The 144,179-nt window shown below is 44.0% G+C and overlaps 3 protein-coding genes across 4 annotated transcripts; all 3 read right to left on the bottom strand.

The window, feature by feature from the left end:
* Window positions 1-23,331: 23,331 nt before the first annotated feature.
* LOC122931405 (olfactory receptor 1002-like) lies at window positions 23,332-24,279 on the bottom strand. Its single transcript, XM_044285480.1, has one exon. The coding sequence runs from the start codon at window positions 24,277-24,279 to the stop codon at window positions 23,332-23,334; it is 948 nt and encodes a 315-aa protein (XP_044141415.1).
* Window positions 24,280-55,297: 31,018 nt separating this feature from the next.
* On the bottom strand, window positions 55,298-56,239 carry LOC122931404 (olfactory receptor 1019-like). The gene has a single exon (XM_044285479.1). It carries the CDS (start codon window positions 56,237-56,239, stop codon window positions 55,298-55,300), a length of 942 nt encoding a protein of 313 aa, XP_044141414.1.
* Window positions 56,240-74,089: 17,850 nt separating this feature from the next.
* On the bottom strand, window positions 74,090-129,385 carry SENP1 (SUMO specific peptidase 1). 2 transcript variants are annotated; one of them, XM_044285865.1, is made up of 18 exons: window positions 129,343-129,385; window positions 114,276-114,323; window positions 112,970-113,073; window positions 112,367-112,439; window positions 99,666-99,846; window positions 98,955-99,117; window positions 98,112-98,215; window positions 97,759-98,003; window positions 91,940-91,994; window positions 90,860-90,898; window positions 90,679-90,763; window positions 88,597-88,734; window positions 88,384-88,515; window positions 86,551-86,754; window positions 83,152-83,231; window positions 77,796-77,880; window positions 77,612-77,707; window positions 74,090-75,868 (listed from the first exon to the last, which is right to left on the bottom strand). In XM_044285865.1, exons 2-18 carry the CDS (start codon window positions 114,277-114,279, stop codon window positions 75,806-75,808), a joined length of 1,851 nt encoding a protein of 616 aa, XP_044141800.1. In that variant the 5' UTR covers window positions 114,280-114,323; window positions 129,343-129,385; the 3' UTR covers window positions 74,090-75,805. The 2 variants fall into 2 exon arrangements, with proteins under 2 accessions (XP_044141800.1, XP_044141799.1); XM_044285864.1 differs by lacking the exon at window positions 129,343-129,385 and adding an exon at window positions 129,174-129,311.
* Window positions 129,386-144,179: the final 14,794 nt, after the last annotated feature.

The raw sequence follows: 144,179 nt of genomic DNA, 5'->3' as shown, positions 1-144,179 counted from the left end.
ATAACACAACTACAAACCTGACAAGAGAAGGCTGTAGTGCCCTCCAAAACTCACAGACTCGGCGAGGATTAACCAGAAATTCAACAAAGGGAAATATCAGTCAATAGTACCACTATAAGGGCTCATGCACACGAACGTGGTTTGCTTCCGCACCCAAGCCGCATTTTTTGCAGCTCTGATGCAGACCCATTCACTTCAACGGGGCCGCAAAAGATGTAGACAGCACTTCGTGTGCTGTCCACATCCGTTGCTCCGTTCTATGGGTCCGCCCCAAAAAATAGAGCATGTCCTATTCTTGTCCATTTTGCGGACAAAAATAGGCATTTCTATTATGGGCGGCCCATTTAGTTCTAAAAATTGCGGCATCTGTGTTTTGGGGATCCGTAATTTTGCGGTCCTGTGCATGAGCCCTAAGCCATACATTCTAGAGAGTGGGGTTTAATGGCAGAGTAGCCAGAAATAAAATCCATCACAAAGAGTACATGGCAGACTCCCCAAACAAAAGGAAGAAAGTTTGATGGCCAAAAGGCTATGTGTGGTGCAAACCCAACACTTTCCATCACCCTAAGTACATCATTCCCACAGTGAAGCAAAGTGGAGTCAACATCATGCTGTGGGGATGCTTTTTATTGGCAGGGACTGGAAAACTGGTCAGGATTGATGGATAACAGTAAATACAGGGCATTTCTTAAGGAAAACCTGGTTCATTCTGCCAAACATTTCACAGACCGGTACTGTTCTGAAAAGTTTAAAAGTTCGAGAGCAAGGCTCCACCATAGCAAACGTCCATTATCTACAGCCACCCTATTGAGCCAGACCAGGGGGTTGTGGTCTGTTAGGACGGTAAACTCTCGCCAATAGAGGTAAGGCTGGAAGCGCTTGAGGGCCCATAGGAGGGCTAGGCACTCTTTCTCTATGGCGGCATACCCCGCCTCTCAGTCCAGCAGCTTCCGACTTTGGTAAGCCACGTGATGTTCTTCCCCCTGGTTGTTGACTTGGTTCAGCACCGCACATGGTCCGTACATGGAGGCGTCTGTATGGACCAGAAATTTGAGGTTAAAATCAGGTGCAGCCAGTACAGGGCCGCCTCCTAGAGCAGTCTTCAGCCTCATTGCACTAGGGGGACCACAGGACAGCTCAGAGAAGGGACTTTTTGGTTAGGTCGGTCAGGGGCTTGGCCGTCGTGCTGTAATGGGGTACAAATTTTCTATAGTATCCAGCTGTCCCCAGGAAAGCTAACACCTATTTCTTGGTTTGGGGGACCGGCCAATTGAGAATGGCCTCTATCTTGGCTGACTCAGGTCGTTGGGTTCCCCCTCCTACTCTATGGCCAGGGCCGTCTTTACCAAGGGGCAAAAGGGGCAGCTGCCCCGGGCCCAGTTGCTCCTGGGGGGCCCAAGGCAGCTGCCTCTTGAGCCCTGCTAGCCGCTGCCCCGGGTGTCAGGCTGTCAGCTACACAGGGTGTGCTGCCATGCCATGCCTGCCGGCACTGAGTCCAGGCATCGTACAGTGTTAGAGCTGTGAATGTGATCTAGGACCTTATGACATCATCACCATGTGACCAGTAACCTAGCAATACTGGTCACATGGCTATGAGGTCATCACAGGTCCTACCAGGAGTGTTGCAGACGTTAACTGTGGAGCTTTTTTGTATGAAGATTACATCAGAAAAAGGTGACAGGGGCTGTTATGTTAATATACTGTAAACTACTGTATAGTGGGGTGCTTTATACTGTGTGGGGGCCTGTATACTGTGGGGGGCTGTATACTGTGTGGGACTGTATACTGTGGGGGGTCTGTATACTGTGGGGGGCCTGTATACTGTGGGGGGGGGGGGGGCTGTATACTGTGTGGTGGGATGTATACTGTGTGGGGGGCTGTATACTGTGGGGGGCCTGTATACTGTGGGGGGGCCTGTATAGTGTGGGGGGCCTGTATAGTGTAGGGGGCCTGTATTGTGGGGGGGGCTGTATATTGTGGAGTGCTATACTGCTGTACTGTATACTGTGGGTGCTGTATAGTGTGGAGTGCTATACTGCTGTACTGTATAGTATGGGGGGCTGTATTGTGTATAGTTTGGGGTGTTGTATATACGGTGAGGTGCTATACTGTGAGGTGTTGTATACTGTGGGCTGCTGTACTGTATACTGTGGGTACTGTATAGTGTGAGGTGCTATACTGCTGTACTGTATAGTGTGGGGGGCTGTATCGTGTATAGTTTGGGGTGCTGTATACGGTGAGGTGCTATACTGTGGGGTGCTGTATACTGTGGGCTGCTATACTGCTCTACAATATACTGTGGGGTACTGTATAGTGTGGGGTGCTATACTGCATACTGTGTGGTGCTGTATACTATAGGGTGCTATACTGCATACTCTGTGGTGCTGGGGTGCACTGTAACACTAGGGTGAGCCGAGCCCTGGTCTCCTTCCTGCAGAGCGGTGCCCACTTCCAGCCTGAGCCCAGCTGCCCAGAGCACTGATCCTGAGCCGCTGGAGTCTTCAGAACTGGAAGTATTTACAGTCATTCACTGTACTCTACCAGATGTGTGGATTTTTTTTGTGTGTGTGTGTTGTGGTGGAGGGCGTGATTGCCTGCTAAGGTGTGGGAAGGCAGGATCCAGGGGGCCCAAGTAAATTTTTGCCCAGGGTCCAATCAATATAAAAAGACGGCCCTGTCTATGGCCGAGATACTGGACCTCTGCAATCCCTATCTGACACTTGTCGGGGTGTATGGTCATCCCTGCCTGCTGTATCCTACCCAGGACTGCGTCTAGGTGTTGCAGATGCTCTCCACAAGAGCCACTAAAGATAGCTATGTCATCCAGATAAGCACAGGAAAATACCTGTTGGCCTTCCAGCAGCTGATCTACTAGACGCTGGAATGTGGCTGGGGCATTCTTCATCCCGAACGGCATAACTTCAAATTGAAATAAGCCGAACAGGGTGATGAAGGCCGATTTGGGGATGGCGTCGGGGGCCAAGGGGATCTGACAGTAACCGTGGCTGAGATCAAGAGTGGTGACCCAAGTGGCACCTGCTAATCAGTCTAGGAGCTCATCTACTCGGGGCATGGGGTAGGCGTCAGTCGTGGTTCTATCATTGAGTTTTCTGTAGTCTACACAGAATCTCGTAGTCCCATCTTAATTAAAACTACCGGGGGGGCCCAGGGGCTTTTGGAGGGCTCTATTACTCCTAGGGCTCTCATCTCGTCAAGTTCAGCTCGAATATGCCTTTGCGCGGCTTTGGGGACTCGGTAGGCGGGTTGGCCTAGGGCAGCTTGGCCTGGGGTCTCTACTTTGTGACTGGTCAGGGTTGTAGCCCCGGGGTGGGCTGAGTAGAGGGGAACCCTGGCTTGCAGTATTGCTTGCAACTGGTTCTGCTCGCTTGGGCTCAGATGGTCGACCAGTTTAATCTGCTCTAGGCTGCTAGCATTTCGTGTTTCGGCTAGCAGATCTGGGATTGCCCTTTTGCCTGCTTCGGTATAGGAAGGGGTGCAAATTGCCGCTACGTCCGCAGTGCGATCTATATATGCCTTGAGTGCATTCACATGGCTGATGTGTTTGACCTGTTGCTGCGCCCCCTTGGCAATAACGTAGGTAGTCTCTCCCTTCCTTTCTAATACCTCATAGGGTCCCTCCCATGCCGTTTGTAGCTTATTTCGGCCCGTGGGTCTGAGCATCAGTACCCTCTGCCCTGGGATGAATTTCCGAGGTCTGGTGTGGGCATCATACTGCTCTTTCTGTTTGGCTTGGGCGGCCTTCAGGTTGCCCTGGGCTAGTTCCATGAGGCAGTCCAGTTTCGCCCGGATTTCGACTACATAAGTAATGGCTGGCGTTTCCTCTGGGTTTCCCTTTTTCTCCCAGAACTCTCGTAATATATCTAGGGGCCCTCGGACCTGCCGGCCATATAACAATTCAAATGGAGAGAACCTGGTCGATTCCTGGGGGACCTCTCGGTACGCAAATAGGAAATGGGGTAAGAACCACTCCCAGTCAGCGTGCTGGGCTACAAACATTTGGAGCATCTGTTTCAAGATTTTATTTAACCTTTTGCAGAGTCTGTTGGCCTGAGGATGGTAGAGGGTTGAATGGAGGGCTTTGACCCCGAAGAGCGCCCATACCTGCTGGAGTATTTCGGACGTAAACTGAGTGCCCCGGTCGGAGAGGACCTCTTGGGGGAACCCTACCCAGGAGAATACCTTGAGTAGTGCATCTGCTACAGTGGTGGCCGTAATGTTGGGGAGCGCAATAGCTTTGGGGTATCGGGTAGCAAAGTCTACCACTGTAAGGATGTATTGTTTCCCTGACTTGCTGCATTTTTTGAGGGGGCCAACAATGTCTACTGCTACCCTCTGAAAGGGTTCGCCTATAGGGGGTTGGGTTTGAAGGGGGACCTTGGAGGAGTCGTTACGTTTTCCTACCCACTGGCACAGATCACACGAGTGGCAATACTTGGCCACTTCTTGGGACAGCCCGGGCCAAAAAAATGTCTTGGATAGGCGGTCAGTGGTTTTAGCAATCCTTAGGTGGCCAGCCAGTGGAGCTTTGTGGGCTAAGGCTAGAAGTGCGGGATGGTGGGACTACTAGTTGGAGTTTAGGGAAAGCTGTGTGGCCCTTAACGTTACCGGTGGTGGATCGGTAGAGTAGGCCTCCATTCCAGACTATCTGGTCAGCATACGGGCCTACCCCTCCTGATTCTGCTAGTTTCCTGTACCGTTTCAAGGTTGGGTCCGTACGGGTCTGGTCTTGGAATAGGTTGGGGTTTGGCCATGCTGTGGGATCTGTCATGAGAGGGGGGGTCTGGGTCAGAGCGTACCTGGCTCCTGGTGTGCGGGCTTGGCTCCGGGTCACTGCTAGGCACCCAGGGTTGGTGTTGTCCTCCTCAGGGGCTACAAAGTGGCTTTCCAGCCACCCCAGATCATTTCCCAATAATACATCCGTGGGGAGCCCTGGCATGACTCCCACCTTTCGGTACCCTTTGTCTGCACCCCTGTCTAGGTGGACCAGGGCCATATCAATTTGGTATACCTGTCTGCCAGCTACGTTTACTTCCACCTTGTGTCCTAGCAGCTGGGATGGCAGCAGTGTGCTGGGTTGTACCAGGGTCAGGGTAGCCCCAGAGTCTCTGAGTCCTTCCTTCTGTTACCCATTAACCCAGACGGGCTGGTAGTGGTGCCCCCTGTTGTCTAGTGCTGGTTGTTGGACAGGGGAGACTTCATGCGGATAGCCCCGTTCGTCGTATGTATATTGAGGCATGGGGTAGGTGTCATAGGTTTCCTCAGGGTAGGTGTCCTGGTCTTTAGTTGATTCCTGGAGGCAATAAGCTTGTCTGGGTGCCGGTGAAGCTTGGTGTGGGTTGTGACGGGGCCTTGGCCGGTGGTAGGGACACTTCCTCTTTAAGTGTCCTGGCTGGTTGCAGTGGAAGCACTCATCTGTAGAGGTATTGTTGTGGGCTGGGGCTGGGTACTGGCGTTGTGAGGGGACTGGAACATGTCTCTGGGGTGCCAGTGGCTGTGCTCGGGAACGAGGAAAAATAGGTCGCGAAGGCGGGGGGTAGGTGTTGCTGATCCTGGTGGGGGGCCTTCTGATGTCCATAAACTTGTTAGCCATTTCTGCCACTTCTTTGTGTGTCTTTGGGTTGTGGTCCCTGACCCAGTCTTTGATGTCCCCAGCAATGTTCAGAAAAAATTGCTCCATTAGTACTTGCTGTAGTGCGGTTTCAAAGGTGTTGGCCTTACACCCTTCTAACCAGCTGCGGGCGGCACGATTAATCCTGTGCGCCCATTCCGTGCGGGTGTCTCTTGGTCCCATCCTTGCCTCTCGGAAGCATCGCCGGTACGTGTCGGAGGTAATGGCATAGCGGGATAGGAGACGTTTTTTGACATCTGCATAGTCTCTGCTTTGCTCATCTGGAATGGCCCAGTATGCTTCCGCTGCTCAGCCTGTTAGTTTGCCGGCCCAGATGGAGACCCACTCAGAGTCGGCAATGTTGTGTAGTTTACACTGCCTCTCGAAGTCCTGGAGGAATCCATCAATGTCCCCAGGGTTGTCCTCAAACACTTTGAAGGATTGATGGGTCACCTTTAGACTATTGTTGAAAGTTGCGCTCCGGTTGGAGGTAGTGTCTCCAGAACTGCTCCTGCTGCGGCTGCTTTCTATTTCGCTAGTCCTTTCTCTCTCCGCCATTTGATTTACCCGGTCTATCACTTCAAAAGGCCCATATACTGCCAGTCTGCTCCTTACCCACTGGGGGACGACATCCATTTCTATGTGGGGAGTGGCTTCATAGCCATTTTGGCTTAGAGTTGTTTCTCTTTCGTCCTTGTCATGCTGTCTTTCGCCTCGCTGATCAAGATCTATGAGTGTGGCAATTAGCTCCGCTTTTTTTTAGTCCTGCTGCGTCTTCCCCTCTCTGCGTTAGTAGATCTTGAAGTGCTGCTACGTTCATCAGTTTGTAGCTTTCTGCCATCTCTCTGCGCTGAGGTTCCTTTGTTTGAGGAGAATCCCGCCGCTTACCACCAATGTAACGGGTTCACTTGTCTGGGTACAGTGCTTGCACTGTGCATTTAAAAATTCTCCTCCAACCTGGATGGCTCTTGGTATTTCTACTTCCTTGGTTAGCTCTCTTAGGACGAGCCAGTCTGGATCCCTGCTGTAATGATTCAAATAAGCGCACACAACTTCCTTTGTTCTTTGAATCAGACAGAATGCTCTCCTTTTATTAAAAACCACACATCTTATATACCCCTGGACACAGCAGGGTACAAACAGATAGAACATTATAGCCACTCCCAGGTGCCTCTGAATCTAATAGATAAGGAAGTTAGAAATCTGAAGCTTCCCTATCTCTCAGATATGTGAGGCCGCTGGGGGCATTTATACAGGCACATTATGGGGCAATTATACTGGCACATCATGGGGGCAATTATACTGGCACATAATAGGGAACTATGGTGGCATCTACTGGGGGCATTTACACTGGCACATCATGGGAACATCTACTGGGGGCATTTATACTGGCACATCTGGTCTATCTACTCAGAGGAATTTATACTGGCACATTATGGGGGACTATGGGGGAACCTACTGGGGCATTTACACTGGGACATCATGGGGGACACTATGGGAGGCATTTACTGGGGGACAGTTATACTGGCACATCATGGGTGACACTATGGGGGTATATACTGGGGGTGTTTATACTGGCACTTCATGGGGACACTATGGTGGCATCTATACTGGCACATCATGTGGGACACTATAGGAGCATCTGCTGGGGCATTTATACTGGCACATCATTGGGGACACTATGGGGGAATCTTATACTGGAACATTATGGAAGCACTATGGGGTTGGAAGGGGGGAGAACACTATGGGGGCACATTATATAAGCACATTATGGGGGCACTATGGGAAAAGGGAAGGAGCGCTATGGTGGCATCTATTTGGGGCACTATATCGGGGCATTTTATACTGGCACATTATGGGGGACACTATGGGTAAGGGGAGAGATGCACTATGTGAGCATTATATAGGGGTATTTTATACTTGTACACATTATGGGGGCACTATAGGGATATTAGCTCAACAGGGGGCACTAAGAGGGGAAATTATTTGTACTGGCGCACAGAACAGGAGCATTTGTGAACTAGTGCACATTATTAGGGGACATTTTTTGTACTAGGGCACATTACAAGGGACATTCTTTGTACTGGTGCTCATTTTAAGTAATCCCCACACACTGTAATACTGCTCCAAAGTTTCACCAATAGTAAAAACTATCTGCCAGAGTGCACTTAGTAGTAATAATGTCCCCACTGTGCACCAGAAGTAATAATGCTCCCATAGTACCCATAACAGTAACCATCTTCCCCATAGTAGTAACAGGGGGACATAATGTATTACACTTTTAGTGTCAGGGGCACTATTTGCTGGGCGCAGTTATTTGCAGGGCAAAGTCTGCCAATAATTATTGAAGGGCACTATCTGTGTGGTACTAGTGTTATCAGGGGTTTATCTGTTTCTGCTGGTTAGTATTGGAGAGCACAGCAGGGGGGGCACTATCTGTGTGGTACTGGCATTTTCAGGTGTACAGTGTCTGTAGTATAGTATTGGGAAGCACAGCGGGCACAGTATTAAATGTGGCAGGATGAGTTGTTCAGAAGGTAGGAGGATGGATAAATAGTAACCTAAGATATATTTTTGTCAAACTGCAGAAACGAGAGATGGATGAAAAATTATCATGGCGGTCTGGTCTGAAAGGAGAAGATGAGGAAAGAGAACATCTACATCAGAGGAGAAGTCACTGGATGTAAGAGGTATGTGGCGCTGTATTCTGGATAGTACTGAATATAATGTGCATGCAAATATGCAGGGGCGTAGCTAAAAGCTCATGGGCCCTAGTGCAAGAGTACAGCTTGGGCCCCTCTTCCCTCAGTGCTTGTTGGAAAGGGGCAGGGAAGCACGTAGCCTTCCTGCTGCCTGAGGCAAACATTGAAAGGGCACCCCCTCATGCCAAATTCTTGACCTAACCCCTTCTCTCCAGCCAGAGGTGTAAATTGACCAGCATGCACGTTCTATATGCCAGTATAACAAAGTACGGATACCGCGCTAAATCTAAAGCGATCTATAGAGATGAATGTTACTAGGAACCAAAGAGACAAAAAGCGACTATATAATCTGCTACAAAATGGATATCACAAGTCCATATTAAGCATGCGAAAAGACAGGTGTTACAAGTCTATGTTTCCCACGTGAATTTGCTTTGCTGTGCATAGACAAAGGCAGCTGTCTCACGTCTATATTCACCATGCGATGGACCCGCTGTCCGCCTCCAACATGTAGTCAGATCTCGCTTTATGGCACCAACCGCTCGTTCCCAACAAGTCAGGATTATCATGCGATGGACCTACTATCCGCCTCCAACAGGTGGTTAGATCTTGCTGTAAGGCTCCAACCGTTCGTTCCAAACAAATCAGGATTACCTTTATAAAGGACAAGGAGATGGTGCAATACCCTCAAAACTTAGAGGTAAGAAAGTTTTATTCTACTCACAAGCATAAGTTTTCACATGCGTATAAAAAGGGCATTTTTATACGCATGTGAAAACTTATGCTTGTGAGTAGAATAAAACTGGACACAGGTAGCTGTGTAAAGTACCACAAAACACTACACTACACTACACCCCCCCCCCCTGTCACTTATTAACCCCTTATGAACCACTGATCACCCCTGATCACCCCATATAGACTCCCTGATCACCCCCCTGTCATTGATCACCCCCCTGTCATTGATCACCCCCCTGTAAGGCTCCATTCAGAGGTCCGTATGATTTTTACGGATCCACTGATACATGGATCGGATCCGCAAAACACATGCGGACGTCTGAATGGAGCCTTACAGGGGGGTGATCAATGACAAGGGGGTGATCACGCATATAGACTTCCTGATCACTTCCCTGTCATTGATCACCACCCTGTCATTGATCACCCCCCTGTAAGGCTCCATTCAGATGTCCGTATGATTTTTACGGATCCACTGATACATGGATCGGATCCGCAAAACACATGCGGACGTCTGAATGGAGCCTTACAGGGGGGTGATCAATGACAGAGGGGTGATCACCCATATAGACTCCCTGATCACCTCCGTCATTGATCACCCCCCTGTAAGGCTCCATTCAGACGTCCGTATGATTTTTACGGATCCACTGATACATGGATCGGATCCGCAAAACACATGCGGATGTCTGAATGGAGCCTTACAGGGGGGTGATCAATGACAGAGGGGTGATCACCCATATAGACTCCCTGATCACCTCCGTCATTGATCACCCCCCTGTAAGGCTCCATTCAGACGTCCGCATGTGTTTTGCGGATCCGATCCATGTATCCGTAGATCCATAAAAAATCATACGGACGTCTGAATGGAGCCTTACAGGGGGGTGATCAATGACAGGGGGGTGATCAATAACAGGGGGGTGATCACCCCATATAGACTCCCTGATCACCCCCCTGTCATTGATCACCCCCCTGTAAGGCTCTATTCAGACGTCCGTATGCGTTTTGCGGATCCGATCCATGTATCCGTGGATCCGTAAAAAATCATACGGACGTCTGAATGGAGCCTTACAGGGGGGTAATCAATGACAGGGGGGTGATCAATGACAGGGGGGTGATCACCCCATATAGACTCCCTGATCACCCCCCTGTCATTGATCACCCCCTGTAAGGCTCTATTCAGACGTCCGTATGCGTTTTGCGGATCCGATCCATGTATCCGTGGATCCGTAAAAAATCATACGGACGTCTGAATGGAGCCTTACAGGGGGGTGATCAATGACAGGGGGGTGATCACCCCATATAGACTCCCTGATCACCCCCCTGTCATTGATCATCCCCTGTAAGGCTCCATTCAGACATTTTTTTGGGCACAAGTTAGCGGAAATTTTTTGTTTGTTTTTGTTTTTTTCTTACTAAGTCTCATATTCCACTAACTTGTGTCAAAAAATAAAATCTCACATGAACTCACCATACCCCTCACGGAATCCAAATGCGTAAAATTTTTTAGACATTTATATTCCAGACTTCTTCTCACGCTTTAGGGCCCCTAAAATGCCAGGGCAGTATAAATACCCCACATGTGACCTCATTTCGGAAAGAAGACACCCCAAGGTATTCCGTGAGGGGCATATTGAGTCCATGAAAGATTGAAATTTTTGTCCCAAGTTAGCGGAAAGGGAGACTTTGTGAGAAAATAAAAAAAAAATCAATTTCCGCTAACTTGTGCCAAAAAAAAAACATTCTAGGAACTCGCCATGCCCCTCACGGAATACCTTGGGGTGTTTTCTTTCCAAAATGGGGTCACATGTGGGGTATTTATACTCCCCTGGCATGTTAGGGGCCCGAAAGCGTGAGAAGAAGTCTGGGATCCAAATGTCCTCCTAAAAGGAATTTGGGCCGCTTTGCGCATCTAGGCTGCAAAAAAGTGTCACACATGTGGTATCACCGTACTCAGGAGAAGTTGGGCAATGTGTTTTGGGGTGTCATTTTACATATACCCATGCTGGGTGAGATAAATATCTTGGTCAAATGCCAACTTTGTATAAAAAAATTGGAAAAGTTGTCTTTTGCCAAGATATTTCTTTCACCCAGCATGGGTATATGTAAAATGACACCCCAAAACACATTCCCCAACTTGACCTGAGTACGGCGATACCAGATGTGTGACACTTTATTGCAGCCTAGGTGGGCAAAGGGGCACACAATCCAAAGAGCACCTTTCGGATTTCACAGGCCATTTTTTACACATTTTGATTGCAAAGTACTTCTCACACATATGGGCCCCTAAATTGCCAGGGCAGTATAACTACGCCACAAGTGACCCCATTTTGGAAAGAAGACACCCCAAGGTATTCCGTGAGGGGCATGGCGAGTTCCTAGAATTTTTTTTTTTTTGTCGCAAGTTAGTGGAATATGAGACTTTGTAAGGAAAAAAAATAAAAATCATCATTTTCTGCTAACTTGTGACAAAAAATAAAAAATTCTAGGAAAAATTTATATATGGATGTCGTTTTTTTTGCAAAATTTTACAGCTGAAAGTGAAAAATGTCATTTTTTTGCAAAAAAATAGTTAAATTTCGATTAATAACAAAAAAAGAAAAAATGTCAGCAGCAATGAAATACCACCAAATGAAAGCTCTATTAGTGAGAAGAAAAGGAGGTAAAATTCATTTGGGTGGTAAGTTGCATGACCGAGTAATAAACGGTGAAAGTAGTGTAGTGCAGAAGTGTAAAAAGTGGCCTGGTCATTAAGGGGGTTTTAGCTAGCGGGGTTAAAGTGGTTAATATGGACTTGTGATATCCATTTTGTAGCAGATTATATAGTCGCTTTTTGTCTCTTTAGTTCCTAGTAACATTCATCTCTATAGATCGCTTTAGATTTAGCGCGGTATCCGTACTTTGTTATATTTTGTATCCAGGAGTGTTTGAACCTACTTCATTAAGGGCACCGCAGCTTTTCAGTCCATTAACCCACATCTACCAAATTTTGCCTTGTCATTCTATATGCCAGTGTCTTATGTGGCACAAGGGTCTTTGGGCCCCTCAGGCTCCTAGGCCCGGTAGCGACTGCTACCTCTGCACCCCCTATAGCTACGCCCCTGCAAATACGTCTTTAGTGCTAGGTGCAAATGTGTATGAAATGTATATGGAGTAGGTAAATCTACTGTAAGTGCACCCTATGTGGGTGTATATTGTATATTTGATTATGTGAGTGTAGTGTTTATATAGGCTGTTTAGATATGCATACCTCCCAACCCTCCCAGATCTAGCATAACTACTGTGTGGGGGCACAATGGAGACTAGGCAGATAGACATTATGTGGAGTTAAAGGTGTGGGCCAGCGCTTTAAAAATCTTGTTGTGATGAGCTTTGCACGCCTCTGATAGTTTAGCTCCCCGGGCTTTTTGAAAGTTGGGTGGTATGTGTGTCTAGTGTATATATGGTGTATTTATGTATGTGTACCATTTATATGGTGTATTTATGTGTATTGCATATATATTGTGTATGTATATGTCAACATGTGTCGTGACGCCGCATGACTGCGTTGAGTAGGGAACCTGTTGTTAAAAATTTGAATCCGACACCTGACAACATAGCTTAGTTTCATCTGCAAAAATAGAAATTGTGCTATTAATCGCGTCCTCAATATCATTAATAAATTAAATGATAGAGGGCCCAGCACTGAACCTTGGGGTACACCACTTCTAACCAGGTACCATTCTGAATAGGAATCATTGACCACAACTCTCTGGACACTGTCCTTCAGCCAGTTTTCAATCCAATTACAAACTATCAATGGAAGACTGGCACACTTTACATATGGGACACAATGGGCAAGATACAAACCACAATAGGTTTATTACAAACACGATATATTAAAAATATAAATATACATTATTACACGATTGATAAAAAAGTATAGTGGCTCAAAATATACAACATTGCACACAATTTATAAAAGTAGCTAGCGAATTTGCTAGATAAATGAGTAAGCGTTCTGAGGCATGACAACAATAAAACTACTACTTGAATTGTATTGTGAGTCTGGAATCGTTATTCAGTATCCTTTGTTGCAACAATGTAATCAACAATATTTCACTGCAGTAGTAGAGAAATAAACATTATATATAGCCAGTATGGCAATTTGTTACTATCAAATTGGATATATTTGTATCCTTTTGTAAAATTATAGTTGCTGGTTGTCAAGATCCTTTTGTACCGGTAACTGCATTTAAAGCCGCCTTGTTAATTCCTTGTTTCTTTAATGTGGCGCTTTCTGCGCTTCCCCTGAGACCCACTGTGTTCCTCCTTCTGTCAGCCATTGGTTCGCCTTGTGCCGTGCCTCCTGGCCGGATTGGCTGTGTGACGGAGGCGTGTCTAGCAGGGCGGGGTTTCACCCTGTAAAGCTCGGCGTTCTGTGGGCCGCTTTGCGGCCATCACAGTGCCGAATCATATGCACACTAGCACGCAGCACCTCAGCCTAGAGGTTGCTAGCTCAGGCAGGATAGTAACTGTTTGTAAAAGCTCCGTACCTCACACTAGAGGAAAACGGCGCTAGGCAGGTATCTCTATCACTGTCTGTTCGTCCACTACCTCGGTTAGTAAAATACAACTGAGGCTCTGGGCTCTATCATAATTTTGGTGCACATAGCTCCTGACGAAATGCATTCTCAATGCATGGAAACGCGTTGAGCTGTTACCAATAAGGGGTATGTCAGGGCAACCATTGCTCCTTTAATCCACCTGGAGTGACAGTGTTTGCTCTGCCATAGTCCAGCACCTGCAATTATCAGTGCAGTGAGAGTCTGCGCGCTGGCTCTCACTGTTTGGAGTGGTGTTTGGTGTACTTCCCATACCAATACATCCCCTTGAGATCTTTCACCCTGGGTCACACATCTTGAACCCTGTGGTGTATCGAGCCCCTCATGTGTTAGTAGTTTGTGAGACTGTTCTGGTATCCCAGATGGTGGCGCTGTTTGGTAGATATCAGTTTTTTCACATACCTGTTACAGTCAGTATTGAATATCATACTGACGGGTGATATCCTCTTTTAATCAGACAATTAATAAAGACATTATTATTTTGTTTTAACGCCTATCCTCACATTATTTGCTTTACCGGTAATGATAACCCACTTTGTGGGCTTACCTTTGTTTGTCCCGACTGCTCGTCAACTCCCGTGATGCCTTCTAGGACCAACTACAGACCGGCGTCCCGGCTGTTCCTCCGTCGGCATTCCACGTTTGTTTGGAGGTTAATTCACCACGTGGGTGGTACTCACGGAACTGACGTTGCAAGCAGACTGGACTGGACTAAATCTTCCGGTATGTCCTCGATCAAAGTCCTTGATCAAACCTTTGATTGTATTAGGCAGTGATCGTTTGTTTATAAGATTTTACAGTGCACTGTTTTTCATCAGAATAAAGTCTGTTATTTCGGGGTGAGGATCATGTTTCAATCATAGTTTTTACCAGACGCGTTTCGGGGATGACTCTCCCCTTCCTCAGTGGCAGCACCCCTCTTGCATGGATTGTGAGGTTTTTATACCCAAAATGGTTGTATCCAAAAACCGGTATGGATTATTCCAGATGTCATTTTCCAATTTTCCAGATTTTCTGTATATATTTCCAGTTTATTTGCAGTGGGACATCTTTAGTTTACTATTGTTACTAGTTGTCATTTCCATTCATTTAATTTAATACTTGTTTTTCATGCTTGCGATTTTGTCGCGGTTATTGTGCGTTTTTCGCCGTAATGATGCATTTTTTTTCTTATTGTTTGCAATTACTTACACTATACATGCTACATAAAATATTTTTTAAAATTTTAATTTTATAATGTAATTATAAACATAATAAGTTCAGACTTTTTCTTGTCCATTGTGTCAATTGTTGTCCATCTGTTAACCTTGGGGATATATTTTCTAGTCCGTTTTTCTTACATATTCGTTCCATCATAGTTTGCATAGATACAATTATAAACTATACTTTACAAGCCTATGGACCCTATTTTACCTATTAAATGGACAGTATCAAAAGCCTTTGCAAAATCCAGAAACATTACATCCACAGCCGCCCCTCTGTCCAGGAAACTACTCACCTCCTCATAAAAACAAATCAGGATAGTCTGACAACTTCTGTCCTTGGTAAACCCATGTTGGTTATCACTTATAATATTATTTACAGTCACATACTCCTGTATATATTCTGTAGTGCCGTGGGCTCTTATAACCAGTTTTGAAGAAAGGCAGGGACACAACAAAGCCTCTTCAACACGGTTTATTGCTTGTTTCAGCCAATTTACAGTTTTCAGTTACAGCCGGATCGCAGTTGGATCAGGTAATCAGTCCACAGGCCAGTGTTTGCCTCACATGTGCCTTGCAGTGTGTGATCTGTAGCCTCTCACTCAACAGACATACCCTGCTTCATGCTGCTGATTTTTAATCCACAATCGTGGACATGAGCCACATATATAACCCAGAGTGGATTGTGGAGAATAAGAACCCACACAGCTCTTTGCTTATTCCCAGTAAAAGCCAGGCCCAGATTAGCTGATATCAGCTATACTAGGTAGCAACAGCGTCCACTATCTAACTTAGTGGAGACTTTAGCTACTGGCTTCCACTCCACCAAGGCCAGGTACCTTGGTGGTACGTCTCAGATGAACCACAGCAAACCACGATATGCATCCCCTCTAATAGTTTTTCTGCACCATTCTCAGAGATACATACCGTCCTTCATATATGAGGCCTGTCACTGCCTCACATACCCCCTTCCCTGTTCAAACCTGTGGGGGTGAACACCTGTACCAAAACATGATGCTCGTGACAGGGCATCCACATTACTCTGCAGCTTTCCCGCTCGATGTTCCTCCAAGAAATTAAAATTCTGTAAGGAGAGAAACCACCTGGTGACCCAAGCATTTTTCTCCTTCGAATTCCTTATCCAGACCAATGGTGAATGGTCCGTCACCAGACGAAAGTGTCACCCCAGCAGTTAGTACCGCAAGGATTTCAAAGCCCACTTGATGGCTAGGCACTCCTTCTCACTATGCTGTAGATCTTTTCTGCTGGGGTAAGCTTTCTATTTAAATAAGTGACTGGATGTTCTTCTCCGTTCACTTTTTGAGATAAAACTGTTTCTAGCCCTACTTCAGACGCGTCCGTTCGGACGATTAATTCGTCCAAACGGGCTGTTCACATAGGGCTAATTTCAGGGCCTGAGATGCTTCTCCTCCCTGTGGATTCCACCAAATCCTTACTGACTTTCTTCCTTTCAGCAGATCAGTCAGGGGTGCAGCCCTCCCGTCGAAATTGGGTATAAACCGCCTATAATACCCAATTATGCCTAGAAACTTTTTGACTTGCTTCGTCATGAGAGGTTGGGGCTAATTCTGAATGTCCTCGACTTTGTTTATTTGAGGTTTGATGATCCCGCGGCCAATCACGTACCCCAAATAACGAACCTCCTCTAGCCCTATTGTACACTTTTGAGGATTTGCAGTCAACCCCGCATCTCTGAGTGAGTCCATGACTGCCTGCACATGGGACAAATGAGACTACCAGAGTTGGGCGGTCCCGAACATGTCTCGAGACACCTCCAGCTTCTGGATAGATGTGGCCTCTGCAGCCTTACTGGCCAATATGTCTAGGGGAAACCTATCGGGGTTACACTCTTGCCCTATGATGGGGACTCCTATGGCCGGTACCCCGGAATTCAGGACCCATAGAGTCTTTCTCCACAAGAGGTTGCACTCCATCCTTCCATAAGGACCAGAACAGGGGTAAGTCTCTTTCCAAAATAACCCCGTACGGAAGATTCTTTACCACTTACACCACATGCTGTACCTCCCTGCCTGGTGTTGCCATGACCACCATTGTGGTTGGGTGCTCTTGGACATCCACATGGATACAGATAACGGAGACTTTCTATTCAGTGGGATTTTTCTCAGAAACCAGTGACCCATGCACTAGGGTCAATAGACTCCCGGAGTCTAACAGTGTCTTGTCAATTCGGTACCCGTTAATGGACACCTTGCACATGGGAGGTTCACCAGCGCTCATCAGGGTGTCTGCGGTACAAACAGGCCTAGCGTCGAATGAGGACCGGCAAGCAACCCTGCAGTCCATGGGTTCAGTGGTCAAGGGGTAGTAAGCGGCCTTACGTCCAGGCTCCTGGCACCGCCAGCATCAGATAAATGTGTCTTCATGAGCCCACGGGGCACGCTTAATGGGCCTTTGGGTTGCATTTTCCCCTACTTGGGATTGGGGCCTTTTTTGAGTCTCTATAAGGGGGGCCGGGGATTGGGGGTTAAGCTTAGCCAGAGCAATAAGCGTGTGTGTTAATGCATCAGGGGTTACTTTAAATGGGTTGTCTCACTTCCGCAAATGACAGTTATCATGAAGACAGTGCTAATACAAAGCACTTACTAATGTAGTTTGCTTGTCCATATTGCCTCCTTTGCTGGTTTGATTCATGACCAAAAGTGGCGGATTATAATAGGGATGTTTGGGTCGGCAGCCCCGGACTCGGAAATTCTGGGGGCCCAACGCCTACCCGAACGCTTACATACTGCGGTGGGGACGGGTGCACATAGTTCCCTGTCCCGCCACCTATCACCGCCATAGGCTTCAGGCCTAGTATGCCTGAGGCCTATGTGGTAGTAAAAGCCTGACAATGACGTCATCGCGTACCTGTGCCGGGGCGCAGGGCTTTGATGTACGCACGCCTGCCTCACCATCATGGACACAGTTAAGTATTAGCCTTTAGTCTTTTTTTTCTTCGTTTTTTTTTGTGTGTGTGCGCCAACTTTGGGGGGAAGAGGAGGTCATATTACTGCAGAGACAATGGGGGCAAATTATTACATAGGGGAAATTACTTAATGGGGCAGTGTGGGGGCAAAATACTTAATGGGGCAGTGTGGGGGCAAAATACTTAATGGGGACAGTGTGGAGTCAAATTACTTAATGGGGGAAAATTGTTTCATGGGGCAGTGGGGGCAAAATACTTTGTGTCGGCAGTTTGGGGGAAATTATTATATGGGGCAATGTGGGAGAAATTACTATATGGGGCAATGTGGGGGAAATTACTGTATGGGTGTAGTGTGGGGGAAATTACTGTATGGGTGTAGTGTGGGGAAAATACTATATGGGGCAGTGTGAGGGAAATTACTATATGGGGCCAGTGTGTGGGAAATTACTATGTGGTGTGGGGGATATTGCTACTGGGGAGGCATTGTAGGGGCCTTTCTATTACAGGACATATTCAGGACATATTAGAGGACATTATTTTTGGAGACACTACCTGGAGCACAATATAGGATGTTATTATTACTGGGGGCACTCTAGGGGACATTATAATTGCTGTAGACACTATAGGGATCTTTGGGATAGTTTATCAAACTCGTGTAAAATAGAACTGGCTTAGTTGCTCATAACAGCCAATCAGATCTCACCTTTCATTTTTGACAGCTCCTTTGGAAAATGAAAGGTGGAATCTGATTGGCTGCTATGGGTAACTAAGCCAGTTTTACTTTACACCAGTTTGATAAATCACCCAATTATATCTACTGGGGTCACAATTTTTTTAGCAGTATAGTACCTGGGACATTGGGGAGCACAGTCGGCACAGTATTGGGAGTGGCAGCAGGATGACATTGTTGGGACACCAGGATGGAGAGGTTGATGGAAAAATTGTGTAACAAACTCTGTAGAGTCGAGATGCGGCTGATAAAATTTGTCATGGTGGTCTGGGTCAGACGCAGGAGAAGAGGAAAGAGAAGGTCTACATGACAGGAAATGTCCCTGGATGTAAGAGGTATGTGGTGCTGTATTCTCCTCCAAGTATTTTTTTATTAAAATCATATGTATTTTAAATTTGCCAAATTTGTAAAAGCCCAGATAACACTGATAACTTTCTGTGTACAGATAACGTAGTAGATGTTCCCTGAAGTCCTATGTAACACCCCACATCACACAATAATTCACTGTGTTATGTGGGGTGTTACATAGGACTGCAGGTAACATCTATGACATCTGTACTCAGAGAGTTATGAGACGGTGGGGGTATGATTCCTTTGCTGGCATAGTCCCCCCATATGCCAGCAATGCCCCCAGTAGATGCCCCCATAGTGTCCACATGTACCAGCAATGTCCCCAGTAGATGCCCCGATAGTGTTCACATGTGCCAGCAATGTCCCCAGTAGATGCCCCCATAGTGTCCCCAATGATGTGCCAGTAGATGCCCCCCATAGTGTCCCCCATGTTCCCAGCAATGCCCCCAGTAGATGTCCCCATAGTGTCCCCTTTGTGCCAGCCATGCCCCCAGTAGATGCTCCCAAAGTGCTCCCATATGCCAGCAATGCCCCCAGTAGATGCCCCCATAGTGTCCATTAACATTGAAGAAGAACTATACAGTGCGGTCTTCATTATTAAATGAATGGCAGCTGCGGGCTAATTGGCCATGCGCTTCTTCACCGCAGCATGGCCATATCCCACCTGCAGCATGGTCGCTCCTTGTGGCCTTACATTAAGGCAGAGTGGCCTGGGTATACCTGATTTATAGAAATTTGTGACAAATTAATTTGGAATGAATCAAATTTCTTGGCTAACTTTGGCAAAGTTGGCAAATTTAATTTTTCAATACTTCGCTCACTTCTAGTCAATACTGTCAGCAGAAAGTACATAGTGCAAAAACAATATCACCATGTTACAAAACAAGTATTAGTTACCCATAATGTGTATCTCTGTCCAGGATGTACTTTATGCTGAGTATTGAAATGTGGATTATATTAACCCCATGCGATCCCATCCAGAGATGCTGCCTATTCCCTGCACTGTTTTTAACACCTTAATATGTTTGATTCAATAAAGCATTTATTACTTATTGAAGTGCAGTCTGGCAATTTTATGATAGGTTTTGTATTTCTTTCTTACTGTCATAGGCACTCTTACTCTTTCCAGTATTATGTGGTCACTATAAGTGGACTATTAATGTGACACTGTTTTGACAGTTTATATGGACTTTACTGGTTATTTTAGAGTTAATGCATACAGGCTGCTATTTTATGTTTGAATCCTTCATACAGCATCCAGTGGAACATGATACAGCATCACAAGGAGTATCTGCATTATAGAGCTACGTGGGATTAAATGTGCTACCATGGAGCCTCCAGCACACATCATCACCCTTAGCCTTATGCCTCAGAACTTTTTCTTGTGAGAGAATTATATGGGGGCAGAGAGTATGCATGTGCATGTTTCCATACAGCATTAAAATGTATGGGCTCCGTGTAGCTAAACTTCGTCTCCCCCGAAGTTGCATAATACTTCAGTAAATGACTTTGGTACTGAGGTAACCTCCAGTACTGAAGCTGACTTTGGATTCATATTTTAAAATGTTTTTAAATACGCATATAGGATTACTGAAGTCATTCACCAAAATCTCGCGCAACTTCAGCCGAGATGAAGTTTAGCTACACGGAGCCCATACATTTTAATGCTGTATAGAAACAGTATTACATACAAAGTTTTTTAATGAATCGATCTATGATCCGAAGCTTGATTCGCTCAGGCCTAGCACAGAGGATTAATTCCATGATGACATCCTCTTAAATATACGGTGAATGTCGGGGCTTCAAATATAGCACCTGCTCAGGAGCTGAGTGGACTCCATAGCTGGTGGGTGACTGCTGTGTTATACAGAAGACACCTGCAGACAGTGCCCGTGACCGGAGGCAACTCGGATCTTGGACTTTTAACGTCTGAGATTACCTGGACAATTGCTGCATCTGAGCAGTCATTTGGAGGGAGGGGACTTCCTCCAGTGACCAAACAGCCTCTCCATGTCAAGATTGCAGGAGCTGTTCAGTTGATATGTTGGGGCATTCTGAAAGCTCTCAGGCCTGCAATAGTAACGTTTTTTATTAAGCCCTGATGAAAAACCTCTCAAACAATAATATAAAGTGATCAAAAAGTCATACATACCCCAAAATGGTGTTAATAAAAACTACAGCTCACCCTTTAAAAACAGAGTACTCATACAGCTCCATAAGCAGAGAAAAAAAATTTAAATAGCAGAAAATGGCAATGCAAAGAAATGTATTAAAGTTGTTTTTATTATTTTTCTATTATTAACAACAAAAACGAAATAAATTTTACATCGCTGTAGTCGTACTGACCTGAAAAATATAAGTGATGTAATTTTTAACACCCAGTGAATACCATACATACAAAACCCATAAAACATTGACAGAATTGAGTTTTTTTTTTCTAATTACACCCCATGTATAACTTTTCCCAGCTTCCCAATACATTGAATGGAACATTAAATGGTGCTATTCGAAAATACAACTTGTCTCTCAAAAAAGAAACCCTCATACAGCTATGTATCTTGGAAGGCAGGGATTTAAAAAATAAAATTTGTTTATGGTGTAAAGAGGTTAGAGGATTTGTTCATCAGTACAGCCTCTTCCTTAAATGATCAAGAAATGCGTTGGAAACATGAACAATCATGTAATACATGTTCAAGTGCCCAGTCCTTTAGAAGTGGACTCCCTCTGTGAATTTTATGTCTTAGGGGAAGTTCACATTACTGTTATTTTTCTGTTTTTCTGATCCATCATTTGGCATCCGTTTGAGCCATTTCTATCAGATATCTGTTTTTAGATGGAAAAAGGTACTGCATGCAGATGTCTTGGCTGGTTGCTTTTGATTTTCCCAAGCAAAGAGGTATGTCTTAATAGTAGGCCTTAAAATACTGCCACAGGAACACCTCCAATTAACTCAATTGATGTCAATTAGTCAGAAGCTTCTAAAACCATGACTTCTTTTTCTAGAATTTTCCAAGCTATTTAACCCATACAGTACCAGCGCCTTACATGTACAGTGCTGGCTACTGTGTTTAAAATACCCGCGTCGTAGTACTACAGCGCTCTGATCGGGTGGGTGCAGGAGCTGCGCCCACCTGATCAACTGCAGGGATCCAGCAGTGACTCATAGCCGGACCCCTGCTGTATGCGCCAGCATCGATAAAAACCCACGGTCAGTGCTGACCGCGGCACGTGCGATGTATATGGAGGGAAGGAGCTGTCACAGCTGCGCGGGGACCCGATAGCTTGGACGGCAGCCCGATGCCTTCCTTAGGCATCGTGGCTGCCTTCCTGCAAGCCTGTGAGATCTAGCCCCCTGGATCTCACAGGAAGCAGGCTGTAGGTGTATTACTCAGTGTAATACGCTCACAGGCAATGCATTACAATACAGATGTATTGCAATGCATTGTACAGGGGATCAGACCCCTAAAAGTGAAAGTCCCAGAGTGGGACAAAAAATAAAGTAAGAAAATAAAGTTAGGTAAAAAAGAAAAGTAAACATATTAGGTATCCGTATCGACTGGCTCTATAAAAATATCACATGATCCACCCCGTCAGGTAAACGCCGTAAAAAAAATAGCAAAAAAAACTGTGCCAAAACAGCCATTTTCTGGTCACCTTGCCTCACAAAAAGTGTAATACCAAGCGATCAAAAAGGCGTATGTATCCCCAAATGGTACCAATCAAACCGTCATCTCTTCCCGCAAAAAATGAGCCCCTACCTAAGACAATTGCCCAAAAAAAATTAAAAAAATGGCTCTCCGAAAATGGCAACACAAAAACAAGATTTTATTCTGTTTAAAAAGGCTTTCACTGTGTAAAACTTAATAAATAATAATAATAATTTATTCATATAAATAAATCGCTATAGTGCATAGTAATCCTGAGAGCACTGAACTGATTGCTACCCCATGCTGAGTTACGTTTCGGGGGTCACGCCCCTTAATCATGCAATACTATGCATTATAGCGATTTATTTATTTGAATAAAAGGACTGAAAAATACGAGTAACGTTTCAAAAGAGTGAGTATTATTTATACCTCACGAATAACCTTTTGAATAAGACTAATAAGACTGAGTGGATTATGTGGATATAATTGTGGAGCCTGAGTGAGGTTCTGAATCAGGTCTATAGATGGAGCAACAGTTGATGATTGAAGTACTAGAATTACCTGTCAGGACTCAGGATTTGTAAAAATCTGACTTTTAATGAATGTGGCTAAGATGTATGCAAATTTTAGCTATAAATCTATTTTGCTTTAAAGTTTGCATCTAAATCTGAAAAAGACTAATAGTAAATTTGACCCAAAGCTTGCATACAAGCCTGGGACATGGAGAAATGTCCACGTAGCTACAACATCATGGCAGTGTCCAGCCTTAATGCCAATAATAGTACTAACCTTAGCAATTTCTGGTGTGCACGAGTAATCTACTCATGTAGGACTTCACAGCCTCTTTAATTTCTTTGTTTCGTAGGCAATAAATGATTGGGTTCATCATAGGAATTATCATTGTATAGAATACAGATACTATCTTGTTTTGTGTAACAGAATAGCTGGAAGCCGGACGGAGGTACATGAAGAAAACCGTTCCATAAAATAAGGAAACGCAAAATAGATGAGAGGAACATGTTGAAAACGCTTTGTGTCTACCTTCTGATGAGTGAATTGTCAATATGGTGAAAAAAATATATGCATATGAAGCTAATACGACGATTGCTGAAAAAAGTCCAAGGCAAAAGACTACACCAAATATAATCATTTTGCTCGTATATGTATCTGCACAAGAGAGCTCCATTAGTGGAGGAATGTCACAATAGAAATGGTTAATTACATTAGGACCACAAAACGGTAATACAAATGTGCACGATGTATGGATCCCCGCAGTAAATAAACCACCAATATAGACAATAACTGTAAGAATCACACATTTCCTTCTGTTCATTATTAATACATACAGAAGAGGGTGACATATTGCAACATAGCGATCATAGGCCATGGTAGACAACATATAGCCATCAATAGTGGCAAACAAACTAAAGAAATATAACTGAAGTACACAGCCAATAAATGAGATAAATTTTCTTTCTAGAAAGAAATCAAACAGCATTTTAGGAGAAATTACTGAAGAATAGCACAGATCTGAAAAGGACAGATTGCTGAGAAAATAATACATTGGACTGTGAAGGTCGTTAATAACGAGGATGGTTATCATGATGCTTGTATTGCTAATAACACTTATAAGGTAAATCAATAGAAACAAAGTAAATAGGATATGTTGCAAGTCTGGGTGGGTGGTAATTCCCATTATTTCAAACTCTCTTACAAAAGACTTGTTAACTAGAGTCATGGATTGGATAGACTCTGCCACACCTGCGAAGAAGGACATAGGAAGATGGTGAAAATAAGAGTAGTTATTACAATGATTGAATTTACATGGTAAGTCATAGATGTTAAAATATGTTAAAGTAGTATGGTATATGTAACCACATATAGAAGCTGCAGACGAATCACACCTTTCATTAAGTCTTCCGCAGATGTTCCACTTTCGATCTTCTTGCACTGCTTTAATAACAATTGGGTTATAATTAACTGTAGGTCATTAGGGAATAAATCACAAGAGCACTTTTTAAAATGGTAATTGTGTTACAATTATTGTTCATTATGGGGAATAATAAGCCATTTGTTTTGTTCTTTTGAGACCTGATTAAAAAATTATGTTCCAATTACGGAAGTAGCATGAGTAGAAATAAACATATTTCTTATTCATTTCTTTATTTGGACATGTTTTCATTAGATCCAAAATAATTATTGGACTTCATTTTATTTACTGGTGTTCTTTTGGCGTTTCAGGCTAGGGATCACCATGGACAAATATGTATGGGGCAAGGGGGAAGAATTCCTAGTAACTATGCACCCCCCCCTCTGAGCAGTTTATTAGAAAACATTGAGTTAAATCTAATACTATTAACCACTAGACCTCCACAGATATTAGATGTTAATTTAGAACTGGCATGGACTCAATGGATATTAATATTAACCTTTTATCAGTCTGTATTAATTGCTAAGCAACTCTAGACCCCTAGATGCACCTTTAAAAATCCTGCATTTTTGTTTGGGTTGTTACATGTTGAATATCAGCTTGCACCAGTGACCTATTCTTTTGAACAGCTAAAGAGATCATTGTGGTCTATGACATCAAAAAACATTATTTATGGAGTAGAGTTAAGAAAACAGGTGATGGGTGCCGAGGTTGACGGCATTTAATTAAAACTATCAAAACACAACAACAAAAAGGGGTGAAAGGAGCAACACATTTTGAGGGAGGGCCTCCCTCTGTGTCAGGCACATTGTTGAAATGAGGACTTCATTCACCCAAGTTTTGAGTAAGTTTCGAGTCCCTATATATTGCACAGTCCCCTCACTTTCTCAATAGATAATTTTAGTGCATCGGAGATCAAGTGAATTTATTTAAAAATAAATTAAAGATATTAAATAATAAATAAATAACAATGATAATTCAAGGCATGTGATGCATTTCAGACACCATTTTGCCAATAACATAATCCATTACTGCAAATTCATAGTGAGCAGTGGGTGAAGAACCACTGCGCTAACCAACAGGTTTGACTTTGAGCTATTCCAAAGTGCATTATCTTGGCAGTCCGTTTTCACCCTTATCCCCAATTCCGGGATCTGGTCTTTGCTGGAGAGCCACTAAGCCACTACAATGGTGATGAAGGGGGGAGGTGGGAAGTCACCCTTGTGTGGCACCAAGGCAGAATCCTTATCAGGGACAAACCAAGGTTAGGGCAGGCAGAGTATGTGCAAATCCATGAAACAAGTCTGAGGTCAGGCTCAGAGGGTCAGCTCAGGCAGAGGAGGGCCAGAGTCATGAAATAGGCAGAGTTTGGTATAGGAGCAGACAAACAGAACTACACACCTTCTAGCAAGCTAGATAGCGAATTTTCTCAGGCAGAGAATGAGGCAAACAGCAAGGCATATATAGCAGAAGCTGATTAGCACATTAGAAATAGCCTAGCAGCTGCACACAGAACCAAAGAGAAGTAAACACTTGCAATACTGCAGAATGAGGTGAGGTTCAGTGAAGAATATCAGGATACATTTTCCACAAAAGACACAAAGGACATCAGAGCCAGGGCCAGCTGCGAGAGCAATGTATCTGCAATTTTTCTTTTGTCATGGCACAGAAGAACAAGCCTATGAATTTGTGAACACTCTAAATTTTGCAGAAAATACTATTGAATTCGTGAATCTAATGGTCTTTAAAATAGAGAAAATCGCTACAAATTTTTTTTTTTATAGTGAAATAGTTTATAAGGCTAAAAAAAAAGACATCTGTCTATCCAAATCGGCCTGTTATCCTGCAAGTTGTTCCAGAGGAAGGCAAAAAAATAAAAAAAAAAGTCAATACAGTTACCTCGATTATTGTAGCAGCCATTTTATTAAATGGCAGAATAACATTTCATATGGGCAGTACAGAAGGATAAGGAAAAACTGTACCCTACCTGTACACTTTAAAGCACAATACAAAATCTTTCAACAATAATTCCATGAGAGGCTACCCTAAATCTTTAGTCAGAACTATATATAAAAAGACAAAAGATCTACAGCCCTACTTAATACATTCGTCAGTGCATGTGTTCTGGCAATTGGACACATTAACATCCTCCTAGTGATCTGAATATTCACTACTTACCATTTTTATATACAGTGGGATGCGAAAGTTTGGGCAACCTTGTTAATCGTCATGATTTTCCTGTATAAATCGTTGGTTGTTACGATAAAAAATGTCAGTTAAATATATCATATAGGAGACACACACAGTGATATTTCAGAAGTGAAATGAAGTTTATTGGATTTACAGAAAGTGTGCTATAGTTGTTTAAGGGGAACCTGTCACCAAAAAAACTGATACTAAACAGTTAATAGTACCTTATAGTGCTGCAGAGTAGTTTCCTAATGCACTTTTTGATTGTTTAGCCGCATCTAGCCTCCTGGAGAAATCAAGGTTTTATCCAGCCGCTGCCCCCTGCTTCAAGTCAGGTTTGAAGTCAAGGGGGCAGCGGCCTAGGCGTCTCGAATGCTGCTCTCCCCGCCTCCCGCCGCCTTTATTGACACGCCGGATCTCAGTGCCAGGACTGATCTCCCAGCCCGCATGCGCAGTAAAGAGATGCTGTAGCGCGATCCCGGCTCCGGCTCGTACTCTCAGCCGGCTTCAGTTTCGCTACTGCACATGCGCCCACCAGCCTTACATACTAGCGCAGTTACAGAAGATGCCGGGCACATGCGCAGTAGCGAAACTGAAGCCGGCTGAGTGTACGAGCCGGAGCCGGGATCGCACTACAGCAGCCCTTTACTGCGCATGCGGGCTGGGAGATCGGTCCCGGCACTGAGATCCGGCGTGTCAATAAAGGCGGCGGAGAGAGCAGCATTCGAGACGTCTAGGCCGCTGCCCCCTTGACTTCAAACCTGACTTGAAGCAGGGGGCAGCGGCTGAATAAAACATTGATTTCTCCAGGAGGCTAGATGCGGCTAAACAATCTAAAAGTGCATTAGGAAACAGTTTAGTATATTTTTGGTGACAGGTTCCCTTTAAACACAATTAGGCAGGTGCATACATTTGGGCACTGTTGTCATTTTATTGATTCCAAAACCTTTAGAACTAATTATTGGAACTCAAATGTGTTTGGTAAGCTCAGTGACCCCTGAGTTACATACACAGGTGAATCCAATTATAAGAAAGAGTATTTAAGGGGGCTTAATTGTAAGTTTCCCGCCTCTTTTAATTTTCTCTGAAGAGTGGCAACATGGGGGTCTCAAAACAACTCTCAAATGACCTGAAGACAAAGATTGTTCACCATCATGGTTTAGGGGAAGGATACAGAAAGCTGTCTCAGAGATTTCAGCTGTCTGTTTCCACAGTTAGGAACATATTGAGGAAATGGAAGACCACAGGCTCAGTTCAAGTTAAGGCTCGAAGTGGCAGACCAAGAAAAATCTCGGATAGACAGAAGCGACGAATGTTGAGGTCAGAGTCAACCCACAGACCAGCACCAAAGACCTACAACATCATCTTGCTGCAGATGGAGTCACTGTGCATCGTTCAACCATTCGGCGCACTTTACACAAGGAGATGCTGTATGCGAGAGTGATGCAGAGGAAGCCTTTTCTCCGCCCACAGCACAAAAAGTGCCGCTTGAGGTGGGCTAAAGCACATTTGGACAAGCCAGCTTCATTTTGGAATAAGGTGCTGTGGACTGATAAAACTAAAATTGAGTTATTTGGCCATAACAAGCGGCGTTATGCATGGAGGAAAAAGAACACAGCATTCCAAGAAAAACACCTGCTACCTACAGTAAAATATGGTGGTGGTTCCATCATGCTGTGGGGCTGTGTGGCCAGGGAATGGGAATCTTGTCAAAGTTGAGGGACGCATGGATTCCACTCAGTATCAGCAGATTCTGGAGACCAATGTCCAGGAATCAGTGACAAAGCTGAAGCTGCGCCGGGCTGGATCTTTCAACAAGACAACGACCCTAAACACTGCTCAAAATCCACTAAGGCATTTATGCAGAGGAACAAGTACAACGTTCTGGAATGGCCATCTTAGTCCCCAGACCTGAATATAATTGAAAATCTGTGGTGTGACTTAAAGAGAGCTGTCCATGCTCGGGAAGCTATCAAACCTGAATGAACTAAAGAGGTTTTGTAAAGAGGAATGGTCCAAAATACCTTCAACCAGAATCCAGACTCTCATTGGAACCTACAGGAAGCGTTTAGAGGCTGTAATTTCTGCAAAAGGAGGATCTACTAAATATTGATTTCATTTCTTTTTTGTGGTGCCTAAATGTATGCTAATTTATGCTAATTGCTTTAAAACAATTATAGCACACTTTCTGTAAATCCAATAAACTTCATTTCACTTCTCAAATATCACTGTGTGTGTCTCCTATATGATATATTTAACTGAAATTTTTTATCGTAACAATCAGCGATTTATAAAGGAAAATCATGACGATTAACAAGGTTGCCCAAACTTTCGCATCCCACTGTATCATATCTATGTTTTAGAGCATTTCTTCGTTTATAGATATTTTCATGTATGTCTTGTTATATATATGTATGAATCATTTCCTGGGTTGCCCCTATATTCAATGAGTTTTCACTTGATATATATATACAGGTCCTTCTCAAATAATTAGCATATTGTGATAAAGTTAATTATTTTCTGTAATGTACTGATAAACATTAGACTTTCAGATATTTTAGATTCATTACACACAACTGAAGTAGTTCAAGCCTTTTATTGTTTTAATATTGATGATTTTGGCATACAGCTCATGAAAACCCAAATTTCCTATCTCAAAACATTAGCATATTTCATCTGACCAATAAAAGAAAAGTGTTTTTAATACAAAAAAAGTCAACCTTCAAATAATTATGTTCAGTTATGCACTCAATACTTGGTCGGGAATCCTTTTGCAGAAATGACTGCTTCAATGCCGCGTGGCATGGAGGCAATCAGCCTGTGGCACTGCTGAGGTGTTATGGAGGCCCAGGATGCTTCGATAGCGGCCTTAAGCTCATCCAGAGTGTTGGGTCTTGCGTCTCTCAACTTTCTCTTCCCAATATCCCACAGATTCTCTATGGGGTTCAGATCAGGAGAGTTGGCAGGCCAATAGAGCACAGTAATACCATGGTCAGTAAACCATTTACCAGTGGTTTTGGCACTGTGAGCAGGTGCCAGGTCGTGCTGAAAAATGAAATCTTCATCTCCATAAAGCTTTTCAGCAGATGGAAGCATGAAGTGCTCCAAAATCTCCTGATAGCTAGCTGCATTGACCCTGCCCTTGATAAAACACAGTGGACCAACACCAGCAGCTGACATGGCACCCCAGACCATCACTGACTGTGGGTACTTGACACTGGACTTCAGGCATTTTGGCATTTCCCTCTCCCCAGTCTTCCTCCAGACTCTGGCACCTTGATTTCCGAATGACATGCAAAATTTGCTTTCATCTGAAAAAAGTACTTTGGACCACTGAGCAACAGTCCAGTGCTGCTTCTCTGTAGCCCAGGTCAGGCGCTTCTGCCGCTGTTTCTGGTTCAAAAGTGGCTTGACCTGGGGAATGCGGCACCTGTAGCCCATTTCCTGCACACGCCTGTACACGGTGGCTCTGGATGTTTCTACTCCAGACTCAGTCCACTGCTTCCGCAGGTCCCCCAAGGTCTGGAATCGGTCCTTTCTCCACAATCTTCCTCAGGGTCCGGTCACCTCTTCTCGTCGTGCAGCGTTTTCCGCCACACTTTTTCCTTCCCACAGACTTCCCACTGAGGGGCCTTGATACAGCACTCTGGGAACAGCCTATTCGTTCAGAAATTTCTTTCTGTGTCTTACCCTCTTGCTTGAGGGTGTCAATGATGGCCTTCTGGACAGCAGTCAGGTCGGCAGTCTTACCCATGATTGTGGTTTTGAGTAATGAACCAGGCTGGGAGTTTTTAAAAGCCTCAGGAATCTTTTGCAGGTGTTTAGAGTTAATTAGATGATTCAGATGATAAGGTTAATAGCTCGTTTAGAGAACCTTTTCATGATATGCTAATTTTTTTAGATAGGAATTTTGGGTTTTCATGAGCTGTTTGCCAAAATCATCAATATTAAAACAATAAAAGGCTTGAACTACTGCAGTTGGTGTGTAATGAATCTAAAATATATGAAAGTCTAATGTTTATCAGTACATTACAGAAAATAATGAACTTTATCACAATATGCTAATTTTTTTAGAAGGACCTGTATATATATGCTTTTTTTGTACATCAATATGTTGTTATGTATGTAATACAGTATTTTACATGACTTGACGTGCCATGTTGTGTTACATTATGTTGGCAATTCAACATTTTAACAATTAAACAATTGAACAATTGCCCTGTCTGTGCATGCTTAACCACCTCCGGACCGCCTAACGCGCCGATGCGTCCGGAAGGTGGTTGCTTTTCTCCTCCTGGACGCATATACGCGTCATCTCGCGAGACGCGAGATTTCCTGTGAACGCGCGCACACAGGCGCGCGCGCTCACAGGAACGGAAGGTAAGCGAGTGGATCTCCAGCATGCCAGCGGCGATCGTTCGCTGGCAGGCTGGAGATCCGAATTTTTTAACCCCTAACAGGTATATTAGACGCTGTTTTCATAACAGCGTCTAATATACCTCCTACCTGGTCCTCTGGTGGTCCCTTTTGTTAGGATCGACCACCAGAGGACTCAGGTAGGTCAGTACAGTCGCACCAAACACTACACTACACTACACCCCCCCCCCCCCCGTCACTTATTAACCCCTTATAAACCCCTGATCACCCATGATCACCCCATATAAACTCCCTGATCACCCCCCTGTCATTGATCACCGCCCTGTCATTGATCACCCCCCTGTCAGGCTCCGTTCAGACGTCCGTATGATTTTTACGGATCCACGGATACATGGATCGGATCCGCAAAACGCATACGGACGTCTAAATGGAGCCTTACAGGGGGGTGATCAATGACAGGCGGGTGATCACCCATATACACTCCCTGATCACCCCCTGTCATTGATCACCCCCCTGTCATTGATCACCCCCCTGTAAGGCTCCATTCAGACGTCCGCATGATTTTTACGGATCCATGGATACATGGATCGGATCCGCAAAAACACATGCGGACGTCTGAATGGAGCCTTACAGGGGGGTGATCACCCATATACACTCCCTGATCACCCCCTGTCATTGATCACCCCCCTGTAAGGCTCCATTCAGACGTCCGCATGATTTTTACGGATCCATGGATACATGGATCGGATCCACAAAACACATGCGGACGTCTGAATGGAGCCTTACAGGGGGTGATCAATGACAGGCGGGTGATCACCCATATACACTCCCTGATCACCCCCCTGTCATTGATCACCCCCCTGTAAGGCTCCATTCAGACGTCCGCATGTTTTTTTGTGGATCCGATCCATGTATCCATGGATCCGTAAAAAATCATGCGGATGTCTGAATGGAGCCTTACAGGGGGGGTGATCACCCTGATCACCCTGATCACCCCCTGTCATTGATAACCCCCCTGTAAGGCTCCATTCAGACGTCCGCATGTTTTTTGTGGATCCGATCCATGTATCCATGGATCCGTAAAAAATCATGCGGATGTCTGAATGGAGCCTTACAGGGGGTGTGATCAGTGACAGGGGGGTGATCACCCTGATCACCCCCTGTCATTGATAACCCCCCTGTAAGGCTCCATTCAGACGTCCGCATGTTTTTTGTGGATCCGATCCATGTATCCATGGATCCGTAAAAAATCATGCGGATGTCTGAATGGAGCCTTACAGGGGGTGTGATCAGTGACAGGGGGGTGATCACCCTGATCACCCCCTGTCATTGATAACCCCCCTGTAAGGCTCCATTCAGACGTCCGCATGTTTTTTGTGGATCCGATCCATGTATCCATGGATCCGTAAAAAATCATGCGGATGTCTGAATGGAGCCTTACAGGGGGTGTGATCAGTGACAGGGGGGTGATCACCCTGATCACCCCCTGTCATTGATAACCCCCCTGTAAGGCTCCATTCAGACGTCCGCATGTTTTTTGTGGATCCGATCCATGTATCCATGGATCCGTAAAAAATCATGCGGATGTCTGAATGGAGCCTTACAGGGGGTGTGATCAGTGACAGGGGGGTGATCACCCTGATCACCCCCTGTCATTGATAACCCCCCTGTAAGGCTCCATTCAGACGTCCGCATGTTTTTTGTGGATCCGATCCATGTATCCATGGATCCGTAAAAAATCATGCGGATGTCTGAATGGAGCCTTACAGGGGGTGTGATCAGTGACAGGGGGGTGATCACCCTGATCACCCTGATCACCCCCTGTCATTGATAACCCCCCTGTAAGGCTCCATTCAGACGTCCGCATGTTTTTTGTGGATCCGATCCATGTATCCATAGATCCGTAAAGAATCATGCGGATGTCTGAATGGAGCCTTACAGGGGGTGTGATCAGTGACAGGGGGGTGATCACCCTGATCACCCCCTGTCATTGATAACCCCCCTGTAAGGCTCCATTCAGACGTCCGCATGTTTTTTGTGGATCCGATCCATGTATCCATGGAACCGTAAAAAATCATGCGGATGTCTGAATGGAGCCTTACAGGGGGTGTGATCAGTGACAGGGGGGTGATCACCCTGATCACCCTGATCACCCCCTGTCATTGATAACCCCCCTGTAAGGCTCCATTCAGACGTCCGCATGTTTTTTGTGGATCCGATCCATGTATCCATGGATCCGTAAAAAATCATGCGGATGTCTGAATGGAGCCTTACAGGGGGTGTGATCAGTGACAGGGGGGTGATCACCCTGATCACCCCCTGTCATTGATAACCCCCCTGTAAGGCTCCATTCAGACGTCCGCATGTGTTTTGCGGATCCGATCCATGGATCCGTAAAAATTATACGGACGTCTGAATGGAGCCTTACCAGGGGGGTGATCAATGACAGGGGGGTGATCCGGGAGTCTATATGGGTGATCACCCCCCTGTCATTGATCACCCCCCCTGTCATTGATCACCCCCCCTGTCATTGATCACCCCCCCCCCCCCCCCCTGTAAGGCTAAATTCAGACATTTTTTTTGGCACAAGTTAGCGGAAATTTTTTTTTTGTTTTTGTTTTTTCTTACTAAGTCTCATATTCCACTAACTTGTGTCAAAAAATAAAATCTCACATGAACTCACCATACCCCTCACGGAATCCAAATGCGTAAACATTTTTAGACATTTATATTCCAGACTTCTTCTCACGCTTTAGGGCCCCTAAAAAGCCAGGGCAGTATAAATACCCCACATGTGACCCCATTTTGGAAAGAAGACACCCCAAGGTATTTGCTGAGGGGCATATTGAGTCCATGAAAGATTGAAATTTTTGTCCTAAGTTAGCGGAAAGTGAGACTTTGTGAGAAAAAAACAAAAAAAATCAATTTCCGCTAACTTATGCAAAAAATAAAAAATTTCTAGGAACTCGCCAGGCCCCTCATTGAATACCTTGGGGTGTCTTCTTTCCAAAGTGGGGTCACATGTGGGGTATTTATACTGCCCTGGCTTTTTAGGGGCCCGAAAGTGTGAGAAGAAGTCTGGGATCCAAATGTCTAAAAATGCCCTCCTAAAAGGAATTTGGGCCCCTTTGCGCATCTAGGCTGCAAAAAAGTGTGACACATCTGGTATCGCCGTACTCAGGAGAAGTTGGGGAATGTGTTTTGGGGTGTCATTTTACATATACCCATGCTGGGTGAGAGAAATATCTTGGTCAAATGCCAACTTTGTATAAAAAAATAGGAAAAGTTGTCTTTTGCCAAGATATTTCTCTCACCCAGCATGGGTATATGTAAAATGACACCCCAAAACACATTCCCCAACTTCTCCTGAGTACGGCGATACCAGATGTGTGACACTTTTTTGCTGCCAAGGTGGGCAAAGGGGCGCATATTCCAAAGTGCACCTTTCGGATTTCACAGGCCATTTTTTACAGATTTTGATTGCAAGGTACTTCTCACACATTTGGGCCCCTAAATTGCCAGGGCAGTATAACTACGCCACAAGTGACCCCATTTTGGAAAGAAGACACCCCAAGGTATTCCGTGAGGGGCACGGCGAGTTCCTCGAATTTTTTATTTTTTGTCACAAGTTAGCGGAAAATGATGATTTTTCTTTTTTTTTCTTTTTTCCTTACAAAGTCTCATATTCCACTAACTTGCGACAAAAAAAAAAAAATTCTAGGAACTCGCCATGCCCCTCACAGAATACCTTGGGGTGTCTTCTTTCCAAAATGGGGTCACTTGTGGCGTAGTTATACTGCCCTGGCAATTTAGGGGCCCAAATGTGTGCGAAGAACTTTGCAATCAAAATGTGTAAAAAATGACCGGTGAAATCCGAAAGGTGCACTTTGGAATATGTGCCCCTTTGCCCACCTTGGCAGCAAAAAAGTGTGACACATCTGGTATCGCCGTACTCAGGAGAAGTTGGGGAATGTGTTTTGGGGTGTCATTTTACATATACCCATGCTGGGTGAGAAAAATATCTTGGTCAAATGCCAACTTTGTATAAAAAAATGGGAAAAGTTGTCTTTTGCCAAGATATTTCTCTCATCCAGCATGGGTATATGTAAAATGACACCCCAAAACACATTCCCCAACTTCTCCTGAGTACGGCGATACCAGATGTGTGACACTTTTTTGCTGCCAAGGTGGGCAAAGGGGCACATATTCCAAAGTGCACCTTTCAGATTTTGCAGGCCATTTTACACAGATTTTGATTGCAAAGTTCTTCTCACACATTTGGGCCCCTAAATTGCCAGGGCAGTATAACTACGCCACAAGTGACCCCATTTTGGAAAGAAGACACCCCAAGGTATTCCGTGAGGGGCATGGCGAGTTCCTAGAATTTTTTATTTTTTGTCGCAAGTTAGTGGAATATGAGACTTTGTAAGGAAAAAAGAGAAAAAAAAAAAAATCATCATTTTCCGCTAACTTGTGACAAAAAATAAAAAATTCTAGGAACTCGCCATGCCCCTCACGGAATACCTTGGGGTGTCTTCTTTCCAAAATGGGGTCACTTGTGGCGTAGTTATACTGCCCTGGCAATTTAGGGGCCCAAATGTGTGAGAAGTACCTTGCAATCAAAATGTGTAAAAAATGGCCTGCAAAATCTGAAAGGTGCACTTTGGAATATGTGCCCCTTTGCCCACCTTGGCAGCAAAAAAGTGTGACACATCTGGTATCGCCGTACTCAGGAGAAGTTGGGGAATGTGTTTTGGGGTGTCATTTTACATATACCCATGCTGGATGAGAGAAATATCTTGGCAAAAGACAACTTTTCCCATTTTTTTATACAAAGTTGGCATTTGACCAAGATATTTTTCTCACCCAGCATGGGTATATGTAAAATGACACCCCAAAACACATTCCCCAACTTCTCCTGAGTACGGCGATACCAGATGTGTCACACTTTTTTGCTGCCAAGGTGGGCAAAGGGGCACATATTCCAAAGTGCACCTTTTGGATTTCACCGGTCATTTTTTACACATTTTGATTGCAAAGTTCTTCTTACACATTTGGGCCCCTAAATTGCCAGGGCAGTATAACTACCCCACAAGTGACCCCATTTTGGAAAGAAGACACCCCAAGGTATTCCGTGAGGGGCATGGCGAGTTCCTAGAATTTTTTATTTTTTGTCGCAAGTTAGTGGAATATGAGACTTTGTAAGAAAAATAAAAAAAATAAAAATCATCATCATTTTCCGCTAACTTGTGACAAAAAATAAAAAGTTCTATGAACTCACTATGCCCATCAGCGAATACCTTAGGGTGTCTACTTTCCGAAATGGGGTCATTTGTGGGGGTTTTCTACTGTCTGGGCATTGTAGAACCTCAGGAATCATGACAGGTGCTCAGAAAGTCAGAGCTGTTTCAAAAAGCGGAAATTCACATTTTTGTACCATAGTTTGTAAATGCTATAACTTTTACCCAAACCATTTTTTTTTTGCCCAAACATTTTTTTTTTATCAAAGACATGTAGAACAATAAATTTGGCGAAAAATTTATATATGGATGTCGTTTTTTTGCAAAAAAATCGTTACATTTTGATTAATGATTAATAACAAAAAAAGTAAAAATGTCAGCAGCAATAAAATACCACCAAATGAAAGCTCCATTAGTGAGAAGAAAAGGAGGTAAAATTCATTTGGGTGGTAAGTTGCATGACCGAGCGATAAACGGTGAAAGGAGTGTAGTGCAGAAGTGTAAAAAGTGCTCTGGTCATGAAGGGGGTTTCACCTAGCGGGGCTGAAGTGGTTAATATAATATTCATTATTTTGTTCTGATAGCTTCATTTGGTATAGGTTTGAGCGGTCCAATTCACAGCTTGTCTGGACTATTTTGACATAGTGATAGTCAATTCCACATGAAGGCTACAAACAGGCACTTATGCCCGTAATATGTGTATTGTGTATTGTAGCCATGGATCCCATGTTTTTCTATAAGATTTGTGATTATTTATTTGCCAGCTGGTCAGCTCCTCCATTCGACAGATTTAGTGCACTTTTTGAATCCATTGTTGTATTGAAGGTGGTTGAGGTTGTAACCATAACAGCGGGATGAGACATTTAGCTGCTCCCAATAAGTGTGTTAATAGAGAATTTTTTGATGGTCTATATTGTTGTGTGGGCAAAGCCAGCAATACCAAATCCGCCGTCAGATTAATGATTGATGAATCAAGAGCATGTAGGTGTTTTTGAATCTCCGCCCAGAAGGAGCTGACCACCGGGCATGACCACCAAATAAGGCTTAGGGTCCGACTTGTGCTTTATATATCAGTTCAGGCGTTTTATACCATCGGGATAGAAGTTTATAGTGGTTTTCTGGTCTTCTAATTCTTTTTCCCAGGCTTTCAGGAACTGAGGGGGGTCTACTGATTTAGTAATTAATCAGTGTGAGTATAAAGTAGATAGCTTTTGTTTTTTACTTTTGTGGAGAAGGATTAATTGTTCGAACCATGTCAATGGTCTAATGGCTTGATTATGAGCTAAAAACAATGCGCATACAGTCTTGAAGTGTTCGATGTGTAGGAAGTTAATTTCTGGTGATTAATGTATTGTTTGTAATAAGGTGTTGTCTGGTACCCTATTTTCAGCGAGACATGTAGCTACAGTCACATCTTTTATTTAAGACCAGAATGATCTCATGATAGTTTCATCTCTTTTAACCACATATGGAACTAGACATGCCGGCATAAGTGGTGATGTACCCTTCAAGACCGTATGTGTTTGTTGGAGGGATTTCCAGACGTGAATTGTGCCTTGCACTAATGATTGGGAAAGTGCTTGAATATCTTTATGTTCCTAAAATTGCTAGGTCTGACTTCTGGCTGGGGTCCTTATCAGCGGGAGTATTGCCTGTAATTTCGAGCCATCTTTGAAAATGGAGTGCTATATAGTATTGCTTGACATCAGGAAGACCTAGCCCACCTCTTGATTTTCTGCGAGTGAGCATCTTATATGATAGCCTAGGTTTTCTTCCCTTCCACACAAAAGCGGAGAAGTGCTTTCTTATGGTAGTGATAAAAGTCTGAGGTAAATACATGGGTAACATCATTAAGGAATAGAGTATTTGAGGAAGTACATATGTTTGCAATAAGTTTTTCCGTCCCATCCAGGACAAGAATGGAAAGTTGTACTCTTTGAGTTGTTTGGAGATCTTAAGTGTTAGGGGGTGGAAGTTCACTGAGTATAAATCTTCCAATTTGCTTGGGATTTGCACTCCTAGGTATTTTATGGAGTTTTCTGCCCAGTGAAATGGGAGATTTTTTTCAGCAGGGCCGCCTGGGACTGAGTGAATGAGATGTTTTTCAGATCTGATTTGGTGTAGTTTATTTTAAATTTTCATATATTGCCATACTGTTGAAATATGTCGAATAGTCTGGCCAGTACAATGTTTGGATTTGTAATAGTAAGATGTCATCTGCGAAGGCCGATATGAGGTGTGTGACTGAGTTTTGGGAGAATCCCTTTATAACATCGTCCTGTCTGAGCTTTTGGAGTAGTATTCCCATTGTCATTATAAATAGAGGGGGAAAGAGGACATCCTTGCCTCGTGCCATTTGTTATGCTGAAGGATTGAGACAAAGTTCCATTTACTTTGATTCATGCAGTTGGTGTGGAGTATAGCGTGAAAATTGCTTCTATAAATTAGGGTGGTAGGTTGAATTTCATCAACATATGGTGCATAAAATCCCAGGCGACCCTGTCAAACGCCTTCTTCGCGTCAGTGCCTACAAGCACAAAGGGGATTTTTTTGTTTTTGCCAGATATATTGAGTTTAGCAGGCGTATAACGTTATGTCTCCCTTCTCTACTTTTGACGAAACCCATTTGGTCAGGCTTAATTATATTAGGTAAAATACTAGTCAGGCGTCTAGCTAGTAATTTTGCCCAGATTTTAATGTCAATGTTTAATAATGATATGGTGTAACTGTCAATGTAGGATTGGCACACTCAAAACATGCGGAGCCCCACGGAGTTGAAACAATTTATTATGACTACGTTTGATAAAATATAATAGAATACAATAAAATACATAAAATTTAATTAAACAATGGTTGTAGTTTTTATAATATTCAGATCAACTTATTACAGATAAAGTGCCCTGAGTATTTTCAATGGTAGATGGGTCTGCAATGGCACATAATGGAATCTGTGTATGTTCAATTGCAGATCCTAACAGCAGGGTGTTATCATGCGAATAAATCACACTCTATGTCACTGCAGTCCATACATATACAGGTTGTGAGTATTCAGAAAAACTGTTTAAATTTCGGGAGTTACCGAAATCGATCTCTCTTTCGCATCAAGCACCGGTTATATTCATGTACAAAAAACACTAGAAGACTCCACATGTATAAACGCATACAATGGTTTTCTATACAGGCACTATATTCCTATCTCTATGTGCCTATAGTTGCTGCAGTCCATATGTTCCAAAATTGTTATAAACTCAATTTTTCATAAGAGTTTTCTGCATGCATCTATATTTGTATTTTTTCTCAAGGATTATCAGAAGTGCTATTCAGGAGGATCCTCAGAGAAGTTATTCCACACAAAGTCCCGATTCCATTCACATGCAATATTCTCATACAGTCGTGTTCTATATGGACACTATATTGTTATTTCGTTATAAGATGTAAGTTTTTGCCGATAACCCACACTTGTGGGCTTACCTGTCCTTATTGTTCAGCTTGTTCTTCTGGGTGGTTGTCACTTCCGACTTTAGGCCGGCGTCCTGGTCTTTACTGTGTCGGCGGCTTAGTGTTCCCCAGTGATAACTTTCAGCTGGTTGAAGGCAGGTTGATGTAGAGCGTCTTGTTTGAATCCTCGATATCCTTTGGTTTTTAACAGTGCACTGTTCTTTCAGGGTTCAAATCCTTCAGGGGTGAAACTCTCGCCAGACGCGTTTCAGGGATATTCTCCCCTTCCTCAGTGGCATCACCCCCTATAAGTGAATGGTGGGTTTTTATATCCCTCAATGGTCTTGTGTAGAAAAGTATCATGGGAAAAAGAAGGGATCATGGGAAAACAGTGATCTGGAAAAGAAGGAATACGGATTCTCCCAATGTGAGTCTTCCCCTACCATACTTCTTTTTCCAATCATAATAGTCCATGGTCGTTCAAGAATTCATAGGTAATGTAATTTTATTAATTTTCAGGTATTTTTGTGCATGCGTTTTTTGATTGCGGCTTTTATGCGTTTTTTTCATTGATGCGTTTTTTTGATATTTGTTGCATTCTTTACTTCTGAGTCTACTGTATACCATATTTTCTCAAAATAACATTCATAGATAGTTCAGAGTTCATAAATAACATAATTTTGTTGATTTTCATGCATGCGGTTTTTGGTTGTGATTGTTGTGTGTTTTTTTAATGATGCGTTTTTTTCACCATTGATGCGTTTTTTGGATATTTGTTGCATGTTTTACTTCTGAATATAATATACCCAATATTTTATTAAAATAACATTCATGCTTAAAATGCTTAAAATTATAAGGCAATTTTAGCAGCTTCAAAACAATGACCTCAAATTGGGTTGGATGGCGATGCATCCGACACATTCCAGAAGAACTAGCTGAACAATAAGGACAGGTAAGCCCACAAGTGTGGGTTATCGGCACAAACTTACATCTTATAACGAAATAACAATATAGTGTCCATATAGAACACGACTGTATGAGAATATTGCATGTGAATGGAATCGGGACTTTGTGTGGAATAACTTCTCTGAGGATCCTCCTGAATAGCACTTCTGATAATCCTTGAGAAAAAATACAAATATAGATGCATGCAGAAAACTCTTACACAATAACAATTTTGGAACATATGGACTGCAGCAACTATAGGCACATAGAGATAGGAATATAGTGCCTGTATAGAAAACCATTGTATGCGTTTATACATGTGGAGTCTTCTAGTGTTTTTCGTACATGAATATAACCGATGCTTGATGCGAAAAATCTTCGGATCGATTTCGGTAACTCCCGAAATTTAAACAGGTTTTTTGAATACTCACAACCTGTATACGTATGGACTGCAGTGACATAGAGTGTGATTTATTCGCATGATAACACCCTGCTGTTAGGATCTGCAATTGAACATACACAGATTCCATTATGTGCCATTGCAGACCCATCTACCATTGAAAATACTCAGGGCACTTTATCTGTAATAAGTTGATCTGAATATTATAAAAACTACAACCATTGTTTAATTAAATTTTATGTATTTTATTATATTTTATCAAACGTAGTCATAATAAATTGTTTCAACTCCGTGGGGCTCCGCATGTTTTGAGTGTGCCAATCCTACATTGACAGTTACACAATTTGAAGGGTGAATTCATCAGATTGTGCACCTCTTATGACTGTGGGGCCAGTGAGCTATTTCCAAGATATTTACTAAGTTTTAATAATGATATGGGCCTGTAGCTGGAACATAGGTTTGGGTCCATCCCTTCCTTAGGCAAGATTGTTATGTGTGCTTCCAGTGCTTGTCTTGGGAGACGACCCCCATTAAGTAGATTGTTACATAATAATGTGAGACGTGGCAGAAGGATGTTTTGAAATTTTTTATAGTATCTTAGTGTGAGCCCATCTGGGCCTGGGCTTTTTCCCATTGGGAAAGAGAGCATCATGTCTTTTACTTCCTGTATTATAATTGGTTGGGTGAGTGTTAACCTGTCAGTTTCTGAGACTGTAGAGAGGTCCAAGCCTTCAAAGAAAGCTGATATATTTGTTTGTTTGTTGAGGGAGATTGATGAGGATTCTTGGTTCGCTAAGTTGTATAAGGAAGAGTAGTATTCTTGAAATGCTGTTGCTATGTCAGAGGTGCGAATGACTACACTACCTGACTGAGTGTTGATTGATGTTCTAAAAGTTTTTTCTTTGCGCTTCTTAAGGCTGACATCAATTTGCCTCCTTTGTCTCCATGGGCATAATTTTTTTGTTGATAGTATAACATATTTTTTGCCATTTTTGTGCTCAATAGTAATTTTAGTTGTTCTTGCTTTTTAGTCATCTCCTCAAGTAGGCTAGATGTAGGCGTTTTTTTATGTCTTTTCTCTATGTCTCTGATCTGTAGCAAAAGAGTTGTTATTAATTTATCCCGTTTCTTTTTTACTCGTGTACCAAGTGCTATTAATAACCCTCTTATATATGTCTTATGCGTTTCCCATATTATAGGTTCTGGCATGCCCGGTGTCGTGTTTGTGTCAAGAAAGAACTGAAGTTGCTTCGTCAAGCGTTCTAACTCCTCCTTGTTGTCTACCAATGTTTCATTTAGACGCCATGGTCTTTGACGGTTAGGTGTAATAGTACAGGTGCATGGTCTGAAATAGTGGTTGGGCCTATTATGGTTTTTCTCAGAGCTGGTAAAATATTGTCATATATAAAGAGGTAGTCAATTCGCTGATGTGTTTTGTGCGTTTTAGAGAAAAACGTGTAGTCTAGATCTGTGGTGTGTAACGTTCTCCAAGCATCCGAAAGACCCATCATACGCATGCGGTTGTTCAGTCTATTGAGGGTGTTTTTTGACTGTCCTGTGTGTTTCGAGGAGGAGTCTAAACTGGGGTTCAGGGCTAGGTTAAAATCTCCCCCTATTATAATAGGACCTTCTGCAAATGCTTGTAATTCTTCTAGTCTTCCCATTATCCACTGAATTTGCGTAGTGTTTGGGGCATATAGATTGGTGAAGGTATATGTGGAAGTACCAATTTTGCCTTTCAGGAAAAGCGCTCTTCCATCTGGGTCTTGAAATTGTGATATGAGAACAAATTAGATGTCCTTGTAGAAGGCTATGGAAATCCCTTTAGATGCAGATGTGTCATTTGTGTGGTGAAACCAGGACTTAAAGGTTGTAGTATGTAATTTAGGGATTTTGTGTGTTTTGAAGTGTGTCTCTTGTAACATAAATACTGACACTGTCTTTTTTTAATAGGGATAATAGGTGGCTGCATTTTGTGGGGGTGTTCAAACCTCTAACATTATATGTGCAGATTATGATGTCCGCCATGTAGTACTATGGTGGGATGAAGCATCATCTCCGTTTGTGAAAATCACTAACAGGGCAAAAAACAAATGAACATAAATAGAAATGCAAGAACAGTAACCAATGGACCTAAATGTCCAACATTCTCTGGTTGCCCAGGTAGGCAAGGGCACACAGACTGGTGCCATGTGTGTCCCTGACCCCCTGGAAGATGCAGGGGTTTTGGGGTAGATGTTCATCCTGAGCTGAGACACAAGTGCTCACCCTAATGATTACATTCTTTCCTAACCCTATTGATGCTATTATGTGTCAGACGTATTTAACATAGTTTTGCTAGTCTATTATACAAGTTTTGTCATCTTATCACTTCTTTCCACTTCTAGTGATGTAAACATTCTTCACCTCCAACACATCCTAAATAAGACAGCAAAAAGTGTTAAATACTGATCCAAAAGATATTCTCCTTCATATTACTGTCATCTCATGACAAATGTAAAGAGTTATAGACATGAGAGTGATGGGAGAAGAGGAGAGGAGATGGTTGGGGGAGAGATGGGGGAAGGGAAAGGGAAGTAGGATTAGAGGAGAGGAGAAGTTAAGGGGGGGGGTTAGTTTTGGTTCAGAGGATATCGTGCAAGGCGACAACCTATTTGAGGTTACATTATTTCTCCCAAAACAGTAATGATTGAAACTGTTATATCTATGCATAAAACATTTCTGGCATATTCTCGATCTCCTTATATCTGCCGGCATTCTAAGCCATGATCCCTCTCAGTCTCCTTCCCAAATAGCTTTTTACCACAGTTCTACGATACCGCTCTGGTAGAATCGAGTCCTAGTAAAGGGTCTTAATTGTTCTTTGCGTTCAGGTTGAGGACTTCCCAGGGCTCTTGTAGGTGAACACCTTGCTTTTTGAGGATCGAGGGTGTGTTACTTCCTTCCACGGTATGGGGGAAGATCCAGTAGGGAAACCTCATCCAAGAAGGTATATTTATAGGTGGGATCCCTATTTTTCCCCAGGCTGCTGTCAGGTCGTGTGTGAATGGCGATTCGGCGGCCATCTTTGTGGCTAGCCAGTCCAAATGGATATAGCCACATGTATTGGATCTGTAGCTTTCGTAGTTTATGGAGGAGAGAGTGAAGTATGCACCTCTTGGATAGTGTGGTCAGCAAGACTGTCACGGAAGGTGTACAGGAAACAAGACAACACAAAATGAATATACGACTCACTGGATCCAAAACTAAGGAACAAAAAGGGAGACCCCTGCATCAGACCTGGCACTCTCCCTGACTGCTCAGCCTATGCAAAAATCCCAATGGTAGATGATCGCATATCCTCGTACCTCGACTGTATAACACCTGAACACCCTATAATAGTGAGGGGACACGACCACCGGCTCCCTACACTAGATACGGAGAGAGTCAGGGTCACCTGGGATCCAGCAAACAGAAAAACACAAATGAATGCACAACACTTATCTTGTAGAAGACTGGGAAGTAGGATCAGCATGCACACACACTCCAGGAAGTAATATAAACCACAAACTGATGCACTATGGAGAGGAATTTAAAGGGATGCAATTAGTACAACTACATGACAGCTAAGAGAGGCTAACGAGATGAGGAACTGAAAGCAAAACAAAGGAAGCTCAAGGAGGAGGTTCTGAAAGGCATCTGTCAGAGCTTCTCAGATGTCTGGTAGTGACAGTACCCCTCCTTCTACGAGTGGACTCCGGACACTCAGAGCCCACCTTCTCAGGATGGGACCTATGGAAAGCCCTGATGAGACGAGTGGCCTTAATGTCCGTCACTGGGACCCACATCCTCTCCTCAGGACCATAACCCTCCCAATGAACAAGGTACTGGAGAGAACCGCGCACAACACAAGAATCTACAATCCTAGAGACCTGAAATTCAAGATTACCATCAACCATAATCGGAGGAGGAGGCAAAGACGAGGGTACAATGGGTTGGACATAAGGTTTTAGTAAGGACTTATGAAAAACATTATGGATCTTCCAAGTCTGAGGAAGATCAAGACGGTAGGCAACAGGATTGATGACAGACAAGATTTTGTAAGGCCCAATAAACTTAGGACCCAACTTCCAGGAGGGAACCTTCAATTTGATATTCTTAGTAGACAACCACACCAGATCACCAACATTCAGGTCCGGACCAGGCACACGTCTCTTATCCGCCACACGCTTATATCTCTCACTCATGCTCTTTAGATTATCCTGAATCTTTTGCCAAATAGATGACAAAGACGAGGAGAATCTGTCCTCATCAGGTAAACCAGAAGACCCCTCTCCCGAGAATGTCCCAAACTGCGGATGAAACCCATATGCACCAAAAAATGGTGACTTATCAGAGGACTCCTGACGACGGTTATTTAAAGCAAACTCAGCGAGGGACAAAAAAAGAACACCAATCCTCCTGATTCTCCGCCACAAAACAGCGCAGATATGTCTCCAGATTCTGATTGACGAGCTCAGTCTGGCCATTCGACTGCGGGTGTAAAGCAGAGGAGAATGACAACCGAACCCCCAAGCAAGAACAGAAAGCCTTCCAGAATCTGGAAACAAACTGTGTGCCCCTATAAGAGACTATGTCTAAAGGAATGCCATGCAATTTGACAATGTGATCAATAAATGCCTGCGCGAGCGTCTTAGCATTGGGCAAGCCAGGAAAAGGGATGAAATGCACCATTTTGCTAAAACGGTCCACCACCACCAGAATCACAGTCTTCCCCGAGGAACGAGGCAGGTCCGTTATGAAGTCCATGGACAGATGTGTCCAAGGACGGGAAGGAATGGGTAAGGGAAGGAGAGGACCTGATGGCCGTGAATGAGGGACTTTGGCACGAGCGCAGGTTTCACAGGCTGCCACAAAACCCTCAACCGACTTACGGAGCGCCGGCCACCAGAATCTCCGAGCGATGAGATCCACTGTGGCTCTTGCCCCCGGGTGCCCAGCAAGGACCGTATTGTGGTGTTCCTTAAAAATCTTGTGTCTTAAAGCGAGAGGCACAAACAACCTCCCAGGAGGACAAAGATCAGGAGCCTCTGACTGAGCTACCTGCACCTCTGCCTCCAATTCAGGAAAAAGAGCAGAGACCACCACACCTTCAGCCAAAATGGGACCCGGGTCTTCAAAATTCCCACCTCCCGGAAAACAACGTGACAGGGCATCTGCCTTCACATTCTTAACCCCAGGGCGGAACGTGACAACAAAATTAAACCTTGAAAAGAACAAAGACCATCTGGCCTGTCTCGGGTTCAGATGCTTGGCTGACTCCAAGTAGGCTAGATTTTTATGGTCAGTAAACACGGTAATAGGGTGTCTGGCTCCCTCTAGCCAATGGCGCCATTCCTCAAAAGCCAACTTGATGGCCAACAACTCCCTATCTCCCACATCGTAATTTCTCTCTGCGGAGGAGAGTTTCTTCGAGAAAAAGGCACACGGTCACCATTTGGCAGGAGACAAGACCGCACCCACACCCACCTCAGAAGCATCAACCTCAACTAGGAAGGGTAGACAAATATCAGGTTGTACCAAGATGGGAGCGGAAGCAAAACTCTCCTTGATATTAGAAAAGGCCTTACGCGCCTCTACCGACCAGGAAGAAAAATCTACCCCCTTTCTGGTCATATCAGTGAGTGGTTTAACAACAGAGGAATAATTCAAAATAAACTTCCTGTAATAATTGGCAAAGCCCAAAAAACGCATCAGCGCCTTCTGATTCTCAGGAAGCTCCCACTCAAGCACAGCAGGGACCTTCTCGGGGTCCATGCGAAAACCAGAAGCAGAGAGAAGAAACCCCAGAAATTGAATTTCTGGAACCGCAAACACACATTTTTCCAGTTTCGCGTATAATTTATTCTCCCGCAGGATGAGCAAGACCTGACGTAAGTGTTCCTTATGAGTTTTGAAATCAGGAGAAAAAAAATCTAAATGTCATCCAAATACACTAATACAAATTTCCCCATTAAATGATAAAAAATGCTGTTCACGAAATGCTGAAAAACGGCTGGAGCATTCATCAAGCCAAAAGGCATAACCAAATTCTCAAAATGGTCCTCAGGGGTATTGAAGGCCGTCTTCCATTCATCTCCTTCTCTGACCCTGACCAGGTTGTATGCCCCTCTTAGATCTAATTTGGAAAAAACTTTAGCCCCAACAATCTGGTTAAACAGGTCCAGGATCAGAGGAAGCGGATTGTGATACTGTTCAGCTCCCTGAAATCCAGACAAGGTCTTAAAGAACCATCTTTTTTCTTAAAGAAAAAAACAGCGGCAACAGGTGACTTTGAGGGTCGTATGTGTCCTTTTCTCAGACTCTCAGAGATATAAGCACGCATAGCGACCCTTTCAGGTTGGGAGAGATTGTATAAATGAGATTTAGGCAGCTTGGCGCCTGGGATGAGATTAATAGGGCAATCGTACTCCCTGTGCGGGGGCAAATCCTGAGCTCCACTCTCAGAGAAGACATCCGAAAATTCAGAGAGAAAAGATGGTACAGTCTTAGTAGAAACCTCAGAAACAGATGTCGTGAGGCAATTCTCTCTTCAAAAGTCACTCCAACCATTTATTTGCCTCGCTTGCCAATCAATGGTGGGGTTATGTTTAGTGAGTCAGGGTAGCCCCAACACTAGAGAAGTAGGCAATCCGCTAAGGACGAAACATGACACATCCTCAACATGAGCATCAATCACAATTAAACGGATATTGTGAACTATGCCCTTTAATGATTTCTGAGAAAGTGGAGCGGAATCAATAGCAAAAACAGGAATATCCTTTCCCAAAGTGCATACCTGGAAACCATGAGTTATCGCAAATTGATTATCAATGAGATTGACAGCTGCTCCACTATCTACAAAAATCTAAAAAAAAAATGTCTTGCTCTCTAGCGCCACCCTGGCAGGCAGGACAAAACGGGAACTACAAGCAAACGGAAAACCTTCAATTTCCGCCTCAACCCTGCCAATATTAACAGATGGAACATTTTTAAAAGATTTTTCCTTTTTGTTTCTTTATTACTCCCAGAAAACTGCCTGAATCTCCTAGAGGGACAAACATTTGCCAAATGATTTATACCTCCACAACCAAAACAAACCTTCCCATGCGGGCTGAATCTTCTATTGTCAGAGGCATTCAACCCCAGCTGCATGGGCTCCTGCTCAGAAGGGGTTGACAGCGACTGAGACCGCTGCACTGTCCTGGGATTGAGTATGACAGGAAGGAGTGATCTCTCCTCTCTCTCTAAGACGCCTGTCAATACGAACGGCCTGAGACATGGCAGAGTCCAAGGAGGTAGGCCTCTCATGAAAGGCAAATGCATCTTTCAATCCCTCTGAAAGACCATGGCAAAATTGACTTCGGAGTGCAGCATCATTCCAACCAGTATCAGCTGCCCATCTCCGAAATTCTGAGCAGTATATCTCTGCGGATTGTTTACCCTGGCATAACAGATGTAGTCTAGACTCAGCCAAAGCAATACGATCCGGATCATCATATATCTGACCCAGGGCTAAAAAGAATTCATCCACAGAACGGAGGGGCCGTGCCCCCACCGGCAGCGAAAAGGCCCAGGACTGAGCGTTATCCCTGAGCAGCGATATAATGATCCCCAACCTCCGTTCCTCATCACCAGAGGAATGGGGAAGAAGGCGAAAATGGAGTTTGCAAGCCTCTCTAAAACGCACAAAATTCTCACTACCCCCGGAGAACGTATCCGGGAGCGAGATCTTAGGCTCAGAACAAACTCCATGAACGCAAGCTGAACCGGTCACTTGAAACTGAGAAAGAGTCTTACGGAGATCTGCTACCTCCAATGAAAGACCCTGCAAGCGTTCAGTCAAAAGTGAAACTGGATCCATGCTTGAGACGGTTTTGGCGGTTTATAATGTCACGGAAGGTGTACAGGAAACAAGACAACACAAAATGAATATACGTCTCACTGGATCCAAAACTAAGGAACAAAAAGGGAGACCCCTGCATCAGACCTGGCACTCTCCCTGACTGCTCAGCCTATGCAAAAATCCCAATGGTAGATGATCACATATCCTCGTACCTTGACTGTATAACACCTGAACACCCTATAATAGTGAGGGGACACGACCACCGGCTCCCTACACTAGACACGGAGAGAGTCAGGGTCACCTGGGATCCAGCAAACAGAAAAACACAAATGAATGCACAACACTTATCTTGTAGAAGACTGGGAAGTAGGATCAGCATGCACACACACTCCAGGAAGTAATATAAACCGCAAACTGATGCACTATGGGGAGGAATTTAAAGGGATGCAATCAGTACAACTACATGACAGCTGAGAGAGGCTAACGAGATGAGGAACTGAAAGCAAAACAAAGGAAGCTCAAGGAGGAGGTTCTGAAAGGCATCTGTCAGAGCTTCTCAGATGTCTGGTGGTGACAGAGACATCTTGATAGAGGTGGAAAACATTGTCTTCATATCTTAATGCAGGCTTGCTCCTGCTGGCCTGTAGCACTGCAGCTGTGTCCACGAAGCTCAAGAGACCGCAAATAACATCCTTGCTTGCTCTCCCTCCTAAAATTTCATCTCATCTCATCCACTTGTTCGCATAGCCCGGCTTGTCTTCTTTCTTCTTCTTTGAGAACCTGGGGGAAAAGGACCTTTGGTGACGTCACTGGGCTCATCACATGATCCATTACATGGTCCATCACATCATGTGATGACCGCAGTGACGTCACCAAAGGTCCTTTTCCTCCCAGGTCCTCAAAGAAGAAGAAAGAAGACGAGCCAGGCTGCCCGAAGAAGTGGATGAGGTGAGTTTAATTTTTATTTTTTTTTAACCCTTGCATCCTTAATTTACTTAGCATTCTGTATTAAGAATGCTATTATTTTCCCTTATAACCATGTTGTAAGGGAAAATAATAAAGATCGGGTCCCTATCCCGATCATCACCTAGCAACAATGCGTGAAAATCGCACTTGCTTGCGGATGCTTGCTATTTTCACACAGCCCCATTCACTTCTATGGGGCCTGCGTTGCGTGAAAAATGCACAATATAGAGCTTGCTGCGATTTTCACACAACACACACGTGATGCGTGAAAATCACCGCTTATGTGCACAGCCCCATTGAAGTGAATGGGTCCGGATTCAGTGCGGGTGCAATGCGTTCACCTCACACATTGCACCCGCACGGAATTCTCGCCCGTGTGAAAGGGGTCTTTGAATGCAACAATCCAAAAGGTGAACGTTTGTTTTGGCTTCTAAGTCCAAAGACTCTCCCAAAAGATAAACTATATATCATATATGCCATTCTTAGGCTTCCTGCAGATGTTACTGCAATGCCCGCCGGCCCCATTGACTATAACATAATCCAACCGCCACCCAACAGATATGCCGGGATTCAGCCGGACAAAAACCACTGTGTGCATGGGATCTATACCCAAAATCGTTATTGTTAAAGTGTACTTAACCATTTGAAGAACTTTATTAAAAACTATTCTAAATGCCACAAAAATAATTTTTGTAATACAGTTTTTCCCCCCATTTAACTTAGTTTAGGTGTCTATAGTGTTTTGGAATCCATACACTTTGCTACCAATCTCTGCAGTAATATAGATTCGCTGTTCTATTCAAGACAAGATCTGTTCAATACAGAGCATCTCCAACTCGAGGAACTAGCACCCCGCCATAACTCCCACGGCATCCATGTAGGACGCCACGTTACAGGCAGGTCGAGCTTGGCTGGTCAACACTACCTCTTCCCGTGAACATCCGGACCGGTAATGTAATTGAAACTTTGTCATTTACATCAATCTATGCTCTGATTAGCCTAATATGCGTTCTGTCTCTGGAGCGGTATATCGCCAATACAGTGGACATCCCTAACTGTGTTCACCACACACAGAATAGCGCTATAGTTTTAACTATTATTATACTGCAGGCTATTGTGAGCATCAAATACAATATCCTAGCTTACTGGAAAACACTAGATTTATTGTGACATTCTCTTTCTACCAGACGGAGACACATATTGTCACTGATAAGTTAAAAGGAAGCGCCAAGTCAAAGCTAAAGAGAAGCTCTCTGACATATACAGCTGCTGATCAGCCAAAGGGGAGACCTCTTGCGATACTATATTGCTTTTCATTGGGTTGCCCATTCATGAAGCAGTGTGAAATAACTTGGACTATCTAGAACTTTGGTGTAAATGCTCCCTCTACTGGACCGTAATGGGATCTGCATTGAACGACTAAGTGAATATTTTATATTCACACATACTGTGACTTCAATTTTACATTATTAATATTTTTTTAACAATTTTTATATAAACAGTCAGGTCTATAAATATTGGGACATTGACACAATTCTAACATTTTTGGCTCTATACACCACCACAATGGATTTGAAATTAAACGAACAAGATGTGCTTTAACTGCAGACTGTCAGCTTTAATTTGAGGGTATTTACATCCAAATCAGGTGAACGGTGTAGGAAATACAACAGCTTGCATATGTGCCTCTCACTTGTTAAGTGACCAAAAGTAGAGGGTCAGAATAATAATCATAAATCAAACTTTCACTTTTTAATACTTGGTTGCAAATCTTTTGCAGTCAATTACAGCCTGAAGTCTGGAACGCATAGACATCACCAGACGCTGGGTTTCATCCCTGGTGATGCTCTGCCAGGTCTCTACTGCAACTGTCTTCAGTTCCTGCTTGTTCTTGGGGCATTTTCCCTTCAGTTTTGTCTTCAGCAACTGAAATGCATGCTCAATCAGATTCAGGTCAGGTGATTGACTTGGCCATTGCATAACATTCCACTTCTTTCCCTTAAAAAACTCTTTGGTAGCTTTTGCAGTATGCTTTGGGTCATTGTCCATCTGTACTGTGAAGCGGCCTCCAATGAGTTCTGAAGCATTTGGCTGAATATGAGCAGATAATATTGCCCGAAACACTTCTGAATTCATCCTGCTGCTTTTTTCAGCCGTCTCATCATCAATAAATACAAGAAAACCAGTTCCATTGGCAGCCATACATGCCCACGCCATGACACTACCACCACCATGCTTCACTGATTAGGTGGTATGCTTAGAATCATGAGCAGTTGCTTTCCTTCTCCATACTCTTCTCCTATCCATCACTCTGGTACAAGTTGATCTTTGTCTCATCTGTCCATAGGATGTTGTTCCAGAACTGTGAAGGCTTTTTCAGATGTCGTTTGGCAAACTCTAATCTGGCCTTCCTGTTTTTGAGGCTCACCAATGGTTTACATCTTGTGGTGAACCCTCTGCATTCACTCTGGTGAAGTCTTCTCTTGATTGTTGCCTTTGATACACATACAGTCCTGGCCAAAGGTTTTGAGAATGACACAAATGTTAGTTTTCAGAAAGTTTGCTGCTAAACTGCTTTTAGATCTTTGTTTCAGTTGTTTCTGTGATGTAGTGAAATATAATTACACGCACTTCATACGTTTCAAAGGCTTTTATCGACAATTACATGACATTTATGCAAAGCGTCAATATTTGCAGTGTTGGCCCTTCATCTTCAGAACCTCTGCAATTCGACTGGGCATGCTCTCAACCAACTTCTGGGCCAATTCCTGACTGATAGCAACCCATTCTTTCATAATCACTTCTTGGAGTTTGTCAGAATTAGTGGGTTTTTGTTTGTCCACCCGCCTCTTGAGGATTGACCACAAGTTCTCAATGGGATTAAGATCTGGGGAGTTTCCAGGCCATGGACCCAAAATGTCAACGTTTTGGTTCCCGAGCCACTTAGTTATCACTTTTGCCTTATGGCATGGTGCTCCATTGTGCTGGAAAATGCATTGTTCTTCACCAAACTGTTGTTGGATTGTTGGAAGAAGTTGCTGTTGGAGGGTGTTTTGGTACCATTCTTTATTCATGGCTGTGTTTTGGGGCAAAATTGTGAGTGAGCCCACTCCCTTGGATGAGAAGCAACCCCACACATGAATGGTCTCAGGATGCTTTACTGTTTACATGACACAGGACTGATGGTAGCGCTCACCTTTTCTTCTCCGGACAAGCCTTTTTCCTGATTCCCCAAACAATCGGAAAGAGGCTTCATCGGAGAATATGACTTTGCCCCAGTCCTCAGCAGTCCATTCACCATATTTTCTGCAGATCAATCTGGAGAGAAGTGGCTTCTTTGCTGCCCTTCTTGACACCAGGCCATCTTCCAAAAGTCTTTGCCTCACTGTGCGTGCAGATGCGCTCCCACTGCCTGCTGCCATTCCTGAGCAAGCTCTGCACTGGTGGCACTCCGATCCCGCAGCTGAATCTTCTTTAGGAGACGATCCTGGAGCTTGCTGGACTTTCTTGGACGCCCTCAAGCCTTCTTAACAAGAATTGAACCTCTTTCCATGAAATTCTTGATGATCCTATAAATTGTTGATTGAGGTGCAATCTTAGTAGCCACAATATCCTTGCCTGTGAAGCCATTTTTATGCAACGCAATGATAGCTGCACGCGTTTCTTTGCAGGTCACCATGTTTAACAATGGAAGAACAATGATTTCAAGCATCACCCTCCTTTTAACAGGTCAAGTCTGCCATTTTAACCCAATCAGCCTGACATAATGATCTCCAGCCTTGTGCTCGTCAACATTCTCACCTGAGTTAACAAGACGATTGCTGAAATGATCTCAGCAGGTCATTTAATGACAGCAATGAAATGCAGTGGAAAGTTTTTTTGGGGATTAAGTTCATTTTCATGGCAAAGAAGGACTATGCAATTCATCTGATCACTCTTCATAACATTCTGGAGTATATGCAAATTGCTATTATAAAAACTTTAGCAGCAACTTTTCCAATTTCCAATATTTATGTAATTCTCAAAACTTTTGGCCACTACTGTACACCTACCTCCTGGAGAGTGTTCTTGATCTGGCCAACTGTTGTGATGGGTGTTTTTTCCACCAGGGAAAGAATTCTTCGGTCATCCACTGTGGTTTTCCGTGGTCTGCCGGGTCTTTTGGTGTTGCTGAGCTCACCGATGCGTTCCTTCTTTTTAAGAATGTTTCAAACAGTTGTTTTGGCCACGCCTAATGTTTTTGCTATCTCTCTGATGGGTTTGTTTTGTTTTTTCAGCCTAATGATGGCTTGCTTCACTGATAGTGACAGCTCTTTGGATCTCACCTTGCGAGTTGACAGCAACAGATTCCAAATGCAAATAGCACACTTGAAATTAACTCTGGACCTTTTATCTGCTCATTGTAATTGTGATAATGAGGGAATAACACACACCTGGCCATGGAACAGCAGAGAAGCCAATTGTCCCATTACTTTTTGTCCCTTAACACGTGGGGGGCACATATGCAAACTGCTGTAATTCCTACACTGTTCACCTGATTTGGATGTAAATACCCTCAAATTAAAGCTGACAGTCTGCAGTTAAAGCACATCTTGTTCGTTTTATTTCAAATCCATTGTGGTGGTGAATAGAGCCAAAAATGTTAGAATTGTGTCGGTGTCCCGATATTTATGGACCTGACTGTATACATTTTATATATAGATTTTTTTCACATTTTTTTCTATTTTCTTAATTTAAATTTTCATCTATTTTAGTCGATCTACTATAACATTATCTTTTAATTTTTTATCATTCTCCTACCAAGTTGTCTGAATTAGAACTATAATAAATTATTAACAGTATCACTTACATTGTGGTTAATACATAAAACCATACATACATATTTTGAGTGCTTTCCAGATCCAAAATTTACCATAACCTATTTTCTCTTGAGACACTAGGGTGAGTCTCCAGGTAGAGCACCCAGCCATAGGTTTTTTAGTTTAGTGCAGCCACTGACACAGTTTTATTTGAAAAATTTATATTTTTATTTATTTTTTAAAACTTTTTTTAGCCCCTCTAGGAGGCTACAATATGCATTAGTCAGATGTATTTTTGCCTATACTGTAGTTCCATAGAATGCAGGCCTCCAAAGGAACATGAAGGCCTCCAAAGGATGGGGAACGGTCCTAATCCGGAAGCGCTCCCTTCTAGTTTTTTTTTTGCCACTTGGATACCGTGGTCACGCTTGACCACGGCATCTAAAGGGATATTTACCTGCGATCAGCATTATTGCTGGTACCAGACATGAGCTCCAGGCCTCTGTTGTTTGAAAAAGCATAAATATGCCAGCTATGGCACCCACTGCGCTCGCGGGCAGGCCCCATATTTATCATAGCAGTGTCAATACGATAGTTATCTAAGCAATTACTGTGTGTGTACTAGTAATCTACTCATGTAGGATTTCACGGCTTCTTTTACTTCTTTGTTCCGTAAGCAATAAATAATTGGGTTCATCATAGGAATTATCATTGTATAGAATACAGATACTATTTTGTCTTGTGTAACAGAATAGCTGGAAGGGGGACGGAGGTACATGAAGAAAACTGTAACATAAAATAGAGCAACACAAAGCAGATGAGAGGAACATGTGGAAAACGCTTTGTGTCTCCCTTCTGATGAGTGAATTGTCAATATGGTGAAAAAGATATATACATATGAAGCTACGATGACGATTACTGAAAAAAGGCCAAGCAAAAAGACTACACTAAATATAATCATCTTGCTCATATATGTATCTGCACAAGAGAGCTCCATTAGTGGAGGAATGTCACAATAGAAATGGTTAATTACATTAGGACCACAAAACGGTAATACGAATGTGCACGATGTATGGATCCCCGCAGTAAATAAACCTCCAATATAGACAATAACTGTAAGAATCACACATTTCCTTTTGTTCATTATTAGTACATACAGAAGAGGGTGACATATTGCAACATAGCGATCATAGGCCATGGTAGACAAAATGTAGCATTCAGTACTGGCAAAAACGGCAAAGAAATATAACTGAAGTAGACAACCAATAAATGAGATCAATTTCCTTTCCAGGAAGAAATCGAATAGCATTTTAGGAGAAATTACTGTAGAATAGCACAGATCTGAAAAGGACAGATTGCTGAGAAAATAATACATTGGACTGTGAAGGTCGTTAATAACGAGGATTGTTATCATGATGCTTGTATTGCTAATAACACTTATAAGGTAAATCAATAGAAACAAAGTAAATAGGATATGTTGCAAATGTGGATCACTGGTAATTCCCATTATTACAAACTCTTTTACAAAAGACTTGTTAGCTACAGTCATGGATTGGATAGATTCTGCCACACCTACAAAGAAGGACATAGTAAGGTGGTGAAAATAAGAATTATTACAGTGATTGAAGAGGCATACAGTAGTAAGTCATAGCAAACTGGTAAAATATGTCATAACTGATATCACACGTAAGGCTACTTTCACACTCGCGTTTTGGCTTTCCGATTGTGAGATCCGTCATGGGCTCTCACAAGTGGTCCAAAACGGATCAGTTGCCCTAATGCATTCTGAATGGAAAAGGATCCGCTCAGAATGCATCAGTTTGCCTCCGATCAGTCTCTATTCCGCTCTGGAGGCGGACACCAAAACGCTGCCTGCAGCCATCTTGGCTATGTTACAGATAATACAAACGGATCTGTTAATGACGAATGCATGCGGTTGTATTATTGTAACAAGTCAGTTTTTGCATACCCATGATGGATCCACCGAAAACGCGAGTGTAAAAGTAGCCTAAAAATGAAGAGGAGTCTCATTAAGTCTTCTACGTTCCTCTTTTGATCTCCATGTGCTGCCTTAACAGTTGATTTATGATTAGCAATATATCGTTAGGAACGGAATCCCTAGAGCTTTTATTTTTTTAAGACAAGTCTCTGTTGTGTTCATTATGGAGCTATTATTGCCTGTTAAGGGAAATAATAAGTCATTTTGTTTGTTCTTTTGATACCTGGCTTATGAAATATACATTCAAATTAGGTTAATAGCATGAGTAGAAAGAATAAACATTGAAGATCACCAGATACTGTAGGCAACTTTTCTCTAATAAAAGTACCAGCAGTGTCCACCAATATATGTTAACAGCATTCCATGGCATGCTTGAGTTGACCCAGATCATCAAAGGAGAGGAAATATCTACGCAGTACCTTAGCTGTTGAAACATCTATTTTAGGGGCATAATCCAAACCACTGGAATAAGATTCGTCAATGGAGTATTTCCGTTTGACCGAACCTGGTAAACGGCTACATTTATCTAGCCGCTTCCATTCCTTACTAATCAGCGCTTCTACATTTTTATGATAAAAATAATATTCTTTTTCTCCCCTCTAAACTTTCAAACATAACATCCAGGACTGATTGAACCTCCTGAGGGCATTCAATGATCATGATTGCCCTAATAGCTTTTAATAGTTGATCCACATCCTGAATTGGAAAAGAAAATGGCTTGCCAGCCTTTTCTCCATCAGAAGAGGAGTCTGAATCAACTTCTCCACTTTCTGGCTCCTCCTCAGAACTAGAAATATCCAAATAATATAGTGCAGAGGAAGACTTATCCCAGGAGTCCCTATGTCTGGAATAATGATGCTCTTTCTTGGATTTTGGGGCACTAATGACCTCTTCCCTAATTATCTTCTTCATACATTTTATCATAGAAGGGGATTCCTCTGCAATGGTATTCTCAATACATGAACGACATGGCAGCTTAACATATGATGGGGCAAGCTTGACTTTACACAACCCACATTCTTTATGCTGAGTCTTAGCTGCAGAATATTTTGGCTTATCATGAAATATAAATATGGAAGGATAAGCCCCAAAAAATCTGCCGGGGTAGCCGAGTCCCTCTGAGCCTCGCCAGAACTCTCCATGATGCATTCAGATGGCCTGCTTGCCTTGGATCTGGAGCTGCCCGACAAGGATCCTCAGGCTAGCTGAATGGACTCTTTAAATCTCTTGATGTCCACACTTCTGCACTTCCGTGTTCTCTTCCCGCAATACTCATTACGTCACATCCCAAAGTCACTTCCAGTTGCATTAACTGCCTGCCCCTTGCTTAGATGAGACAGTCGTGTTGTACCGGTCTCGCAAGATCATGGCATCGGTGGAGATCACCTGCCAAAGGAGGGGAAGAAAGGACCTGCCGAGGGAGACAGACCGGGGGTTCAGCCACCATAGCAGGTCCTGGCGGACATGAGGAAAAAGATTAATTGGAGAATCGAGATAGGGCAAAGCTCTGTTCCACCTGGTGAGAATTCAGAGCTGAAGAGATCGGGTGTGGAATTGGTCATAGGGGATTGCCTTGAAGGTGGCAACCATCCGCCCAAGGATGCGCATACACACCCGGATGGACAGAGGAGACAGCTTGCGAAGGTGAGCCACCCCTGACTGGAGAGCCGCAATCTTGCCACAAAGACAGATTTGGACAAAGAGTCTATCTTCTTGTCCAACGGGTCAGAAAGGGAAGCTGCATTGGACAAGGTTAGGGTGGTGGCCTTAGCAAGACAGGCCACCTGCAGATCTACCTTAGGAGGTACAGACCACTTATAAATGGACTCCTCGGGAAAAGGGAAGAGAACTTCTGAACCCTCAGAGGGCTGAAGTTGTCTATCCAGGAGATGCCACTGGTTAGCTAGGAGTGCATCAAGATCAGCATGGTTGGGGAAAACCAACGCTGGGCGCCTAGAACGGCGGAAGGATACTGTGTCCTGAGCCGCAAAGGAGGGATCCTTCTGAACGTGGAGAGTGTCCACAACTGATTTGATAAGGTCCTGCATGGCCACAGATAGGGCCGTGCTCTTCTCAGATCCAGTGTTCCCCGAGGCGGTGGAAAGTTCTAAAGGAGAGGAGTCATCGCCAGCCACAGACTTGTCCTAAGGGCAACCCTAGGACACAGAGGAGGAGTGCCACCTGGTTGAGACAACCAGAGGTCCCTTGCGGGAACATGAACGTACCCATGACTGTGATTGGCCAACTGCAGCATGTGACCCAGTCTCTATTTAAGCTGGAGTCAGGTGGCACCACCCGTCACTCTGCTTGGATTGGTGTAGGGAGAGGCTGCAGCTGCTGTGAGGGAAAGATCAGGGAGAAATCTTATCAAGAACTGGTTTATGTACTCAGCGATCTTTAGAAAAAGTGTTTTGTGGGTGCAGTGCACAATTTTTTTAAGCCTGCCCTGAGCCAGCTACTGCTGAAAACGAAAAAAAATGTCTTCAGTTAGTCAATATCAATACATGATCGGCAGCCATTTTATGCAACGATAGTGCACCAGCATAGGCTATCTTCAAGTCCAGAAATACAGCTTTGGCATAATGGGGGGGAATGGGGGGGGGGGAATACTCTAATATACTGCACATCTGGGATTGGACATGCATAAGTCACTGTCACATTTAGGACAGAAATACAGTTGTTGGGTTACTGGGGTGAAAAAACCCTCTGATATACTGCATATCTCTGATTACACGTGCCTAAGTCACTGTCACATTTAGGACAAAAATACAGCTTTTTGGTTAGGGTGAAAAAAAGCCTCTAATACAGGGAGTGCAGAATTATTAGGCAAATGAGTATTTTGACCACATCATCCTCTTTATGCATGTTGTCTTACTCCAAGCTGTATAGGCTCGAAAGCCTCCTACCAATTAAGCATATTAGGTGATGTGCATCTCTGTAATGAGAAGGGGTGTGGTCTAATGACATCAACACCCTATATCAGGTGTGCATAATTATTAGGCAACTTCCTTTCCTTTGGCAAAATGGGTCAAAAGAAGGACTTGACAGGCTTAGAAAAGTCAAAAATAGTGAGATATCTTGCAGAGGGATGAAGCACTCTTAAAATTGCAAAGCTTCTGAAGCGTGATCATCGAACAATCAAGCGTTTAATTCAAAATAGTCAACAGGGTCGCAAGAAGCGTGTGGAAAAACCAAGGTGCAAAATAACTGCCCATGAACTGAGAAAAGTCAAGCGTGCAGCTGCCAAGATGCCACTTGCCACCAGTTTGGCCATATTTCAGAGCTGCAACATCACTGGAGTGCCCAAAAGCACAAGGTGTGCAATACTCAGAGACATGGCCAAGGTAAGAAAGGCTGAAAGACGACCACCACTGACCAAGACACACAAGCTGAAACGTCAAGACTGGGCCAAGAAATATCTCAAGACTGATTTTTCTAAGGTTTTATGGACTGATGAAATGAGAGTGAGTCTTGATGGGCCAGATGGATAGGCCCGTTGCTGGATTGGTAAAGGGCAGAGAGCTCCAGTCCGACTCAGACGCCAGCAAAGTGGAGGTGGAGTACTGGTTTGGGCTGGTATCATCAAAGATGAGCTTGTGGGGCCTTTTCGGGTTGAGGATGGAGTCAAGCTCAACTCCCAGTCCTACTGCCAGTTTCTAGAAGCCACCTTCTTCAAGCAGTGGTACAGGAAGAAGTCTGCATCCTTCAAGAAAAACATGATTTTCATGCAGGACAATGCTCCATCACACGCGTCCAAGTACTCCACAGCGTGGCTGGCAAGAAAGGGTATAAAAGAAGAAAATCTAATGACATGGCCTCCTTGTTCACCTGATCTGAACCCCATTGAGAACCTGTGGTCCATCATCAAATGTGAGATTTACAAAGAGGGAAAACAGTACACCTCTCTGAACAGTGTCTGGGAGGCTGTGGTTGCTGCTGCATGCAATGTTGATGGTGAACAGATCAAAACACTGACAGAATCCATGGATGGCAGGCTTTTGAGTGTCCTTGCAAAGAAAGGTGGCTATATTGGTCACTGATTTGTTTTTGTTTTGTTTTTGAATGTCAGAAATGTATATTTGTGAATGTTGAGATTTTATATTGGTTTCACTGGTAAAAATAAATAATTGAAATGGGTATATATTTGTTTTTTGTTAAGTTGCCTAATAATTATGCACAGTAATAGTCACCTGCACACACAGATATCCCCCTAAAATAGCTAAAACTAAAAACTACTTCCAAAAAAATTCAGCTTTGATATTAATGAGTTTTTTGGGTTCATTGAGAACATGGTTGTTGTTCAATAATAAAATTAATCCTCAAAAATACAACTTGCCTAATAATTCTGCACTCCCTGTATAATGCACATCTGTGATTACACATGCATAAGTCACTGTCACATTTAGGCCATAAATACGGCTTTGGCATACTGGGGTGAAAAAAGCCTCTAATATACTGCACATCTGTGATTACACATGCATAAGTCACTGTCACATTTAGGACAGAAATACAGCTTTTTGGTTACTGGGGTGAAAAAACCCTCGGATATACTGCACATATGTGATTACACATGCCTAAGTCACTGTCACATTTAGGACAGAAATACAGCTTTTTGGTTAGGGTAAAAAAAGCCTCTAATAAACTGCACATCTGGGATTACACGTGCATAAGTCACTGTCACATTTAGGCCATAAATACAGCTTTGGCATACCGGGGTGAAAAAAGCCTCTAATATACTGCACATCTGTGATTACACATGCATAAGTCACTGTCACATTTAGGACAGAAGTACAGCTTTTTGGTTACTGGGGTGAAAAAATCCTCTAATATACTGCACATCTGTGATTACACGTGCATAAGTCACCGTCACATTTAGGACAGAAATACAGATTTTGGGTACTGGGGTGACACAAAGAAAATTTCTGTGTGATATCAGGAAGAGGTGAAGCAGCAGTTCCAGAAATTGGAGTAAGTCCCTTCTCCAGAAAATCAGCCAAAGTACATATGTATGGGTCTGCGCTAGGTTTCCACAGGCAGGCGTTTCACTCACAGGAAGATGCTATGGAGATTCCAAATGTTACAGGCACATCTCCAATAACAATCCCGATACCGACCAGCAAAGTTTTTTTCCTCCTCTCCTTCAGGAGAAACAGAACATAGTGCAATACCCAGGGTGTTTAATATTCAGTAAGGTTTATTGTACTTACAAACATCTATAGGTAAAAAGCGTGTGTAGATGCCCAACACGGGTTTCGCCTTTGCTTCATCTGGGGCGTTACAAACTAATCAGCCAAAGCTGTGTTCTTATACCTCCCAACTCTTATGTCAGTTCCTGTTTCCCGAATTCCGATTCACATATAATCGTATACATTCGAAAAACATTTGATTATTTAAAATCGCATTATAAAATCGTATACATTCGATAAACATCTACACACGCTTTTTACCTATTGATGTTTGTAAGTATAATAAACCTTACTGAATATTAAACACCCTGGGTATTGCACTATGTTCTGTTTCTCCTGAAGGAGAGGAGGAAAAAAACTTTGCTGGTCGGTATCGGGATTGTTATTGGAGATGTGCCTGTAACATCGTGGAATTTCCATAGAATCTTCCTGTGAGCAAAACGTCTGCCTGTGGAAACCTAGCGCGGACCCATACATATGTACTTCGGGTACTGGGGTGAAAAAACCCTCTAATATACTGCACATCTGTGATTACACATGCATAAGTCACTATCACATTTAGGACGGAACTACAGCTTTTTCGTTACTGGGGTGAAAAACCCCCACTAATATACTGCACATCTGGAATTACACATGCATAAGTCACTGTCACATTTAGGCCAGAAATACGGCTTTGGCATACTGGGGTGAAAAAAGCCTCTAATATACTGCACATCTGTGATTACACATGCTTAAGTCACCGTCACATTTAGGGCAGAAATATAGATTTTTGGTTACTGGGGTGAAAAAACACCTCTAATATACTACTGCACATCTGGGATTACACATGCATAAGTCACTGTCACATTTAGGACAGAAATACAGCTTTTTGGTTACTAAGGTGAAAAAACTCTCTAATATACTGCACATCTGTGATTACACATGCATAAGTCACTGTCACATTTAGGACAGAAATACAGCTTTTTGGTTAGGGTGAAAAAAGCCTCTAATATACTGCACATCTGTGATTACACATGCATAAGTCACTGTCACATTTAGGACAGAAATACAGCTTTGGCATACTGGGGTGAAAAAAGCCTCTAATATACTGCACATCTGTGATTACACATACATAAGTCACTGTCACATTTAGGACAGAAATACAGCTTTTTGGTTACTGGGGTGAAAAAAGCCTCTAATATACTGTACATCTGTGATTACACATGCATAAGTCACTGTCACATTTAGGACAGAAATACAGATGTTTGGTTACTAGGGTGAAAAAACCCTCTAATATACTGCACATCTGGGATTACACATGCATAAGTCACTGTCACATTTAGGACAGAAATACAGCTTTTTGGTTAGGGTGAAAAAACCCTCTAATATACTGCAAATCTGTGATTACACGTGCATAAGTCACTGTCACATTTAGGACAGAAATACAGCTTTTTGGTTAGGGTGAAAAAAGCCTCTAATATAATGCACATCTGTGATTACACATGCATAAGTCACTGTCACATTTAGGCCATAAATACGGCTTTGGCATACTGGGGTGAAAAAAGCCTCTTATATACTGCACATCTGTGATTACACGTGCATAAGTCACTGACACATTTAGGACAGAAATACAACTTTTTGGTTACTGGGGTGAAAAAAGCCTCTAATATACTGCACATCTGGGATTACACATGGATAAGTCACTGTCACATTTAGGACAGAAATACAACTTTTTGGTTACTGGGGTGAAAAAAGCCTCTAATATACTGCACATCTGTGATTACACGTGCATAAATCAGTCACATTTAGGACAGAAATACAGTATTATGCATAGACACTTTTCACACCTCACTGGAAATTTGTGAAAAACGTCAATAAAAAGGAAACATGGCAAAGTGAAATATCAGAGACAGAAAAGCACTAGACTTCCACAAAAGTAGACTTTTTACATTTAGAAGACTTTTGCTTCCTGTTAAGCTCCTGAAAAGCTTCAACAAACTTTAAAGCAACTAAAGAATTATTTGGCCTCCTGGTGCACTGCAGATCCTTCCAGTTGGTAGCAGATATGACAAACACCCAGTACTCAATTATCAGGCAAATGTGATCATAATCTGTACAGAGCTTAAAGGGCTTGTCCGAGTTATTTTTCTGTTCTTTGTATCTAACTAATCAAAAGTAAGAAGTTTACAATTCAGTCACTTCATCTGTAGTTGCTCCTTTCTCAGATTACACTGAGGGTCACATGACCTGTGATGTCAGCTTCTCTCTCTGCTCTGATGATGTTTTGTGCACAGGAGACGCACATGTGACGTCACTGTACTGGCCATGCTCCTCTGCTCTGCCCTGTGTCTCCCTCGATTTTTCAGGAAACTTTAACCCCTTCTACAGCACACACTCAGAGCTGGAGGCTTTGCTGAGTAGCCTAAGGCAGTGAAGAGCCAAATGCTCAGGATCTCTTCTCATCATCCTGCAGATATAGAGCTGACGGATTTCTGCAGACCATTGCACAAGAACAGGTAGGGGGAAGATCCTGTGTGTATCAGTAGGGTCATTGTAGGATTTGTAGTCCTACACATACAACATGCTGCTGAGTATCCCAGCAGTCAGACATTTCACTGAGGGCAGCACTTTATTCACTCCCTTTGCAGAGCAGGGGGAGGGGCAGTCTTTTTGACACCCACAAATGTTAATGAGGAAAACTTTAGAGATTGTTGTTATTGCATGTAAACCAAGGATCAGAAGAGAACTAGAAAAATTAGGCAATAGATTTTTTTTTTTTGCCTAAAACTTGCTTAGCTTAGGTATATACAGGTCCTTCAAAAAAAATTAGCATATTGTGATAAAGTTCATTATTTTCTGTAATGTACTGATAAACATCAGACTTTCATATATTTTAGATTCATTACACACAACTGAAGTAGTTCAAGCCTTTTATTGTTTTAATATTGATGATTTTGGCATACAACTCATGAAAACCCAAAATTCCTATCTAAAAAAATTAGCATATTTCATCCGACCAATAAAAGAAAAGTGTTTTTAATACAAAAAAAGTCAACCTTCAAATAATTATGTTCAGTTATGCACTCAATACTTGGTCGGGAATCCTTTTGCAGAAATGACTGCTTTAATGCGGCGTGGCATGGAGGCAATCAGCCTGTGGCACTGCTGAGGTGTTATGGAGGCCCAGGAGGCTTCGATAGCGGCCTTAAGCTCATCCAGAGTGTTGGGTCTTGCGTCTCTCAACTTTCTCTTCCCAATATCCCACAGATTCTCTATGGGGTTCAGGTCAGGAGAGTTGGCAGGCCAATTGAGCACAGTAATACCATGGTCAGTAAACCATTTACCAGTGGTTTTGGCACTGTGAGCAGGTGCCAGGTCGTGCTGAAAAATGAAATCTTCATCTCCATAAAGCTTTTCAGCAGATGGAAGCATGAAGTGCTCCAAAATCTCCTGATAGCTAGCTGCATTGACCCTGCCCTTGATAAAACACAGTGGACCAACACCAGCAGCTGACATGGCACCCCAGACCATCACTGACTGTGGGTACTTGACACTGGACCAGGCATTTTGGCATTTCCCTCTCCCCAGTCTTCCTCCAGACTCTGGCACCTTGATTTCCGAATGACATGCAAAATTTGCTTTCATCCGAAAAAAGTACTTTGGACCACTGAGCAACAGTCCAGTGCTGCTTCTCTGTAGCCCAGGTCAGCTCTTCTGCCGCTGTTTCTGGTTCAAAAGTGGCTTGACCTGGGGAATGCGGCACCTGTAGCCCATTTCCTGCACACGCCTGTACACGGTGGCTCTGGATGTTTCTACTCCAGACTCAGTCCACTGCTTCCGCAGGTCCCCCAAGGTCTGGAATTGGTCCTTCTCCACAATCTTCCTCAGGGTCCGGTCACCTCTTCTCGTTGTGCAGCGTTTTTTGCACACTTTTTCCTTCCCACAGACTTCCCACTGAGGTGCCTTGATACAGCACTCTGGGAACAGCCTATTCGTTCAGAAATTTCTTTCTGTTTCTTACCCTCTTGCTTGAGGGTGTCAATGATGGCCTTCTGGACAGCAGTCAGGTCGGCAGTCTTACCCATGATTGCGGTTTTAAGTAATGAACCAGGCTGGGAGTTTTTAAAAGCCTCAGGAATCTTTTTGCAGGTCTTTAGAGTTAATTAGTTGATTCAGATGATTAGGTTAATAGCTCGTTTAGAGAACCTTTTCATGATATGCTAATTTTTTTAGATAGGAATTTTGGGTTTTCATGAGCTGTATGCCAAAATCATCGATATTAAAACAATAAAATGCTTGAACTACTTCAGTTGTGTGTAATGAATCTAAAATATATGAAAGTCTAATGTTTATCAGTACATTACAGAAAATAATTAACTTTATCACAATATGCTAATTTTTTTAGAAGGACCTGTATTACTGACCATCAGATTTACAGTGCTATATATTTTTTTTTCATAACTCGGATAACCCCTTTAAGCCAGGTTTTCTTACTCCATCTGAAGTGGTTGACAAAGGGGTTGTATCCCTTGAAACATTGAGGTAAGAAAGTATGGTATGCTGCTCTGCACATTGTTAAAAGTACTTTTTCTTTGATGTATTCCCTCTACCTTGTCACAGATGTCTACTGGTCTAGGGCGCTCAAGTGATTTATGTTCTATCAGTTATGTATTGTGTGTATATGGCATCCTATTACCATACTGATACTGTTGGTCCCCGATGAACCTTTGATTACTTATAAGGGGAAACATGTTGGGACAGTATATGTTGTGTCAGAAAGTGATAAGGCTGTGTAAGGACGGGTTAGCCCAGGTACGCTGACAGACACCTACGATCTGGGTGCATCTCTGGGCTGAGCAGTTTTGCAAGGGCAAAAGTTAGGGACAGATCTATTTTATCTTGATTTTCTGCCCCTGTAATAGAAATTGCCTGCAATTTTTTGCTAACCGTCCTTTACAATGATAACTTTTTGGACTATATTTCTCATGGTCTATTCTGGACCTTATGTACCTTTTGTATTTTAATATATGTATATTTAAGGTTAAGTTTTTAGGGAGCTGCCCTCAGTGATTTCTGTTTTGTTACATCAACTGTCTTTCATAATATCCTAATACTCAGTGATTTTGTGGTCTTCCTTATGGCTGGATTTCTATCAGGTACATTATATACAGAGGCACTTATCAGGGAAGCACAGGATATTTTTTCAGATAAGGAGCTACCTGGTTTGTCCATTCAGTAACCTGTAAACTCACTTTTACTGATTTGTATGATGGATACAAAAACAATATTAAATCATGGTGGGAAATTAAATCACTAGAGAGTTATTTGGAACATAAAATCCTCCCTAAAGGACTGTGTATCCCGGTCTCCCCAGCAGCGTGTATATGGTCACCAGGATTACTGGTACAGTGGGAACAGGAATGAACAAATAGTTCCCTTTGCTCATGAGTTTACTTCTTGAGGAATTATCAGTGAGACTAAAAGAATAATTGATCTGGCGGTGTCCTTTAAGGCTGACCCTGACTTTAATAGGAGTCATCGCCACAGACCGCGGTAGAGAGATTTCAGGGCCTGATTAAGGAACGCAAACAGAGGCAGTTTAAAGACCTTTAAAAGTTCAAAGAAAACAGAGCATACCAGCTGGATAGTAAGCCACATCCCCCTTCTGAATCGGAAATGTGATCCTCAGAACCGGATTCAGAATCCACCCATTTTAGAGGTAGAACCAACTATAGACATGGTCAAAGGGGTGGTGGTAGAGGACGGTTTAACAACAGGAGATGGCCAAGGTGGGGAAGTCATAGTCATCTTCCTCTCTACCCTCGTCTTCCTTTACTACCCCTACACCCAGCACCCGGGGGGATTATTTAGCCAAAGGCACTCCCTACCAGTTACGGGACCGAACAAAGGTGGGGGAGGAGTAACAGAAAGGGATGAATGACAAATTATTAACCTCTCTTCCCATTTACTCAGTGAGACCGAGAGCAATCTGTCAAAAAAGGGACTATTTGTTCCCACAACTAAATTTGACCCGTTTAGGCCTCTTGTACACAAACTTTTTTTTTCCCCGTTAACGTTCCGTTTTTTGTGTTCCGTGTACGGAACCATTCATTTTAATGGATCCACAAAAAAAAGGAAGGTACTTCGTATGCCTTCCGTTTCTGTATTTCCGTTCAAAGATAAAACATGTCCTATTGTCCGCATAACGGACAAGGATAGTACTGTTCTATCAGGGCCCAGGGGTTCTGTTCCGCAAAAAACGGAATGCACACGGACATCATCCGTAATTTTTACAGAAAAAGCCATACGGTTGTGTGCAAGAGGTCTTACTTGGATTAAAGATCTTCATTTGTTTTCTAGAAAATTTTAAATGGCACAAATTCATGAAATACAGTCCTGATCAAAAGTTTATGACCACTTGAAAAATTGCTAAAAAATCATATTTTACACTGTTGGATCTTAACAAGGTTCCAAGTAGAGCTTCAACATGCAACAAGAAGAAATGAGAGTGAGACAAAACATTTTTTGAGCATTCAATTGATTGAAAATAACGATTAAACAAACTGATCTAAATTTTAGGACCACATGCCTTTAAAAGGCCAAATCTGTGCAAAGATGTGGATTCATTGTCACAAGTTGTGATGGTAAAGGCAAACAAAAACTCTCCCTTTTTGAACGTGGTCAGGTTGTTGAACTGCATAAGCAGGGTCTCTCACAGTGCACCATCACTGCTGAGGTGGGAAGCAGTAAGTTATTTGGAATTTCTTAAATGATCCTGAGGGTTATGGAACAAAAAAAGTCAAGTGGAAGACCCAAAAAAAATGTCATCAGCACTGAGCCGGAACAACCAATTGGCTGTCCGTCAAGACACTGGACGATCCTCGACCCAAATTAAGGCCCTTACTGGTGCTGACTGCAGCCCCATAACCATCAGATGGGATCAGAGACTGAAGGGTATAAAAAACAAAAAATTTCTTCAAAGACCTCGTCTCCTTGAACGCCACAGAACTGCTCGTTTGGACTATGCAAGTGAGGACCAAACATGGGACATTCAAAGGTGGAAGAAAGTTTTATTCTCTGATGAGAAAAAATGTAACCTTGATGGTGCTGATGGTTTCTAACGTTACTGGCATGACAAGCAGATCCCACCTGAGATGTTTTCTACACGCCACAGTGGAAGGGGCACCATAATGGTCTGGGGTGCTTTTTCCTTCAGTGGAACAATGGAGCTTCAGGAAGTGCAGGGGTGTCAAACGGCTGCTGGCTATGTACAGATGTTGCAGAGAGCATTCCTCATGACTTAGGGCCCTCATCTGTGTGGTAACGACTGGGTTTTTTAACATGACAACGCTACAGTACACAATGCCCGCAGGACAAGGGACTTCTTCCAGGAGAATAACATCACTCTTTTGGCCCATCCTGCGTGTTCCCCTGATCTAAATCCAATTGAGAACCTTTGGGGATGGATGGCAAGGGAAGTTTACAAAAATGGATAACAGTTCCAGACAGTAGATGGCCTTTGTGCGGCCATCTTAACCACCTCATGGAAACGCTTGCATCAAGCATGCCGAAACAAATTTGGGAAGTGATAAACAATAACGGCGGAGCTACTCATTACTGAGTTCATGTTTGGAAGTTGGATTTCTGTTTTTGGGGGGGGGGGGGGGGGGGGGTAGGGATTTTTTGGAGGTGTGGTCCTAAAACTTTTGATTAGCTGAAGAACAGCCTGTTTCAGTTTAAATTGAATGCTCAAAAAATGTTTTGTCTCACTCCCATTTCTTCTTGTTGCATGAAGCTCTACTTGGAATCTTGTTAAGATCCAGCCATGCTAAATAAGATTTTTTTGCCATTTTTCAAGTAGTCTTAAACTTTTGATCAGGACTGTATAACAAACTTGTGTGTGAGCAACTTGGCATTCAAGATAGTGAGCTTGCAGCTCTTAAGATATTTGTGGACCTTTAAAGGACCTTCGTCCAAAGAGTAAAAAAAAAAACTCCCTCCACCTATGAATTATGACCACATAGATATCTTTTTTCAAATGGTTGCTGCGGATATCGAGAAGCTGTCCTTATCTGCATCATATCATAATCTTTCTGGCTCTGAGACTGAGGCCCTTATGAGTTTAGAAAAAGTCTTCGATAGTTATCAAATCTGCTGATAAAGGGGGTTACATTGTTATTACGGATTGCAATCAATACAGACAAATGTGTGAATGTTTGTTGAGTGATCGCAATGGCTATCGCATTTTATCATCTGACCCTACCGAGGTCTTTCTTAAACAACTGTGTCCATTCTTGATGAAGGCCTTAAAATAGGAGTCATCAGCGAGGCTGAATACCACTTTCTGAGGCTGAGTTCACCCCAGATAGCTAGTTTTTATGGATTACCCAAGATCCACAAGGGTTTATCTCTGGGGTATCTGGGGTGAACTCGATAACCCAGAATAGTGGTATTTAGATCAATAAGATCCTTAAAGGATTTGTTTCAGCCCTTCCATCGTTAACGAGGGACACAATGGACTTCCTAAGGAAAAGACCCATCATGCTCCCTTGCGAGCATTGATGTAGAGTCGCTGTATAGCTCTATTTCTCATTCTAAAGGGTTGACTGCGGTAGCTGAATTTGTAAAGACAAGGGAAGTTTGTTATCAATCTATCTCATAATGAATTCGTGCTGACTTTCCTTGAGTTTGTTCTGACACACAATTTTTTTCTGTTTGATTCGCATTTCTTCCACCAGCCCAGGGTGACTGCTATGGGGAGCCCCTGTGCCCCCACTTATGATAATCTCCTCCTGGGCTGGTGGGAAGATAAAGTGGTCTTCCCTGATAATTACGTTTGGTAGTGTGACTAAATGGTCTTCTGGACACGTTACATAGACAATGTCTTTGTGATCTGGAATGGTGACCTTGACGAATTTAAATCATTTGTCAGGACGTTGAACACGAATGAAATTGGCCTGGTGTTTACCTTTGAGTTTCATCCAGATACATTAACATTTTTGGATGTCAAGGTCACCAAGAAGGTAGACAGATTGGTCATAACCACTGTTAGGAAGACCACTGCTACAATCTTCTTCATTGGGACAGTTACCACACTACGAACCTAAAGAAAAGGATATCCCGTGGGCAATATGTGAGGATGAAAAGAAACTGTTCAGACCCAGAGTTTTTATCATGAATCAAGGAAGCTCTATGACCGCTTTAGATCTCCCTCATGCACACTGCCGTTGTTGTGGTCCGCATCCAAGCTGTATTTTTTGCGGCTCAGGTGCGGACCCATTCACTTCAATGGGGCCGCAAAAGATGCGGACAGCACTCTGTGTGCTGTCCCTGTCCGCATCAGTTGCTCCGTTCTGTGGCCCAGCAAAAGAAAATATAGCATATCCTATTCTTGTCCGTTTTGCGGACAAGAATAGGCATTTTTACAATGGGGCAGACGGACAGCTTCCGTTTTTTGCGAACCGCAAAAAACAGCACGGTCGTGTGCATTAGGCCTTAGGGTGAGAGATTATCCCCAACATGTCTTAAGAGATGCATTCCAGAATGCTGAGATACGGGAACGAAGTACCCTCTTGGTCCCCAAAGAATCTGATTCCAGGGGGGAGGTCATTAGAATTATCTCCACATTTGATGTTGAAAATTGTGAGGGAGATAATTAATACCGGCCAAGCCTCCGAATGGATCCGGATGTGGCTGATATACTGTTACCTCATCCAAGTATTACATTTAGACGTGGTCGATGCTTGCAGGCATGCTCAGCCTGTCGTTTCGTCAGAAATACAAAGATAAATATATGTTCAGCCACAAATAGAATTTACACTGTAAGGGATTTTATTAACTGTAGGAGCAAAGGAGTAGTATATCTCTGGCAGTGCTCCTGTCTCTTAGATTATGTGGGGTAAACTTTTAGAGAATTTCATCATCAAATTCTTGAGCATGTCAATGACATCAAGAAAAAGGACAATGTTCCCGTGGCAAATCACATCTGGGAATGTCACAATGGAGATCTTCGTTCTCTGTCTTTGTCAGCATTGGAACTTATAAGACCTTCCCCCAGAAAAGGTGACTGGGACAGTAGAATCCTCCAAAAAGAAAGAATGGATATACAGATTTTGGTCTCAGGCACCTGGGGGATTAAATGAGAGACTTACTTATTCCTGCTATATTGAGGCTAGCTCCTTTCTGTGTATTATTAGCTTTCACCTCCTTTATGAGATGGAAATTATCGAAGCGTGAAAAGTCATTATTGTAATTATTTAAAAATGGTCCTTCATCTGACCGTTATTTTAGTATCATATTGGATATCATTTTTATAGTCCCATGTTTTGCCTTGGATGTGGTTTTTACATGTGCTACATCTTCTGTATTTCTCACTAAGTATACTATTTTCCCCAAAAAGAGGTTCAACAACTACTATAGAATAAAATTGGGGTTTTCTTTCCCCCGGTCTGCATCCCCTCCCCCGTGGTTTATACCCTACAGCACTATATCTGTATTTGTATAGTATATTAATGATGGCTACCTGTATGTAGATCTATTCACTAAATAGAATGATAGATCTATCACACAATTGTCCTCAGAGTGTCTTCACTGTCCCCAGTGTGCAGGATTGGTGGGCTGTATTTACATATAATGGCTCCAAATACTATGAATCTACTAGGCATGGCATCCCCTGCTACCCGTATGTATAGTGTATTAGGGGATGGTATGGATGTAGGGGGGATACAAGGCACCATAGTTTTCAAGCCACTGAATGCGAGGTTTAATGAATGCGCTGTACTTCCTGCCTGATGTGTTCCACGGTCATCGCGCGTGGAACGCACAGCCAGTTTGGATGTGCTCCATGATCACCGTATGTGGAGCACATCACAGTCTTAGTCGAGCTTTCCTATGCCCAAAAAGAGGCTTGGCAAGCTTTGGGGAGGGGTTATCTTCCCACGCGAGTCCTGAGACTCATGGCGTCCGAGCACTATTGGTTGAGATATTTAGGATGGCTTGTTTCATTCTGCCAACCAATAATGGTGTTGTACTCTGGTCATGGGATTTTGAGTGGTGGAGCTTAGGAATGAGCTGACGAATTGAGGTCTAGCCCGCCCAGTATCTTATGGATTTAAATGTGAGCCCATGTCTCTGGCAAAATGGAGCTGTTTCCTGGCCCCCTGGAGCCCCCCTTCCCCCAGCCATGTATCCTACATCTGTTAGAGGATTGGATTGGTCTTTGTATTGACTTGTATCAGCCAAGTTGTTTTTTTAACTATATAGAGAGTACATTATCGTATGCACATTGTTAAAAGTACATTTTCTTTCATGTATTCCCTCCACCTCATCACAGATGATGAACCTTTGATTAATTATAAAGGGGAAATTCGTTGGAACAGTATATGTTGTGTCAGAAAGTGATAAGGCTGTGTAAGGACAGGTTAACCCAGGTACATGGACAAAGTGCATCTACCATCTGGCTGCATCTCTGGGCTGAGCAGTTTTGCAAGGGCAAAAGTAGGGACAGATCTATTTTATCTTGATTTTCTGTCACTGTTATAGAAATTGCCTGTAATTTTTTGCTAACCGACTTTACAATGACAGCTGTTTGGACTATATTTATCATGGTCTATTCTGGACCTTATATACCTTTTGTATTTTAATATATGTAGATTGAAGGTTAGGTTTTAAGGAGTTGCCCTCAGTGATTTGCATGCTGCTCTGAACACTTGTCATTATACTGTTTCAACATGGCAGCCGAGTACACAAGCAAGTTATGTACAAGGAAAGAATGAACGGAAAAACCAGCAACTCTGGACCTATGTGAAAAAGACCAATCGCAGTGGAGAGCGTCACAACCAAGGAGAAGGTGAGCTTTTTTCCCCTCTTTGGCTGTGACAGCTCACAGTCAGGGAGAAGGAGACGCTTATTGAGAAACACTGCCATCTCCTCCTCCCTATACCGATGGTATGAATTTACATACCAGACGGGAAAAGTGAACGGGGGGCACAGCGGCGAATAGAGCAGCACATACAGAAAATAGTAAGAGCTGTTATATGCCGTAAGTATGCCCCACAGAATCCACTAGTTATATTATAATGTCCCTAATGTCCCCTGTAAGGTCCTCTTTAAAAGGATAATTCTAGAGACGTTACGATCAGAACACAAATCTAAGCAGGTTTGTGAAACTGTACTTTTTTATTTAAATAAAAAACAGCCACATAAATGACAGATGGAGGGGAAAAAAAAAAAAAAAAAACTGATGATTTAGACACTGCTGCAACTACAAGACTGTTGTATAGAAAACATTTTTATTATCAGCCAGAAAAGCATAAAGACCCTTCAGTTAGAAAAATAGCAATTTTGACAAGATAATGCTCAGCCATCAACATTTCCCTAATCTGCTACAAAGATAAAGTTTTGTGTAAGTTTTTATTTTTTTTATAGAAAAAACGCATTTGAAAACTGTTGACGTGTTTTTCAAAAAGGGTTTGTGCAGCTTTTATTAAAGGGGTTATCCAGGAAATAATATGGATAGGTCATTAATATCACGGCCACGGGGGTCTGAGTCCTCAGCTGTTTCCGGATGTTGCAGCATTTACTGGAGCTATGGGAGTGGAGGCGACCTCTCGGGCGCTTACCAAGAACAGTGCTGTACATAGTACAGTGGCTGTGCTCAGTATTGCAGCTCAGCACCACTGGCTTGAATCGAGCTGAGCTGCACGTAGGCCATGTGACCAATGTACGGCGAAGTCACATAGCCTAGGAAGAGGCTGTGGTGCTCATAGAGCAACTGACCTATTCTAACAGCTGATTGGCAGGGGTCCTGGTTGTCGAACCCCCACAGAGCTGATATTGATTACCTATCCTGAGGATAGGTCATCAGTAATAATTCCCAGATAACCCCTTTAACTGATGGCCTATACTCAGGCCATCACTAGCTGATTGTCAAGAGTCGGATACCCTGCACTCGGGCCTATCAGCTGTTTGGTTATAGCTCCGGCACTGGAACTACACAGCACTCAAAAGTGTAGAGGAGGGAGCTTGTTAATACAATGCTGCTCCCACTAAAGTGATGAACTCTGTCCACTACACCGTGTATTTTACGTGGAGCTGTGTAGTTCCATTGCCGGAGCTATAACCGAACAGCTGATAGACAGATGGCCTGAGGATAGGTCACCAGTTAATAAAAGCTGAACAAACCCACCACTTAGAGTAAAAAAAAAAAAAAAAAAAAAAAGCGTTTTTTATATTTACTATTTTGCCACAAATAAAAAAGCTAACGTGTCATAGCACCCTTAGACAATTATTGAAGGTAATAATTGCTTTGAGCTGGTGTAAGCAGTTATAGAACTGAGGTAGGCTTGAAGCTCAATGATAACCAGTACAAATTTACAGATACAAACCAAATGTTATATAGTAAAAGTACAAATATGGTACACAATTAAATATATGGTACCTTTTTTCTTCAGTAAATCTACCTTTGTGTGTAGAAAAGTAGAAATCAGAAATAAACCGATGAGATACTTAAGTACACTTATATAAAACAATACTTTACAATGATGGAAATATAAAACTTTGCCTTTACAAAGTACAGTAAAAAAAAAAAAAAAATTCATGTTCAGTTTCTTCACAAATGATGCTGAAATTATGTACTCAACTCCATGCCATACGATGGAGATGTCAGAATACGATAGTGTTCAATCTGATTTCTATCCAAGTTACCAAAATTACAAACTTGTAATAACTAAGTTGTGAATACAGAATACTTTGTTCTTAAATAATAGTGTAAAAAAAAAAAAACCAGTAAATGAAGTTGGCAATTGGGGCAATATCGGTCATAAATAACAGTGCTAGCTTATTTTACAGTCATAAACGTGTGGACAAGCACTTAATTCTTGGTCCATGTTCTACTACGAAGACTGACCAATCCTTCACCATCACCACAGTGAGTGGACGAATATGGACACCATCAAAGCAGCTTACGGTGAATAATTTCCCAAACCATCCTTTTTCTAAAATAGGGCATGTGATTCTGTAAAAACAAAAACACAAGATATTTGTTGCGGAAAAGCAAGCTTTGGGTGAGGGAAAAGAAATCAGCAGTAGAATTATCCAATTAAAACCAAAAGGCGTTTGACACTTTACCATGGCCCGATTTGTCATCAGGTCTTTGAGTTCACAGACACTTGTCACGGCTGTGTCATAGTCTGGTGGTAGTGGACCGTGACACTTTAGCCGTGCATGCTTGTTGCCGGTGGCAATTTGCAGTTTTTAGCATGTTTACATATTTCCCCTTTAAGGTTGTTGTCCTATCCCATTCTGGTAGGTATGGGGTTAAAGTGTGAGCAAGTTGGAGCCTGAGGTTAGTGGGACTTCAGCTTCTTGTGCAGCTGGAGTTATGCTGCCCTCCTGGACCTTACCATCTGTCCAGTTTGAGGGCCACCTTGTTGGACATACTGTCACGGTGGGGAGTGGGGGGAAACTCCACACCGTACAAGGTAGGTTGGCGGAATATGTTGCTAGGCCTGCTGGAGACTCCGGTTCATCCGTGTCGTGGATGAACAGGTCGTCTCCTAGCCCTGACATTACCAGGGATCTCTAGGGTTAGTAGGGCACGAGGTTCCATGTATGAGCCCTCCCACCATTAGGGTTCGCTCATACACTTAGGAGGTCAGGGCTAGGATTTAGGGATGTGTTAGAAGGTGAACTGCTCCATTCATTCCCGGCCTAGGGGCATATCCCGCCAACCTACATTGTATGGTGTGGAGTTTCCCTCCACTCCCCACCGTGACAACATCCTTTGGTATGTACTGTAATTTCTCTGTATGCTTGATACCAGTTCTGGAGATGCAAGAACGTATCACTCACAGGATAGCTGACTCTGCAGCATTCCAAATTCACACAGTTTTTTAATGTATTTAAACAGGGTTATTAATCCCTAGTCACAGGAATGGTACATAATTTAAATTTATTTTCAATATGAAAAACACCAAGCAAAGTAGCCAAAAAATGTATATGTATATTTTACAAAGGGAAAAATTATCATTAGACAAATTTAAGTAATTGCTAAATACAAAAAAAAAAAAAAAAAAAAAAGGAAGGTAACAAGTTCTTTACAATCGATGTCCACTTTAACCAAGTGTCAAACTATATATATTTTAATATAACTGTAGTGGAGAGACAACCATGCACAGAATAATCCCAGACACATATTAGATAACATTTTATGTTACAGTATTTAGAAGGAGATGGACCTCAGTAAGTCACATAAGGCCTCGTGTACACGACCATATTTGCTTTGTGGTCCGCAAATTGCAGATTCCAGCTGTGTGCATGCCACCATTTTTTTTTTTCAAAACTCTTCTAGTAATGTCCTATCCTTGTTTGCAAAACCGACAAGAATAGGACATGTCCCATTTTTCTTTTTGTGCCCGTATTGTGGCCTACAATATACAGGCACTGGCTGTGTGCACACCATATCACTGATGCGGACCTCTTAACTTGAAAGGGTCTGCAATCCGAAGGGAGCAGTGCGGAACATGTTCTATTACTTTGCAGTGCGAACGGGTCACGGACCCATTTAAGTAGAATGGGTCTGGATCGGTCTGTGGCAGCCACACGGATAGTGCCTGTGCACTAGGGACCACAAATTGCGATCCCCAATGCATGGAACTGCCGGCACACGTTTGTGTGCATGAGCCCTAATACAGAGATGATAGCAAACAACAAATGTCCCAAGGCCCATCAACTTCACTATGTTCTCTGACGTACGTACCTGTGTGAAGGTGATCGGTTTATCTTTGGTAATGTAATCTGCATATTTGCAGGCAAACATTCCACAATCGCTCCCATTCATTTGTTGGGGAATCTCCTACAAGAACAGGAATTATACATAATGTAGTAAAGTAAATAAGTAGTAATAAAAGTAACAAACATTTTCTATAATTCACAAGACATACATGGCTTTTCTTGCTGCTCAGGTTCCACCCATTAGTATCAAAAGAGACTCCTTTCTTGTCTTGGCTCTCTTGTTTTAAATACTGCCTGTGAGGGGAAACAAGAAGTATTGTAAAATGCACACAAAGTGGGCAAACATTAAGACACACATCTCAAAATGACAGACATGCAGCAAAGTAATCAATGAGGGCTCCTTTTCACGGAAAGCATGTTACATTGATGGATCCGTTGCACGATGGATACCACTGGCACCTGACAGGCCCAGCGGACTTATAATGGGTTCCATCGAGTTTCATCAAGGTTCCAGTCAAATTTTCTGGAATGGAGCTTCCAACACAGCTGTGAACAGAGTCTAGAAAAAGACTGTATAAAAAGTGTAGAAAAATAGTTTCTGCCAAATGTATTGTACAGAATAGTATTGTGTTCAGCGGTAATATCACTCATGTTCATGTGTTTTTAAAACCCAAATCAGGATGAGATTCACAAAGGTGAAAACTTTCCTTTATACTTTCATATTTTACGATACTCTCCAACCTTCCTTGCTATTGCCTATGTTTTTACCAGTTAAAACCAGATAGCGACATTTTAGCTTTCATCAATCCACTTTTATTTACAGATTGTAGATTTTTTTTATTCTATGTATTGTGCATGATTGTGGGGCGGCCATTTTGCTTGAGCAGCTTTTAGAGATAGGATTTACAGCAGCCAAATGGACCATAAACAAAATAGACACGAGATGTTCACCGACATAGGAAAAATGGGGAGTTGGACTTGTGACTGGTGTGATCTACAGTTAGGTCCATATATATTTAGACACTGTCACAAATTTAATTACCCATTTACTAAAACATATTCAAGTTATAGTTATATAATGGACAAAGTCCAGAATTTTAGCTTTCATTTCAGGGTGTCCACATTAAAATTAGATGAAGAGTTTAGGAGTTTCAGCTCCTTTACATGTGGCACCCTGTTTTTAAAGGGACCAAAAGTAATCGGACAATTGACAAAGGCTGTTTCATGGGCAGATGTGGGCAATTCCTTCATTATTTCATTCTCAATTAAGCACATAAAAGGCCTGGAGTTGATTTGAGGTCTGGTGCTTGTAATTTGAAGATTTTGCTGAGAAGTAAACATGCGGTCAAAGGAACTCACTCAATGCAGGTGAAACAAGCCATCCTTTATCTGTGAAAACAGAAAAAAACAATCCGACAAATTGCTACACTATTAGGAGAGGCAAAATCTACAGTTTGGTACATCCTGAGAAAGAAAGCATTGGTGACCTCAACAATGCAAAAAGACATGGACGCCCACGGAAGACAACAATGGTGGATGCAGATGTCACAATAAAGCCTGTACTAGCATCTATGACGCTTGTTCGGGCCATTTTACTCTCTGGAAAAAGTATTGGTACGCCTTAGACTTTTCCCCCACATTCATCAGCGCAGTGAGCACTGAACGGCACAGGCAGCACAGCGAAGCTGCCTGTGCCTGAAATAACCAATAACAAAGCTCCTTACAGCAAGGAAGACGTTGCGGCCATGTCAGTCTTCAAGTGAGCGATTCCCCCCCCAATCATGGTTCCGTCCAGTCTCCAGGCTCCTCCTGTCACCCAGCTAGTGACCCTGCTCCCCCCTCCTCCCGTCACCCCACTAGTAAACCTGCTCCTCCCCACTAGTGAGACTGCCCCCCTCCTGTCACCCCACTAGTGACCCTGCTCCTCCTGTCGTCCCACTAGTGACCCTGCTCCCCCCTCCTCCATGTCATCCCACTAGTGACCCTGCTCCCCCCTCCTCCATGTCGTCCCACTAGTGACCCTGCTCCCCCCTCGTCCATGTCATCCCACTAGTAACCCTGCTCCTCCTCCTCCTGTCGTCCCACTAGTGACCCTGCTCCCCCCTCCTCCATGTCATCCCACTAGTTACCCTGCTCCCCCCTCCTCCATGTCATCCCACTATTAACCCTGCTCCTCCTCCTCCTGTCGTCCCACTAGTGACCCTGCCCCCCCCTCCTCCATGTCGTCCCACTAGTGACCCTGCTCCCCCCTAGTAACCCTGCTCCTCCTCCTCCTGTCGTCCCACTAGTGACCCTGCTCCCCCCTCCATGTCATCCCACTAGTGACCCTGCTCCCCCCTCCTCCATGTCATCCCACTATTAACCCTGCTCCTCCTCCTCCTGTCGTCCCACTAGTGACCCTGCTCCCCCCTCCTCCATGTCGTCCCAATAGTGACCCTGCTTCCCCCTCCTCCATGTCATCCCACTAGTGACCCTGCTCCTCCTCCTGTCGTCCCACTAGTGACCCTGCTCCCCCCTCCTCCATGTCATCCCACTAGTGACCCTGCTCCCCCCTCCTCCATGTCATCCCACTAGTGACCCTGCTCCCCCCTCCTCCATGTCATCCCACTAGTGACCCTGCTCCCCCCTCCTCCATGTCATCCCACTAGTGACCCTGCTCCCCCCTCCTCCATATCATCCCACTAGTGACCCTGCTCCCCCCTCCTCCATGTCATCCCACTAGTGACCCTGCTCCTCCTCCTCCTGTCGTCCCACTAGTGACCCTGCTCCCCCCTCCTCCATGTCATCCCACTAGAGACCCTGCTCCCCCCTCCTCCATGTCATCCCACTAGAGACCCTGCTCCCCCCTCCTCCTGTCACCCCACAGGGAAGAAGCTGAACAGACTCCACCAACTATGAGGGGATCTGTTCAGTTTCTGTTCAGGATCTTTTTACCAGACAAAAAAGTCCTGCATATGAGGCCTTTTTGTCTGGTCTTTCAACAGAATCTGCAACAGAGGCTCCAAACGCAGCCTCCAATGCAGATGTGAGCGAGTGCAGGCCTATGTATTATGTATTTTAAATACCGCAACTTTTGTACTCCTCCTCAGGTAAAACTACTCCTCAAAAATGGTCAAAGGAGTATTTTTGCTCTTGTAAAAAAAAAAAAAACGTAGTGTGACCTCTGGGTGGATGATCGCAGAATAATTACCATGGTGAAGAGAAACCCCTTCACAACAGCCAACCAAGTGAACAACAGAGAAGACTGCATGAAAGTAAATACAGAGGGTTCACTGCATAGTGCAAGCCACTCATAAGCCTCAAGAATAAAAAGGCTAGATTGGACTTTACTAAAAAAAAAATAAAAAAAAAAAATAAACATCTTAAAAAATCTGCACACTTCTAGAAGAACATTCTGGGGACAGATGAAAGCAAGATAAACCTCTACCAGAATGATGGAAAGAAAAAAAAGAAAAAAGAAAAAGTATGGCAAAGGCATGGTACAGCTCATGATCCAAAGCATACAACATCATCTGTAAAACACAGCGGAGGCACTGTGATGCTTGGGCATGCATGGCTGCCAGTGGCACTGGGTCCCTAGTGTTTGTTGATGTGACACAGGACAGAAGCAGCCAGGTGAATTCTGGGGTTTTCAGAGACATACTGCGTGCTCAAATCCAGCCAAACTGATTGTCCATCTCTGTTATGAAACGCCGACCAATGACCCAAAACAAAGTCAAAGCAACCCAGGAGTTTATTAAAGCAAAGAAGTGGAATATTCTTGAATGGCGAAGTCAGTCACCGGATCTGAACCCAATAGAGCATTTCACTTGTTAAAGACTAAACTTCAGACAGAAAGGCCCACAAACAGCAACTGAAAACCGCTGCAGTAAAGGCCTGGCCGAGCATTAAAGAGGAAACACAGTGTCTGGTGATGTCCATGAGTTCAAGACTTCAGGCAGTCATTGCCAACAAAGGGTTTTCAACCAAGAATTAAAAATTAACATTTTATTTGCAATTATTTTAATTTGTCCAATTACTTTTGAGCCCCTGAAATAAATGAAGGGATTAAGTTTAAAAAAAAATGCTTTAGTTCCTCACAGTTTTATGCAATCCCTTTGTTTAACCCACTGAATTAAAGCTGAAAGTCTGAACTTCAACTCCATCTTTGTTTTGTTCAAAATCCATTGTGGTAATGTGTAAGAAACAGTCATGTAATGTCTCCAAGTTTCATTGCTCTGCTTAAGCTGTGCTAAAATTCAATGTATATGCGTTTCTGTATTACTCTGATACTGGTCCCTTAAGACAGCAGCTGTGTTGAAGTGACATGCCCCCTATGACCTCAGCCCACCTGAGATGCAGATAGTGTGAGCAGGGAGAAACAGGCTGTGACCAGTCATACTGGCTAGAGACAGAACAGATTGTGCGCTGTATAAAAGGTGCAAGGAGATACCAAAAGGGCCTGCCTGTGCAGCAAGGCTGTGTGAACTCCGGTCTAGAGAAGGACGGCGTACAAAGAAACAGTGCATTTAGTGGAGCCATGCTGAAAAGGACTGTGTGCAGCAACTAATCAGTGGAGCTGACATTGGGCTGTGTGAATTGCCACCAACAGTCAGGGCCGGCGCTTCCATATAGGCAAGGGGGGGCAATTAGCAACCAATGATGCCGTGCGCTCATGCTGTCAGCAGGAATCCCGGCCGGGTTTCCACAGTCCGCTCTCGGCCATGTGCATGAGGCCTAAGAGCTAGAAGTTCTTACAAAACTCCCTTTTTTCATCATTTCTGACAGCTCTCACCTTCCCTCTGTATTAGTTTGTACACAGAGCACGGAAAGGGGGAAAAAAAAAAGAGTCCAACAGCAGCTCACACAGGCTTCAGACAACGAGGAAAGCAAACACACAGAAGTTTGCAGGGGGATGACAGCAGCATCCTGGTCCCACAGATGCAGCCTGTATTACAAGGAGGGACACCCCCCCCCCCCCCCCCATGAGAAATCTAAAACTAGGAGCAGGTTGCAAAAAAATATCAGTCGGCCTAAAATTAAATCAATGGAGATTGCAACCATAAAAAATTTTTTTCTTCATGTCCATAGCCTTTAAAGGAGTTGTCTCACTTCAGTAAGTGCCATTTATCATGTAGATAAAGTTAATATAAGTCACTTACTAATATATTGCTTCCTTTACCAGCTGGATAAAATTTTATCACATTACACACTGCTAGTTTCCATGATTACAGGCCACCCTGCAATCCATCAGCGGTGGCCGTGCTTGCACACTATAGGAAAAAGCACCAGCCTATATGTGCTCCCATGGTCCCGGCCACCAGAGAGGCGGAGTCTTTTTCCTATAGTGTGCAAGCACGACCACCACTGATGGATTGCAGGGTGGTCTGTAACCATGGAAACAAGCAGTGTATAATGTCATGGAAAAATGTATCCAGCCAGCAAACAAAGCAATATGGATAACAATACATTAATAAGTGACTTGTATTAACTTCCTCTACATGATAAATGCAACTTACTGAAGTGAGACAACCCCTTTAAGGTATACCAAATTAATATGGATACCCAAGTGTACATGCTACTTACAATAATATTCTGCAGGCTTCATTGTTATGTCCACCCATAGAATCATAGTACGTTATATTCTTTTTCCTAAAATCGATTACCTGCAAATTTGAAGTTACATCATTATTTTATTCATGCAATGCAAAATAGTTAACCATCATTAACAAATACTGGCTCATCAAAATCATTTAATTGTGGAAACATGATCACATTTATGGAAGTACTTAGTTACATTCCTTACTGTTCAGCTAGTTTCACACTTGTGGCAGGGAAATCCAGCAGGCTGTACCGGTAGGCTGGATACTGCGCCTCCCTCCCGGCGGTCGGCATGGACTATTATGGGGTCTGACAGAGAGCCGGACACTACCCGGCTCCTCTACCCTTTTTTAAATCCCTTAAAAATACAACAATTTTTCCTATTCATCCTCACCTTCCAAGAGCTTTATTTTTCTGTTGACATAGCAGTATTTTATATTTAATTTTTTTATTTAAGAGTTTGTATTTTGCAACACCACAATTTAACAGATTATTTGTAGGGTGGAAAGGAAAAAAATCCACCCAAAACTCTGCCATTGTTTTTGAGTTGAATTTTTATGGGATTTAGTGTCTACCTAATAAAAAAATAAAAAATAAAAATAAAGTTCAGTGCTGGATCTGTTATTATTTATTAAGGATATAGAAGATGGGGTTAATAGCACAGTTTCTATTTTTGCAGACTACTCAGGTCATGTAGTACTGTACGGTCTATGGAACATAAATTACAGGTCATCCACGTGGCAAAGGAGATTTAATCAGTGCTGTGGAGTCAGAGGCAGTAGAAATATTCCAACTCTGGCTTTAAAATGATTAAATATTATTAATATAGTATAACTGCTTTATTAAAAGCAATACTTTTAAACTTTCATGGGAATTTAGGAAAGTTTAGACATTTTTAATCATAAATATACTGTATGCAATATTGTATCAAGCTAAGGGTCCTATTTATCAAAAAGTGATAGTATGGATGCTGAAGCAGCTATAGAAAATCAGTTATCACCTCTCCTTTGTTCTCTCTAGACTAAAGTTGGCCATATACACAAGATAGCTGTCAGCTCGTTTGGCCAACAGCTACCGTATTTTTCGGACTATAAGACGTACACTCAGGATTTGGAGGAGGAAAATCAGCTTTTTCATCAGACCTCCGATCAGACCCCCAATTCCCAGACTGCATTGAAAACCTACACAAAAAACTCACATACTGTGAATTTTGAAAATTTCACCACAGATCAATTTCCATATTGTAAATGTTTTTTTTTTTTTTTATCCGATCTGCTTAACCAGTACTGTACTATGCTGCAAATTTATGCACAATACGCACTGTGTGCATTTGGCCTATTGCTTCCGTAAATGTGTGAAATTCTGGTTTCACAGATCCAGTCCCTTAATTCACATCTCCTCCCATCCTTTCGTTGAACTCAATGGACATGTGCACTTTTCAATCCTACTAGGTAACAGCAACATCTTTAGTACTATTTTGTTTGGGAGGAGGGTAACAAAGAAAAAAAAAGGAGGGTAACAAAAAAATAAAAAAAAATATAACATATTTAAGTGTGTGTGTATATTATACATACATATACACATACACACATACACACACACACACACACACACACACACACACACACACACACACACACACACACACACTGCCCATCCAAAAAAAAAAAAAAAAAAGTTGCCACCAAAAATATTTTGTTGGACCGCCTTTAGCTTTGATTAAGGCTCGCATTCGCTGTGGCATTGTTTCGATAAGCTTCTGCAATGTCACAAGATCTTGTTGCATTAATTTTTCACCGAGATCTTGCATTGATGATGGTAGAGTCTGACTGCTGCGCAAAGCCTTCTCCAGCACATCCCAAAGATTCTCAATGGGGTTAAGGTCTGGACTCTGTGGTGGCCAATCCATGGGTGAAAATGATGTCTCATGCTCCCTGAACCGCTTTTTCACAATTTGAGACTGATGAATCCTGGCATTGTCATCTTGGAATATGCCCGTGCCATCAGGGAAGAAAAAAATCCATTGATGGAATTACCTGGTCATTCGGTATGTTCAGGTAGTCAGCTGGCCTCATTCTTGGAGCACATACTGTTGCTGAACCTAGACCTGACCAACTGCAGCAACCACAGATCATAGCACTGCCCCCACAGGCTTGTATAGTAGGCACTAGGCATGATGGGTGCATCACTTCATCTGCCTCTCTTCTTACCCTGATGCGCCCATCACTCTGGAACAGGGTAAATCTGGACTCATCAGACCACATGACCTTCTTCCATTGCTCCTGAGTCTAATCTTTATGCTCCCTAGCAATTTTAAGCCTTTTTTTCTGGCTTGTCTCACTGATTAGTGGTTTTCTTATGGCTACACAGCTGTTCAGTCCCAATCCCTTGAGTTTTATTCGTATTGTGCGTGTGGAAATGCTCTTACTTTCACTATTAAACATAGCCCTGAGTTGGCGCTTGGTAGGCGGGCTCAGATGTGTTTTGATCAAAATATATTGGCTAAGTGTCTCAGATATTATTATATCAGAGTGAGGACTTTGTCCATATATAGTGCTTGCATCTACTTTACCAAGTGCATTATTATCTTATTTCTGTGATGTTGTTCAATAATATGGCCAGGGACATCCGCACATTTGTATATCATATCGTGCAAGATGTTTTTATCTTAGTTTTTCCTGTGATATTTTTTTGGGGTCGATTTGATTTCACCAAACGTTTACGTGATCGCCGATCACAATCATTCAGGATTTTTTTCCCCACCACATTTCTTCCTTGAATACGATGGGTCCCCACTATCCTTCCAGTTTTTAATAATGCGTTGGGCAGTTCTTAACCCAGTTTTAGTAGTTTCTGCAATCTCCTTAGATGTTTTCTCTGCTTGATGCGTGCCAATGATTTGACCCTCAAACAGACTAACATTTTTCCACGACCACGAGATGTGTCTTTCGACATGGTTGTTTAAGAAATGAGAAGCAACTCATTGCACTAGTTGGGGGTTAAATAACTTGTTGCCAGCTGAAAGATAATCACCCATGCAGTAATTATCCAATAGGAGGCTCATAACTGTTTGCTTAGTTAAATCCAGGTGACTACTTTTTTTGGGGGGACAGGCAGTGTATATACACATACATACACACAGTTTATTTCTTTTACATGATAAATGGAAAACTTCCAATTTTTATTCATTTTTTTTTAACCTAAACATTTTTTCCAGTCCCACTAAGCGACTTTAGCATGCCATTGCTGGTATAATAAATGCACTGTAACCTGCTTAGATTCCACAGTCGCTATTGACCACAGCATCTGAGAAAGAAAAATGTTGGGATCAAAGAAAGGGGTTAATAAGAGAAGGACGATTATAAAGAATAATTTATGTCTTACAGCCAAGCACCAATGTACTCCAAGGTGAACTGGCACTAACAAAATAGCCACATCAAAAACATCCACTTTCTTTGTCCATCGTTTCACTGCCTGAAATCCAGCAGATTTTAACTTCGGGAAAAAAAATGTATTAAACGCATGAACTTTTGGCAAGCCTTTTCGTTGACTTCTTTCCATCAAAAGATTCATATAGAAGTTTATTATCTAGATAAAAAGACAAAGAACATACAGTGTAACAAATCAAATTTTTTAGGTTTGAGCAAGTTCACAACTGTGGATTTGTAGAGGATTAAATATGCACCAAATCCATAATTACGCTGTGGATTTTTACGCAATACGTGGCTCTACACCTAAAGGCGTTTTTTCTGTTTTGTTTTTTACTCTGCCCTTAGCAGGACCTATGGAGAAATCCAGCAGTCTTCACTAGGCTTCTGGTTCCCAACTGTCAATTTCCTGCTGCATGGGATCACGTGGCCTGCTGCAGCCAATGACTGGCCTCAGTGGTGACATGTCCCCAAGCAGCACATGACCCACAAGTAGTGCGTCGCTTAGGTAGCAGCACATGTGACTGTCTGACAGACAGCCTGGGAGCCAGAACAGAGTGGTTAGGGCCAGGTGAATATGGATTTTGTCACAGGTTCCATTAGCTGGGGGCAGATTTACAAAAAATAGACAGCGATCCCATTTAAGATGAAACATTGTTATCACAATGTCAAATCACACTATAAAGTAAAATTATTTATATGTTGTGTTGCAATATAGTATTCATGAACATCCTATAGGGAGTTCAAACTTCAATAAATTGGCTTTCCAGAGGTAGGAATGAGCAAAGGATGTGCCAATAATGACATCAAAACATCCACAAGCTACTTTTCTGAACAGGCTGTTCAGCTCACATAGGGCAACACAGGACCCATGTATGGGCACATTTTATTTTGGATTTCCTGCCCAGGAAACTATGACTACAAAAGTGACTACTCTTTAACCAGAGTTTCTGCATTACCACATGGAATGGGGGATCACAGTATTAAAAACAGTATTATTCTTCCAGATTCCAGTTTTGTTATTATTAAAAGGTTTGGCTTAGAATCAGACAATCCAATGCCCTAGTAGTGAGTTAAAAGGGTTGTCTGGGTTCAGAGCTGAACCCGGACATACCTAGAATTCCACCCAGGCAGCCCCCCTGACAAGAGCATCGGAGCAGTTCATGCTCCGATGCTCTCTTTTGCCCTACGCTGAATCGAGCAGGGCAAAGGCATTTTGTGGAGTTTGGGCTGCCAGGCGGAGGCTTCCACCCAACATTGAGCCCGGTGACGTCACCGACACTGATGGGCAGGCTTCAGTGCTGCCCTAGCCTCTAAAAGGGTAGCGCTAAAGCCTGCCCATCAGAGCCGGTGACATCACAGAACACAATGCTGGACGGAAGCCTCTGCCCAGGAGTTTGTTATATTAACTAAAAGAGCCCTTGCCTTGCGCTATCCTAAGCAGGGCAAGGGAGAGCATCGGAGCATGAACGGCTCTGATGCTCATGTCAGGGAAGGGGGGGGGCTGCCTGGGTGAAATTATGGCTATGTCCGGGTTCAGAGCTGAACCCCTTTAATAGTGAGATGCCTTCCGGTATTACTCAAAGCACTGAGGGTCTCTTAAACTAGAGGATCCTCTATGAATGTACATTACATAGTCAACACATTCATTTCAATAGGTATCATGTAATGCTTCATATCTAATGTAGCAACACTGCTGGAGGGGGGAGTGGGGGGGGGGGGGACTTCAAAAGGGGTACACCAAGACCATAAAAAAAAAAAAATTTCAGTAAGGCATTAATAAGCTCACCTCATCATTGAGCCAGTTTAGACTATTAAGGGTCATAATATCTTTGCGAGTAATTGTCAACCTGAACGCTTCACTTAAAACTTGATCCTGGCTGCCACCATAAAGCGCATGCTTTATTTCCTTCTCCATTTCCTTTAAGACATGAAATTAAACAGTCACAAACATAGAAAGCTGTTGTCCGAACATGTAAGTGTATACAAGCAAAGAAAATACCGGTGTAAGATCTGGGAATTCCTGCTCTTCCTGGACAGATTCCACTGGTTTTGGAAGTAAGGTAACGGGAATTTCCTTTTCCAGAGGTACACGAAGATTTAAGTCTACGGCATCATGTACAGAGTGTTCCTGCAGCCTCTATATTTAAAAGAGATAAAAATGTATATTTACAGTATAGGTTTAGAGGCCATGCAATTACAAAGGCTGTTTCAGGAAAGGTCTGTTGGTGGAAAATAAATTTTCACTACCATTTTACTTGGCAATAGTCAGGTGTATATATAGCACCCCTGCTCTATTATTGGTGTATATGACTTACCCGTTATAAAACAGACACCCAAAGGGTAACCCAGACGTTAATCCCCACATTTTACTGTATCCCAGCTGCCATTTCCCAACCTACAAAATTTAAGCCTTTAACAATGCAAGAATTTTGAGCCTTAAATATTTTTTTTTAAAGCTTCCTCCCAGCCACTGGTACCCGAGTAGAAACCCATATGCAATTGCTCCCGACTGATCTGCTGCAGCTCCCGAATGGTCTACACTGGACTTCCGGTCCCAGTCTCTTATCTTACACATGGACGGGGTCACGTGCACCATTGCAGCCAATGGCTGGTCTCAGCAGTAACATGTCTCCAAGCAGCACATGACCCAGCAGTGATGTGCTTATTTGGGACACATGACAGATGAGGCAAGTCAATGACTGCAGTAGCACATGTGATCCAGTATGTGCAGAATTTGATAGACAGGGACCGGAAGATCTGTGAAGACAGCCCAGGACAACTCTTAAACTCCAGAAAAAAAACAGATACAGTGGGCAATACTTAATGTTGGCATGAAAGGGCAGTACATGAATTTTGGTGTTCTTTTAATTGGTCAAAAACCTCTGTTGGCCCTGCAGCAGGCATAACATAGTTGAAACTGCTTTTCCTGCATGAGTATTTTCAGAACATTATATTAGGGATCGACTGATTATCGGTTTTACCAATATTATCGGCCGATATTCAGGATTTTGATCGGTATCTATTTTGCCGATATTCCTATAACGTTTGGGAAACATAGATCGCGCTGCTCTCTGCGCTCTGTGTTCCCTTAGTAGCACAGGGGAGAAGGAAGCAGTGTCTCCCTCCCGCCTGTGCTGCTGCTTCCGCCAATGAGAGGAGAGAAGACAAGAGGAGGGGAGGGGCTGTGGCCACTGCACCACCAATGATGTTAACTTACTCACTCATTCAAATTGAGCAGGAGGCGGGAGCTGGCTGCAGAATCACATAGCCGGCTCTCGACCTCTATGAGCGGTAGCTGCGATCCGCGGTAGTTAACCCCTCAGGTGCCACGGATCGCAGCTACCGCTCATAGAGGTCGGGAGCCGGCTATGCGATTCTGCAGCCAGCCCCCACCTCCTGTATATGAATAAATGAGAGATTTACCTTCATTGGTGGCGCAGTGCGCCCCCCCACCCCAGTATTAAAAAACATTGGTGGAGCAATATGCCCCCCCACCCACGCCCCTCCAGTATTAATCATTGGTGGCAGTAGCCACAGGGTCCCCTCTCCCCTCCTCCCCTGATCGGAGCCCCAGCAGTGTAAGCCTGGGGCTCCGATCGGTTACCATGGCAGCCTGGACGCTATTGAAGCCCTGGCTGCCATGGTAAGCTCCATGCTGCTGTGTGCACAGAGCAGCAGGGACAGTGCGAGATCCTATTCACCCTGAGAGGAGCTCTATCAGGGTGAATAGGACAAGGGTTCTAGTCCCTAAGGAGGCTAAAAGTTAGTAAGAAAAAAAAACAACACCACACTAAAATATTAAGTATAAATAAAAAAGGAAGATTTACAAAAAAAAAAAAAAACAAACTACACATTAACAATAAACATTTATTTTCAGCAGATGTGTAGGATTTTTTTATTATTTTTTGTCAAAAATGAAAATTCACAGAATAATTGGTATAAATTATCGGCTATCAGCCCCAAAAAAATAAAAATTAAATATCGGTCAATCCCTACATTATATTGTATGAGCAGTCCCCTATACACCAATGAAACTAGGCCTTAACGATAAAGATTCAGTACTCTTTATATATAGAAATACCTGCTTTTGAAGCTTTAGGGCAAGTGCTTTCTGTTCGTCAATCAACCTCCTCCTTTCCCTTGCTCTTGAATCATAGAGGTTGGTGCTAATAACAAAAATAAAAATAAATAAAATCTAAATGAGAATGTAAAAAAAATAAAGTAATTTTTCACATTTTCACTGCCTGATGCAATATACTTACAGTTCTTTAATCCATAGTTCTGCCTCAAAGATTGGATGGCTAAAAAGTGAGAAAACAAGATAGTTTAGCATTTACACAGCATTCCACAGAAAAAAAAAAAAAAAAAAAAAAGTATAATTCAAAGCAATCTCAGAACAGTCATCTTCAATCTAAATGTTAAATTTGTGATCTAAGCAAAGACTTAAAATGGGTTTTAACCCCTTAACCCATAATGCTGCATATATACAGCGTTATGGGCCCGCGGATGTATGGAGCGGGCCTCTGCAGTGACCCCGCTCCATACGCACTGTGTGCCAGCTGCATCATACAGCCGGGACCCAGCGCCCAATGTAATTTAACCACTCAGGTGCCGAGATCAACACTGATTGTGGCACCTGTGAGTGAAGGCAGAGGGATACGTTTCCCTCTGCCTTCCAATCGGAGCCATGCCATGGCATGGCAGCCTAAACGCTTCTGAAGCAATTAAGGCCTGCAATTGCATGCTGAGCTATGAACGAGTCTTATATCAGAATGGAGGGAGTAAAAATCCTATTCACCCTAATAGATCCCTATTAGGGTGAATAGGAGAGGGGATGAAATAATAGTTATAAAATAAAATAAAATGTAAAAACAATACCAATGTATTAAAGCGAACCTTTCACCTGCATTTCACTTGCAGGGGCAGGGGAGTTACAGCCTGGAGTGAGGGAAGGGCTACCCCCTTGACTTCTATCGTGACTTGTGGAGCTGGAGAAGATTACTTTATAAGGTGATTTTTTCATGCATATACATGGCAGAAAAGCGGGACAAGACTGTATGATAGCACAATGAGGATGATCTATAAGGTACTTTTGATAGTTTATTAAGTGAAATGCAGGTGAAAGCTTTGCTTTAAAAGAAAAATAAAGACTCAAATTGAAAAATAATGTTCAGCATGATCTAATATAGAAATTAAATATTTTTTTTTTTAGAAATTTCTGCATAAAACATAGCATTTGAACATACTTTAACTGCTTAACTTTTTCTTAATTATTACCATTTCTGCACGCCAGAAATACCAAGATGTTTGACACAGTTATGTAGGAAAGAAAATTGAATTACCTTGGATGAACATCTTCTTTGGAAATGGAATCAAGTACAATAACAGAGTCGGAATCTGAAAAATAAAACCCATAAAAGGTTAGTTTATGCCGGTCAGAAATAATCAAGGACAAAATTCTAACCACCGTAATTTTTGCCAGGTTTGGTTTTGTTGTCTCTGCTCTGGATATACTGCCCAGCTATCCAACAGTGACATTTTAAAGAAGTATGGGCATCATAGTCCCTTGCTCAGGACCCACTTCTGGGAGTCAGAATGGAGACTTCCTCTGCATGAGTGGCTTCTGTTCTGGTGGACTAGAGTTGCTTTTTTATCACATGAACAGCTATTTTGAATCGCCACCATGTAACACTATATTTCCCCCAACAGAATCAATGGCTTTCCTCAGCTATATAGCATAGGTGCAGAACGTAGGACCTGGGGCTTGTAGCTGATCATTTCCATTTTAAAAGGGTTTTCACTGTGTAGGCATTTTAAAATTAGACCATAATTAAAAGGGGTTGTCAAAAATCTGAAATAAATAAATTAAAAATTAGTGTGGCTGGGCATCGCCAAAGCATTTTTTTTAGGGATGCATTGTATTTTCAGAGACATAATTTTGAACTACCCATAACTCACTGTTTAACGTATTATATTTCTTTGAGTTGTACACTTACTGGTAAATCGGTTTTCTTTGAGGCTATGACAGCACCCATGGAGAGACCGCCGCCTCCTCCTCCTCAGGACAGGAAACAGGAACCAGAACCGCTTTAAAACCCCAGTCCTTTTTCAAGAACTAAGGAACATAACATCTCAATAAATCTAATCATTTTTACTTTTTTTATTTATTTTATTTTTATAATTATTAACATTAGGGGAAGGGAATTAACCGGGCGCTGTCATAGGCTCAAAGCAAACCGATTACTAGTAAGTGTAATCTTATTTTTCCCCTTCGCCTATGACAGCACCCCTGGAGAGCACCTTACAGCCAAAAGCAAGGCCCACATTAGAACACAGCTGAAGTCTAGTGTGTTTGAAAAATGTATGTGGAGAACTCCAGATGGCAGACCTACAAATCTGCGCTATAGAAGCGGAGTCCCTCTGTACCCATGAAGTGGAGACTGATCTAGTAGAGTAAGCTCCGAAACACAAGGGTGGAACAAACCCCATGGAAGAGTATGCTAAGTAAATAGCTTGTCTAATCCACCTAGCAATGGTCTGGGAAGAACCAGCAGAGCCCTTCTTCGCACCTTGGAATAAAAGCAACAGACAGGAGGAGGACCTCCAAGGCTGAGTGACCTGTAGATATTGAATTATACACCTCCTAACATCTAAATAATGAAATTCTGATTCCCTCATTTTTTGGAGAAGCACAGAAGGAGGGTAAAACTCTTCAGAACAGTGAAACCACCCAATCCTACATAATAACATAGTACATAAGGCCGAAAAAAGACATTTGTCCATCCAGTTCCGCCTGCAATCCTGCAAGTTGATCCAGAGGAAGGCAAAAAAAAAAAAAAAAAAAAAAAAACCCTGAGGTAGAAGCCAATTTTCCCCACTTTAGTAAGGCTGGAATGAAAAGTGCAGCGATCTCACTAACTCTCCTAGCGGAGGTTATGGCTAAGAGAAAAGCAAGTTTAAGGGAGAGCATCTTTGGGGAAATAGGCTCAAAGGGATCTGAAGTGAGAGCTGAAAGCACTAAGTTTAAATCCCAGGGAGGAACCCTATTTTTACAGATTGACGATAACTTCAATACTGCAGTCACAAACCTCTTAACCCAAGGATGATCTGCTAACTTAATGCTGAAATTTGCACTTTTAAAGTGCTAGGTCTAAGCCTTTTTCTTTATCTCTCCTGTAAAAAATCCAATACAAGAGGAATGTCTGCAACATCTATCGCATCCACTGGTCTATTGGAAAATCTGTAAAAAGCATTCCAAAAACTCTCAAATAGATTAGAAATTACCTTCTTACGACTCGCCAACAGAGTGGTGATAACATCCTTAGAGAGCCCTCTTTTCGTCAAAATTTCCCTTTCAACGTCCAGGCAGTCAGGTGAAGATTTTTTACTTCTGGGTGAAAGGCTGGGCCCCAAGTCAGAAGTCCTTGGAATTCGGAAAGAACCCAAGGAGTGGCTATCGACATTCTGCAGAGCCAAGAAAACCAAACCCTCCTTGGCCAAAAGGGAGCCATCACTATGACCATGGCGCTTTCTTCTCAGATCTTTCTGAGGACTCTTGGCAACAGCTTAGAGAAGGCCCCGCTCCCAGGATTGAGCAAATGGCCCACTGCCTCTGGATGCTCTTTCAAGGAAAGGGAAAAGAAACCCTTTACCTTTCTGTTCGACCTGGCGGCAAAAATATCGCTCTCCGGGACACCCCATAAGGCTGAAATCTGAGTGAATAACCCCTTGGTCTATAGACCATTCTCCCTGGCACAGATGACAGCTGAGGAAATCTGCTTTTACATTGTCTGCTCCTCTTAAATGTACTGCAGAAAGATAAGAGAAGCTTCTGCCAGATATAAAATTTGGTGACTGAGGGACATCAGACGCGGAGCCCTGGCACCTCCCTGCCTGTTGATATAGGCCATTGCCATATTGTCTGAATAGATCCTGACATTTCTGCCTGTGATGATCAGGAGACTCTGTGTTAAGACTAACCGGATTGCATTCAGTTCTTTGAAATTGTGAGACTGATACAGGGAATGGTCATCCCAGCTGCCCTGCAACAGAAGAGACCACACATGGGCTCAGCATCCGTGGTCAAGGGGAGGACCGCTTCCCTGCGCCACAGAACCCCTCTCTGTAGATTCTGCAGATCCATCCACCACCCCAAAGAACTCAAGAGTCTGGGGTGATCGAGAGATCTCTGCATCCAGAGAGAGGACACATCTGTCCCAAACGTCCAGAATTTGAAGCTGGAGGGGCCTTGAATAATACTGGGCCAACTTCACCCTTGGAATAGCGGCCGTCATGAGAGCCAGCACGGACATGGCCTACCTCAAAGAAATTGACTGACGAGAGAGAAGGATCTGAAACCTCGACCCGTTCAGAAGAGCCTTTCTGTACGGGCAACAGGCACCTCCGAGATCTGGAATCTAGGATCATCCCCAAGAAGCTGCACTTCTGACACAAACTGGACTTCTCCAGGTTTATATCCCATCCTAGTATGTCCAGAACTTTCCTTAACCAGGCAAAATGTTCCCTCAGAATCTGACTTGACTGGTCAACAAAAAGAAAATTGTCTAAATAGGGTATGATGATAACTATGTCCTTCGTTTTCATGTGGGCCATCATCTACCGTGGCCATATAACAGTCTGAAAGGAGATTAATAAATTTTAAATGTGAACATTGTTCGAAATGAACCATTCGTTTTTTTTTTTTTTACAAGAAAAAGGGTCGAGTAAAAAACATTTTGTCACCTCCTACCTTGGAACTTCTACCAACACCTTTTTCTCTAATAGGGAAAAAACTTCTGAGATGATGGCCGACTGTCTTGGGGAATCTGACCGATAATCTGTTGTTCTCACAAATCTTTCTATTGGCAACCTTTGAAACCTTAACCTTAAGCCCTCTCCCATAACAGAATTTATCCATGGGCTATTGGAGATTCTCTTCACATCAGTGGCAGAGTGAGACAGACGACCCCCAACTGGAGGCCTGGCGCCATTGGGGTTGCTTTTTTTGAGGCATCTGACTCAGAAAAAAGAAACTTGGACATCCTAGCTGCCCCAGCAAACTGTCTAGCCCCCCCCCCCCCCCCCCTTGAAACCTTCTCTATTAAACCTGGGACGGAAGGATCTTCTAGGGGGCTGCTGACTGATTGAGGAGAAAAAAAAAAAATTCTATCAGTAAATCGTCAAGGACTGGCCCAAATAAGTATTCACCTTGACATGGAATGGCGCAAAGCTTAGCCTTAGAACTAGCATCCCCATTCTAGCTTTTTAATGAGCCTCCAGTTCCCCCATACACACTTTTAGGGATCTAGCAACAGAAGTGGCGGCAATAGTAGACTTAAAGGCCGGCGCCGAGGATTCCAAATAATATATATTTTTTTAAATAAATTTCTGCTTTTTTTGTCTATCGGGTCTTTAAGAGAACCCATATCTTCAAAGGGAAGCACAGCTTTTTTTTAGACATCAAGTTTTGGGGCCCTATGCCCAAGAGGCAGAAACTTCTTCATCAAAAGGATATTTCTCGTGCATGGCATTGGGGGACACAGCGGTATATGCCCAGCTGCCACTAGGAGGCTGACACTAGAAACAAAAAAAAAAAAAAAAAAAAAAAGTGTTGGCTCCACCCAGATGGGCTATACCCCTCTGCCAGAGCAGAGACAGATCAGTCTTGTTCTAGTGTCCATAGGAGGCAGACATGATCTGCTATCTTTTTTCGCAGGTCATCCTGCAAATTTTATATTTTATTTTTCTCTTTTTTCTCTGCAGGTTTCGGCCTGCTGCAGGGGTGGCTCCATCGTGTTCCACTTTAGTTGCCCCCCTGCGGGTGCGTACTCAGGTTCCTGGCAGCCACCCAGTCCCCACTTGGACTAGGAGAGAGAAGGAGGCCCAGTCTCTTGCAGCGGCTCCTAGAGGAGGCTTACGCCGCACAGGATAACCCTCCCAATACTGAAAACCAGTCGGGGCTCCCGCAGCTCCTATTCAACTTTTAGCGGTTCTGATCCCACCTGTCCTTTAGGACAGCAAACAGGACTGGGGGTAGAAGGGGTGGACCCTCTTTTAAAGCGGTTCTGGTTCCCATTTCCTGTCCGAAGAAGGAGGTGGTCTCTCCAGGGGTGCTGTCATAGGGGAAGGGGGAAAAAAAAAGGATTCCATCGGTTTTTGTGCACTTTAAAATTTACAACGTTCACCATGTGACATAACTACCATGTTACTTTTATTCTATGGGTCAGTACAATTACAGCGACATGTATAGGTTTTATTTATTTACTTATTTTTTCACTACTTTTGCACACTAATAGCAGGTCTTATAGTTGCTGGGGATTTGCTGATAGTCAGTATTACTTCCCTCTATGAACAAATCCCCTGTAAATGCAGGACTGACTATCTCTACTCAGGAATGCTGGGTGCCCACCAATATGGACACTGACAGGTGTCATCCAGTTTTCTCAAATTCCTAGACATGTGTTTCGGTGTAATTAGCCAACGCTGCTTTTCAGAATCTGGGAAAACTGGGTGACAGCTTGAACGGCCATATTGGTGGTCATCCAACTTTTCCAGGTAATTTGTCAGTCTTCTGGTCACGGGGGATTTGTTGACAGAGGGGAGGGATACTGACTAGGGCAGCACAGCGGCTCAATGGTTAGCGCTGGTGTCCCGAGTTAGAATCGGAAATGAAAAACTTTACCCTAGTGTATGCTGGCATTGGGCACCTATATGGCAGCAACTGATTTCCCAGGCAGGTATATTTGCTTCCTACAGACACTGAGCTGAAACAGTAGTTCAGTGTCTGCATGAAGGGTACAGCTGAGGGGTGAGCTAACTCTTTCACTTAAGTGTCTCCTAGAGGAATCAGCTATACCCACGATCTTCTGTGTCCTCCATTGACATGAGCGAGAAATCTATATCTGTGGCGAATATGAAATCTGCAAATGGGAAATAAAGAATTGATGTAGTCAATTCTTGCTCTAGAAAACGTGGCAAGTGGCCATGTGTATTTGTCCCATTGAACAGGGCTAAATCGACTTGAAGATCCAAGTCATATCAAACTGCAAGTCTGCAGCAGAAACCCAAAGGTTTACTTAGGATTTATTTTTGTATTATACATTTTTATTCTACTTAAAAGGATTACAGCAGCTAAACAGAAGGTTAAAACCATTCCTTTTACCTTTAGGTTGCTCTAGAGTGGTAGACTGCTGTTCTCTGTGAAGATGGTGTTTGCTAAGGTCTCTGCTCTCAAATGTAACTCTGAAAGTGGTATCAACAGGAAGTGGTGCAGTCGTTCGCTTTTCTGAAACCAAACTAAATGGAGGCTGGTATGTAGGTTCCACATCCAAAGTGCAAGGCTCTAAAGAACTCAAACTTGAAGCACCAGGTTGACCAGATACACTACTTGAACTTAATCTCCGTGACCTGGAAAAAAGAAAATATATATAATAATTGTACATGAGTGCATAGAAAATTGGAATTTAGTTTCTCTCTTTCAGCGTATGTTACAAACAAAAACAAATAATTACTTACACGTCTGGAGGTACAAACGTTGTGGAATTTGTGGACAAAAAAGATTTTCTGGTAACAACCTGAATCAATTGTCTATAGATTTCCTTCTCTTCTGAACGTACAGTCTGTAAAAAATAAAAAAATAAAAAAAATTTCACATGAAAAACATATGAACTCAGACAGAAACCTATTTAAGGGTGCACATACACAATGAACTCAACAAGAAGGAAAAGCATGCTGGGGGCGATTAAATTTGAGAATATCAACTTAGATTTTTTTCAAAACCGTGAAATTGATATTAGAGAACTGTGGTCCTGTTCTGCCTTCTTAATGTAGCGGTGGGTCAAACATGTGCACAAGTGTGGCCCAGCTATAATTCACATGCAGATCCTAATGCTATGCTAGACCGCAGAGTATGGCAGCCTGGTTCAGAAACCCAATTTTCTAAATCTATTACTAGGAAATTCCCATTCACAGGACTCTATGCTGAGCAGCTCACTACTCACACTGGGGGACCCAGGACATAAAAAATAAAAAAAAATAAAAAATTGGCTCTGTTCACACACATACAAGTCATGGTTGACATCATAAAAACAGAAACCATGACACAGTTCTAGAACCAAAACATGACCAACCCAACCAATTGACTTTCCTGTCAAAGAATATGGAAGAGGCTCCTAACAGAAGCAGATATGAGCAGAGTATTACACAAACAAACCATCAATTTTCCTCTGGTTTTGCTACAAAAAAAAAAAAAAAAAACTCTCCGTGGTGGAGATCAGCGGCATACTGTATAACAATTCTCCTCTGGTGATGCATAGAAAAACCCACACAAATAAGTAACCGAGATGCAGGAAATCTTACTTCTTCTACTGTACTCATTTGTCGTCTCTGCATTTTCTTAGGGCTCCGACGACAAACACCACTCCATGAAGATAAACTGGCAGCATTTTTAATAGGAAAAGATTTTTCAAAAGCTGAGCCAATGGTGTGATTTGGCTTTCCAACGACTGCATTGACAGTTCTGCTGCAAAACAGAGTTCATAAGTATTAATCCCTAGGAGTACAGGTGAATCCCTCGGTGGGCCCCTAGTCCTCGCCCAAGTAGTACATGGCTCAGTAGACGGACTGTACTGCATCTCGACCAGCCTATGCGTCCATACAAAGACTGGGCAGATTATTTCACAAACTACCCAGTTTATTATGTTACTGTAGATTAATCATTTGGCTGAGATGACTTCGATATAGAGGCAGACCAGCCAGTATCCACTTTCCCCAGAGACCCACTTTCTTGAAGTCGCTGCAGGGACCCCCACGATCAATCATCTTGTGTCTAGCTGCTGTTACAGCAGGTAATATTTGCATGCATCTGTGCAGTGGGCCCCAGAATGGATTTTACTGCTGGGCCCTAGACACCCCAGTATGACACTGCTAGGCACACTATGATGCACTATATATGTTGTTGTGCATAGGGTGTGTATGGAGCGGGCTGTGCGAAGGATGCCTGAAAGTGATATAAGTGATGTAGTTTTATTGACCATTCATACAAACATTTAAACTTATATACTATAATACCTTGGTTTCTGTGATTCTACAACTTCGTTTTTTATTGCTGCTGTTTTTTGCGGGAACATGAAGTGTGCTGGGAAAATACTGGAATGACCATTGCCATTCAATTTCGCTTTACTGAGGTTAGTAGTCTGTGTGAGCTTGGTGTTGACTGCAGAAGCCATGTTTTTCTCAGGCTTTGACACTTCTAGAAGTGGGATCAGACAAACAAGTACATGATTATACTATGCATTGGCATACTCAACTGCTGATATCTACAAACTAAGCACAATTAAAAGAATGGAGGGGCTGCGAGTGCCGGAACTACACACATCCCTCCACCGTTTAGCAGATTGGACTGGTTACCGCAGCCCTGCTCCATTTCCTTTATTTTTCATTCCCTTCCAACCCACTTCCGGTTTTGGTGGAAAAAAAATTATAAAAAAAAATTAAAAATGCCACAAAACCACGGCAGGTCTGCAATATACAGCGCACCAGCCCGAGTGCACTCCGCAATCACGAAGATGTGGAACTACAGAGTGCTTCTGTTCATGCCTCCGCACCGCAAAAAAATATAACTTGTTCAAGTACAATGGGTCTCGATCCGTCCCAGTCGCCGCAACTGCGGTCCCCAATGCACGGAACGGATGCACAACGTTCATGGGCAAAAGGCCTTAGAGTAAGCAAGGGATATGATTAATAGCGAAAGTGGAAAAAAAGGAGATTTTTGTATAACTTACCAGTTAAATCTCTTTCTCGCTCTTCCTTGGGGGACACAGACCTTGGGTATAGCTCAGCTCCCTAGGAGGCGTGACACTAAGTAAAACTGTTAAGCCCCTCCTCCATCAGCTATACCCTCAGCCTGGAGATAGAGGCTACCAGTTGCGTGTCCAAGTAGTGAAAGGATAACAACCAATAACGGAAACAACCAGCCAGCAACCCAACGGGGCGCCAGACCATAACCCTGTAACCAAACACAGAAGGGTGGGTGCTGTGTCCCCCAAGGAAGAGCGAGAAAGAGATTTAACTGGTAAGTTATACAAAAATCTCCTTTTCTCGCCCATTTTCCTTGGGGGACACAGACCTTGGGACGTTCAAGAGCAGTCCAAGAAGGGAGGGACCACAAACCCAAGGCGGAACACCACCAGAGCATCAGGAAACCGCTGCCTGCAAAACCAGGCGGCCCAAAGCAGCATCCGCTGATGCATGCGTATGCACCCTATAGAACTTTGTGAAAGTGTGCAGAGAGGACCAAGTGGCTGCTTTGCACAACTGTTCAGCCGAGGCCCGATGCCTCTGCGCCCAGGAAGCTCCGACTGCTCTGGTGGAATGAGCAGTGACGCCGAAAGGCGGAGGTCTGCCCTTGGCTCGATAAGCCTCAGACACCGCCAGTTTAATGAAACGGGCAATAGCCACCTTGGAGACCGCCAACCCTTTGCGCGAACCCTCCGGAACCACAAACAGGGAGTCCGTGCGCCGAAAGGACCCGGTGACCTCAGTAAATCCTCAACGCCCTGACCACATCCAGACGGTGCAGTTCCCGTTCTCTGGGGTGGGAAGGAGAGGGACAGAGCGACGGAAGGACGATGTCCTCATTGATGTGAAAGGCGGAGACCACCTTTGGCAGGAAAGTCGGGACAGGCCGAAGCACAACCTTATCCTGGTGGAAGATCAGGAAAGGTTCGGAGCAAGAAAGAGCCGCTAACTCCGACACCCGGAGAGACGTGACGGCCACAAGAAAGATGACCTTGCAGGACAGAAGGCGAAGGGAGACCTCCCGTAAAGGCTCGAAGGGGGCTGATTGGAGCGACGAGAGCACCACATTCAGGTCCCAGGAAGGAACTGGAGGGCGGTACGGCGGAACAGAGTGAGCCACCCCTTGTAAAAAGGTCTTAATTGGCCCTAGAGGGGCCAGGGGACGCTGGAGAAGAATAGACAGCGCCGAAATCTGACCCTTCAGAGAACTGAGGCACAGCCCCAGGTCCAGACCCGACTGGAGGAAGGACAGGATTGTGGGAAGAGAAAACCGGAGAGGTGGGATGCTCCGGGACTCACAGAACCCCAGATAGGACCTCCAAACCCGATAGTAGATCCTAGAGGATACGGGCTTACGAGCCCGGATCATGGTGCGGACTACGTCCGCGGAGAAACCCCGTCGCGTTAAGACGGCGGTCTCAATAGCCACGCCGTCAAACGTAGCGAGCCTAAATGCTCGTGGAAGATCGGTCCCTGAGAGAGAAGGTCTTCCCTGGAGGGCAGTGGCCACGGTGCGTCTGCCAACAGCAACATTAGGTCGGCGTACCAAGACCGGCGGGGCCAATCCGGGGCGATTAGAATCGCGGGGACGCCCTCTGCCGCGATCCTCCGAAGAACCCGTGGCAGGAGGGGAAAAGGAGGAAAGACGTACAGAAGGGAGAATTCGCGCCACGGAAGGACGAGCGTGTCGGCGCCGTATGCCTTCGGGTCCCATGCCCTGGCCAGGTATAGGGGGACCTTGTGGTTGAATTTGGAGGCCATGAGGTCCACGTCGGGGCGACCCCAGCGAAGACAAAGGGCTTCGAACACCTCTGGGTGCAGGGACCATTCTCCCGGGTCGATGGTGGACCGGCTGAGGAAATCCGCCGCCCAGTTGTCCACCCCCGGGATGTAAATCGCAGATAAGGCCGGCACGTGCGTCTCCGCCCAGAGGAGAATGAGGGTCACCTCTTGCATCGCTGCAGCTCTGCGAGTGCCTCCCTGATGGTTTATGTATGCCACAGCCGTGGCATTGTCCGATTGGATCCGAACAGGGTGGCCCCTCAGCAGATGGGTCCAGTGTCTGAGGGACAGAAGAATCGCCCTCAGTTCCAGAATATTGATTGGAAGTCTGGACTCCGATAGAGACCAAACGCCCTGGACGGACCGGGGAGGGAAAACCCCCCCCCACCCCCGTAAGCTGGCATCTGTGGTAATCACCAGCCAGTTCAGTGGAAGGAAGGACTTCCCCCTTAGAGGGATATGCAACCACCAGCCGAGGGAAGCCCGAGCCAGGGGAGGCAGAAGAAAGGTCCTGTCCAGACTCCTCGGTGATTCGTCCCAGGCCGACAGAATTGCCCTCTGAAAGGTGCGGGATCGGAATTGTGCGAACGGCACCGCTTCGAAACAGGCAACCATTTTTCCCAACAACCGCATGCTGGATCTGAGGGAAGGGCGGTGATGACGGAGGAGACTGCGAACCGACCCGCGAAGGGCCAGACGCTTGTCCGACGGAAGGCGGACCTCCGCCAACTCTGTATCCAGGAGCATCCCCAGGAAGATCAGCCGTCTGGAGGGGGTAAGGGAAGATTTGGGGTGGTTGATAATCCAACCGAACCGCGTCAGGGTCTCCAGAGTGAGTTCCACACTGCGGGATGTCTGAGAGAAGGAGGGTGCCTTGACCAGGATGTCGTCCAAGTATGGGAGAAGAAAAACACTTCTTGAACGTAGAAGGGCCAAGACAGGGGCCAGGACCTTGGTGAACACTCGAGGAGCCGTCGCCAGACCAAAGGGAAGGGCGACGAATTGGAAGTGATCGTCCCCCACCGCGAAGCGCAGGAAGCGGTGATGACATGGAGCAACCGGAACGTGGAGGTATGCATCCTGAATGTCGATTGAGGCCATGAAATCCCCTCTTTCCAGGGAGGCCACTGCGGACCTGAGAGACTCCATCCGGAATCTCTGCAGTCGGAGAAAACGGTTCAGGCGTTTTAGGTCCAAGATCGGACGCACTGAGCCTTCCTTCTTGGGAACCACAAAGAGGTTCGAGTAGAACCCCCTGAACCTTTCCGTCGGAGGCACGGGGGCGACGACACCCTTGTCCATTAGAGAGTGAATGGCCGCGAAGAAGGCGGCCACTCGTACGGGATCTCGCGGAGGACGGGATCGGAAGAAACGGTCTGGCGGAATGGACGCAAATTCGATTTTGTATCCGCAAGATACAATCTCGAGCGCCCATGCGTCTGAGATGTGGGCCCGCCATACGTTCCTGAATAGGAGAAGGCGGCCCCCCACCCGGGTGGGTGGGGGCGCACCTTTGTTATGGACTATTGATACAAAATGGATACTTGCTTGTTGAGCTAAGATGGCGGCCAGGCATTCTGCCAACACCTATAAACTAGAATCTTACTTTGTGTTTTTATCATGTGTTTCTTTGTGGTTTCTGTTCAGCTCAAGCAAGCAGCTACAAAGAAAGAAGTAACGGTTTCACCCAGGGGGGAGGGAGAAGGAATTTCCTCTGGCCGTCAAGGTTACAGAAAAGTAGAGAGTTCATAGCCAATAGAAAATATATACTTTATCTTTCACCCCCCTCCCACTCCCTCCTCTCATGAAACCCATGTTGTTTTCAGAAATAAACCAGAGATACTGATTAACTCCATGTAGTGAGTTGTCTGTCTGATCTCTCCGTGCACGTATCTTAATTAATTTGGAGCAGTACATCAAATCAATCTGGCAGCTTTGTCAGAACCAGAACAATTTTGGCACCCAACGTGGGGCTCGAGGATTGGACCCTCTGTTCCCGTACCCCCAGAGACCAGACGAGGAGAGGCGCACTAACGGACACCGGGATCGCAACCCGTGATATGAGGTAGGAAAATTGAGTCATCTTGCCTATAAAGTGTCCCCTGGTGTAGCCTCTTGGTGTTCGTCTGAGGGAGGGGTGCGGAAGCAGTCTGGGACGTCCTCGAGGGCATGAAAGTAAGAACCCCATATGTTTTCTTAAAGTCTTGATGTACTGTGTTGTGCCTATAAGTTGTGAAGACCCTGTTGACAAGTATCATTGACTGAGACACGGAGTTCTCCTGTGTGCCTGTATCGGAGTTCAGCCCGGTGTCTGACTCGAATCTCCATAAAGGGGACGATCACAGATGGGTGGAGAGCGGTTCGCGGTAGCCCAGAGTGTGCTGACCGGGACTCAAAGGTCTTCACGTCCAGTGATTACTCTATGCAGAGGTCTTTAGGCGGCTTCAGTAGGTACGAGAGATAATGGGAAATGAGGAAAGTGTCCCGAAGGGTTACTGTTCACCTGAACAGTACGTGGCGGACAGGAGAGGCAAACGTTTCATAAAAGGATTAAGTAAGTTGGAGAAGAGTTAAAGGTGTCTGTAAAGGAGGCATCCTATGTAGTGCTACCTGGCAAGTGTTGTTAAACGAGAAGAGAGGGAAGTTAGAAGATGATTAATTGACAGACATGGTCCGTGTGTGGTTGGACTGTAGTAAAGAATTTGAACAGACCGGGGGGAACTAAATTTTGATGAGAAAAGACTGATATTTCTGTAAGCCTGGTGTTGCATTGATACATGACTAGCCACCACCCTATAATGGCGCCGGGAAGAAAGCAGGTGGGTGGACCTGCAAAACATGTGGTCAACAGAATCCCTCCTCCCGTGATATGTGCCTTCCCTGTGGGGTTCCCCACCCACAAAACCACACCTTGGTAACTACTCCCTGGCACGTCCCATCACTTCCCGTGTTAGCTACAGCGCCATCTTGACCCCAGGCAACGCCCATGAACGGACCTTTAATATCATTCGGTCCGGACCCCCCCGTCACTCCTATGTCACCCTTGCCCCTTCCTACTACCTTGTACCCGATGATAAACCCGGACGGTACATTCATGCTACCCCACTCACCTGCCACCCTTACTCCTATAATGGTAGGGGGGCAACCTGATGAAGCAGAACAGGGGGATGCAGACGGTGCTGCAGAATCCACAATGGGCATACAAAATGCACCGGGTAATATGCAGACTCCTTCGCGGGGTACCCCGACAGACTATGGGGATCCGCCAACTTTACCCCTGGCACCACAGTGGACTGTACCCATGACCGTGCGCCCATCACGACGTTCACAAGATCAAATACTGCAGGGTCAGATTACAGAGTTACAAAAGAACTTACAGAAAATTGAGCAGGGAAACCTTGAGACACTGAAAGAAGCCCTAGCACTTAACCGGCCACAGGGACCACCAAAATATGTGTCTTTCACCCCACAACAGTTATTCACCATAGTGAATTTACTGCCTGACCCTGAGACCCATCCCATGCCCTTTTTCAGGAAACTGTCCCAAGTGCATCAAACCTATGGGTGCACATGGTCGGACCTGCAAAGTATAGTGGAAAACAAGACAGGTGAATACTCCTCACTGATAATGGATCAAATCCACATCCCTGAACTTAAAAGGTGCTAACTTTGACCCCCAAGATCATGAGTCTGGAGAATTCTTTATAGAACAACTACAGAAATGGACAAAAGCTAAATTTGCAGATCATTCCATGCAGATCATTCCACCACATTGCAGGACAGCTGCGGGGGATCAGTTGACCCCCACCTTTTTTCTTTTCACAGAAATGTTAGTTTCTGCTGTGTTAGTTTAAGCTCCTCTTTCTGATAAGAAACTGTCTTGCTTCTTGGTCTTTGTGGTTTTTACTCAAATTATGTGACACCCACGGCTGCCGGATGTCTGACAATAAAATTCTGCACTGATTTATATGAGCAAGGGGATTCGCTGCAAACCATTTTGCACCTCATCCCCAATACTCTCTGGGCCAGAGGACCCCAGGATATTGGATACCTCAATGTCCCACCAGTCACTGTGACCCTGAAGGACCCCAGAGTCCTACCATACCAAGAGACTGGACCCAGTAGCCAGAGAAGCCCCTTCCTGTGTCAGAGCTATCCATGCTGCCAGCTCTCTTCTAAATGTCACATCTGACGTTGTGCTGGGTCATCCCCTCACTATTCTGGCTCCCCTTGACATTTCTGCCATCCTCCAGCAGACTCAACCTAAACACCTCACTGCACAGCGCCACCTCCGGCTTCCGTGTAGTTTGCTTCTGCCAGATAATGTCACCATTCAGAGGTGCCACATCCTCAATCCTGCTGCACTCCTTCCTCTTCCAAGGGGGGAGTATAATGGAGATTCTGAAGATTTTATTGATCTACAGGCACACTCGAGCTGACACCTCTGAAGCCAGAGGAAACGCCCTAGCTGACCAAGCTGCGAAGGAAGCAGCAGTGAAAGAGGAAAGAGTCCAGTCAGACCAGATTATGATAACACAGGAAGACCTGGGACAAGAAGAAATCACATGGGACCTCCTGAAACAAATACAGAAACAGGCCACGCCACAAGAAAAATTGGATTGGCTAAAAGAGTCAGCCCAAGAAGAGAAAGAATCTGGACTGTGGACCCAAGGAGAGAGAGCATCTCTGCCCAAAGCTCTCTATCCTCTGATAGCTTCAATAGCTCATGGGCCCACCCACCAACCTAAGACCATCATGAAAGAACTAATAGACAATGGCCCCAGGGATAACCCCTGTCCTGGTGAGGCATACTCAGTCTTGCCTCATCTGTGCGCAGTGCAACCCGGGAAGACCTGAGCCTACACCAACCAAATGTCTCCCCAAAGCCCAGTACCCGTTCCAACGGATTCAAATTGACCACATCCAGATGCCAATGTGCCAAGGGTTTCAATATGTGCTAGTAGTGATAGACTTGTTCTCTGGGTGGCCAGAAGCCTACCCCGTCCGAAACCAGACAGCAACCACTACTGCAAAAAAACTGATGCAGGAGCTTGTCTGTAGGTTCGGAGTACCTGAGGTCATTGAGAGTGATCAGGGCCCAGCATTCACTGCTAGATTAACCCAAGAAGTCTGGAAGATGGTAGGGTCACACTTAGCCTATCACACACCCTACAGACCCCAAAGCGGCGACAAAGTCAAACGACTGAACGGGGTACTGAAGTCCAAGATGCTGAAAATGACTGGGGAGACAGGGCTCAGTTGGGTACAATGCCTGCCAATAGCACTATTTTCAGTTAGACACACCCCTAGGCCTCCACACCAAATTTTGTTTAGGACACGGCCTAGGATGGGACAGTACTTCCCACAGCAATTGCAAATGCATTATGAATCTGTTGCTAAATATGTGATTGCCCATAGTAAACAATTGTCTAATATATGTGCACAAGTTTTCTCTTCCATTCCAGATCCTGACTCCCTAGAGGGAATACACACTCTCAAACCTGGAGAGTGGGTGGTGGTCAAGAAACACGTCAGAAACACCCTCGAACCACGATACAAGGGGCCTTACCAGGTGTTGCTGACTACCCCGACCTCTGTGAAACTCGAAGGGAGGCTTACCTGGATCCACGCCTCACATTGTAAAAGAGTAAAGGCTGTCCCGACGACCCTGGAACAATAAGCCATGAGGATTCACATACTGATCATGACTTTGACAGTGGGCATATCTGCAGTGTTCACGCCACTGGGTAATGAATGGGACACTGGGCTAATGTCACATGTTTTCCTAGCTGGACACACTGTTATTGTCTCCAAGTACAAACCAAAGGTATGACATTTAGTCCACACATACACTCAGGTTGCAATGATTCAAAAACAGACAGCCACGTGCAGTGTATTGGTGTAGATGCTGAGAACGGAAAGGATCTGCCCTGCAACAACCGTACTGTACAGGATCTCCTGACAGGTATATTAGCTAACGACACCGAAAGTCAGTCAAAAGGATATGAGTTGGTGAAAGGGATACAATTAGCCAAACTAATTACCCGATTATTCAATAGCACAGAAGTTCCAGACGATATATACTTAGTTTGTGGACACAAAGTGTACAAATGGTTATCCGAGAATGTCACAGGACTGTGCACCATCGCCAGGCTTACTCCTGCTACCTTTATAGTACCACACTCTGAAATTGACATAAATGCAGTACCTAAACACACCTTGTATCGTAGGGCCAAAGATAACATACCCAGACCAAATGGCAAGCCACATGTAGTAGAGATGAGCATTACCAACAAAATTGTTAGTTCCATCTTCATATATCCCATGATAGCGCAGATGTGGGATCATCTGGTAGTAGCAACAGACCTGGATGACCAAATATGGGAAGAGATGAGACTTATGAATACCTCAAACATTGTGCAAAACCAGTTAATCATTGTCACCAACCAACACATATTAGTTCTAGATTATGTTACAGCTAAAGATGGAGGTATGTGCCAGGTTGTGGGACCCTCTTGTTGCCATTACATAGACCCGCAGGGTAATTTGCAAGTTAAGGTGGGTATAGAGAAAATGGCGGATTTAAGAGATAAATGGCTGGACGCACATAAAGCTGATAAAGATACATGGTGGTCTGATACCTTCTCTTCCCTTAACCCCAATAACTGGTTCAAAGGTATTGGAGGTTGGCTAATGGGAATTGTCCAAGTAATATTGCAGGTAGCCCTAATAATATTGGTGATATATGTAGTGATTAAGCTCGTTCTTATTTGTGTGACCCGCTTTTCAAAAAGAATGAAGAAAACTGATGAACGACCTATTATGCTCCTCTATGATGAAGAAGGACAGAAGGAAACATCGTTCAACACAGCTCCCCCTCCTCACAATGATGCCTGGCTGAGATAGGGTGAGATGAATCCCAGGGTATTACCACAAGTCCGAGCAACCGGGAGCCTACCTATAAGGGGTAGGTTGTCGCCACTGCGGGTGAAGAGGATACGAATGGTATGCCCAGGGGATTCGCTAGGCGAAGGGAAAGTCTACAATCAAGTCTCCAAGGGGGGACTGTTATGGACTATTGATACAAAATGGATACTTGCTTGTTGAGCTAAGATGGCGGCCAGGCATTCTGCCAACACCTATAAACTAGAATCTTACTTTGTGTTTTTATCATGTGTTTCTTTGTGGTTTCTGTTCAGCTCAAGCAAGCAGCTACAAAGAAAGAAGTAACGGTTTCACCCAGGGGGGAGGGAGAAGGAATTTCCTCTGGCCGTCAAGGTTACAGAAAAGTAGAGAGTTCATAGCCAATAGAAAATATATACTTTATCTTTCACCCCCCTCCCACTCCCTCCTCTCATGAAACCCATGTTGTTTTCAGAAATAAACCAGAGATACTGATTAACTCCATGTAGTGAGTTGTCTGTCTGATCTCTCCGTGCACGTATCTTAATTAATTTGGAGCAGTACATCAAATCAATCTGGCAGCTTTGTCAGAACCAGAACACCTTCAGGCAGAGGGCTGCTGGCCTGTGGGAGCCCGTGCAGGCTGGGACTTGCGCCAGGTAGGTTGCGTCCGAAAAAACGGCTTCTTGCGTCTATCCTGGGCTGGGCCAGAGGAAGAAGAACTGGCCGCGGGTCTAGACCCGGTGGGCTTGCGAAAGGACCGAAAACGGGACGAACCAGCGCGACCACGGGGGGCGCCCATTGGCCTGGACTGGGGGAGGTGAGTACTCTTCCCACCCGTGGCCTCTGATATAAGTTCGTCCAGACGGGTTCCGAACAGGCGGGAACCCGTGAATGGTAGGCCGGCCAAAGAGCGTTTGGAAGCGGCGTCCGCCGCCCAAACCTTCAGCCAGAGTTCCCTCCTGACAGAAACTGCCAGGGCAGAGGAACGGGCAATGAGGGCACCCGCATCAAGGGAGGCCTCACAGACGAATTTTCCGGCCTGAACAATTAGTTGGGCTAAGGAACGGAGGTCCTGAACAGGGACGTCCGACCCTAACTCCCGTTCCAGTTGCAAACCCCATTCAGAGACCGCTTTGCCAACCCAGGCGGAGGCAAAGACCGGTCTAAGGGCCGAACCAGAGGCAGTAAATATGGCCTTGGAGAGGGATTCCGTACGACGGTCCTCAACAGACTGGAGGGAAGATCCGTCCTGTACAGGAATAGTAGTGCTTTTGGACAGGCGAGCCACGGGAGGATCAACCTTAGGCGGGGATGTCCACGTGGTCACAGAATCCGCTGGAAAGGGATAACAAATGTCCAGCTTTTTGGGTGTAATAAAGCGGACGTTAGGCCGAGTCCAAGCCTTGGATACCACAGAAGAAAAATCAGCGTGTATGGGAAAAACCTTGGAGGCCTGTTTGGGGCGGAGAAAGGACACGCCGGCCTGTTCAGAGCTGGGGGGGTCATCGTGTAGCTGAAAGGTATCACGGATGCTAGTGACAAGATGCCCCACCGCGGACGCCAATTTGGACGGAAGCTCTGAGTCCATGTCCACGTCCGAATCCGCCAGTTCTCCCTCAGAAAGCGTATCCCTTTGAGAGGATAGACTTGACTGAGCTCGCACGCATGGCGGAGAGAGCGAAGCATCTGGAGAAGATGTGCGCTCAACCCTTGAACGTTTCTGAGTATGCCGGGCCCTGGAAGATTCGCTGGGAGGCAGGGAACCAGTGGGGGCGGCAGAAACGGTAGTCCCAGCGGGTGCGACAGGGATTGTGGCAGCCTGCGGGAGAGGCGGTCTATCCACGAGACGGCCCACTACGTGTGTAAGGCTTTCCACCGCCTGAGACAGAGACCTAGCCCAGTCAGGGGGTTCAGAGGCACCGGGAGGCGCAGCGGGAAGCGGGCCCTGCACCGGGGCCTGACATGCAAGGCAATGCGGCTCAGATTGCCCACGCGGAAAAAGTTCCTTACAGGCGGTACAGGCATGGTACCAGGGTTTGGGGGCACCTGTGGGATCTGACATGCTGAAGTGTGGTTGTACTCTAATATAGAGACCACAAAGGGTTATAGCAGCTATGACCAGGAGGGTTAGGAGAGGGTTAACTGTCCTACCAGTGCCTCAGAAGAACGTCAGGAGATGGCCCAGATCAGCAGCAGCAGAGAAGCAGTGAACAGCAGTGAGCAGCAGAGAGCGCCCACAGAAGCCGAGCGATGTACACAGGAGCAGGAGTCCCCCACCGTGTCCCAGCTTCCTGTCAGGAGTGAGGAAGCGCGGGAAAACTCAGCAGAAAGCACGGGGAACAAGCTCCGCCCCCTCCAGCGCTTGAAATGTCTCCTGTGAAGGAGAACGTAGCTCCGCCCCCAAAATGACGCGCACGTAAGCCCCGCCCCCTGCCGGGACCGCTAAGCCCCGCCCCCCGTTCTCGGCGGGAAGGGGGAGAGAGAGAGAAGAGAAAAATGGAGTCAGCCCCGAATGAGGGGGAGGGGGGGTGAGAAAGATAGCGGCGTGGGGGTGCTGAGGATGCTGCTGTGCTGCATTGTCCTGCAGATGAGCGCTCAGAATGAGCGACCACGGGTGCCCCCCTTACCCAGAGGGGTAGATGCTGCAGATAGGGACGGGGTATGGGCTGGAATAGCCATCTCACCGTCCGACGTCTTCACCCTCAGTCCTTTCCAGCAGGGTCGCCCCTTCAGCCACTGGCACCGCAGTGGCAGGAAGCTGGAAGAGGGGCTTGGCGTGCGGGCGACCCCCTAGCTGGCGGGATGTAGGGGAGCCATTGCTGCCCAGATCCTCCTATTGCTTCTGTGGGGGAGGCAGCAGTGCAGATAAGTTGGCACTGGCGCAGCTCAACCCCGGGAGAGCAGAGAGGTCTAATGCGTCTCTGGTATCCCTAGGAAAAAATAAAATAACAAAATTAGAAGAAAAAGTAAAAATAACAAGGAGAAAACAGCCCTGCAGTAGCAGGGAGTGTCTTGCCTCCTTGGACACTAAGCTAAAACTGGTAGCCTCTATCTCCAGGCTGAGGGTATAGCTGATGGAGGAGGGGCTTAACAGTTTTACTTAGTGTCACGCCTCCTAGGGAGCTGAGCTATACCCAAGGTCTGTGTCCCCCAAGGAAAATGGGCGAGAAATATAAATTAATCTAGATAGTGGTGTGTAAATTGAAGTGACATACCAAATTAAAGCCCCTATTTAATTCCTGTATGAAATGTAAAGAATTATTTTTAAAATAACTTTACGTTACCTGTGTTTAAAAATGGCTTATGAAGTGTCTTCACAATAGATCTGTCAAACCGCCTATGATGCAAAGGAGTAGGCTGAAAAATAAACATCCACATTAATGCAGATATTAAGTATATAAAATCCAGGGATATACTAGGCATATGCATCAAAAACAAAATTAAGAACATACTCTTTACAATAACCAGACTGCTCCATCGATTTAGGAAAATTGACTGGATCCCCGCAAGAAACCTATGACAGCTATAGAAACAGAGGAGCACCACCCAGGCTGCACAGAGATGGGTGTGGACCCATATCTAACGGACATTTATGATGTACGCTGTGGACAGGCCATAAATGTCTCAGATGAGAAATACCCTTTAATAACATAATACCTAAGAAATCATGCAGGTACCCAAGGCTTCTTAGATGTGCAGTTTGTCCCTCCTAATAGCAGGGTGCCTTATTGCAACAGTGTTCCTCAGATTGTTGTGGCAGATTTTCCTGCTCTGCCTTCAATCAGAAAAACTGTATGGGACTATATTTCACAAGCAGTTTTTCCAGGACCACTTCTTAGAAATGTCCCCTCACAATTGTATAACATATAAAGAGGCCCTTTACCAACCTGAAAATTGTAAGTACAAAATGATTCCTGTGCCGTATCTTTAAAATGTGCTTTATATTTGGAGTTATTTTCACTCTCCCAGATCATTTCTTTCACATCTTCGTCTTAGCAAAATGGGAAAAAGATGTACTATTATTAATGCAATATTCCAACACTGTCTAAGGCCTCTTTCACACGGGCGTCATGTTTTTTGCCCGGATAAGAGGCGGGTGCGTTGCGGGAAAATGCGCGATTTTTCAGCGCGAGTGAAAAACATTGTCATGCGTTTTGCACTCGCGTGAGAAAAATCGCGCATGTTTGGTACCCAAACCCGAACTTCTTCATAGAAGTTCGGGCTTGGGATTGATGTTCTGAAGATTGTATTATTTTCCCTTATAACATGGTTATAAGTGAAAATAATAGCATTCTGAATACAGAATGCATAGTATAATAGTGCTGGAAGGGTTAAAAATAATAAAAAAGTTAACTCACCTTCTCCTCTTGTTCGGGTAGTTCCCGGTCTGTTCTTTAGCTGTGGGCTGAATGACCTGAGGTGACGTCAGATCACATGCTCCAATCACATGGTCCATCACCATGGTGATGGAGCATGTGATCTGACATCACCACAGGTCCTTCAGCCCACAGCTAAAGAACAGACCGGCATCTACACGAACAAGAGGAGAAGGTGAGTTAACTTTTTTATTATTTTTAACCCTTCCAGCACTATTATACTAAGCATTCTGTATTCAGAATGCTATTTTCCCTTATAACCATGTTATAAGGGAAAATAATACAGTGAATAGACTGTCACCTAGAACCCATGCGTGAAAATCGCACCGCATCCGCACTTGCTTGCGGATGCTATGCGATTTTCACGCTTCCCATTCATTTCTATAGGGCCTGCGTTACGTGAAAAACGCACAAAGAGGAGCATGCTGCGATTTTCACGCAACACACAAGTGATGCGTGAAAATCACCGCTCGTGTGCACAGTCCCATAGAAATTAATGGTTCAGGATTTAGTGCGGGTGCAGTGCGTTCACCGCATGCATCGCACCCGCACAGAAAACTCGCCCGTGTGAAAGGGGCCTAAAAGAAATACAGGACAACACAAACTATTAGGCCGTATAGTTAAAGGGGTTGTGCGAGATAACTAAAAGTTCTATTAAGAATAAACTCTCCTCTTTCTCTAGCGTTCTTCTAGTACACAGCACTTCACCGCTGCAGCCAATCGCTGTCCCCAGTGACATAGTATGGCTGCTGCTATAAAACCATCCACGGAGGTACATTTAAACAGGTTGAAATACAGAAATATAATCACTGCTTACCCATATTAAGTTCTATTACATCCCTGGGATCAGATGAATTTGTTCAGCCTAAGGGAGAGAAAAAAGGGATCACTTCATAAAAGAATAAAATACTAATTGTCTGTATTAAAAAGCTGTAATTTATGCAACTACAGAATTATGATGGTCACACACTGTGGAGGTTCCAAAGGTGACTACAGTGAATGTGTGCAACTCTAAAACCATGTTAAAAACAAAATTACTGCAATGCTTAAAGGGGCTGTCTCGCTTCAGCATATGGCATTTATCGTGTAGAGAAAGTTAATACCAGGCACTTACTAATGAATTGTGATTGTCCATATTGCCTCCCTTGCTGGCTGGATTAATTTTTCCATCACATTACGCACTGCTCTTATCCAGGGGTTACGACCACCGCTGCAGCACAGATACTATGTGACCGGGTTGAAAGCTGTTGCGCATGCGTGCCTATAGATGCTCCCACGGCCCCAGCCACCAGAGAAGTGCTTTTTCCTACAGAGTGCAAGCACGACCACAGCTGCTGGAACGCAGGGTGGTCGTAACCCCTGTATAAAAGGGATTAAAAAACTAATTTAGCCAACAAAGGAAGCAATATGGACACACCAGTTTTGGTAAAAGCCCAGCTGGAGGAAAATCATTCCAATTTAAGAGGCACATGTCTCCTCACAAGGTATAGGGTGCTTGCTTGTGTCTAGCACATAGCGATATGTAGACGCCAATGTCTTTGGCAAGATTTAATGTTCTACTGTACAACAGCATCCAATATTTTTCAGCTACAGCACAAGCCAGAACATTGAATCTTGCCAAAGACATTGGCGTCTGCATATCACTACCACAAGACACACAGAAGGCGAGCGGAGCGCGAGAGAGCATCCTATACGTCTAACACAGGCCGGTTTGTAGCAGAGAAGTACTGTGGAGTGGGTGAGAGCTCCTGGATTGTGTGTATAAATGGGCATCTGTCACCACATGCCACTACATCAAACAGTCGGCAGCTGTCCATCCATGCTTGTAAGCAGAGTCCTATTAGGTCTCTGGCATCTCCATATATTCTGTCAATACTCCCAAAAATAAAAAATCTTATAATATGCAAATTACCTCTAGGTGTAACAAGGGCGGTGACGTTGCACCCAGAGGATCACCTTTCCTTTCTTCTTTGCCGTGCCCCCACCACTGCGATGGTCCCTGAAGTCTTGTGGGATCGCATTCTGTACATGTGCAGTACTGCCCAGTGGTCTCCACCCTTTTACTGTGCGATCCTACGAGACTTCAGGGACTGAGTGGCCTGTCAATCATAGTGTTGGGGACGTTACATAGACAGTAAGGGGAACCTCTGCGTGCAACAGCACCACTCTTGTTGCACCTAGGGGGTAAATTGCACATTTGCAAGTCTTTTTTGGAGGATCTACAGAATAAATTTTGTGAAATTACAAGCAGTGTGGCAATACCGCTAACCAGTTAAAGGGGTTTTCCATGTTTTTAATATTAATGACCTATCTTCAAGATAGATTGGTGGGGGTCCGACATCCGGCTGTCCCGCCGATCAGCTGGATGAAGAAAAAGGCATGCGCATAGCAAAATGTCGACATAAAAGCAGCGAGCAAGAAGAGAGACAGGAGACGGCACGCGCCCATGGGGTTCCGGATCCCTGCTGATCTGATATTGATGACCTATTCCGAAGACAGGTCATCAATATTAAAAGCCTGGAAAACCCCTTTAAGAATGTGGCTACTTGTGTTGTCAGTGAAGCAAGATTGCATTAACCAGCACACACCTGGACCCAATAAATTCCCATACATGACTGTGGTTACGACTGGCTATTACCTTGGATACACAGAACACCATTAAATCTAAATTTATGATTTCACTACATTAGTGGCTTTTAAGTGTTTGCTTACATTGGGAATTATTGGAGTCATTTATCAAACTGGTGTAAAGTAGAACTGGCTTAGTTGCCCATAGCAACCAGATTCCACCTTTCATTTTCCAAAAGAGCTGTGAAAAATAAAAGGAGGAATCTGATTGGTTGCTATGGGCAACTAAGCCAGTTCTACTTCACACCAGTTTGATATAGGACCCCATATATCGTATTACCACTTCACAGTCTTCTTTTAGTATATGAACACTAGCCAAATATTGCACAGGTTCAGTACCAGGACTACATCGTTTAATACGATATGTTTTATTCTTTACTGATACTATTTGGTACAGAAAATGTTCTATATATCAAAGTTAGCATCTGGTTTTACTTCATGATTGTATTCAACATATGTGATAACATTTATTCTATTTCTGTATTCTTTACGGTAAGAGCAGTGAGACTATGGAACTCTCTGCCTGAGGAGGTGGTGATGGTGAGTACAATAAAGGAATTCAAGAGGGGCCTGGATGTATTTCTGGAGTGTAATAATATTACAGGCTATAGCTACTAGAGAGATATCGTTGATCCAGGGATTTATTCTGATTGCCTGATTGGAGTCGGGAAGGAATTTTTATTCCCCTAAAGTGAGGAAAATTGGCTTCTACCTCACAGTTTTTTTTGCCTTCCTCTGGATCAACTTGCAGGATGACAGGCCGAACTGGATGGACAAATGTCTTTTTTCGGCCTTATGTACTATGTTACTATGTTAATTATTACCATTTGTAGAGCCCGTCAAAGTCTTTTTTTTTAAACCGCAAACTTTGTCTCAAAACAGCTCCTGCAACAAAATATGCGACTTTTCTATGGCAGAAAACTGGTGCAGAGCTATGGGATATGATCCCCAATATCATTATAGGTACTGAGCTTGTCTGACTGCTACCAGGAGCGTCATATATACTCTGTGTCCCTTTCCAAAACACCAACTCTGATAACGGCGCCCCCACTTACTACTGGCGATGGTGCCAGACCAGTCATTGAACCCCTGAGGACATGATGCGGTGACAGACCACTTACTGGACAGCACAGAGCTCCAGCAATAAGTGGGGGCACCCTAATCAGGGTGGTTTACTCCGCTTGTACACAGGTATTTTGCACTATAAACCTCCTGGTATCAGCCTAGGGTCCATTTGTAGCCGGCCAGCTAAGACCTGTCCTAGGTTGCTAATATAGCTTATACGTTTATACAGCTACACCTGCCAATAACCTTAACCCCTTCCCGACACATGATGTACTATTACGCAATTTGACGTAATAGCAAGTCATTGTGATCGGGCAGGCACTGGAGCAGTGCGCGCCCGATCACTGCAGGGCCCCTGCTGTATCTGCCGGCATCGCTGTAAAAGGCGATGCCGGCGGATTAACACCTTCTATGCCACGGTCCGCGCTGACCGTGACATAGAAGGAGTTTGTGTCGGGTGAGGGAGCGCATCGAGTCCCCGCGCTGCTCTATAAATATATCACGTGATTCACCCTGTCCGATACACCATAAAAAAATTTTTTTTTAAAGCCATTTTTTTCACCTTACATCACAAAAGGTGCAACACCAAGTGATCAAAAAGGCGTATGTACAACAAAATGGTTTCAGTAAAACAGTCACCTCATCCCGCAAAAAAAATGAGCTCCAACCTAAGACAATCGCCCAAAAATTTTTTAATAAAATCTATAGCTCTCAGAACATGGAGACACTAAAACATAATTTTTTTTTTGTTTCAAAACTGCTATTATTTTGCTGAAGTGAAATACATAAAAAAAAAAAAAAAAATACAGTCAGTAATTCTCATGCGAGTGGTGTAAATAAGCAAATGTTATGAATATAGCCAGCAAAAACAGATATAGGAAAAAACTGTTAATAGTAAACAAAACTCTTAAATACATTGCTGTTGGTTCCAAATACATGTTTGTTCATGTTAAGGATCAGGAACCATATCAACCCAGTTGACCCACATTCCACCACTCACTCTTCACAGAAGAACCAATTCCTCATCTGCAAGAGCTGAAAAAGTATTAACAATAACTCCCAAAGGAAAAAAAAGACACAGAATCAGAATAAAGCCCACTCAGGATAATAGCCAAGGCTTATAGTCTACATTTAGCCCCTGAGGTCTTAATGTGTTTCATTTGGAGATCCAACGAATCTCTAATTTTTTTTTTGTAATGTGTGTCTGTTTCCACCCAGGAGTGGGGACATGATCTATTAGCATAAACTACAAGTCCCTTACTTTATAGCCCAAGTCTATAAAATGCTTAGGGACTGGGAGATCCATGCATTTTTTACGGATCGTGTATCTATGTTGGTTTATTCTGGTTTTAAAATCCAGAGAGGTCTCACCAACATATAGCATCTGGCATGGGCACCATAGTATATACACAACAAATGTCGATTCACAAGTCAAGAAATGTTTAATGTAATATCTCTTGTGTCCCTGCATGTATCGGCAGTTTACGCAGTTCAAACAGGGGAAACTCCCCAGTTTTGGACAGCGTAAAAACATATGGCCAGACACCTTTTGTGGGCCAATGTCAGTATGTATCAGTTTGTCCTTTAAGTTCCTGGCTCGTTTGTACGACATGAGGGGAGGAAGTTGGAATTCTTCAATCTCCCCATGTCCACTTCTCAAAATGGGCTAACATCTCAAAATGATCTGTCGGATACATGTACTGTCCTCCATGTAGGTAGTAACCAGTGGAATTCTATTTGTACGTTTCTTGATCCCACTTTTCTTTTTAAGAAGTTCAGTACGTGTCTTACTCTGTATGGTTCTCAGGTGTTCATCTAATAGTGGTAGAGGAAAACCCCTATCCATAAAAGAATGTGACAACTGATTCAATGTGCCTATTAACTCATCATCATCATTGCTCACTATGCGCTTTGCCATTAAGAATTGACTTGGGGGCAATAATTTAATCATTGCTCTTGGATGTGCACTGTTATAACATAGCAGTGTGTTCCGATCTGTTGGCTTGCAGTAAAGTTTGGTGGTTACTGAGTGGTCTGTCACTGTGATGAGAGTATCCAGAAAATGAATCTGTTCTCTAGAATGTTCGATGGTAAACTTTATATCAGTGTCAATGGTATTCAAAAAATGAAAACATTTCCAGGAATTGATCCTCAGATCCAGTCCAAATAAGAAAAATATCATCTATGTATCAGCACCACTTCAGAACATGTCGAAAGTGGGACGATACATAGATGTATGTCTCCTCGAGGAAGGCGACCACCATGTTGGCGTAAGTGGGGGCCACATTGGACCCCATGGCGGTCCCCTTCCTCTGGAGATAAAAATGATCCCCAAAAAGAAAATAATTGCATGTCAAAACCGTATGAAAAAGATGCAGAATAAAGTCCTGATATCCCACGGAAAATGCGGAATGTCAAAACCTTAGTCACTACCTCTATCCCAAAACTATGTCTAATTGATGTATATAGACTAATTATGTCTAGAAATGCTAAAATGACATCAGAAGGTAATATGGTATCTGTCAATTTGTTAAGGAAATCTGAAGTGTCCTGAATATAGGATGGGGCTGACACAGCATACTGTCGCAACACTATCTAAAAAGACATATGTTGCACAGTATGGATCCCCTACCCGAGACGATCGGTCTCCCTGGGGTGGGGTGGGGTGGGGTGGGGGTGTATTAAGGTTCTTGTGAATCTTTGGGAATAGGTAGAGGAAAGGGGTCCGCGCTGACCGTGACATAGAAGGGGTTTGTGTCGGGTGAGGGAGTGCATCGAGTCCCCGCGCTGCTCTATAAATATAATCACATGATCCACCCTGTCCGATACACCATAAAAAAAAAAATATTAAAAAAAATATATAAAAAAAAAAAAAGCCATTTTTGTCACCTTACATCACAAAAGGTGCAACACCAAGCGATCAAAAAGGCGTATGTACCAAAAAATTGTTTCAGTAAAACAGTCACCTCTAAAAAAAATTAAAAAAAATTAAATAAAAAATCCAACCTAAGAAAATTGCCCAAAAAATAAAAAACTATAGCTCTCAGAACATGGAGACACTAAATATATACACACACACACATACATATACACAGTAGAGACCAAAAGTTTGGACACCTTCTCATTCAAAGAGTTTTCTTTATTTTCATGACTATGAAAACTGTAGATTCACACTGAAGGCATCAAAACTATGAATTAACACATGTGGAATTATATACATAACAAAAAATTGTGAAACAACTGAAAATATGGCATATTCTAGGTTCTTCAAAGTAGCCACCTTTTGCTTTGATTACTGCTTTGCACACTCTTGGCATTCTCTTGATGAGCTTCAAGAGGTAGTCACCTGAAATGGTTTTCACTTCACAGGTGTGCCCTGTCAGGTTTAATACGTGGGATTTCAGTTGCGTTGAGGAGAAGTCAGGTGGATACACAGCTGATAGTCCTACTGAATAGACTGTTAGAATTTGTATTATGGCAAGAAAAAAGCAGCTAAGTAAAGAAAAACGAGTGGCCATCATTACTTTAAGAAATGAAGGTCAGTCCCAAAAAAAGTGGGGAAAACTTTGAAAGTGTCCCCAAGTGCAGTCATGCATCAAGAGCTACAAAGAAACTGGCTCACATGCGGACCGCCCCAGGAAAGGAAGACCAAGAGTCACCTCTGTTGCGGAGGATAAGTTCATCCGAGTCACCAGCCTCAGAAATCGCAGGTTAACAGCAGCTCAGATTAGAGACCAGGTCAATGCCACACAGAGTTCTAGCAGCAGACACATCTCTAGAACAACTGTTAAGAGGAGACTGTGTGAATCAGGCCTTCATGGTAGAATATCTGCTAGGAAACCACTGCGAAGGACAGGCAACAATCAGAAGAGACGTGTTTGGGCTAAAGAACACAAGGAATGGACATCAGACCAAAGCACAGATTTCCACTGGTCCAATAAGTGCAAATTTGAGATCTTTGGTTCCAACCACCGTGTCTTTGTGCGACGCAGAAAAGGTGAACGGATGGACTCTACATGCCTGGTTCCCACCGTGAAGCATGGAGGAGGAGGTGTAATGGTGTGGGGGTGCTTTGCTGGTGACACTGTTGGGGATTTATTCAAAATTGAAGGCATACTGAATCAGCATGGCTACCACAGCATCTTGCAGCGGCATGCTATTCCATCCGGTTTGCGTTTAGTTGGACCATCATTTATTTTTCCACAGGACAATGACCCCAAACACACCTCCAGGCTGTGTAAGGGCTATTTGACCATGAAGGAGAGTGATGGGGTGCTGCGCCAGATGACCTGGCCTCTACAGTGACCGGACCTAAACCCAATCGAGATGGTTTGGGGTGAGCTGGACCGCAGAGTGAAGGAAAACAGTACAGGGAGTTGTACACCGAGTCTAAGAATCGAATGATCCTACTTAGTTATAGACTCATTCGATTCTTTAAGTTAGGCTACGTGTAGGGGTGGGCGATATGGCCTAAAATATCTATTGCGATATAATTTTAAGCATGTGCGATATGCAATATATATCGCAATATATTGTTTTCTATATTAGGGGGGGGGGCGTGTTTAAACTTTTTTTTTTTTTTTTACTTTTTATTTAATAACTATTAGCCTCCTTAAGGGCTAGAATGTAGAACCCTTGTCATATTCACCCTAATAGAGCTCTATTAGGGTGAATAGGACTTTACACTCTCCCTGCTGCCCTGTGCACACAACAGCAGGGAGCTGAGTCCCCTCCCCTAAACGGTGCCATCCACAGATTCCCCCCCCCCCCCCCGCCTCCCCTAAACGGTGCCATCCACAGATCCCCCCCCCCTAAACGGTGCCATCCACAGATCCCCCCCCCCGCCTCCCCTAAACGGTGCCATCCACAGATCCCTCCCCCCCCGCCTCCCCTAAACAGTGCCATCCACAGATTCTCAAACCCCCCCCCCCCCCCCGACGCTCACAGGAATACATTTAAAAACGAATCAGTAACTTTAAACTAGTGGGAGGAGCAGGCGCGTGACGTCAGTGAGTGAGCGCCGCCCCCCGCACTGCCTGCTGTTACCGGAGCTAAGGTATAAAGAGATCACCAATTAATAAAGTTACTTATTCGTTTTTAAATGTTCTACTGTCAGCAGCGTGGCCCTGTATATTCTAACCCCCAGGCAAGCGTCCCTGTCACCATGGGAACGCCTGGGGGTTAGAATATACCATCGGATTTGAGTTTTCACGCGCTCACTGAGATCGTGAAAACTCAATGATTTACTGTCAGTCCCTCCTCCTCCTCCTCTGTTCTCATTGGTGGTCAGCGGCAGCCGCACACAGTGGGGCGGGAGGGATTCTCTCCTTCTCCTCTGTGCCAGCTCAGGAGAAGATGGTGCGCGCAGAGATCGCAATCATATCGCGATCCGGCGATATGCTCAAAATCCATATCGTGGCACAAATTTATATCGCATATCGCCCACCCCTAGCTACATGCACACGACCGTGTACACATGCCTATTCTTATTTACAAAACGGATAAGAATAGGACATGCTATAATTTTTTTTTTTTGCAGGGCCTCGGAACGGAGCAACGGATGCGGACAGCACACGGACTGCTGTCCGCATCTTTTGCGGCCCCATTGAAGTGAATAGGTCCACACCCGAACTGCAAAAACTGCAGCTCGGATGGGACCCGAAAAACGGTCGTGTGCATGAGGCCTTAAAAGACTCGTGTGTCACTAGAACAATACACTGAGTCTAATGACCAGGATGAAGCAGTATAAAGCCCTTAAAGTGTCCTCCACTCAGTATATTGCCCTATTGCCCAAATCAGTGCCGCCAGCTCCCCCTTCCTGTTCTACTCATCAGTCAGGTCACCACTGATGTAACACGTATTACCTATCCGGCCCCTGAGCTTCGGTTCACTTGCTTGTCAGCCCAAGTCATCCGAGAGCAGACTCATGAATCTGTTCTTTTAAAAGAGCAGGGGGGGAGGGGGGGGCGTGTTGTAGTGACAGCATGGGGAAGAAGAAATGACAGAGCTGGAGCGGTGGAGAAATGAAAGGTTCTGTCACGTCTCCGCCTCGAGCGGAGGGGCAGTTCCAGGGACATTGATAGAACTCTCAACTCTGCCAGCATCTCACAGAGGACCCCCTTTCTGCAGGTGTTGTGAAACTGGGAAGGTGAGGGGGGTCCTTTTCATGCCACATCAGCAGCTAATTTACCTAAACCACCTAGAGGTACGGGTAGTAATGTGCTAAGAGCAAGAGTGTGCAACTAATTGCTGTGATCACATTAAGGCCTCGTTCACACCAGGCAGTGCGTTCCGGCCCTGCACCGCATTGTAGCCGGCTAACTATATTGTGGGGCTGGAGGGGGTGTAGTGGTCTGTTGAAGTGATTGGCACCATAACCATGCCCAACGGCTGCAATGCGATCGGCTGCACAGGATTGCAAGGCACATTATGCCTGCGGTCCAGTCCAAACAAAATGATGCAAGCAGCATTTTGACCGGACCTCAGGCATATTGTGCCTTGCGATCCCGTGCATCCGATCGCCTGCGGCTGTGGCTACGGTGCCATTCACTTCAATGGATCGTCACGCCCCTCCTGCCCTGCCCACAACATAGTGAGCCGGCCGCGATGTAGTGCATTCTGGACAGAATCATCTGGTGTGAACGAGAACTAAACTTAGTCATTTCACACCACAAAGACTGGAACGCAAGCCAGCCATAAGGAAGCGCGGCGGTGCATTGAAATATGGTTTTGATTTAAAATTATTTTTTGTATCAGGACAAGTAGATTGTCATGAGGGACAAGTAGATCGAGCCCCCGCTTTAGTCCTTCACACCCCTGTATGTATATATCTTGACAAATTTCCTTGAATCTAGGAGCTTTTTTTTTTACCTTATAAAGCATTATTTTCAGCAACAAAAACAACATAAAGAAGTCTAGAACCAAACAACATGGGCATTGTTTATTATCATTGTACCGTGACGTCACTGTGTGCCGCATCTCCTCAGTGTTTATCATTGTACTGTGACGTCACTGCGTGTATAATCCCTGCGCTGTGATGTCACTGTGTGTATAATCCCTGCGCTGTGACGTCACTGCGTGTATAATCCCTGCGCTGTGACGTCACTGCGTGTATAATCCCTGCGCTGTGACGTCACTGCGTGTATAATCCCTGCGCTGTGACGTCACTGCGTGTATAATCCCTGCGCTGTGACGTCACTGCGTGTATAATCCACGTGCTGCAGCTGACAGAACAGAGATCCCTTCCCCAGGATGTTTGGTCCGGGCTCATCATTCATCTCATAGAACTGCAGCTATGAAATCCACAGCGTATTGCAGCAAATACCAGCAAAATAGATAAGATTTTACCAAAAAGCCTCACACTTCATAAAATCCACACGGAAATGGACCTACTGTGCACATTTCAAATCCGCACCGTGGTAATATATGATTTCACCACGTGTAACTGATCGTGGCTGAATTCCACAGCAAATCCACAGGCTACATGTACAGTTTGATAAAAATCGACAACAGGTAATCCTCTGTGGAAAATATTTCCATTGGAATTACCCTAGGAATACTGAGGGGGCCTTCAGGATCTCTCATGGATTGTCACCAAGCTTTCCTGGTCTCGTAGTCCTGAGGAGAACATATCGCACTACAGGAACATATTGAGAAGTTATCAGATGATTTAGCCCTTCAGGAGTCTTATGGCAGCTCCTAGGAGAACTGTGTGGTATACAGCCTGTCACCCAGCTTTCCCGAGGAGAACATGAAGTAGACATATGGGAAATGTAAAATAATAACTATTACATGAAGTATCACTATTATAAAAGCAGAGAAATAAAAATTTAAAAATTTGGGAATTTCTAAATTTTGTAAATTTGGGATTTTTTTCACAAATAAAAAGGTGAACTATATTGACTAAAATGTATGACTATTATGAAGTACAATCTCAGAATGGCTTGGATAAGTAAAGTGTTCCAAAAGCTATTACCACAAAGTGACATGTCAGATTTGCAAAAAATGGCCTGGGCAGAAGGGCGAAAACTGGCCTGGGGTAGAAGAGGTTAATACAATTCCTATGTTTGTGTGTTAAAGACAAAAGCAGATTTATTTACAGTGACTTCGTGTTTGGATTTCTTATAACTGTTATATATATTGTGTTCACAGAAGGAGAAAAGATAAGATGCCTTTAAGATTATATAATGTAAGGTAGGCTCAATGACACAGCAGAAACAGAAAGCATAGAGTTAAACTGTTGTTGCTGGGCAGGACTTTTGACCAATCACAGCCAGCATCACACACAGCCTGTGTGGGAAATTCCCTAGCAGGAGCTGCTGGAATCATTACACCAGAGGAGAGGAGTTGAACAGACATTCACTCCACTAAGAGCTGTGTTTTATGGAAGCAGAGAGGCCAAAATAGATATTTAAAACAGTTATATAATGTTCCTACTGTTAGGATAGTGATTAGAACTATATACTGAACCAGTTATGTGTGTTTACTTAACAGTTCCACCAATTTCAAACTACAAATTCAATTGTAAACTACAAAGTTCACAATCCAAATTCCATATTGCAATCCAAATTGCATACAACCATACCAGATCATACTCAACAAATCTGCTGATAGTTACTGCTAACTGCATACTGCAAATTGTGACCAAATTCAGCAAGTAGAACTATTAGTTAGACCTCACATACACCTCTCAGAGAGATCATAAAGTGTTTAAATAACTTAAAGGGAGAGTACAGCTAATCAAGAGAGAAATATATCCACCATGTTATGTTGAATGACAAGATTTAACAGTTAAACCATCTTGTGCATACCGCCATTTTGTGATATCTTTTCAGCACGTGTTTTGTACATGGACTATCTGCTGCAGAGGTGGCAGTGTTATATGAAGAAAAGTGGAAGTTAATAAAGAAGTTATTTCAAGCATTTGGTCTGCTCTTTAAACCTACTGTTTCCATAGAACGGCGCTAGAGGAATTACAGAGTAATAGACAGTCTGGTTAGACTAAAAGTCAGATTTCAAAATTCTTCTAATGCCACAGCGCAAAAGGAACTTCATAGTGCTGCGCCTGCCACACCATTTACATGTCCGCAAAACAAGGATACCGCCCATGTGCGTTCTGCATTTTGCGGACCGCAGATGGCTGGCTCGGTGATAGAAATGCCTATTCTTGTCCGTGGCTGTGAACAAGAATAGGACTTGCGCCATCTTTTTTGCGGGGCCGCAGAACAGAAGTACGAATGCGGACAGCACACGGTATGCTGTCCGCATCTCTTGCGCCCCTATTGAAATGAATGGGTCCGCACCCGGTCAGAAAAATTGCGGAACAGATGGTGACCCATTTATACGGATGTGTGAATGGACCCTAAAGCTTCAGTGCATCACAGACGTGTGCAGGCCACGTTCTCCACGGAGGGCACATGTACCCATTGACTATAATGTGTGTGTTCACACATCAGTGGTTTTCAGTGTCTGTGACCAAAAGCCTATTGAAGTCTATGGGTCCATGAAAACACTGACACAACACTGATGATGTCTGTTCCGTCAGTGGTTTTTAATGGCCCATTGGTAGGAGATGCTCTGAAAATGAACTTTTTTTAACATTACTCTTTTTCTTTTATTAACTTTTTACATCCAACAAATATGTAGCAGCAGTAGTAAAGATATAAAATCTTCCATTTTCATATGATTATCTTCACATTACATATTTAACCCCTTAAGGACTTAGGACGTACCGGTACGTCCTAAGTTTAAAAGTACATTGCGGCGCGGGTTAATAGGAACAGGATGCCCGCTGAAATCATTCTCACAGGCCGGAAGCTGTATGAGTAATACACACAGTATTACTCATACAGCCAATGAATTCCAATACAGAAGTATTGAAATGCATTGTAAAGGATCAGACCCCCAAAAGTTCAAGTCCCAAAGTGGGACAAAAGATAAAGCGGAAAAAAAGTTGAAAATATAAAGTTTTACCCTAAAAAATTAAAAGTTTCAAGTAAAAATAAACAAAAAACGTCATTTTCCCCAAATAAAGTTAAAAAAAAATCGTAAAAAATAGGGGGGGGGGGGGGGGGTGGTATACATATCAGGTATCGCGGCGTCCGTATCGACTGGCTCTATAAACATATCACATGACCTAACCCCTCAGATGAACACCGTAAAAAATAAAAACTGTACTAAATAAACCATTTTTTGTCACCTTACATCACAAAAAGTATAATAGCAAGCGATCAAAAAGTCATATGCACCCCAAAATAGTGCCAATTAAACCGTCATCTCATCCTGCAAAAAATTAGACCCTACCTAAGATAAATCGCCCAAAAACTGAGACACTAAAACATGATATTTTTTTTTGTTTTAAAAATATTATTGTGTAAAACTTACATAAATAAAAAGTATACATATTAGGGCTCGTTCACATCAGCGTTCAGCCTTTCCGTTCTCCTGCTCCGTTATAGGAGCAGGAGAACGGAAAGGATGGATTGGGCACATAACTGAGACGAGCGGAGCCTACGGACCCCATAGACTATAATGGGGTCCGTTAGGTTTACGCTCAGAAAATGATTTTGGAGCGGAGACAATATAGAAAACAATATATCGCAATATATATCGCACATGCTTAAAATTATATCGCAATATAGATTTTAGGCCATATCGCCCACCCCTACTTCAGACCTGAACTGGTCCCTAAAAATTGGGTTTTTGAAAATTTCAGAAAAATGTCAAGATTTGCTTCTAAACTTCTAAGCCTTGTAACGTCCCCAGAAAATAAAATATCATTTCCAAAATGATCCAAACATGAAGTAGACATATGGGGAATGTAAAGTAATAACTATTCTCCAGAATGGCCTGGATAAGTCAAAGCGTTTTAAAGTTATCACCACTTAAAGTGACACTGGTCAGATTTGCAAAAGTCCGTAAGGTGAAATAGGGGCGAGTCCTTAAGGAGTTAAAGTGCCATATAGAAACCTAATTTTCCACTGAGGAGTGTACATGGAATACGGAGGACACAAAGAGGGCAAAAATGGACACACGGACCAAACACAGATTTTTCACGGAAATCTCAGCAGATGAATTTTCAGGAGTAAATCTTCTGCTTTTGCGTCTTGTTCGTCTAATATTTATTCTGAGACAAATTTTGGACGTTATTTCCGACGTAGGCTACTTTCACACTTGCGGTAGCCTCCCCCCCGAAACAGCCTGCCGGCTCCGTGCTACCACTAGTCCACCGTGCCACTGAAAGTCCACTCACTATAATGGGGGAGGACCAGAGAATTGGCCACAGCACAGCAAACAAGCCGAGAGGCGGCAAGACAAAAGCTACAGTGTGCTTATGGGGCCCAGAGCGGACTTCTAGCGGCACGGTGGACTAGCGGTAACACGGATCCAGCACGCTGTATCCCCCGCCAGAACAGCCTACCGGAAAAGGCTATACCGCAAGTGTGAATATTGCTGTGCCTTTTTTTGCTCCTGAATTAGGCGCATAAACAGTCTTATCGCTACTCCACTCCTGACCAGGCCTAGTTTTACAGTCTGGTTTGAGGAGGAACTTGCTCAATTTTTTCCCCGCTTCTTTCATGCGCAAACCAATGAGACAAGTCTTAGTGAATATGAACCTGTCTTACAAGAAAACAACCACTAGAGGTCAGATGTGAGGCAATTTAAAGTCACGTGTTTCGATACGCCAGACTTTTATTTATACTCCTACAAAAGAGCAGCCTAATCAATGTGCCGCGATGTGTGGCTTGTCTGCCGCTGTCTTGTCACAGTGACACCACTGTCAATCGTAAGCCATAGCCTTACACAGCACTAGCCTTCTGTCAGGTCTCCTGTGGGTGGGAGATAATAGCGGACAGGACGGTGCGGTACCGCAGTCACAGTCAGTAATGTAGATGATGTAGCAGAGCCGGAGCACGGGCCGCCGCTCCTATAGGCGCCCAGCGGCCGCTCATTCTCCCGCCGCCTCGTTTATTTCTGCGTATTCCTCCTCACCACACGCTGAGGACTTGGCGCGCAGACTCACCTCTGTCGCCTGACACCCGCCGGCCCTCTCCACACAGTACGGCAGCCGTAGGCGCAACGTCCGATATTCCGGTCTCCCTAGGGGGGGAACACACGCACGGAGAACGGAAGAACCCACGGAAAGCGTCCTGAAAAGACAAACGCCGCAAAAAGGAAGCTTCAAAAAATACCTTGTGCTTTGTTCGTCCGCTTGTCAATAAAGCTTCAAGTGTTGAAAGGGGAATGCCTCCGCTGGGAGTGTTCTTTGTTTCCGCGGGTGGGCGCTGTGAGAACGATTAGGGCTTACGGTCACGTGAGAGAGACAGCCGTAACAAAAACGCCATGTTTGTTTCGGGTGGGAAATCCGAGCCTAAAAGGACAGAATGAGTGAATTAGAACTAGCTAGGTTAAGTCAGACGCATGCGTATTGCAGTATGGAGTCTAACGCCGCCGTTTTAAACGTCCCAATTCTCCCATAACAAACATGGCCGCCGTGCACGCCATACGCTAACCTGACGGCCAGGGGGAGCTGTGGTACACTACTCTAGGCTTCATGCGGTGCGCTGGGATCGGGAGTTCTACTGGAGCTGCTTGTGTTCTTCACAGATAAGAGACTCATTGGAAAAAAAAGATGTCTGCGCCAATAGACCTGCAAGGTGATCCGTTATAGCCATGTGTCTGATGTCTGTTCCTTTCTGGCGGTTTCTGTGCGGTTTTATAGGTTGTGCGCCTCAGACAGAGTGATGATGGTGCAGAGAGCTGAAAGTTTGGGAAAGGTTGTGGAATGAGAAGTGTGTCCCTGGGCCAATGATTTCAGGAGCCTTGGTGGAAATTAAAGGACTGGGTCTGGACCACGGGGATTTTTTCATGTTTGCATTATTGCAGTCATAAAGTCACTTTTATTTTTCTGAGGGGTTGTTTTATCGTATGCACCGCTGTATTAGGAACATTACGTTTATTTTTTGTCTTTTTTTTTTTGTTCCCTTTTTTGAGGTATTCGTATCTGGGACATTGATAGTGTATCGCTAGGGTGTGCCATCAGCGTCCTATGAGTAGTGTATCGCTAGGGTGTGCCATCAGTGTCCTATAAGTAGTGTATCGCTAGGGTATGCCATCAGTGTCCTATAAGTAGTGTATCGCTAGGGTGTGCCATCAGCGTCCTATAAGTAGTGTATCGCTAGGGTGTGCCATCAGCGTCCTATAAGTAGTGTATCGCTAGGGTGTGCCATCAGCGTCCTATAAGTAGTGTATCGCTAGGGTGTGCCATCAGCGTCCTATAAGTAGTGTATCGCTAGGGTGTGCCATCAGCGTCCTATAAGTAGTGTATCGCTAGGGTGTGCCATCAGCGTCCTATAAGTAGTGTATCGCTAGGGTGTGCCATCAGCGTCCTATAAGTAGTGTATCGCTAGGGTGTGCCATCAGCGTCCTATAAGTAGTGTATCGCTAGGGTGTGCCATCAGCGTCCTATAAGTAGTGTATCGCTAGGGGGTGCCATCAGCGTCCTATAAGTAGTGTATCGCTAGGGGGTGCCATCAGCGTCCTATAAGTAGTGTATCGCTAGGGGGTGCCATCAGCGTCCTATAAGTAGTGTATCGCTAGGGGGTGCCATCAGCGTCCTATAAGTAGTGTATCGCTAGGGGGTGCCATCAGCGTCCTATAAGTAGTGTATCGCTAGGGGGTGCCATCAGCGTCCTATAAGTAGTGTATCGCTAGGGGGTGCCATCAGCGTCCTATGAGTAGTGTATCGCTAGGGTGTGCCATCAGCGTCCTATAAGTAGTGTATCGCTAGGGGGTGCCATCAGCGTCCTATGAGTAGTGTATCGCTAGGGTGTGCCATCAGCGTCCTATAAGTAGTGTATCGCTAGGGGGTGCCATCAGCGTCCTATGAGTAGTGTATCGCTAGGGTGTGCCATCAGTGTCCTATGAGTAGTGTATCGCTAGGGTGTGCCATCAGTGTCCTATGAGTAGTGTATCGCTAGGGTGTGCCATCAGTGTCCTATGAGTAGTGTATCGCTAGGGGGTGCCATCAGCGTCCTATAAGTAGTGTATCGCTAGGGGGTGCCATCAGCGTCCTATAAGTAGTGTATCGCTAGGGTGTGCCATCAGCGTCCTATAAGTAGTGTATCGCTAGGGGGTGCCATCAGCGTCCTATGAGTAGTGTATCGCTAGGGTGTGCCATCAGCGTCCTATAAGTAGTGTATCGCTAGGGGGTGCCATCAGCGTCCTATGAGTAGTGTATCGCTAGGGTGTGCCATCAGTGTCCTATGAGTAGTGTATCGCTAGGGTGTGCCATCAGTGTCCTATGAGTAGTGTATCGCTAGGGTGTGCCATCAGTGTCCTATGAGTAGTGTATCGCTAGGGTGTGCCATCAGTGTCCTATGAGTAGTGTATCGCTAGGGTGTGCCATCAGTGTCCTATGAGTAGTGTATCGCTAGGGTGTGCCATCAGTGTCCTATGAGTAGTGTATCGCTAGGGTGTGCCATCAGCGTCCTATAAGTAGTGTATCGCTAGGGTGTGCCATCAGTGTCCTATAAGTAGTGTTGAGTGAACTTGTGTTTTAAGTTCGGCATCTAAAGTTTGGGTTATCGAAGAATCGTATTATGGATTCCGCTACCACGGACCATAACAGAATTTAGAATCCATAACGCGATTCTTCGATAACCCGAACTTTAGACGCCAAACTTAAAACACAAGTTCGCTCAACACTACTTATAAGTGCTGGTCCCAACAATGGGATCCGCTCCTACCTGCAGAACGGGGGGCCCCCAAAGTGAAGGCGAGCACATCGTGCATGCATGGCCGCCCTCCGCTCACTGCCAAGGGAGTTCTCAAAATGGCTCGCCTGTCTAGCGGTGAACGGAGAGCAAGCAATGCATGCCTGGCTGCCCAGCCTTCACTTTGTGGGCAGCACCTGCTTCAGCTGGATTCACATCCTCAGGACACAGATACAGCTGAAGGGCTCATGCACACGACCGTTGTTTTTTTTGCGGTCTGCAAAACACGGATATCAGCCGTCTGCGTTCTGCGTTTTGCTGGCCCCTCATAGAACAGTCCTATCCTTCCGCCTAGCCGTGTTCCCAGGCCATGGCAGCGCTAAAGCCCGTAAATTAATGCCGGTGACGTCACCAGGTGCACTGCTAGGCGGAAGCCTCAGCCTAGTGTTACCTCTGGAGAGCCGGATCTCCAGAAAAAGCCTTTGCTCTGCACGATTCAACGCAGGGCAAAGGGTGAGCATGCTCCAATTCTCATCAGAGGGCCTGCCTGGGTAAAAATGGGAATATGTCCTAAAAAGGTCTTCTGAGATTTTAATACTGATGACCTATTCTGAGGATAGGTCATCAGTATCTGACTGGTGGGGGTCCGACACCCGGGACTCCAGCCCATCAGCTGTTTGAAAAGGCACCTGGGCTCCTGTGAGTGCAGCGGCCTTCTCACTGCTCACCAAGCACAGCTCCGTACATTGTATATCGGCTGTGCTTAGCATGGCACTTATCCCCATTCACTTCCATGGGGCTGATTTGCGCCTGGGCCACATGACTGATGAACGTGCCGCCACTGGCCTAGGGAAAGCAGCTTAGAAGGCTGTGGTGCTACTGCGAGTGCCACTGCCTTCTCTAACGGCTGATCCATGGAGGTCCCGGGTGTCCGACCCCCACCGATCAGATACTGATTACCTATCCTGAGGATAGGTCATCAGTAGTGTTGAGCAAACTTGTGTTTTAAGTTCGGCGTCGGGTTCGGATTATCGAAGAATCCTGTTATGGATTCCACTACCACGGACCATACCTGAATTCGGAATCCATTACGGGTTTCTTCGATAACTCGAACCCCAACTTTGGATGCCGAACTTAAAACACAAGTTTGCGCAACACTAGTCCTCGGTATTAAGGGTCCATTCTCACGTCCGTTTTTTCTTTCCTGACCTGTTCCGTTTTTTGCGGAACAGATCAGGACCAGTTCTGGACCCATTAATTTTCAATGGGTCCTGGAAAAAATCGGACAACACAATCTGTGCTGTCCGTTTCCGTTGTTCCGTTCCGCATGTCCGATTAAATATAAAACTTGTCCTATTCTTTTCCGCAAAAATCGGATCCTGGTACAATACAAAGTCAATGGTTCCACAAAAAACAGAAGACATTCGTATGTCATTACGTATGTCATCCGTTTTATGCGGAATCCGTTCCTGGAAATTAAATCCTGCCCACAGAAATCACTTATTCACTTTTTTTTTTTTCAAAGAAATCCAAACAACTTTATTTGCTTTGTGAAATTTATACATGTTTCAGTTTTTTGCGGATCCGCAAAAAACGGATGACATACGGAAACATTTTCAGGAACAACGGATCCGCAAAATTCGGGATATAGAAAAATACTGACGTGTGAATGTAGCCTAAAGATGAGGCACTGTGGGAAATCTTTTTTTTTTTTTTTTTTTTTTTTGCGGTTTTTCTATTTTACTAGAATAACATGCAACCACGAGCGGCGTCAGCACTTGCTCTGCCTTTCTCTGAAGTTCTGCCTCAGTGATTCACAAATGGTTGTGAGATTAGCCCTGAGCTAATCACCAAGATAATAGTCTGGGAACAAATATTAACAGGAGCCGCAGATATAACGTGACTGATTCATGTAATGTGGGCTGTTCAAAGCGGAAGCGAGAATGCTCATTTTACTATTGCATTAATAGTGATTGAGTGCCGTACACTAGCGCTGGGTTTAGGCCACCTGCTCACTAGTGCGGGAGAACGCACATAAGATCTGTACCATATCTACAGCAAAATACGCAATTGTGGATTTTGGTGTTTCGTTATAAAAGGTTGAAATCCGTAGCCAAAACCACAAACCTAATTGACATTCTGCAGAAAAAACGCACGTAATCCTTGGGAAGACACAGATGCGTAACGTATGGCAGAGAGTTCCCTTTCTGACCTCCGCTCCTCTGACAGGATCACACAGCATCGCATAGTTTTCCGAGATTGTACTACTGATGACCTGTCCTCAGGATAGTAAATGAAGAGAGGTAGCAGCAGCGTCTCCAGTGAATCCTCTATTGGACGGACTTTACAGAAAGTGTGCCATAAAATCAAGCAACAACGTTTCGGCTGTATCCCAACCTTTGTCAAGCTGGGATACAGCCGAAACATTGCTGCTTGATTTTATGGCACACTTTCTGTAAAGTCCGTCTAATAAAGGATTCACTGGAGATGCTGCCGCTACCGCTCTTCATTTACTATACGGTCGACTGCTCAGGATCTGCGGTCGTGGCTCGGCTGTTGCATCACCGGTGTGTCAGTTTATGTCCGTGGGTGCTGCTCTACAAACACTTTTGTCTACTATACTCAGGATAGATCCTAAGTGTCTGATCGGTGGGGGTCCGACATCCGAGAATCCTGATGATCAGCTGCTTTGAGAAGGCACCGTTGCTCCTGTGAGCGCCACGGCCTTCTCGCAGCGTACCAAGCACAGCGCCGTACATTGTATAGTGGCTGTGCTTGGTAGCCCTTAACTCCTATTACTTGGCCTAGGGAAAGTTGTGAGAAGGCTGCGGTGCTCACAGGAGCTGCTGCCTTCTCAAACAGCTGATCGGCAGACCCCCACCGATCAGATAATGATGTCCTACCCTGAGGACAGGTCATCAGTAGTAAAATCTCAGAAAACCCCTCTAATGTGCTACATGAAAGTTCATTTTACCCGATGAAGTAGTATTTTGCATGTTCATGGGGTGATCTGCAGCACCTTTACATGGGCCTGGTATTGGGAACGAGCTTTCGTAGTAACATTCGTTCCTGACAGCATAAGGCCTCATGCACACGACAGTATTTTTTTGCGGTCCGCAAAAAGGGGTTCCGTTGTTCCGTGATCCGTGTCCGTTTTTGTTTCCGTGTGTCTTCCTGAAGGAAAGTTAAAAAAAATAAAAATCGAAGTCAAGTTTGCCATGCAAATGATAGGAAAAAAACGGACGCGGATGACAATCTTGTGTGCCTTCGTGTTGTTTCACGGACCCATTGACTTGAATGGGTCCGCAAACCGTTGTCCATGAAAAAAAATAGGACAGGTCTTATTTTTTTTTTTTCACGGACTGGAAACTCGGATCACGGACGCGGATGACAAACAGTGCATTAGCAGAGTGTTCCATGGACCCATTGAAAGTGAATGGGTCTGCAGAAAATCACGGAAAACGGAACAACGGACACGGGACACAACAACGGTCGTGTGCATGAGGCCTAAGTGTAATAATTCTTCTTGTCATATACACTAATGTACTGTATATGGACAAAAGTCTTGGGACGCCTACATATTACTCCTACAGGAAATTTTGTATCATCTCATTCTAAATCCATTGGCTTTTGCAGCTACAACAGCTTCCACTCTTCCATGAAGGCTTCCTACTAAATTTTGGAGTATTTCTGTAGGAATTTTTGTCCATTCATCCAGAAGAACATTTGTGAGGTCAGATACTGATGTTGGATGAGAGGACCTGGCTTGTAGTCTCTGTCCTAGGTCATCTCAAAGGTGTTGAGGTCAAGGCTCTGTGCGGCCAGTCAGGGTCTTCTACACCAATAACCCTGCTTTTATGGACCTTACCGGTACTTTGTGCACTGGGGCACAGTCATGCGGGAGTAGATAAGAGCTTTCCCAAAACCGTTCCCAGAAAGTAGGAAGGATACAGTGGTCCAAATGTCTTGGTATGCTGAAACATTAACCCCTTACCTGTTTACGTTTTTGCATATTTTTTTTTATTTTTTCTCCCCACATTCTATTAGCCATAACATTTTAAATTTTCAGTTCACATATGGACAGGCCTGTGGCGCCGGTACACCAAAGGTCTGACTCTGGCTCCGTCATAAATGGTTAAAACACAAAGAATAGCTCCAGAAAGCACCAAACAGTACGGTGCACGGTCTACTATTACCATATACTCCAAGAACGAAACCACGCATCACATATAATCTCATCTTTATTTTAACATGATTAAACGCAATAAAAGACATTTAACCCCTTCACCACCGGAGGTTTTTTTTTTTTCATTTTTGCGTTTTCATTTTTCTTCCCTATCTTCCTTGAGCCATAACTTTTTTTTATTTTTATTTTATTTTATTTTTTACGTTCACGTAGCTGTATGAGGGCTTATTTTTTGTGGGGCAAGTTGTACTTATGGCATACAATGTAGTGGGAAGCAGTAAATAAAAATCCAAATGGGGCGGAATTATAAAAAATAAAAAAAAATCCTACACAGCGTTTCGTTTGTGTCAAAACTGACCCACGCACTTCATTCTCTGGGTCAGTACGGTTACAGCGATACCACATATGTATAGGTTTTTTATGTCTAAATAGTGTAAAAAAAAATTAAAACTTTGTAAAAAAAAAAATTGGGGACATCACCATATTCTGACCGCCATACCTTGGCGACTTGGAAAAAAGGGTCAGTTACGCCATTCTCCGTATTGGAAAAATCTTTTTATATTTTAATAGTACGGGCATTTTCGGTCGCGGTGATACCCATGATGTTTCAATTTTTTGTTATTTCGTTTTTTTTTATTATATGTAAAGGGGGTTGATTTTAAACTTATATATATATATATATATATATATATATATATATATATATATATATATATACTTTTTTTTTTTTTTTTTTTTTTTTTTTTTATATTTTTTGTAATGATTTTGAAACCCATATATGAGCCTAAAAAAAAAAATCTATTTTGAACAATCATGTATTTTTAAAATGACTTCATTACTGTCTATTTCTCATTTCTTATGCTGGCCTGCCATCTGGTGGCCAAAATAACAACTGCAGTTTGAATGCTCGAGGTCTCTTCAGCGAGACCCAGGGCATTCAACCAGTTACCGGCATCCCTATTGGCCGCAGGGGATGTCAGTAGGTTTTTGACACTGTAGGTGTCGTGATCTCACGGCATCTAAAGGCTTTAATTACCCCGATCGGCATTATTGCCTGTCGCAGTAATTAGCGGCAGGTCTCTGCTGTTTGAAACAGCAGAGACCTGCTGGCCATGGCGCCCGCTGCACTTGTGAGTGGGCTTCATGTTTGCCTGTCGCTCCAGCGCCGTACATGTACGGCGTTGTTAGCGAAAGGGTTAAAGTGGTTGTCTCATCATAGACAATGGGGGCATATCGCTAGGATATGTCCCCATTGTCTTATAGGTGCAGGTCCCAGCTGGGACCCGCACCTATATCGGGAACGCAGCACAGCTTGGTGGTGGCTGGAGGACACCGGTCCGGCCACCACCAAGCTGGCTCCCCATAGAAGCGAATGGGAACGCACCGCGCATGACTGGCCACCGCTCCCATCGCTGGCCCCATAGAAAATAAATGGATGGCGGCTGCGCATGCACAGTGCAAGTTTCAAGTATTCAATGGCGTATCCGGCACGTTTACGTGTCATGGATGGCGACAAGTCACTCTTCTTCTCCAACCCTGCTGAGGCGGAGGACTAGCTATCTGGCAGACCCCGCTGTTCCCCTCCCAAGTGATCGAGCCTGAAGATGAGGCCTCCATTGACATGCATAAGGGAGATGAAAAGGTTCCTGCAAGGACTGCACTATAACCATTGATTTACGGTTACCTTGGTTCGTGGTTCGGTAACGTATTGCACTATATCTCTGTGTGGACTTGGGGACACTGAGAGGTTTACTTATTTGTCGTTCAAATTTGAATGTACCTATGAAAATTGCAAGTATCACTGTTACTGGGGGGAGCCAGCTTCTCCACTGAAGTTCCACCTTTCTACACCGTGCAGGTCCCCCATGCACATGGCCATTTGATATTTTATGTTGATGTTCTAACAGTTAACCCAATGTTTGGGTGGTTGAGAGTATATTTTATGTTACACGCTATTATTGAAATGTCTTGTAATCAAGTAACGAGTGTTCAAGATAACATGTACCTTCCTCGCCATGGTGAACCCCAGTGGCTGTGTGCCTCTCCTTATTACTTTGCCTGGACTCCACTATGGCGGCTCTTATAGTGATATCCTGGAATGTGAGGGGTTTGGGAGGGCCCAGGAAGCGAATGGCTGTGTTTCCACATGTCCGTATTTATGCTCCACATATTCTAGGGCTGCAGGAAACGCACCTTACCACGGAAACGGGAGGGAGAGTCAAGAAACCTTGGGCTCAGTGGGTGGAGAGTGCCTATGGCAATTCATACTCTAAAGGGGTGTCACTATTGATACACCGGGCAGTTCGGTGGGAACCACATCACACAAGTATTGACCCTGAGGGAAAATATGTTTTTGTGTATGCTCATATTAATGGAATGCCGTGTGTGATACTAAATATGTATAACCCTCCTCCAGCTAGTCTCTCGCTGCTCCAGACAGCGGCGGGGTTTGCGGCACAATTCCCATCAGCCGGGATTCTCGGCATGGGAGATCTTAATCTGCCCCTGGACGAATCAAAGGACAGGTTCCGCAATCCGTCCAACAATTCTATCCGCCGGTCATCTAATACGGCTCTGGCGCGCTTGCTGTCTGAGCTGGGATGGATTGACATATGGAGGGAGAGGTATCCAGATCGAATCGAATTTTCTTGTTTCACTCCCTCTAGGAGAGCTTTATCTAGGATTGATTACCTCCTGGGCACCCCTGGCACCTTTATGGCAATGCGGGACATACATTATGGGCCCCAGGGTCTGTCTGACCATGCACCTATTATGGCCTTGATCACTAATCCTTACACTGCTGCTCGCATTCCCAAGCAACGCATACACCCATTCTGGCTATCCTTAATGTCTCTAAATGATCGGGTACCTGACCAGCTTCATACCTTTCTTGCACTTAACTTAGCTGACACTGACCCGGCCTTACTGTGGGAGACTCTGAAGGCCTTCCTGCGAGGGTGCCTTAAATCTTCCATTCCTTATATCAAGAAATCCTCCCGTCGTAGGGAGGAGGATTTGGGCACACAGTGCAGGAATGCAGAACAGAGGGGAACAGGTTAGACTGGATGCTGAAGGGCAGACATTACATGAACCACTTACGGGGAAAAAATGATCGCAAGATGCTATTCTTGCAGCAGCAGACCTTTGAGCAGGGTAGTACAGTGGGTAGAGTATTGGAGCAGGTAGTACATAGGAACAATATGGCTCCACCGATACTACGTATTGCGGACAATAGTGGGGTAGTGATATCTGAGCCTGAAAGCATATTAGACCGTTTTGAGGAATTTTATCGGAATTTATATAGTTCTCGGGTTCAGTACTCTACTCATACATTGGAGGAGTACCTCAAGGAGGTCTCCTATCCGCAATTATCTGCGCCAGATAGAGAACTGTTGGATGGAGAGATTACATTGGAGGAGGTAAACGAGGCGATCACGGGATTAAATTTGGCAAAGGCCCCGGGACCGGATGGGATCCCGTTGAGGGTGTATTCCAGATATGTGGACATTCTGGGACTGCAGCTCCTGCGCATGTATAAGGCGTATTTAGCCGGTGGTGCGCTCCCGGAATCATTGTATGAAGCTTCCATTGTAGTTCTGCTAAAGCCCGATAAGGACCCCTTGGAGTGCGGGTCATATCGCCCTATATCACTGTTAAACTTAGACTACAAAATTCTCACCAGATTGAATAGAGTAATATCATCTATCATACACGAAAACCAGTCTGGCTTTATACCTGGCTGCTCCACTTCCAGTAACATAAGAAGGGCATAGGTTATTGCTCAGCTTGGATGTGCGAATCGGAAATTATGGGCTTTGGCGGCGCTAGACACTGCCAAGGCGTTTGACTCAGTTGAATGGCCTTACTTGACACAGGTCCTCAGGCACTTTGGCTTCGGTCCCACGTTCATCAGCTGGGTTAATATCCTTTACAGTTCCCAGAGGAACCAGGCAGGGTTGCCCTCTGTCTCCCCTTTTATTCGCTGTAGCTATTGAGCATCTGGCACTGAGGATCCGTCAGGATGTTACTTTAAAGGTATAGCCCTAGGAAATAGGGAGGATCGGTTAGGATTCTATGCGGATGACCTCATTTTATACATGGATTCAGTGGAATCTACATTGCCCAGAGCAATAACTCTTATTGAGCAGTTTTGCTCTTTCTCTGGATTATGTATAAATTGGGCAGAATCGGCCATCTTGCCTTTATGGGCCTTGGACTGGCCGTCCGTATATTACAATTTGATGGTAGTAGATAGATTTAAGTATTTAGGTGTTATTATTACGAAAGACCTAGCTATCTCACATGAACTAAACACGATCCCCTTGGTGTCATACTTCGTGGATACATTTAAATCTTGGAACACCTTACCGTTGTCCACCATGGGTCGGATAAACCTAATCAAAATGATTTTCCAACCTAAAGCTCTGTATCTGCTGGAACATGCCTCTGTACCAATCCCATGTACATTTTTTGATAGATTACACTCGATCATGGCGACCTTCATATGGGGCAAGAACAGGCGGAAACTGGCCATTAAATCCCTACAGAGGAGCTGGGAAAAGGGGGGGCGGCCTTACCAGACTTATTTTTGTATTTCCTCACTGGTCAACTGCGATATTTGGTGCCATGGGTGACCCGGGATGTGCTTTCCAATTCTGAATATTATTTGCAGGAGTACTTGCGGCTCTCCACTCTATGGCCCGTTCTTGAAGGCCTTGCATCTGTATCAGGTTCGCTTTTACAGATCCATAGACTTGCGCACCAGGTGTGGAGAGCTGCAAAGATGCAGCAATACAATGACCTACCAGATGATATTCCACTGTGGAATAACCCACTACTTCCTCATCTGTTACATTGTGAAGTGGAAATTGTATGGAAAGGATATGGGGTACATTATCTGAAAGATCTATATGAAAATGGCATTCTATTCTCCTTCTCTCAGATACAGACCAAAGTTGGAATTTTGAGACCACATTTCTTTAGATATTTGCAGTTGAGACATGCCCTCCAGGCCCAATTACGAGCTCTCAAGGGGCCGGTCTCGGCATATCCACTTATTGGGGTTTTTAGAACTCGGGGGCCAAGGGGATTGATATCTGCCCTTTATACACACCTGCTCAATCTTAAATTCTCAGCTTCTCCCTTGGGTGCGGAGTGTAAATGGAGGGGCAACATACCTACTTTGTCAGCTAAAGAATGGAGCGAGGCCTTAGAGGCCCCAGTAGTTGTATCACCGTCCCTCACTAATAAACTGACACAACTTTTTATACTACATAGATGTTACCTTACCTCGACTAGACTTTTTAAAATGGGTAGGAGACCCCATACGGGATGCCACAGGTGTGCGCAGTTAAATGCGGATTTCTGGCACCTTATATGGGACTGTAGTCACATTCGCTCATACTGGAGGGCTGTAATTGATGTCATATCCACCTTGATCCCAGATACTCTAGAGCAGGGGTGCACATCCTGCGGCCCGGGGGCCATATGCGGCCCTTGATACCATTCTCTGCGGCCCCCAACCATCTAGTAACAGACATGTATGTCTATGTCTTGTGGCTGCTCACATGCATTTTTCATGTATTCTCCCATTAGATGGGAGTCCTGGAGGTATAACTAGACATTTATGATATATACTGTGTGTACAATACGCAATAAATGCAGTATTTCACTTGTTAATACCCCTTTAACTTTTATTTTCGGCCCTTGTTATTCCTTCAGTCTGACAATGTGGCCCCCACCCAGAAAACGTTGTGCACCCCTGCTCTAGAGGTATGCCCCAAAGCTTGTATCCTAGGAATTCTTGAAGATGATTTGCGATCACGCTATACACTCACTTTCATTAGGGAGGCACTTTTCCTAGCCAGAAAGGCTATTGCTCTCAGATGGATGGTGGACAAACCCCCCACGGTTGGCCAATGGAAAGCCCTAGTCAATAACATGATTCCCTTTGAGAGGATTATCTATTCCCGCAGGGGATGCCCTCAAAAATTCCAAAAGATATGGGGACCGTGGTGTGCCTCTCTGCTGACTCACGACGGCCCACTTACACTCTATGGTGTAGTAACCTAGTATATCTTCCCACTCAGTATTCCGGAATTTAAAGGAATCGCAACACAATTTGGGACTGTTAACAAGGATATTTTATTAACGTACTGTATTATCGATGTATCTTTACTCTTGCTTGTCACAATATTGTAGAATTCTGATCTGTATTATGAGATGTGTAACTCACCACATGCTTCTCTGAATGCTCTATAACGTACCTTGCTTGTTATTCTTCAATAAAGCGAGTTTAAAAACAATATATATATATGGCAAAAAATCATATTTAGCATGGCTGGATCTTAACAAGGTTCCAAGTAGAGCTTCAACATGCAACAAGAAGAAATGGGAGTGAGACAGAACATTTTTTGAGCATTCAATTTAATGAAAACAACGAATAAACTGAAACAGGCTGTTTTTCAGCTGATCAAAAGTTTAGGACCACACCTCCCAAAAAAAAACTAAAAACCCCCCCAAACAGAAATCCAACTTCCAAACATGAACTCAATAATGAGTAGCTCCGCCGATATTGTTTATCACTTCCAAAATTTGTTTCGGCATGCTTGATGCAAGCGTTTCCATGCGGTGAGTGGGAACATTTCTCCAAGTGGTGAAGACGGCCGCACGAAGGCCATCTACTGTCTGGAACTGTTGTCCATTTTTGTAAACTTCCCTTGCCATCCAACCAAAGGTTCTCAATTGGATTTTAATCAGGGGAACACGCAGGATGGGCCAAAAGAATGGTTATTCTCCTGAAAGAAGTCTCTTGTCCTGCGGGCATTGTGTACTCTAGCCTTGTCCTGTTGAAAAACCCCAGTCGTTACCACACAGACGAGGGCCCTCAGTCATGAGGAATGCTCTCTGCAACATCTGGACATAGCCAGCGGCCATTTGACACCCCTGCACTTCCTAAAGCTCCATTGTTCTACTGAAGGAAAAAGCACCCCAGACCATTATGGCGCCCCCTCCACTGTGGCGCGTAGAAAACATCTCGAGTGGGATCTGCTTGTCATGCCAGTAACGTTGGAAACCATCAGGATCATCAAGGTTAAATTATTTCTCATCAGAGAATAAAACTTTCTTCTACCTTTGAATGTCCCATGTCTGGTGCTCTCTTGCAAAGTCCAAACGAGCAGTTCTGTGGCGTTCAAGGAGACGAGGTCTTTGAAGAAGTTTTTTGTTTTTCAAGCCCTTCATTCTCAGATGCCATCTGATGGTTATGGGGCTGCAGTCAGCACCAGTTAAGGGCCTTAATTTGGGTCGAGGATCGTCCAGTGTCTTGACGGACAGCCAATTGGATCCTCCGGTTCTGTGCTGATGAAATTTTTTTCATCTTCATTTCCACTTGACTTTTTTGTTCCATAACCCTCAGGATCATTTAAGAAATTCCAAATGACTGTCTTACTGCGTCCCACCTCAGCAGCGATGGCGTGCTGTGAGAGGCCCTGGTTATGCAGTTCAACAACCCAACCATGTTTAAAAAGGGAGAGTTTTTTTTTGCCTTTGCCATCACAACGTGTGACTACCTGACAGAAAATGACAATGAATCCACATCTTTGACAGATTTGGCCTTTTAAAGGCATGTGGTCCTAAAATTTGGATCAGCTGGAAAAACAGCCTGTTTCAGTTTAATCATTATGTTCAATTAATTGAATGCTCAAAAAATGTTTTGTCTCACTCTCTCATTTCTTCTTGTTGCATGTTGAAGCTCTACTTGGAACCTTGTTAAGATCCAACAATGTAATATATGATTATTTTTTGCCATTTTTCAAGTTCAAGGTCTTAAACTTTTGATCAGGACTGTATAATGGGAACTATCCCTAGTAATTTCCACTGCTACGAAGACATAATACATACACAATCATATGTTGCCAATAGGCATGCACTCATTGTAAATACTGACCCAAGGCCTTGGGAGATGATTACGCCTCAATGTACGTTTCACCCAGCTTCTTCCTGGGGGGTGTCCTTTATAAATGGACGTAATTAGTAATAACAAATTTCCTGTAGTAAAATGGTAATATTGGCCTTTTTCTCACCGTTATCAATAATAAGGCTGCTTAGATAGAACATAAAGCAGATT

This window comes from Bufo gargarizans, chromosome 3 (genome assembly GCF_014858855.1).
Source record: "Bufo gargarizans isolate SCDJY-AF-19 chromosome 3, ASM1485885v1, whole genome shotgun sequence".
NCBI classification, from domain to species: Eukaryota; Metazoa; Chordata; class Amphibia; order Anura; family Bufonidae; genus Bufo; species Bufo gargarizans.
This window is presented reverse-complemented; position numbering and strand designations above follow the sequence as displayed.

Coding starts and splice junctions, on each gene's coding strand:
- LOC122931404 (XM_044285479.1), bottom strand. CDS start 56,239: ATGACTGTAGCTAACAAGTCTTTTGTAAAAGAGTTTGTAATAATGGGA.
- SENP1 (XM_044285865.1), bottom strand. Junction 86,755..88,383: donor TAAACTGGCTCAATGATGAG/GTGAGCTTATTA, acceptor CTTTTTATCTAG/ATAATAAACTTCTATATGAA. Junction 77,881..83,151: donor GAAGCCTGCAGAATATTATT/GTAAGTAGCATG, acceptor TTCCCCTCACAG/GCAGTATTTAAAACAAGAGA.
- LOC122931405 (XM_044285480.1), bottom strand. CDS start 24,279: ATGACTCTAGTTAACAAGTCTTTTGTAAGAGAGTTTGAAATAATGGGA.